The 144,179-nt window shown below is 41.5% G+C and overlaps 2 long non-coding RNA genes across 2 annotated transcripts; both read left to right on the top strand.

Moving 5' to 3' along the window:
* Positions 1 to 6,693: 6,693 nt before the first annotated feature.
* On the top strand, positions 6,694 to 22,082 carry LOC139357078 (uncharacterized). The gene is made up of 3 exons (XR_011609696.1): positions 6,694 to 7,110; positions 16,695 to 16,810; positions 20,511 to 22,082. It is a non-coding gene; the product is annotated as an uncharacterized lncRNA (long non-coding RNA).
* A 36,787-nt stretch (positions 22,083 to 58,869) lies between these two features.
* LOC105492545 (uncharacterized) lies at positions 58,870 to 118,425 on the top strand. Its single transcript, XR_011609695.1, has 6 exons — positions 58,870 to 60,607; positions 87,347 to 87,480; positions 87,945 to 91,932; positions 93,035 to 93,124; positions 114,303 to 114,593; positions 116,905 to 118,425. It is a non-coding gene; the product is annotated as an uncharacterized lncRNA (long non-coding RNA).
* The last annotated feature ends 25,754 nt before the right edge of the window (positions 118,426 to 144,179 follow it).

The raw sequence follows: 144,179 nt of genomic DNA, 5'->3' as shown, positions 1-144,179 counted from the left end.
TTCCTCCCAGCCATCCCTTGCAGCAATTGTTGTCACCCATTTTACTTACACATAACCATGCATAATCAAATACATTGCTGATAATTGATATTATTTTGAACAAACTGTTACCTATTAAATAAACTGAGAATAAAAACCCAGTGTTTATTTTACCTTCATTTATTCCTTCTTTGATGCTCCTCCTTTCTTTGTAGATCCAAGTTTCTAACCTATGTTATTTTTTTTCTTTCTAAAGAACTTCTTTCACATTTCTTGAAAGGCAGGTTGACAAGTGTTTTTTAAGAGAGAGACGGGGGAAATTTGAGATAGAAGAGGAGAAGACAAGACACAGAGAAGAGAAGCTGATGTGAAGATGGAGCAGAGAGAGATGTAGACACAAACCAAGGAATGTTGACAGCTACCAGGAGCTGGAAGAGGCAGAGAAGGATTCCTTTCTAGATCCTTTAGTGGGAGTGTGGCCCTCCTGACACGTTGATTTCAGCTGTCTAGCCTCCAGAACTGTGGGAGAAAAAGTTATTATTGTTTTAAGCCACTAAGTTTGTGGTGATCCATTACAGCACCCCCAGGAAATGAATATATTATCCCAAGTAGGATTAGCCCTAGTTACCCCCTGTAGTGGTAAGCTCAATAATTTAAGAGTTAGTTTTTCTTACATTCTTAGGTCTCTCTTCCCAGTTCTCCACTCTTGTTCTCTAAGATCATTTCCCAAAATAAATTCCCTGCCTGCAAGCCCTGGTCTCAGGCTCTGACTTCTGGGGAGAATCTAGGCTAATATACTTGGCTCCAGAAGTGACCATAGGAGGCAGAACCTCAAGATATTATGGTGGAACTGCTTCATTCACTGTCCAAACAGTGGGAAGAACTCTGTTTGTGGTGGTGAGTTGGTAACAACTCCTGGTGCCCAATGCATCAGTGAAGTGATCCAAAGGTCTAGAGCATGTGAGGAACAGTCTCTTCAAGGTAAAGAAGAATCCATTGCTTCTTACACCTCCTGTTACTGGGAGGAGGTAACACCACTGGATTTGGTGTGGCTCTTTCAATTTGGGAGGTTGCACTGAACACATTTGGGAATATTGCTCTAACCCTTGTGTTGGGTGACTCAGAATCCCATCAGTTTTGGGAAGGCTCTTCAGCAGTTCTAGGCTCTGGGACAAGTTTTGCTGCCACTTAGGTCAGAAGACCTAACATGGTGCTAGAAGTATCCACAATGGATAAGGGTGCCTGTGGGTAGTTCACTGAGGGATAAACTCAATGTTTCAGTGCTAACTGAAAATGAACCCCTCTGTAGCCCCACTCAGGGGTGCCCTGTAGAACAGTAAGAAGAGAATTCCTCATTATGGGAAGAGCTACAAGCAATACGGTGATTCTTAATTTGTATGGAAGCAGAGATGGCCCTAAGTACGGCTACACATCGACTCCCGGCAGTGGTAAGTGGTTTTCTGGGTGTCCGGGCATGAGAGGAATGAGACTGAGAGATGTGTCAAGAAGTTAGCAGATGAGGCATTTGGGAGGGCCTATGAGAGTGAGTATAGCATATAAGGATATTTGAGTGTAATGCTCATGCTCACCAGAGGGCTTCTACTACAGAGGAGTTCCCTTCATATGAGCATCAGCTCCCATTGTTCCTTGGCCATCTCAGGGCTTGTGCAATGAGGCCCTGAATGCCGCAGCGGCCAGAAACAAAGCTATACACTTGGGCCCAGCAGCACAAACTTCTTTTCATCAAGGCTGATCTAGCCACTGCCACTGATGAATGCCCAGACTTCCAGCCAAAGAGACCACAGCCAAACTCTGGATGTGAAAATATTGCTCAAGGAAACCAGCCAACTACCTGGTGGGAGGTGGATTTTTTTCAGATCCCTTCAATCTTGGTGGAAGCAGCAATTTGTTCTTATCAGAATTAATGCCTACTCTGCATATGAGATTCTTATCTCTGGCTGTCAGCATTGCCATCCAAGGGCCTACAGAGTGCCTGATTTATCAGCACAGAGCCTATACAACATTGCATGAGGTGTGCTACTGCAAAACTATAGGAATCTCTGGTTCTACCATTTAGCACATCACCTGGAAGTTGGCAGCCCAATACAAGGATGGAAGGACCTATGAGAGACTCTTTTAAAGTATTATCTTGGGGATGGCACCCTGTGGGTTTGGCGCGTAGCTTTCAGGATTGTTATTAGTATATGCATTGAGCCAATGGCCAGTATGTGGTCTGCATCCCCTGTAGCTAGAGTACATGGATCCTGGAACCAAGGCATGAAAGAAGGGGTAGCCACTCTCACCATTACTCCCAGTGACTCACTTGAGGAATTCATACTTTCCACACCTGCAACCCTATGCTCTATTGGATTGGAGGCTCTCTAAAAGGTGGAGGCATGCTTGTACCAGGTGGGTTCTGCTGAACCTGAAGTTACAGCTACTGCCTAGTCATCTTAGATCCCTTGAGCCAGTGGGCCATAAAAAACAATATTGGTGGGAATAATTGAGCCTAACTACTATGAGAAGTTGGGTTTCTACTCCCCAGTAGGGTTAAGAAAAGAACATGTCTGGCATGAGAGGACACTGGTGCTTCATGCCAAGAGGAAGCTGTAAATGGGCCATGGCAGTAACCACAACTGCCTAACCATGGCCAAGGGAACCAACGCTCCAACTCAGCAGGGATGAAGGGTGAAAGTCTGGCTGAGAGTGAGGGGAATCAAATGTGTGTGGGTTAAAGAAATGATGCACATCCACTGTGGTATTGGGACCAGTTGCAGCAAGATGACTGTAGCTTGTTCCAATAACTCTCCAGTAGTGTCTCTCGTAGAAATTTCTACTGACCTCCCCCCCAGTAAAAACCTTGTAACTGATTGTATCGAACCCCTCTCATGCCTCATATCTTACGCTTCTTCAACTCACCTTCTACTATGGCCATTGCTGCAGCGACCAGCATCATACCAGTATGACTTTCCAGCACATTCTCTTGGGAGCACTTCATGTCTCACCTTCTACCTGGAGACCTCTCTGAAGCTGCTCTGTAAGACGACTGCTAAACCAGTCTGGCACTCACTTACTCATGTACAATCTATGGAAGTAAGAGGACACAAATACCCTATGTGACAATCCCTGACCAATGGAAGATAGAAGTTAGGGAATAAATAAGTGCTTCTCTCTTCCTTCTCACAGGCAGACAATTCTGAGGTTCATCACACACAGCTCCTTGGAAGGTCCTAGGGAGACTGAGCCCCAGTTACCATGGCAGTGGCCAGTTCAGTAAAGTACCCTTGTAGTGGCCTTCCTTCCTTCCCTGTTTTACACGTTTCAGTCCCTCCCTCTTGTGCCTTGGGTCACTTCTCCAAATAAATGACCTGCATGCAAATGCAAACCCTTGTCTCAGGCTCTGCATTTTGGCTAAGACACATGGGTTCCTTGGGGAAAATGGAGATAGTTGTGGAGTGCTGATATGAGGTAGGGAAAGGGTCACAGGGAAAATTATCATTCGTATTAGATCCTACTTCTTAAAAATTACACAGATGTGTTCTTGTATGAATAAAGAGATGTTTGTGAAAGTAGTCACCAAAATATTAATGTTGATTATCTTAAAATGGTGACTATAATTTATTATATTTTATATTTTAAAAAGTATTTATGGCCAGGCACATGACTCATGCCTGTAATCCTAGCACTTTGGGAGGCTGAGGTGGGAGGATCACTTGGTCCCAGGAGGCTGAGATCAGCCTGGGCAACATAGTGAGACCCCATATCTACAAACATTTTAAAAAGTATAAAAGAAAGAAAAGTATTTGTTACATTTTTGTAAGTTGTTTGAATTATTTACAACAAACAGGTGATATTTATGTGTTGTAATCAGTAAAACACCTTAAGAAGGAAGGTATAAATAAATGGTGGGGGGAAAAAAGTAGACCTTTAGATCAAGGTGGGTTTCCTCTTTCCTGGCATCTGTGCACAAAATCTTCCTTCCTTCCTCCTGAAGCCAGAACCATTCTCTAACCATCAGCTTAATGCAAATAGAAATTCAACCAGAGCCCACTAGTTCCACAGCAGGAGGCGGACTTCAATTGAGGCTCAATCGGGAACCCTGCTATGCATACGCACAAGCTTCCAATCTTGTTGAGATCAGCTAAATCAAACCTCAACTTGCAGAAAAAGAAAATGGAAGTCCTGAGCTCACAGGGAGTTGCTATTTCCTCAAAATTGTCACTTACAGCAGATAGCAAGGGTGCCTAAATAAGCCAACAGGTTACAAAGAGAAAATTAGATCCTCTGAGAAATGATACCTTCTATTTATTATCTTCTTCCTCCCATTGGTCAAGGGTCACTGCGTGGGGTACCAACCCCATCCAGTTCTAAAGGTCTGGATCCATTCCCTGGAGTAAACTGTCTCGTTTAAACTGTCTTCAATACAGCTCGGTGTAGTTCATCAATTAATCAGACCCTGGGCTGAACAGTGGAAAGAACCCAAGGCTGTGCTCTCAGGAGGTGAGGAAAGCTATTGCACCTCTTTTTTGAACAAGGATTTGAATTTTTGAATATACAAGTAAGTTTCTAATTTGGAGAGTAGAGGGGTATGTACCGTGCAGCGAAAACCTTCTAGGTAGAAGGATCTTAAAACGTGTCCCAGAAGATTGGTGAATCAGGTCCAAAATCCTGAGTTGGCAGCAGCTTCATATGTTATTAAATCTTGACTTTAGAGTTGAAAGGAATTTCCCACTGGAAAAAAACAGAATGAAAGCTGAAAACTTGGCACTCGCCTAGAAAATCAAGAAGAGCAAAAAGGCAGCTCCCTGCAAACATCAGTTTGGGATCTAAATCACCAGAGGCATTTCTCTGCAGCCTTAAGACCAATTATTCTACCATTCAGTGTCTATAAAACAAGCTTATACACATTATTATTCCTTATTGAAAACCATAATTTACAAGTTGACTCTCCCAGGTTTCATTGTTATGTTTCCCACGCCCCCAACTCTAGGTTTTCCATAAGCTTCAGATTCATTGCCATCCTCACTCTCCGCCTATTCTCTTTTCCTTTGTTTTAAGACTTATTTTACCTTGTCAGGAAAAGATTCTCAGGGTGTGAGCCTGCTTTGAAAAGGCAGGGTTGAAGGTGGGCAGTTCTGGAAAAGTGAGCCTCAACATCTCTCACCTGTCTTCAGGATAAATTTTTCCTCCCATCTCAGCGGGCTACCCGGGGGAGACTTTCCCAGAGCTGAGATGGGCTGGCTACCCAGGCGACAAAGGTTGGATGCTCCAAGTTGCATGATATTTAACTGTGATTTAAAAATCTATGTACTCTAGGAATCTTCTAGAGTGCTGGAAATGTTCTCTATCTCGGTCAGGGTGGTGGTTACCAAGTATATAATATGTACAAATTCACCAGTCTTGCACACTTGATTATATATAAAGTACACTTCAATTAAAAAGTAACTAAAAATACACTACCCTCAAAACATCCAGTGCCATTCATAAAACTTCAAACTATCTTCTTACAATTTTGGGCTTTGAAACATGGAAGAGAGCTTATTGCTTTTTTCTTGGACATTAAACACCACTAAGATAACACATTTTGAATCGGCAACAATTTTGGTTAGCATTCTCGCCTCATAACTAGAAAAACATTCACTTTTCCTAGGAGAAAAGGAGAACTTGAGAAGAAACGGACCTATAATCGCAATACATTGTGATAGGAGGCAACGGTCTCCATTTAATTGATTGCTTTCTTTTCCTTTCCTTTTTTTCAAAGGTGACATTTGATTTATAGTTGGCAGTACCCTCAAATGCAGTTTCATTTCGAAATGAAAAAACGTTCAATTCTTGAGTGATTGGTGGACAGTGCCTGCTTTCAGGATCTTTTCCCAGTGTGCGGCTTCCCGGGAGACTGCTCTGGATAACCAGCAGGACTGTGCTTCTCATGTGCTCGTGGCTGGAGCCTGCTGGCTGGAAGCAGGGTCCCGGATGCCATTCCCCTGAGGCCAAGGGTCCCAGCTGCTTCCCCACTCTGGACTCTTGAAGCAGCACAGGATGCTCCGTGAACTGCTGGTCAGCTGTCTGTTTCTAACTTGGAATTGTTTGCCTTTATTAAATCAGACACTCTGTGGGCAATCTGGACAAGTTGTTTACCTTTTGAGCTTTCAGGGTTTTTTTGCTGCGAAATGAGGGAGCTGGTCAGGTCCAGCGGATGGCAGCCCTGGCTGCGGGTGAAACCACGGGTGAAAGTCACCTGGGAAGATTTAACCTGAATAGGGAAGCAGGTGCTGTAGCAAACATTTTTCAGGGCTTTGGCCTTAAGAATGTCAGTTCTTACGGGTTTTGGTTGCAGAGCATATGTCTTTAAAAAAATGCATGCCTGGTGCGACACACTTCTTCATCATCCATGCCACCGAATGACATTGAGCATACTTACTGGATAATCTGATCCGAATATGTCATGTAACCTGCCTGTTTGTTTCCCTTTACTGCTTCTAAAGTCATCTACCCTCTGTTAGAATAAGTGAGACCATCACTGGTTATTTTTATTATTGTTTTAAACCTTCTTCTCTTTAAATATTTTTAGATTCCAAGAAGTTGCAAAAATAACACAGAGAGTTCCTGTGTACCTTTCACCCAGCTCACCCAATGATAACATCTTACATAACCATCCTCGCTGGTTATTATTCCATGATTAACCCCCCTCTCTACCCTCAGTGGAGGCCCAGAGCAATCAGCCTTCACATCTGAAACAGCCTAATAGCAAGCAGCAGCCTTATTGCAATGTGAGAGTGAGGAGCTGAGAGGAAAACCCAAGCTTCCTAGTTCCTAATCCAGAGCTTGTAGTGTCTTTGTGATACAGCCTTGCAGAGAGGTTAAAAAAAAAAATCCCCAAATGAAAACTGATGGCTTATCTATTTAAAGTAGAGGCAGCGAATAACTCATGAAATCATGCCTTTGCTTGTTATGCCCCTTGCAGTGGAGATGGATGGATGAGTGGATCTATCTCTGCCTACATGTCTCTCTGCACTATGTAAGGAAAATGAGACAGCTTGAGGAGTGCAGTGAGGTGTGATGGATAGAGGACATGGCCGAGACTCAGACAACTGAAGATACAGCCCTAGTTCTGCCGACTGAGTGAACTTGGTAAGTCATTCTCTGAGCCATTATTTCTTTGTTTGTAAAATAGCAGTGGAGGAAGACTAGGCTGGGGAAGGATAAGTTGGAGGCTTAAAATGGTATGAGTCTATGGAAATGGGTGTGTCAGGCAGGGCTCCCTAGGAAGCTGACTCTGAGAAGTGGGGGTTAACATGCAGGCTGTTTGTTAAGGTAAAACTTTCATGGGAGGAAGGGGCTGAAGCAGGATTGGGCAGAGAGAGAAGTTGAGGCCCAATGACAACCTTGGCAACTGCCTGAGGCGCTGTGGAGCTAGAACACCCTTTGGCATAGTATCAAGTAGAGGTGAAAGGTCCAAGCCTTGACACCCACATCCATCTGGTCAGGCAGCCCCCTGCAGTGGAGGCCATTTTCTCCGATGACACTCTTAACTGCTGTCAACAAGGTCTTCATTAAAGGGTCATCTGGAAGGCCCACCACCATGACCACCATAAGGCAAAAGCATGACATGACTTTTAGTCAATAGAATAACAAAAATAATAAATATGAACAGTCACAGGGATATTAGAGATCGTGTAGCTCAACCTCCTCATTGAACAGGGGAGGAAAAGGGAAGATTCAGTGACTTGCCCAAGGTCACAGCAAGGTCATGACCAACTGAGTCCTGGCCCTTTCTCCATTCTTTCCAGAATAAGACAGCTCACATGCTATGTACCTGCTAAATATCCTCATCTCTATGCAGAGAGGGCCAGGCAGGCCACAGGCAGTACTGAGGGTGCTACAAGCTGGCCTTGGTCACAGCCATGGGGGTCTGAAGCGCATGCTGGTTGTTTCCAACAACTTTTTTACCCCCAGTGCCTTCAGTCTTTCAAATAAAGTGGCATTCATCCTTCTGGTTGTCTGTGAGCCTGTCCAGGGAGTATTTTCAAGGCAATCTTTTCTCCTTGGAGCCTGGTTAAAAGGGGGAAAAAGTTAAAAATGCATTAGGATTAGGCTCAATGGTGATGGTGTCTCAGAGCCTTAGGCTGAATGGGAAATTCATCAATTCATCATTCAAAGCTGGACTGACAGAACACAGAGCCAAGCCAGAGAGGCCTGGAAACTGGCATGTCCCCCTGGATTTGCACAATTCCTCCGCAAGGATCATGGGGGCCTGGGTTGGAGAGCCCCACATGGCTGGATAATGAACGTCCGCTGTCCTGCTGAGAGCTGGCCTCTGTGCCTGGCAGCACTTGGGGAGGGTACATGTGTGAGGAATTGGGGAAAGCACGCCAGAAATGGTTACATTTTGTAAGAAATGTCTTATCTTGCTCCATTCACAGAGGAAAAGAAAACATCAGCACGGGAGCCAAACCTATTTCTCTGGGTAATCCGTCTCTGTACTGCTGCTGCCTGCAAATCTCTCTCGCGTTAGGTTCCCTGGCTTCAGACTAATGCACACACTGTATTCCTCTGAAATTTAGTAAGAGTCCTACGTGTCTTTTGTAATTCATATTTCTGTGTCTTATCTCCACATAACGTGCTAATATGGAAATTAATTTTGTGCTCATCAGATAGCAAAGTAAATTGTCAAGGTATGGGTTTCTTTTAGTATTGTTGAAAGTTCTCCCCACCCCATTCTCTGGCAGCTGAATACTTAATATTATCCAAACAGGGAAAATTAGCTTTCTGCAAATACATCAGAGCTGATTTAGAGTTGAAGTGATTCCTTCACTTCTCAAGCCCACGTGGGACTTGCCCCTACCTGCTCAGTCTCTTCTCATCACTCTGCCTGGGTACCCCCTGCATCCCCTCTAACCCAACTGCCCTCCAGAAGGTCAGTTAAATGCATCACACGTTCTCAAGTCGCTATCCCTTTGTGTGGACCTGTCCCTCCGCTTAGATCATCCTTCCTTGCCTTCTTTCCCTGAGCAACATCTGCTTCATCTTTCAAGAATGCAAAAATGTTACTTCCTCTGAAAGCTGGGGATTGGGGCTCTCTTTGTGTGTGTTCGTGTGTTATCTGAGGCTGGGGGTGGCATACTGCCACAGGTGGCAGTGTCAGATATCCCCCAGGGAGCTGAGATTTGATTCCTTGCTCCCTCCCCACAGGGAGCGGATTCCTGCAGGCGAGGTCTGCCCGTGTTCTAGGGGCTGCCCTCCACCGTGGCTACCCACCTTCGGAATGTTTGCTTTCATTAGGCCCTCCTGGATGGATTGGCAGCTCTTCCCAAGTCAGGCCCTGGTATGCCCTTGTTGGTTTCCAGCAGTTAGCAGGCTGGGCAAGGGGGCATCTGGGAAGAATCCTCCTCAATGAACGCATGCGTGTAAGAGGGAAGGAATGAACTAGGAACAGGAAGTAAATTTCTTTCCAAGAGAAAAAAGCTGGAAAAATAATTGTTCCTCTTGTTTAGAAGATGACAGCTTTTTTTTTTTTTTTTTTTTTTCCTTCTTTTCATTACGTGCCTTTCTCTTTAAAGGACAAAAAAGGTAAGATTCTCCGGATCAGAAGCCAGACAGACTTTTTCACAGCTCTGCAAAAGTGAGAACAGCAAATTCACTTCCCTTCTCCCAAAAGGCTCCTGCTACCAGGTGCTCCCGCTCCCTGCAAGATCCCTTACTGTAGAGTTAGGAGGAAGAGATGTGGCGCGGACGTGTTCCCCGAGGCATCCCTGTGAGGTCGGCGCCCTCCCCTGTCCATTCCCCACAGAGCCTTGGGCCACTTCCCACCCCGCGTTCCCTGGGACCCCCTGGACGCCTGGCCCTGCCCGTGAGCGCCGCTCCACTCTGCCCGGGTGTGGGCTCGCGGGAAGGCCCTTCCAGCCCCTGCCCAGCCGCCACTCCCGGCTTCCCTGAAGGGCAGGGCAGGGGAGGGAACGGGAGGGAGCTGCATGGAGGGACGCAGTTTTGGAACTATGGTTGGTCTGACTGGGTGTCGGGTCTGTGGCCACCCAGAGAAAGGCACGGAGTCAGCCCTTCGCAGTGGATGACACCCCGCTCCTCGCCTGGTCCCCCTCAGCTCAGCCTCCTGTGACAGAGAATCTGGGGCGACAACGCACTTGGCTCCTCGACTCCGGGGTGCGAGCCGTCTCCTGCAGTGTGGTAGGAATGGCGCCCCTGCAGGGGTGCAGTTGCAGCCCCAGGGAGAAGCCCACACTAGGAGAGGCCCACTGCCCTGGCCCAGAGGCCAGCTTGGCCTCAGTTTCCCTCCCTCTGTCCTCCGCCCCCAGCTCCCTCTCCCCAGAACTAGTCAGGGCAGGACGGCCCTTGGGGGCCTTGGCTCTTTACTTGGGTCCCTTATAGCTCTTCCTATCAGTGAGAGGTTTATTCACAAAGACGATTCTCTCTGTTGTTCTGGGGCTATTGACTCAAATACACAAAAGAAAAACTCAGAGTCACTCAGATACTACGATCTCTCCAGTTCGTGTTAATCTAGTAAAATTTCTCCCTAAGTAGAACATGGATCCAGGCACTGACCCCATCTCACGATGGGGAATATTATTTTTTGTTGCTATGCACCATGATGTCAGGACAGCGTCCGCTTCCCCATCCTGCCCAGTCCTCCCAGGCTTGCCTAGGCCTGTGCGAAGGGATAGTGCCTGTCACAGAACCACCACTCACCCCTTGGTGGCAATACAAAGAATAAGCATGACTGCTTTTGGGCCCTGAGCCCAGATGCTGGGCCAGGTGTCCCCACACCTGTTAGGGAAGCAGTAAGGATTTCTTCCTGTGCCAGTAATCTCTTGCTGAGGAGATGGGAGGGGGATTCATTCTCTGATTTCATGTATGGTTTTAGTTCCCATGAGAGCCCCCAGGCACTTTCTAGCCACAGCCGTTTTTCTATTCTCAGCTCTGCAGGCAGAAAGGCAGGAAACAGGGCCTTCTCCTCAGAGGAGCCATGGAGTCTACCTTCACCGAGTTCTCCCACACCTCAGGAGGCCAGACCTTCCTCATTGAGACAGCACAGCTTTCTGTGAAGCTGTAGAGTGGGGAAGCCTGCCCAGCACACACTGGGGCTTGAGAGCTGTGGGGAGAGGATCCTCACTCAGAGAGGGGGCAAGTTGCCATCAGGCAACGCAGGGACTTTGTCAAGGGCCAGAAACCTGTTTTCCGTTCCTATGTCCCACCCTGGATCTCCTCATTCTCCTTCCCCAGTATTTGCCAGGCATAGGAGACTCTGTAGTGGCTTTACCTATGGTGCTGGAGGGAGCATGACTGGGTTGCATGCTTCGGGAGGGGTGGGAGAGTGGAGGCACATGGCATGTATGTGTATGTGTACGTGGATCACATATGATAGGCACTTAACATGTTGCTTTTTAATGAGAAATGTATTCAATTCAAAGGACATTTAAGGCGTTTATGCTGAGCTGGTGCTGCTAGGTGTGTGCTGCTTAGAATCAAAAGATACATCACATGTGTTCTATGCAGTAAAATAACTTCAACCCAGTAGAACAGTGTTTCTCCAACTTCTCAGGCACTGATTCACAGTAAAACATTCTTTTCTTAAAAAATTACATTTATTTGTGTAAAATATGACATAAAATGTATTATCTTAACCATTTTAAGTGTACAGTTCTGTAGTGTTGAGTATATTCATGTACAACAGATCTCCAGAACTCTTTCATTGTGAAAAATTAAACTCTATACCCACTAAAAATAAATCCCCATTAGAAATATCTTTTATGTTGCAACCTCAGTGCACACACACGCGCGCGCACACACACACACCACTGCTTGAACAATTTCATGAAACAAATACTTGCCCTTACTCCATGGAAGACACTCTGATATTCTATTCTATTCTACTTACTTATTTTTGAAAATGCTGGTCAAGACCCAATAACTTATTTCTGTTAGTGCGTTTTAGTGGGTTCCACACCTGCAGTTTGAAACGCTCTGCTGTAGAATACAGACAAGTTCACAGATTGCCATGTGACCAGGCAGAGTCAGGTTTGGGGCACAGGGCAGGAGCAGGAAGTCAGTTCTGGAGGATTTGTAGGAGGGAGGGAAACCACTGAGTCAGGAAAATCAGAACAGGTCTCCTGGGAGAGTTGCTGCCAGAAATATTCCTCGAAATGTCAATGAGATTTCAACTGAGGTCCGGGTGCGGTGACTCACACCTGTAATCCCAGCACTTTGGGAGGCTGAGGCAGGTGGATCACCTGAGGTCAGGAGTTCAAGACCAGCCTGGCCAACATGGTGAAACTCTGTCTCTACTAAAAGTACAAAAATTAGTCAGGCGTGGTGGCAGGCATCTGTAGTCCCGACTACTCGGGAGGCTAAGGCAGGAGAACTGCTTGAATCTGAGAGGTGGAGGTTGCAGTGACTTGAAATCGTGCCACTGCAGTCCAACCTGGGTGACAAGAGCAAAACTCTCTCTCTCAAAAAAAATAAAATAAAATAAAAATTCAGTTGAGAGTAGGGAAAAAGAGGGATAAGATGTGTAATAAAAGGAGGATATTCCAGGCAGATGAAATAGCAAGTGTGATCGTAACTGCACAACTCACTAATTAAGTAAATTTGTGCCTCTGTTTTCTTATCTGTAAAACGGGGATAGTAATACTACTTACTTCTTCGTAACATGAAAGTTTAGTAAATTAACCCATGTAAAGCACTTAGAAAAGTGCCTGGTACATAGAAAACATGTAATGCTAGTTCTTATTATATATTATGTTATGTTATATTATATTTATTAATTTTTAAGGAAGCTTATTCAGCTATTCCACCTGTTTACAACTGAGCTGAAAAAAATGAAACAAGAGATAACTTCCATTACAAAGCTCCCCCCCAAAATGGAGTTATTGGCAATAGTTATAAACCATTGTCTGTTCAATAGCAAGTGATAAAATAGTAAAAGCAGTAATAATAATAACAACTAGCATTTATTAAATGTCCAGGATGTCCAGGATGGTACTGAGCACTTTACATGCATCATTTCATCTAATCAGTAGTTACAGTCAGAAGGCCAGCCATTTAGAGCGAAGCCCTGGACTATCTGGGTTCTGTATCAGTTTTTCATAGGCAGACCTCTGCCTCTACCAGAAGATCATTGATAGAGAAGAAGGGAGTTTGTCAGGTAGACAGAAGTCTTTTTAAATCTTGGCAGGCTTGGGGGACTGTCTTGGGAAAGGTGGCAGGTTCTTGAGGAGCAACAAATGAAGTGTATCTCTGTTGCCATGGCCACTCAAGGCTGCAGAGAGCATTCCCAGGGTAAGCCTTTGACCCTCACAATGAGAGCAGACCTGAAAATTTCCCACCTCTGAGTCTAATTCTATCAGGGTTTCCTAGTGTTTCCACAGGGAAACAGGCAGCTAAACAAAATATAGCATGGGGTTTGTAGAAACCTAGGAAATTCTACCGAGCTCCATCCATGGCGGTACTGACCTTCCCAAATGGCCCATAGTTGACTTTGCTGTCTTCATCCTGCATAATCAACTACAGGGTGACTCACTGAAGACCCTGCACAGAAGCTCATACCCTTACTCAAAAGATTGCTTTCAGGCCCTCCCTCAGATCCTGCTAACTCTCATGTTAGGTATGACTTTGATCAGTCCAAATAGCTGCCTTTCTGTCTTGAAGCAGATTAGAAGCCTGAATTAAAAGGGATTGGAGGGTGTGTGTGGAGGCCGCTGAAGACGAACATGCTGACTGCAAGACTATGAAGGAAGGAGGACCTGAGACATTACACTTAACAAATACCCCATGCATAGAAAACAGTGCTCAGAACGTTCTGGGAGCAGAACCACGTTACATGGCTTTGTAGCCCACCTAGATAGACCCTGTGCAGAATAACACGCAGGCAGGAGGCCCTGCGTTCTCAACACAAGGCGAACCAGCATGCCTAAGAGGAAGGAAAATGAGAGGATGACTCAGAAGACCTGGGGTCAACCCCAGTTCCACCATGTACCAGCTTTGTGACTTTCAGCAAGTCACCATCCCTTTTCGGGTCTCAGTGTCATGTTTGCCAAATGGGGGTGAGGTGCATGATAATAATAGGACATCAGCTACAGGCTTGTAGTGAAGACAAGATAATATAGATGGAAAATCCTCTGTGAGTTTAAAAGCACTGAATAAATGTTTGAGTTTAATTATTCAGCTCAGTGTTTAAGGAGAAAAGAATATGTACAGTAAGATTTAAAAATAGTTCTCTCCAAAATTGGAGAAATGAGTTTTGGAATGGAAAGTGATGACTTTCAGTTTGTTAAATGATTCACTTATGTGAAGTTTTGTTGATAGATGATAGATAGACAGATGATAGATGGATGGATAAATAGAGGATAGATGGATAGATAGATAGATAGATAGATAGATAGATAGATAGATAGATAGAGACAGCCAGTGAGAGACACAGCAAGAGAGAGAAAGAGAAAGAGAAAGAGGCTGAGAATTAGAAGGTGCTGGTGGTGAACAGAGGTTCTGGAGTCCCATGTGTATGTGTATGTATATGTTCATTGATTCATCGATTCATTTGCTGAGTATCAACCATGGAGCAGGCCCTCAGCCAGGTGCTGAGATATAATGGCAAGGAGAGACTAATAGGGCCATTAGTTCTTTTAGTTTACTGGGGGAATTAATAAAATGACTCCACCAATGAATGCATAGTTCCAGACTGCAATAGTGACCCCATGGCACGGTGTGGTGGAGCCAGTTTGACTGGGTTCAAATTCAGTTTGCTGGCTGGGTGACATTGGGTGTGTTACTTAAATCCTCCAAGCTTCAGCTTCCTCATCTGTTAAGTGGGGGATAATCATACTTACTTCTTAGGGTTGCTGTGAGGGTTAAATGAGATAATACATCTAGAACAGGGTTTCCTAACCTCTGTGTGATTGGTGTTTGGGCTGGATTATTCCTTGTGATGGGGTCTGTCCTGTACACTGCAGGATGTTTAGCTGCACCCCTGGCTTCTACCTACTACATGCCAGTGAGCCTCCTTCCCCAGCACTGTGAGCAAATACCCGCTTTTGGCCCCGGTTGAGAAGCGCTGGTCTAGAGCATGTAAAACAGCATCTGGCACATGTTGAATGCTCAATATGTGTTTGCTTTTAGAATTTTCAGGCTCACATCTGTGATCTCAGCACTTTGGGAGGCCGAGGCAGGCAGATCAGCTAGGTCAGGAGTTCAAGACTAGCCTGGCCAACATGTTGAAACCCCGTCTCTACTAAAAATACAAAAAAAAAAAAAAAAAAAAAAAAATTAGCCAGGCATGGTGGTGCACGCCTGCAGTCCCAGCTACTCAGGAAGTTGAAGCAGGAGAATCGCTTGAACCTGGGAGGTGGAGGTTGCAGTGAGCCGAGGTCATGCCACTGCACTCCAGCCTGGGCGACAGAGCAAGACTCTGTCTCAAGAAAAAAAAAAAAATTCGTTAAGGAAAGGTACACAGAAAAAACAGATCCCTGGTATTGACATTGACTAGCTGTGGAACTTAATCTTGAGAATATTAATGGATTTGTGTGTACCTTGGTTTCTCCAGCTCTAAAAAATGTTGATCATCATATATACCTTACTTAGTGGATATTAAATAAAATAATGGATTAAGTGTTACTTTAGTTCCACATGAGGATATCTAAAACAATGATGGTACTGTATCTTTAAGGCAGGGGTCAGCAAATAACCCGCCATGGGCTAAATCTAGCTGCCATCTGTTTTTGTACAGCACATAAGCTAAAATGGCTTTTTGACTTTTAATTGAGTCTCATTCTGTTGCCCAGGATGGAGTGCAGTGGCGCAACCTTGGCTGAGGGCAGCCTCCGCCTCCTGGGTTCAAGAGATTCTCCCACCGCAGCCTACCAAGTAGCTGGGATTACAGGCGCCTGCCACCATACCTGGCTAATTTTTGTATTTTTAATAGAGATGAAGTTTCACCATGTTGGCCAGACTGGTCTCAAACTCCTGACCTCAGGTGATCCACCCGCCTTGACCTCCCAAAGTACTGGGATTACAGGCCTGAGCCACCACACCCGGCCAGCTTTTAAATTTTTTTTTAAAATCAAAAGAAGAGTAACATTTCCTGACATGTCCAAACTATATGAAATTCACATCAGTATTGTTGGAACATAGCCCCACTTATTTTACAGCTGCTTTCTTGCTACAAGGCCAGAGTTGAGCAGCTGTGAAAGAGACAGCACGGCCCACAAAGCCCGACATATTTACTATCTGATCCTTTGCAGAAAAGTTGTCTGACCCTTGCTTTAAGGTCTTAACAAGACTGGGGAGTTGGACCACTTACTTTTGGATATTATGTGCTTCCCCCTTCTTTTTGATGCTTGATTTTAGTGAATGATGGAGTTTACTCGAACATCTGAACAACGGGTATGGCTTTCTTTATCAGTTTGGTGTAGCCTGCAGGATCTGCGGCCACGTGGCCCCTGAGGCCAGTGAAGAGAACTGGCATCATAAGGACTAGGGGCACACAGTGAAGCCTCCTGCCATCTAACTTTCAGCTCCTCTTCTGAACTCCTCTTTGCTGTCTGGGGCTGACTCAGTTGTCTCTGGACCTGAACAGTTTCAGTTTGAAAGGCTTTGTCATTTCAATTCTAGGTCATAAATGAAGCCTGTCCTTTGTCTGTCTATTCTCTGTGTCACCTATTTCCACTTACAATATGTTTTCTTTTCTTTTCTTTATATTTTTGAGACAGAGTCTCACTCCAGCCCAGGCTGGAGTGCCGTATCACCATCTTGGATCACTGCAACCTCCATGTCCTGGGTTCGAGGGACTCCTGTGCCTCAGCCTTTCAAGTAGCTGGGATTACAGGTGTGCACCATCACACTGGGCTAATTTTTGTATTTTCAGTAGAGACAGGGTTTCGCCATGTTGGCCAGGCTGGTGTTGAACTCCTGAACTCAAGTAATCCGCCTGCCTCGGCCTCCCAAAGTGCTGGGATTATAGGCGTGAGCCACCACACCTGGCCTACAATATCTTTTCCATAAGACTTTATAAAACATTTGAGTGTCTTGTTTTCATCCCTGGCCTAAATCAGTTGACCATGGGGGCACTTCCTGGTCCAAGGATTTAATAGGGCTTTCCAGCATTGCTTAGTTTTTGCTAACCCATTAGATTGCCTGGTTGGTAAAGTTTGTTAAAATATGGAACAAGTACAACCAGGAGGACTCACAATTATGCCTTCTTTTGGATGGGCCATAATGTAGGGAAACCTGAAGAAGATTTATCTTGAGCAGATGGAGGTAAGGTGGAAGTAGGAGGAGAAACTTATATGAGAGACAAAATGCTCGAGTGCTTCCCACACAAATACCCTAGAAAGTCTGCAAATTTGAGTCAACACTGAGGAAGAAGCCTTCTAAGGGGCCTGAAATAGCATTTCAGCTGGTTCACTCCCCCTATGCCCACCAGAGTATGCCTCTGCACAGTTTGCTGGACTCAAGCCATCCCTGAACATTTCATGAAGAACATCTCTTCTTGACCTGTGTGTGTTTTAAATTGAGATTTGCTTTGCACATTAATTGCAGCAATGGACTGCAGGTTGAACACGGCATAGACCAATCAGGTCTTCCTAACTCGGCCATCTTGAGTGGAAAACTAACAATGACTAAGCCCCAAGGACTGTCCAGTTTGGATTTGTCTCTTGCAGAAGTCCTATGTGTCTGTGGGTAGCTGGCCTAATGAGAATTAGCTTAGAGCACTTCCTGCTAAAACCAAAGTCAAATTTCCTATGTGGCCACTTTGATGTCTTAATACTTATGTTTACAATAAGCATAAAAGGCACGAAGCCCTTCATGAATAAACCTCCTTAAACAGGGTGTCTTGGTTCTAGTCCAGAGTCCATGTACCTCTAGATACGTAGTAAAGCAGTCAGGACATTTCACTCTGATGGCAGACGGGTATCCTACTCTTTGGTTAAGAACTTATGCCACCTTAATGGGTATGCCAGCTTTGTTCATTCTATAATTCCTAATTCTAATGCCATCGTCTCCAGGATTCCACCTCAGGTCTCTGTTGTTTATCTGGCCAGTACATTATTTTTTCTTGCCAGTGCATTCCCATTCATAATTCCTCTTACCTTTTCCACCATGACCAATAGCCCACATCAATTACATGGATGAGCTTAGTCGGGGAATTGCTTGAGTTGTTGCAGCTGCTAAAGCTGCTTCTCTCAAGGACCATCTATTTCCTCTTGCCACTTGCCAACCATAAAACAACCATATAACTAAAAGAATGAGGCCCCTGATTAGAAAGAGGCCATGAGGAAAACAGCATGTTGCTTCCTTCACCCTGTTTACAACCTGTTTATACCCATCCAGGCATCCCATGATTTCTAAGTCCCCTCTACCAGTCAATACATCAGTTGGAGGAGACACCTGGGAAAGGGGAGAAGCGGAACAAATCAGAACTGCCTGTGCGTGCCTGGATTTTCCATGACAGCAGCTTGTTATCACATAAAGTTCTCTGCTTGTAATGCAGGGAAGCTGGTGTCAGAAGCGCTTCACCCGCTGGCAAGTTGAACATATTGACCTTCTCTTACCAAGCAGTAACCCCATGTCCTATTTATGATTATTTTTTGGAGAGTCCAAGGCTTTTCCCTAGATTAGCTGTTTCAAACTTTAATACGCATCAGGATCACTTGAAGGACTTTTGTTAAAGCACAGATTTCTGAGCCCCACTTCCAGTTTTTCATGCAGCAAGTCTGGGGCTGAAGATTTTGCATTTCTAGAAAGTGCCCAGGTGATGCTAATATTGTTGGCCTGGAGACTACATTTTGAGAACCATTGCTGTACAAGAAAGCAGACATGATTACTTTGCCAAAAGATTGGTCCAAACATATATTACTCAACACAGACTCAGATTAAATCTCTAATGCTATGGGACAAGTTTTCCAATTTTTTATGTAACAGCTTAAACATTAAATCCGACCACAGAACCGATAAGCTTGAAAGCTTTTGCAAGGTAGAGAGCAACGATGATGACATTAAGCTAGAATTAAGTAGACTTTTCAATGAAGACTTTAAGGGTCCTAAAACCTTATTAATTATCGTAATGACATGTAGTTCTGTAGCCAGAAAGCTCAGTTTAAACGAAATTGTAAGGGGATGGCCCATGGGGGTTTTAGCTTACCTTCCAGCTGTTTTTGTCTAACACCTAGAATAGCAGTTGGCAAACTACGCCAGCAGGTTAAACCTGGCCTGCTGCTTGTATTTGTATGGGCTGCAAGCAAAGAATGATTTTCCCCTTTTTAAATGGTTGTCAAAAAATGACTGTTTCATGAATGTGAAAATGACACGAAATTCAAATAACAGCCAGCTGCAATCATGGTTTCATTAGTACATAAAATGTTTATTAGTACACAGCCATTTCTACTGTTTTTGTGTTGTCTATGGCAGAGTTGAGTATTTGTAATAGAGACGGTCTGGCCAACAGAGCCTAAAATATTTACTATCTGATCCTTTACAGAAAACATTTGCTGACCCCTACGCAAGCAGGAAGGGGATTATATTGTGGTATCTATTTGCATGAGTGAAGCTCACAAAGAAGCCATAAACAACCCTTAGGAGAAGCAGGCCCAGTGACCTTAGGACTTGGAGCATGGACTGACAAATTCTGGTTTTAATATTGATTTTAATATTGCCATCAGATTATTAACCGTCATGGCAATTAGCTGTGTCTGCCAAAAAGACCCTTTCTTTTGGCCCCTTGCCGTGTCCCTCAGTTCCCAGTGTCCCTGCACTCTTGCTCACCTGCACTTTTTTTTTCTTTTTTGAGACAGAGTTTCACTCTTGTTGCCTAGGCTGGAGTGCAATGGTGTGATCCTGGCTCACTGCAACTTCTGCCTCCTGGGCTGAAGCAATTCTCTTGCCTCAGCCTCCTGAGTAGCTGGGATTACACGCATGTGCCACCACGCTCGGCTAATTTTGTACTTATTTATTTATTTATTTTTAGTAGAGACAGGGTTTCTCCATGTTGGTCAGGCTGGCCTTGAACTCCCCACCTCAGGTGATCCACCTGCCTCGGCATCCCAAAGTGCTGAGATTACAGGCGTGAGCTACGGTACACCTGCACTCTTACTCATCTTCACACAATACTCCAGAAAATGGGTTAGTTACCAGTTCTCTAAGCTCAGCAGCTGCACTGGAAAAAAAGTTAGTGCTGGGGTTGTGTTTATGTCCTTCCTGATGGTGGTGCGTGGTCCCTTTGGGGTCTCACTACAAATATTTCATCTTGGAGCAGTGGCGGGTGAAGTCCTGCAGACAGAAACAGAGCTGGCCCAGTGCTGAGCAAGATGCTGCATATCCATCAGCGTGGTCACATAGAGGCCCCTCGAGCTTCACAGGACTGACATAAACCAAACCATAGCTCGGTGGCAAAAGTACAGCCTGACATTCTCCTAGGAATTACCCCAGTGGAATACTGAATCATAGCAAATTTCTCAAGACACAAACATTCAGCAAAACAACACAGATTTTTTTGAATACTGAATAAAATTAGTATTTTGTGATTTCAGGGTCTCGAGAATGACTGACTACTTGGAACACGTCCCAAGGAAACAATGAAAAATACATGGTTTGAATATGAAGCTTTCATTGGTAAAGCTATAAAGTACTTCCGCTTGAAAACATTTCCCTTACATCTCTGTACTTTTGTAACCGTGAACAATGTGAGGACTTTTTTTACATAAAACTAAAAATGATGAATTAAACTGCTTTAAAAACAAGAATCCTATTTCTCCAGCTTGATCATCTATTTGAGCTGGTTTTTTTTGGTTTAAAAAGTCATTCGTGTATCTTGTTTCTCTAAAATATATTTTTCAAATATGGAGACTTTTGTATATGATCTCTTTTCAACTTCAAAAGGTGGTTAAAAACATTTATATACTAAAAGTGATAAATTGAACACTTTACTGTAATATTAAGAATGTGATTTGCTGTTTTTTCTCCATAGGGAAAGAGCAATTGCTTTATGCAAATGTAATGCAAGATGGGATTTCAATTGGAATGTATTGTAATTGTGTTATGCTAGTTGCAATGGTGAGAAATGGTGTCTTTTGTGAATTGGTGCTAGGCAAACCCTAATAATCTAAAAAATACATGCATCTAGAGGAATGTTTCCACTAGAACATTTTATATAAATTTTATTTGAATTTGTAATACAGTTTCATGGTTAAATAAAATCAAAACAGTACAAAAAGGTGTGCACTAGGCAAGATGGCCGAATAGGAACAGCTCCAGTCTCCAACTTCCAGCGCGAGGGACACAGAAGACCAGTGATTTCTGCATTTTCAACTGAGGTACTGGGTTCATCTCACTAGGGAGTGCCAGACAATCGGTGCTGGTCAGCTGCTGCAGCCCGACCAGCGAGAGCTGAAGCAGGGTGAAGCATCGCCTCACCTGGGAAGCGCAAGGGGGAAGGGAATCCCTTTTCCTAGCCAGGGGAACTGAGACACACAACACCTGGAAAATCGGGTAACTCGCACCCCAATACTATAGACATCTATAGAACTCTCCACCCCAAATCAACAGAATATACATTCTTCTCAGCACCACATCGCACTTATTCCAAAATTGACCACATAATTGGAAGTAAAGCACTCCTCAGCAAATGTACAAGAACACAAATTATAACAAACTGTCTCTCAGACCACAGTGCAATCAAACTGGAACTCAGGACTAAGAAACTCAATCAAAACCGCTCAACTACATGGAAACTGAACTACCTGCTCCTGAATGACTACTGGGTACATAACGAAATGAAGGCAGAAATAAAGATGTTCTTTGAAACCAATGAGAACAAAGATACAACATACCAGAATCTATGGCACACATCTAAAGCAGTGTGTAGAGGGAAATTTATAGCACTAAATGCCCACAAGAGAAAGCAGGAAAGATCTAAAATTGACACTCTAACATCACAATTAAAAGAACTAGAGAAGCAAGAGCAAACACACTCAAAAGCTAGCAGAAGGCAAGAAATAACTAAGATCAGAGCAGAACTGAAGGAGATAGAGACACAAAAAACCCTCCAAAAAATCAATGAATCCAGGAGTTGGTTTTTTGAAAAGATCAACAAAATTGACAGACTGCTAGCAAGACTAATAAAGAAGAAAAGAGAGAAGAATCAAATAGACACAATAAAAAATGATAAAGGGGATATCACCACCGACCCCACAGAAATACAAACTACCATCAGAGAATACTATAAACACCTCTACGCAAATAAACTAGAAAATCTAGAAGAAATGGATAATTTCCTGGACACTTACACTCTTCCAAGACTAAACCAGGAAGAAGTTGAATCCCTGAATAGACCAATAGCAAGCTCTGAAATTGAGGCAATAATTAATAGCCTACCAACCAAATAAAGTCCAGGACCAGATGGATTCACAGCCGAATTCTACCAGAGGTACAAGGAGGAGCTGATACCATTCCTTCTGAAACTATTCCAATCAATAGAAAAAGAGGGAATCCTCCCTAACTCATTTTATGAGGCCAACATCATCCTGATACCAAAGCCTGGCAGAGACACAACAAAAAAAGAGAATTTTAGACCAATATCCCTGATGAACATCGATGCAAAAATCCTCAATAAAATACTGGCAAACCGGATTCAGCAGCACATCAAAAAGCTTATCCACCATGATCAAGTTGGCTTCATCCCTGGGATGCAAGGCTGGTTCAACATTCGCAAATCAATAAACGTAATCCAGCATATAAACAGAACCAAAGACAAGAACCACATGATTATCTCAATAGATGCAGAAAAGGCTTTTGACAAAATTCAACAGCCCTTCATGCTAAAAATGCTCAATAAATTCGGTATCGATGGAATGTACCTCAAAGTAATAAGAGCTATTTATGACAAACCCACAGCCAATATCATACTGAATGGGCAAAAACTGGAAAAATTCCCTTTGAAAACTGGCACAAGACAGGGATGCCCTCTCTCACCACTCCTATTCAACATAGTGTTGGAAGTTCTGGCTAGGGCAATCAGGCAAGAGAAAGAAATCAAGGGTATTCAGTTAGGAAAAGAAGAAGTCAAATTGTCCCTGTTTGCAGATGACATGATTGTATATTTAGAAAACCCCATTGTCTCAGCCCAAAATCTCCTTAAGCTGATAAGAAACTTCAGCAAAGTCTCAGGATACAAAATTAATGTGCAAAAATCACAAGCATTCGTATACACCAGTAACAGACAAACAGAGAGCCAAATCATGAATGAACTTCCATTCACAATTGCTTCAAAGAGAATAACATACCTAGGAATCCAACTTACAAGGGATGTAAAGGACCTCTTCAAGGAGAACTACAAACCACTGCTCAGTGAAATAAAAGAGGACACAAACAAATGGAAGAACATACCATGCTCATGGATAGGAAGAATCAATATCGTGAAAATGGCCATACTGCCCAAGGTTATTTATAGATTCAATGCCATCCCCATTAAGCTACCAATGAGTTTCTTCACAGAATTGGAAAAAACTGCTTTAAAGTTTTTAAAGAACCAAAAAAGAGCCCGCATCTCCAAGACAATCCTAAGTCAAAAGAACAAAGCTGGAGGCATCACGCTACCTGACTTCAAACTATACTACAAGGCTACAGTAACCAAAACAGCATGGTACTGGTACCAAAACAGAGATATAGACCAATGGAACAGAACAGAGTCCTCAGAAATAATACCACACATCTACAGCCATCTGATCTTTGACAAACCTGAGAGAAACAAGAAATGGGGAAAGGATTCCCTATTTAATAAATGGTGCTGGGAAAATTGGCTAGCCATAAGTAGAAAGCTGAAACTGGATCCTTTCCTTACTCCTTATACAAAAATTAATTCAAGATGGATTAGAGACTTAAATGTTAGACCTAATACCATAAAAACCCTAAAAGAAAACCTAGGTAGTACCATTCAGGACATAGGCATGGGCAAAGACTTCATGTCTAAAACACCAAAAGCAATGGCAGCAAAAGCCAAAATTGACAAATGGGATCTAATTAAACTAACGAGCTTCTGTACAGCAAAAGAAACTACCATCAGAGTGAACAGGCAACCTACAGAATTGGAGAACATTTTTGCAATCTACTCATCTGACAAAGTGCTAATATCCAGAACCTACAAAGAACTCAAACAAACTTACAAGAAAAAAACAAACAACTCCATCAAAAAGTGGGCAAAGGATATGAACAGACATTTCTCAAAAAAAGACATTCATACAGCCAACAGACACATGAAAAAATGCTCATCATCACTGGCCATCAGAAAAATGCAAATCAAAACCACAATGAGATACCATCTCACACCAGTTAGAATGGTGATCATTAAAAAGTCAGGAAACAACAGGTGCTGGAGAGGATGTGGAGAAATAGGAACACTTTTACACTGTTGGTGGGATTGTAAACTAGTTCAACCATTATGGAAAACAGTATGGCGATTCCTCAAGGATCTAGAACTAGATGTACCATATGACCCAGCCATCCCATTACTGGGTATATATCCAAAGGATTATAAATCATGCTGCTATAAAGACACATGCACACGTATGTTTATTGCGGCACTATTCACAAAGACTTGGAATCAACCCAAATGTCCATCAGTGACAGGCTGGATTAAGAAAATGTGGCACATATACACCATGGAATACTATGCAGCCATAAAAAAGGATGAGTTCGTGTCCTTTGTAGGGACATGGATGCAGCTGGAAACCGTCATTCTTAGCAAACTATCACAGAACAGAAAACCAAACACCGCATGTTCTCACTCATAGGTGGGAACTGAACAATGAGATCTCTTAGACTCGGGAAGGGGAACATCACACACCGGGGTCTATCATGGGGAGGGGGGAGTGGGGAGGGATTGCATTGGGAGTTATACCTGATGTAAATGACGAGTTGATGGGTGCTGACGAGTTGATGGGTGCAGCACACCAACATGGCACAAGTATACATATGTAACAAACCTGCATGTTATGCACATATACCCTAGAACTTAAAGTATAATAATAATAATAAATAAATAAATAAATAAATAAAAAAGGTGTGCACTAAAACATTTGCTCTCACTCCTGTTTTCATCCACTCCAGTTTGTTCCCCAGAGGTAATCATTTGTATTAATTTCATATTTATTATCTTATTGTTTCTTTATTGCAAATCTAAGGAAGTATGCATATTTATTCTTATTTCTCTGCTTTTTCTCATATAAAAGGTAGCATAGTAAAGGCACCTTTAAATACTTTGGTTTCTTCACTTACTATTTAACCTGTAGATTTTTCTTTGTCATATATAGAGAGCCTCCACATTCTTTCTTTAGCCATATAGTACTCCGTTGTGTGGCTACAATGACGTCTACAATTGATCTCATTGCCAGATCTTGCTTGTTTCCAACCTTTTGCTATTGTGCCTTTAAGAACGTTTAAAAATTTTCCTGTGTAGGCTTTGCACATTTCCTCTTAAGCAATGGTTTTGATTTATGTGTAGTTCTTTCTCTTGTTCTGAGTGAAATTTTAAGGTGTAATACCTGTCACATTTTTCTAATATCTCTTTATTAAGCAATGTATTTTATCTGGTTATATTTTGTTATATTCCCTAATATTCTTAATTTGCTCTTAGAAGTCTAAACTTACATAATATTATAGCACTAAACATACTTGTTTAAAGGCTTCTTAGAATTTGGCATTCCATGGCCGGCGCTGTGGTTCATGCCTGTAATCCCAGCACTTTGGGAAGCCGAGGTGGGTGGATCACAAGGTCAAGAGATCAAGACCATCCTGGCCAACATGGTGAAACCCCATGTCCACTAAAAATACAAAAATCAGCTGGGTGTGGTGGCACGTGCCTGTAGTCCCAGCTACTCAGGAGGCTGAGGCAGGAGAATTGCTTGAATCCAGGAGGCGGAGGTTGCAGTGAACGGATATCGCGCCACTACGCTCCAGCCTGGTGAGAGTGAGACTCAGTCTCAAAAAAAAAGAAAGAATTTGGCATTCCATACTAGGACTGCCTTTAATTTAAAATAAGATTCCTAATTAGCTGGGTGTGGTGGTGCATGCCTTTAGTCCCAGCTACACAGGAGGCTGAGGTGGGAGGATCACCTCACCCTGGGAAGGTCGTCAAGGCTGTGATGAGCTGTGATCATGCCACCACTGTACTCCAGCCTGGGCAAAAGAGTGAGACTGTCTCAAAAAAAGTGAGATTCCTGATAATATATTCCTGATATACTCTATGAAGTAATGCTGTCATACATAGTCATAATAACTTATGTTTACATGTATCCTTCCTTGGTTATCACATGGAATTCCAAGACACTACAATTCTCTGTAAAATGTGCAGAAGGAAAATTAAAGACTTTAACTGGTGCTGATCCAAAATAACACTAATTAGAAGAATGATTTTGATTTATGAACTATAAACTTTAGTGTAATAATACTTGCTATAAATTTTTAGGTAAGGGAATATTTATTGCTCATTATAAAAAGACAAAAATGAGTTCAGAAAAGGTATACAGATAATATAAAAATTCTAATATCAGATCAGAATTCCATAAAGTCAAATTTTAATTGAATATTCAATGTCTAATACGACTAGAAACTGAACAGTAGAATGCACAAGTGGTTTGCCTATCAGGATCTTATGTTCATGACTCTTCAGATATAACTCTGCATTTAGTAATTGTGGATGGCCCAGAGGCTCCTAAACTCTTATAAGTGGCTTTCCACATATCTCTTAAAAGTGGTGGGACAGGACTAATTTCTACTCTACTGTACTAGCTGAATATTGCTACTGAAAAAATACTATTAATAGTAGTCAAAGCTACTCTCTTTTGAAAACTTAGAACTACCATCTGTCAGAATGTCAACACTTTTGTTGAAAAATAAAGGGAAATAATGAGGCTACAGCAAACTTCAGATAAGCATTTTAAAAAGCCACAAAGAATGTGGGATAATGAGTGACTTTAAAATTCATTCATTCAACAATATTTATTGACAACTATTATTGGGCACGAATACAAAGAGTTCTGGGAATATACCAGAATACAAATTAATGGGACTGCCATTTTTAGTGAGATGTGTTCTAAGGATAAAAAGAAAAACAGTTACTCTATTGAACTTCACTGAGTGGGATCACTATTTGTATTAATATTGGTATTACTATTTTGAAATTTATTTATTGTCAAAGGAAATAAGTAAATTATTTTTTCTAGGAATAAGATTTTTGATATAAGTTAATATAAACTATTACTAAATAATCTAGTATAAAACTTAATACATACAGGCACACACAAAGACATTAGTTTACTTTCCATTGGTAGGATAATATCACAGATTGTGACTTTAAGTCAGACGAAACTGTAGAAAATGTTCAAAGCTCAATTGGATATAATTGTAAATGTCAGTACAGTAGTAAAGTAAAGTAGTTGGAGGTATAAAAGAATGCAACAGTTTATCAAATTCTAAGGTCTTTAGTCTTAGATTGAAAAGATATTTACATATTTAAGAATTCCAACAATTTTATAGGCCAAAGTTCCCATTTTAGTGGAAAATTTTCCAACATGTAAGTGGCTTTACTCATCAAATTTCAACCATAGACATCAGTTTCTTGGAATGTGCTTGACTAAATATTTAAAACAATCATACCAATGAAAATCACCAGAAATGTTATACAAAATATAATTTGAAAATATTCCTAAAAGCACTGAAGAGCCAACACAGGAATAAATAATTTTCAGGCCAAAATCTCAGTAAGAAAAAAGTACAGAAGGCAGCATAAAGAGACAGAGAGACAGTAAATATGAAAAAATAATTAAGATACGTGGAGGATAGAATGATAAGGTCTAACACACACATAATTGGACTTCCAGAAACAGAGGAGATGGAGAATGTGATGGAGGCAATGTTGTAAAAGGTAATTCTTGAGACTATTGCCCAACCGATGAAAGATACCAATTGACTGATTTAAGAAATACAACAAATCTCAAGATTAAAAAGAGAGGAGAGAAACTCACATCGACGGAAAACTAATGACAAAGAAACTACTTAAAAGCAGACCAAGAGCAAAGACAGATCACTATCAAAGGAGATGCAGGTAGACTGACAGCCGACTTCTCAACAGCAAATGTGGAGGGCAAAAAAACATATCCTCAATGTGGTAGAGGAAAACAGCTGCCAAATTATAATTCTGTACACAGTGAAAATATCTTTTAAGTGTGAAGGCAAAATCAAAAAGTATCACTTTTGGCATCTACTATAGATGTAGTGCAGACTGTAAGGAAGTCCTAAAGAACCGCACAGAGATGCAGGCCAAATATCTCATGCCTCATATTGTGGACTGGGAGGCCATTGGGTTTTAGTATGTCCTGTATATTTCTCAATGATCTTTGCTAGCTCTTATAACTTGTTATCACTTGCCAGGAAAAAATGCTTCCTCTCATACTGCATGTCCTTGACCTGATAGATGGTTACTATGTGACTTTTCCCTGTGTTATTCAAAGAGAGCACTGTAAACTTGGTGTGCTAAGATGGAGAGCTATCATTCTACAGAATAAATCTGCCTGCCCTCCTCATTCCCCAACAAAAAAGCTACATGTCACAGATACTGTTGATTCAGAACTTGGAAAACAAGTAAGAATCATGTTTTACTTGGCTTGAACGAATAGTGTGACCCTTTTCAAAAGTCTGTTATAAGTGGGCTTTACAAACGGCTCTTTAGAAATTACTGACCGAGGTTCTATTTTAACAGAACGTCACAGAACGTCTGGCCATGTTATAATATTTTGCTATGCTCAGCTTGCTTCTTAATTCAGTGTACTTAAAAGAATCAATCCACTGTTTCATTTCTAGATTTAAATTGCGTGTCTAGAAAGGCCAGTCAAGGAACTGGGTGTACAAATGGTAGAGATTCTGCATTGCATGTGCTTGCTTTGTTCCTTCCTGTATGAGGCTTTTTAGTTAATAACAACATCTTCCTCAAAGCCTGGTGTCTGAGGTCTTGCAACAGACACCAGGCTTTTCTATAACAATTCATCAAAATTATTCTTGAGAAGAGAAGTTTAATAAGCCCATGATATAGCGGCTAAGACCCCAAGGTCTTCAAGGGAAAAAGCATAATCTGCAAACCGCCTTCAAAGGAAGATGAGTTGTGTGACTTAAGGGACCCTCATTTTGCCCTGACAAGGTAGCTGAGGTGAATTCCTCTGTATAGTGGAAACGGGTGAGAAAAGAGGGGTGTGTGTGAGAATCTGGGAGTGAAGAGAAGAACGAGTGAGGTTCAGGATGCAGATTAGGAAACAAAAACAACCAAACACCTTGGGAGAATATATTTACTATTCTGGGGTGAGGGCTCTTAACCAATTTTTTTTTCTTTCTTTTTTTTGTTTTGAGATGGAGCCTCCCTCTGTCGCCCAGGCTGGAGTGCAGTGGTGTGATCTTGGCTCACTGCAACCTCCGCCTCTTGGGTTCAAGCGATTCTCCTGCCTCAGCCTCCCTGAGTAACTGGGACTTCAGGTGCCCACCACCACGCCATTAAGTTTTTTTTGTATTTTTGGTAGAGACGAGGTTTTACCATGTTGGCCAGGCTGGTCTCCAACTCTTGACCTCAGGTGATCTGCCCGCCTCAATCTTAACTTTTTATGTGCCATGTTGCCCTTTGGCAGCCTGGTAAACATACAGATCACTTTCCATGCAGAAAATAAAATACATAGGTTTACAAAGCAAATATAACATTGAAATACAGTTATCAAAATATAAAAGGAAACAAATTTGAGATACAACAGTATATGCACTTTGTTATTAACACGTTACATAAAAAGATCTAGAAGTGGGTCTAAAGGCCACCATATAGTTTGAAGTAGTGGTGAGCATAGATAACATATTTCCAGATACGACAACTGTAATATGATATTTTAAAAAACCTGTGGTTTCTGTTGCTGAGAAAGCCACAGTTACAGCTCACATGGTTGCCTATTTTAATATCAGAAGCAAGGGCTTCACTTCAGTATTTTTGTCCAACCAAGGTCATAGACCCTAGATAGAGAACTTCTGCTGTAGGGATAATATGAATTTCCTCCTTTCCCGTGTTAAGTCTCTAGCAAGTGTTACACTGAAAGGCAATGCTTCCATGGGAGCCGATTCTCTTGGGGTGCCTGGTCTCCTGCCAACTGTCAATGCCAAGGCATTTACCAAGGGCTCTGTGGACCATGGCGCTGGCCTGTGGTAGATGGAGTTGGGGCCCCTGCTTGTGGTCTTGCATACTCATAATCAGGTGACTCATTAAAAACACACAACGAATATCTGCTTAAAAGAGAAATGCACTTAAAGACCAGGAAACAGTAGATTAAATATTTTCCCTAAAGTGTGTTAAGAGCCTGTAACAGGAAGGCTAAAAGGGGTGATTCCTTCCACCTCTTCCTCGCAGTGCAGCACTTTTAACATCTCAAAACATTTTTCCGTCCATTATCTAATTTGTTTTTCACAGCCACCCTGTGGTTGGCAATGTAGCTCTTATTCTTTTGCTTCTTCTTCTAAATATATATATATATATCTCTCACACAAATTCAATATGGAATAATCAGTAGTATTTCTGGGAAGGCTACAACTATTCCATGCTAAGAGGGAATATGTAAACGAAATGAAATATTTAACATATAATCTCCCCTTGCTGCTAAAGAAGAGAAAAGGCAGTACTAAGTGCTTATTAAAGGAAAACACATTTTTGGAAAGTAGGTGCTTATAAAAAATTCAAACAATACAGAAGCATTGAAGAGATTGCTTAAAAATTTTCCCTCCCCATAATAAAAATACATCAGAGAAACTGTATCAGACAGAGCCCAGTTAAGGGACAGAAATAACTACAGTTATTTAAACATAGACAATTCAATCTACAGAATTATTAATTAGGTCCAAAGTTGTTAACGAGGTAACTGGAAAGGTAGAAAGATAATCAGAAGGCAGGGGTCTGCAAACTACAACCCATGGGCCAAATCCAGCCCACACCTGTTTTTGTAAATGAAGCTTTATTAGAACACAGTCATGCTCATTTGTTTACATATTGTTTATGTCTGCTTTTGTGCTGTCACAACAGAGTTCAATAGTCTCAACAGAGATTATATGGGTTCCAAATTCTAAAATATCGATTATCTATCTAGCTCTTTGCCAGAGAGGTTTGCTGACCCCTGCTCAGTACCGAGATATCAAGGAGGTAGTGACTGTAGAAAGTAGCTTCTACTTCTACTTCTACTTGCCTGTGTAAGCAAAGGCATAGGGCTGGGAACTCCTTCTAAAACTTAGAAGCTTGAAGGAGTTAAAACTCAGACTCTGGGGAGGGGCCACTGTTAGCTGCTGCGGGTGTCTCTTAGGGAGGGGAGGCCTGCAAGTGCAGGACAGCTCTGGCCCATTTCCATTTGAGTGAGTGAAGAAATAAAGCCCAAGAAAACTGCATTAGAGCAAACGGCATGGGCTCCAGTTCTACTTGAAGAAGGAATCTCAGCACTGGTTTAAAAGAAAGAAGAGAGGGTGGCAGGACATGGCACGGGAAGGGCATTCTTGCTTAGGGAACGACTTAGAGGGAATATGCAGTGCAGGAATAGAGCTTGGAAGAGAGATTGAAAGCTCTTCAGACCCCCATGCTCAGGTCACTGCCCACACAGGTGAAACTGTGATCTCTGCACATGGCCCCGAAGTATCAGTATTTTCTCTTTTTTCTTTTAAACAAACACCTAATGTTTATTAATAAATTAGTACACTTGAAGACATTTTTCTGATATCAGTCCTTCACCACCACCCACAAACCCCACCCACACAAAGGGAGTCCACGCCACCTTTGCTTTGGAATCTGGCAACTGAGCATTAGAAGGCACATTTATAAACGGGAGCATAGTTGCAAGTATATCGGACAAGGGTTCTTAACAGCGGCAGCCATTTTTAACTAAAGTAATTGGTGAAGGAAGCAAGGTATCTGTCTTTTCGAAAGCTCTCCAAGTGATTCCAGCTTGTGGCCAAGGCTGAGACCAATGTTTGAAACCGTGAAGTGCGTGTGCTCAAGTTCAGAGAAGTGCTTCCTCTCCTCTCCCTGCCTCACTCGTGGAGTCGTCCCATTTTGGAAGGAGGCCATTGTTTTTGGGCAGAGGTGGCTGCTTCTGCATCTGGTAGGCAGGTGGCAATGGTTGGCTGGGAAGCAGCAGTTCTGTATCCCTCACAAACAACCTCAGGCATGCCTGTTTCTGGTGCTGAGGCCACCAGGGGTGAGCGGACTTTCCCCGGGCTACTTGCTAAGAGCAGTGTGGCTCCTTCTCTCATGTCCCCAGCGCTGTCAAGCCCCGGAGTGAAGCTCCTTTCCCAGCAGCAGCATTTGTGTAATGAAGGCAAAATAAACCTTCCTGCATAGGAAAACTATGCAAGAGGAAGCAGGGGCAGCCAAGTCACAGGCGCAGGTAACGCTGAATGCAGGACCTGAGAGAGTGGATTCGCCAAGCTGCACAATCCCGGAGTCTTTGTCGGCCTCGCTGATGCTTTCCAGCCAGGAGAACACACGGAGAGATGGACTGAAAAAGCAAACCTGCTTCTTCCTTAAAAATTTTTTTTTTCCACAACAGAAGTGCTATATGGTCATTGTAAAACAAACGTTTTTGGGGAAAATACTGAAAAGCACAAAGTGGAAAATGATTATCTGTCATTCCTTCCACGACCCAGATATAAGTACAGGTAGAATTTTGGGGTAAATCAGCCTGAACATTCAATGCATACATAAAATATAATACAGACATAGCAAAATTTGCATCCTGTTTTAAAAATGTAACATACCTTGAGCATTGTCAACTGCACTATTATTTTTAATGGCTTGCTGGTTCTATCATCATATCACACAGCTTTATTTAATCATTTCTCTGTTTGTGGACACCTGGGTTGTTTTTATTGTTCATTCTCCATAAATAATACCACAGAAAACATCCTTAAAGATAAGTCTTGCCCCACTCACTTGATTATTTTTAAGTTCTTCTTAAGTTCCAAGCTGTGGGCTTGCATGCCTTCTGCCTGGAGCTCTTCTGCCTCCAGGCTCTTTACTTAGTTAACCTTTGTTTATCCCTTCAAGTCTGAGCTTAGGATGTCAGTTCTTCCAGGAGCCTTCCTGACCTCAAGGCTAAAGAAATAGCTTTCTTTCCACATGGATCTTTTGGTTATAAACCTGGGTAGCACTTTGCTCTTTTCCTTTACAACACTGACACGTTTATTTCTGTCTTGTTTCCTATCAGGTCCCCAAACTTTGAATAGCGATGGGTGGATATCCAAGCATTTGCTGATTGGATACATACATACATCAACCTTTCTTTTTTAGACAGAGTCTCTCTCTGTCACTCAGGTTGGAGTGCAGTGGCATGACCTCAGCTCACTGCAAACTCCAGCTCCCGGGTTCAAGCGATTCTTGTGCCTTGGCCTCCCAAGTACCTGGGATAACAGGCATGTACCACCATGTCCAGTTAATTTGTGTATTTTTAGTAGAGACAGGGTTTCGCCATGTTGGCCAAGCTGGTCTCGAACTCCTGACCTCAAGTGATCTGGCTGCCTGGGCCTCCCAAAATGCTGGGATTCCAGGCATGAACCACCATGCCCAGCCATACATCAACCTTCCTAAGCTGGGATTTTAGGTATCTTTTCATCTCCCATAGAGGCAAAGCTGTAGAAGACTGATTCAGCCTCTGTTTCACTCACAATCCCAAGGCTTCAGTGAACAGACTACAGGTAATGAAGCCAAGACCAGGGACATATCACCCCAAATGTTAGTTAGCTAACTGTGCTTATTTGATGGCCACAGTCAGCTGCACTAAACCAGCCTAGTAAGCTCAGAAAGCATGCCTTGGTTTCCCAGAGGACAAATTTACCTTTACTAGAGGAAAATATGTGTCTATCCATCCATCCATCTTGTATAGATTCATTATATTCCCTCCCTCCCTCCCTCCCTCCCTTCCTTCCTTCCTTCCTTCCTTCCTTCCTTCCTTCCTTCCTTCCTTCCTTCCTTCCTTCCTTCCTTCCTTCTTTGAGACAGGGTCTCATTCTGTTTCCCAGATTGGACTGCAGTGGCACAATCATGGCTCGCTGCAGCCTTGACATCCCAGGCTCAATTGATTCTCCCAACTCAGTCTCCTGAGTAGCTGGGACTACAAGTGTGCACCACCATGCCTGGCTGATTTTTGTTTGTTTGTTTGTTTGTAGAAACGGGGCTTTGCCATGTTATAAGGAGGCTGGTCTCAAACTCCTGGGCTCAAGTGATCCTCCTGCCTCAGCATCCCAAGGTGGTAGGATTATAGACATGAGCCATTGTGCCCAGCCTTATGTATTATTTCTTTACTCAACAAGTATTTACTGAGTGTCTACCATGTCCCAGGCATGGTTCAAGGTTCCATGAAAATGGTGGCTAAATCTCTTTCCATTTGGAGTTTATAGTTCATATAGTATGTGGAAAGCAGTGTGCTATCAGTTTAGAGAGAATATCCACTGAGTAAAAGATATAGTTCCTGCTCCCAAGGAACTTACAGTCTACTGAAGATTTATGGCAAGCACCCAAGTAGCCATGCCACTAGTTGAAGGTGATATGAGAACTGGAAACTAAGAATTATGGGCAAGTAAAACATTTCCTTCTTGTCTATGGTTTCTGAAGGAACTTCTATGTCTGTATACAATTTCAACTCTTGGTCCAGTGGTGGGAACAGCATTCAAGCTGATCCATACCCTCTGGTTTTAGTTGATTGGTCTAGGGAAGGAGGCTGATCCTAACTTGACCAATCTGCTTCCTTCTCTGAGATATTTCAGAATAAAATTAAGAGGTTCTGTTTCTTCCTATGACTGCACATTTTAAGAGGCAAAGTTCTCAGGAGCTGTAGGCAGCCATATTTCCTGCCACATGGAAGTGTCAATCTAAACAACAGAGAGGGAGACTTTCTAAAAGAAAATTATATTTGTGAATAAGCATTGCAATGGGGATATGCATGCCATGGAAAACTATGTGCACTTTCAGAGAGATAAAGGAAGACAAAGGATATCAAAGGAAAAATGAGGAAGATTACATAATAGTTTTGAGATATCTTTGGCTACAAGGATTAATAACAAGAGTGGGGGGCACGCCCAAGATGGCTGAATAGGAAGAGCTCCAGCCTCCAGCTCCCAGCATGAGTGACACAGAAGACGCGTGGTTTCTGCATTTTCAACTGAGGTACTGGGTTCATCTCACTGGGGAGTGCTGGACAATTGGTGCTGGTCAGCTGGTGCAGCCCCACCAGTGAGAGCTGAAGCAGGGCGAGGAATCACCTCACCTGGGAAGTGCAAGGGGGAGGGGAATCACTTTTCCTAGCCAAGGGAAACTGAGACACAACACCTGGAAAATTGGGTAACTCCCACCTTAATACTGCACTTTACCAAGGGTCTTAGCAAACGTCACACTAGGAGATTATATCCCACACGTGGCCTGGAGGGTCCCGCACCCATGGAGCCTTCCTCATTGCTAGCACAGCAGTCTGAGATTTAACTGCAAGGCGGCAGTGAGGCTGGGGGAGGGGCACCCGCCATTGCTGAGGCTTAAGTGGGTAAACAAAGCTGCCTGGAAGCCCGAATTGGGTGGAGCCCACTGCAACTCAAGGAGGCTGGCCTGCCTCTGTAGACTCCCTCTCTGGGGACAGGGCATAGCTAAACGAAAAGCAGCAGAAACCTCAGCAGAGGTAAATGCCCCTGTCTGATAGCTTTGAAGAGAGCAGTGGATCTCCTAGCACGGAAGCTGAGATCTGAGAACGGACAGACTGGCTGCTCAAGTGGGTCCCTGACCCCTGAGTAGCCTAAGTGGGAGACATTCCCCAATAGGTGCAGACCGACACCTCACACCTCACATGGCAGGGTGCACCCCTGAGACGAAGCTTCCAGAGCAAGAATCAGACAGCAACACTTGCTGTTCAGCAATATTCTATCTTCTGCAGCCTCCGCTGCTGATACCCAGGCAAACAGGGTCTGGAGTGGACCTATAGCAAACTCCAACAGACCTACAGCTGAGGGTCCTGACTGTCAGAAGGAAAACTAACAAACAGAAAGGACACCCACACCAAAACCCCATCAGTACGTTACCATCATCAAAGACCAAAGGCAGATAAAACCACAAAGATGGGGAAAAAGCAGTGCAGAAAAGCTGGAAATTCAAAAAATCAGAGCTCATTTCCCCCTCCAAAGGAATGCAGCTCATCGCCAGCAACGGAACAAATCTGGACAGAGAATGACTTTGACGAGTTGAGAGGAGAAGGCTTCAGTCGATCAAACTTCTCAGAGCTAAAGGAAGAACTGCGTACCCAGCGCAAAGAAACTAAAAACCTTGAAAAAAGAATGGATGAATGGATAACTAGAATAATCAATGCAGAGAAGACCTGAAAAGAACTGATAGAGATGAAAACCATAACACGAGAACCACATGACAAATGCACAAGCTTCAGTAACCGACTCAATCAACTGGAAGAAAGAGTATCAGTGATCGAAGATCAAATGAATGAAATGAAGCGAGAAGAGAAGTGTGGAGAAAAAACAGTAAAAAGAAATGAACAAAGCCTCCAAGAAGTATGGGATTATGTGAAAAGACCAAATCTACATCCGATTGGTGTGCCTGAAAGTGACAGGGAAAATGGAACCCAGTTGGAAAACACTCTTCAGGATATCATCCAGGAGAACTTACCCAACCTAGTAAGGCAGGCCAACATTCAAATTCAGGAAATACAGAGAATGCCACAAAGATACTCCTCGAGAAGAGCAACTCCAAGACACATCATTGTCAGATTCACCAAAGTTGAAATGAAGGAAAAAATGTTAAGGGCAGCCAGAGAGAAAGGTCGAGTTACCCACAAAGGGAAGCCCATCAGACTAACAGCAGATCTCTCGGCAGAAACTCTACAAGCCAAAAGAGAGTGGGGGCCAATATTCAACATTCTTAAAGAAAAGAATTTTAAACCCAGAATTTCATATCCAGCCAAACTAGGTTTCATAAGTGAAGGAGAAATAAAATCCTTTACAGACAAGCAAATGCTTAGAGATTTTGTCACCACCAGGCCTGCCCTACAAGAGATCCTGAAGGAAGCACTAAACATGGAAAGGAAAAACAGGTACCAGCCATTGCAAAACCATGTCAAAATGTAAAGTCCATTGGTGATAGGAAGAAACTGCATCAACTAACGAGCAAAATAACCAGCTAATATCATAATGACAGGATCAAGTTCACACATAACAATATTAACTTTAACTGTAAAGGGACTAAATGGTCCAATTAAAAGACACAGACTGGCAAATTGGATAAAGAGTCAAGACCCATCAGTTTGCTGTATTCAGGAGACCCATCTCACATGCAGAGACACACATAGGCTCAAAATAAAGGGATGGAGGAAGATCTACCAAGCAAATGGAAAACAAAAAAAAGCAGGGATTGCAATCCTAGTCTCTGATGAAACAGACTTTAAACCATCAAAGATCAAAAGAGACAATGAAGGCCATTACATAATGGTAAAGGGATCAATTCAACAAGAAGAGCTCACTATCCTAAATATATATGCACACAATACAGGAGCACCTAGATTCATAAAGCAAGTCCTTAGAGACTTACAAAGAGACTTAAACTCCCATACAATAATAATGGGAGACTTTAACACCCCACTGTCAACATTAGACAGATCAACGAGACAGAAAGTTAACAAGGATATCCAGGAATTGAACTCAACTCTGCACCAAGCGGACCTAATAGACATCTACAGAACTCTCCACCCCAAATCAACAGAATATACATTCTTCTCAGCACCACATAGCACTTATTCCAAAATTGACCACATAGTTGGAAGTAAAGCACTCCTCACCAAATGTAAAAGAACAGAAATTATAACAAACTGTCTCTCAGACCACATTGCAATCAAACTAGAACTCAGGACTAAGAAACTGAGTCAAAACCGCTCAACTACATGGAAACTGAACAACCTGCTCCTGAATGACTACTGGGTATGTAATGAAATGAAGGCAGAAATAAAGATGTTCTTTGAAACAAATGAGAACAAAGATACAACATACCAGAATCTCTGGCACACATCTAAAGCAGTGTGTAGAGGGAAATTTATAGCACTAAATGCCCACAAGAGAAAGCAGGAAAGATCTAAAATGGACACCCTAACATCACAATTAAAAGAACTAGAGAAGCAAGAACAAACACATTCAAAAGCTAGCAGAAGGCAAGAAATAACTAAAATCACAGCAGAACTGAAGGAGATAGACACAAAAAATCCTCCAAAAAATGAATCCAGGAGCTGGTTTTTTGAAAAGATCAACAAAATCGATAGACCACTAGCAAGACTAATAAAGAAGAAAGGAGAGAAGAATCAAATAGACACAATAAAAAACGATAAAGGGGATATCACCACCGACCCCGCGGAAATACAAACTACCATCAGAGAATACTATAAACACCTCTACGCAAATAAACTAGAAAATCTAGAAGAAATGGATAATTTCCTGGACACATACACCTTCCCAAGACTAAACCAGGAAGAAGTTGAATCCCTGAATAGACCAATAACAGGCTCTGAAATTGAGGCAATAATTAATAGCCTACCAACCAAAAAAAGTCCAGAACCAGATGGATTCACAGCCGAATTCTACCAGAGGTACAAGGAGGAGTTGGTACCATTCCTTCTGAAACTATTCCAATCAATAGAAAAAGAGAGAATCCTCCCTAACTCATTTTATGAGGCCAACATCATCCTGATACCAAAGCCTGACAGTGATACAACAAAAAAAGAGAATTTTAGACCAATATCCCTGATGAACATCGATGCAAAAATCCTCAATAAAATACTGGCAAACCAAATCCAGCAGCACATCAAAAAGCTTATTCACCATGATCAAGTGGGCTTCATCCCCGGGATGCAAGGCTGGTTCAACGTATACAAATCAATAAACGTAATCCAGCATATAAACAGAACCAAAGACAAAAACCACATGATTATCTCAATAGATGCAGAAAAGGCCTTGACAAAGTTCAACAGCCCTTCATGCTAAAAACTCAATAAATTTGGTATTGATGGAATGTATCTCCAAATAATAAGAGCTATTTATGACAAACCCACAGCCAATATCATACTGAATGGGCAAAAACTGGAAGCATTCCCTTTGAAAACTGGCACAAGACAGGGATGCCTTCTCTAACCACTCCTATTCAACATAGTATTGGAAGTTCTGGCTGGGGCAATCAGGCAAGAGAAAGAAATCAAGGGTATTCAGTTAGGAAAAGAAGAAGTCAAATTGTTCCTCTTTGCAGATGACATGATTGTATATTTAGAAAACCCCATCATCTCAGCCCAAAATCTCCTTAAGCTGATAAGCAACTTCAGCAAAGTCTCAGGATACAAAATCAATGTGCAAAAATCACAAGCATTCTTATACACCAGTAACAGACAAATAGAGAGCCAAATCATGAATGAACTCCCATTCACAATAGCTTCAAAGAGAATAAAATAACTAGGAATCCAGCTTACAAGGGATGTGAAGGACCTCTTCAAGGAGAACTACAAAGCACTGCTCAGTGAAATCAAAGAGGACACAAACAAATGGAAGAACATATGATGCTTATGGATAGGAAGAATCAATATTGTGAAAATGGCCATATTGCCCAAGGTACTTTATAGATTCAATGCCATCCCCATTAAGCTACCAATGGCTTTCTTCACAGAATTGGAAAAAACTGCTTTAAAGTTCATATGGAACCAAAAAAGACCCCGCATTGCCAAGACAATCCTAAGCCAAAAGAACAAAGCTGGAGGCATCACGCTACCTGACTTCAAACTATCCTACAAGGCTACAGTAACCAAAACGGCATGGTACTGGTACCAAAACAGAGATATAGACCAATGGAACAGAACAGAGCCCTCAGAAATAATACCACACATCTACAGCCATCTGATCTTTGACAAACCTGAGAGAAACAAGAAATGGGGAAAGGATTCCCTATTTAATAAATGGTGCTGGGAAAATTGGCTAGCCATAAGTAGAAAGCTGAAACTGGATCCTTTCCTTACTCCTTATACAAAAATTAATTCAAGATGGATTAGAGACTTAAATGTTAGACCTAAAACCATAAAAAACCCTAGAAGAAAACCTAGGTAATTCCATTCAGGACATAGGCATGGGCAAGGACTTCATGTCTACAACACCAAAAGCAACGGCAACAAAAGCCAAAATTGACAAATGGGATCTAATTAAACTAAAGAGCTTCTGCACAGCAAAAGAAACTACCATCAGAGTGAGCAGGCAACCTACAGAATGGGAGAAAATTTTTGCAATCTACTCATCTGACAAAGGGCTAATATCCAGAACCTATAAAGAACTCAGTCAAATTGACAATAAAAAAATAAACAACCCCATCAAAAAGTGGGCAAAGGATATGAACAGACACTTCTCGAAGACATTCATACAGCCAACAGACACATGAAAAAATACTCATCGTCACTTGCCATCAGAGAAATGCAAATCAAAACCACAATGAGATACCATCTGACACCAGTTAGAATGGCAATCATTAAAAAATCAGGAAACAACAGGTGCTGGAGAGGATGTGGAAAAATAGGGACACTTTTACACTGTTGGTGGGACTGTAAACTAGTTCAACCATTGTGGAAAACAGTGTGGCGATTCCTCAAGGATCTAGAACTAGAAATACCATTTGACCCAGCCATCCCATTACTGGGGATATACCCAAAGGATTATCAGTCATGCTGCTATAAAGACACATGCACATGTATGTTTATTGCGGCACTATTCACAATAGCAAAGACTTGAAATCAACCCAAATGTCCATCAGTGAAAGAATGGATTAAGAAAATGTGGCACATACTCACCACGGAATACTATGTAGCCATAAAAAAGGATGAGTTTGTGTCCTTTGTAGGGACATGGATGCAGCTGGAAACCATCATTCTCAGCAAACTATCACAAGAACAGAAAACCAAATACCACATGTTCTCACTCATAGGTGGGAATTGAACAATGAGATCACTTGGACTCGGGAAGGGGAGCATCACACACTGGGTCCTATTGTGGGGAGGGGGGAGGGCGGAGGGATAGCATTAGGAGATATACCTAATGTAAATGACGAGTTAATGGGTGCAGCACACCAGCATGTCACATGTATACATATGTAACAAACCTGCATGTTGTGCACATGTACCCTAGAACGTAAAGTATAATAAAAAAAAAAAATAAGAGCGACACCAGATCTAGGTTGGACAGGTAGTTGCTGGGCAGATGTCCTCGCAGAAGTATTTTTTTGTGTAAGGTTGCCATGGCCTTTGTGCAAGGTTGTGGTTTTTGCAGTCTTTTGTGATAGTTCTTGTCATCAGGCTTTCATGCTTGAGAACCTCCCTTCGTGACCTTTCTTGGCTCTGTAAGTCAGAATTTTTAACACAAGTGACTCCATTTTGATTCTGACAACTTTCACAGAATAAAATGGGCTGCAGTGAGAAAGAATGTAGCCTAAGTGAAGACAGACTTAGGAGATGGAGCATCTGGAGACCTTTTATTCCATACTCCCAGTTGTACCCGCAGCCAGCTGTAGCTTCTCCTTTTTTTGGTTTTGCTTCTTCAAAGCTTTCGCGTATTCCATTGGCCAGTATAGTGACTTCTGATACTTATTAGTCAAGGTTGCCCCTAACCAAAAGACACTTTTCTAAATTGGAAGGCTTTCCAGAGCAGGTGACATTTGACCTGAATCTTAAAGGTTTCATAGGTCTGTCTTACTTACCTCTTTCAACTAATATGATGTTTTTGAGTTTCTACTATGTTGATACATAGATCCACAGTTCGTTTTTTCCCTCTGCCATTTAGTATTCCATTGCATGAATACATTGCAGTTTATCCATTTGGCTTTTGCTGGAGAATGTTTTCAGTTTTTGGTCATTATAAATAAAATTTTTGTAAAAAACCCTTTATAAGCCTTTTGTGGATATATATTTTATATATCTTTCTATATCTACTCCAGTATTGGAATCGAATTGCTAGACCATACAGAAAGCTTATGTTTACATTTTAAAGGAAGTTCTAAATAGTTCCTGACAGTGCTTTTACCATTTTAAACTCATAACAGGTGTTTATGAGAATTCTAATGGCTCCACATTCTAACCAGTGCTTGCAGTACTCAGCCTTTTTATTTTGGCTCATTCTGGTGATAATATAGTAGTATCTCTTTGTGGGTTTTCTTTGCATTTCCCTGATCAATTTTAAGCATCGTTCTATAAGCTTTTTGGTCACCTGGATAGCTTTTTTTTGTGAAATGGTTTCTCAAGTCTTTTGCCCATTGTGATAATTGGGCAGTATGGTTTCTGTTATTGATTTCTAAGAGTTCTTTACATATTCTGGATACAAGTTATATTATGTATGTGTATATACATAATATATATTTATGGTGAATATTTTCTCTCAGCTTGTGGCTTCTTTTAATTCTTTTAATGGTATCTTTTCATGGACAAAACTCTTTCACTTTGACCAAGTTCAACTGTTATTAAAAAAATAATTGCAGCTTTCACATTTCACATATCCATCTCAAATTAATTTTTGCATATGGTGAGAAATAAGAGCCAAAGTTCCGTCCTGTGTAGGTTCTAGGCCCTGCCTCTAGCAGGGCTCTGGACTCTGAGCCCCACATGCTGCGGGTGTCTCCACTCTTCAGCCTGGCCCAGCTTCTCTCACTGCTGCGACTGCACGGCCGGCCAGCAGATGTGGTGGACACAGAGGGTTAGCTCTGCATTTAAAGCTCTTACAGATTCCAATCTCTCTTGCCAGCCCACAGGTTGTTCTAAGCTCAGCTAGTTTCTCCTCATTTTTGTAAAGTCCCTGTGCCTATGGCAGGCTGGATTCTCCACATACTCAGCAGGCCAATCTAGGGAGGAGAGCAGCCTCTGACCTCTTTTCACCTAGGAGGGCCTCCTCCACCAGCACTCTGTTCCTTTAGACTTCTTTGCTTCCACAACTCTCTGACGTCATTTACAAATATATGATGGGTTTTTAGCTTATTTATGCTTTTCCTAGTTGTTATAGTGAGTGTGATGACCCATTGCAACTGTCCACAGAATCACTGAAAGCTAGACACATAGTTCCATGACTTTCAATTACTGTCTACACGGTAACAATTCTCCTATTTTTATTTTGAACCAGAACTTGGCTAATGAATCCCAGACCTTTATCTCTGATTATCCTAATGTTTCATAAGCCTGTTAAATGTACATATCTGAGATGGGATTCATCATCTTTCCCTGTAAAACAGCTGCTACCTGGAATTTGCTGTCTTGGTGAACACCATTCCCAGCCACCTAGTCACCCAATTCCTGAACTTGTTGACGCCTTCTCCCTCACCACCCACATCAATGAGTTACTAATTTCACTGGAATCTATCTTGGAAACCTCATATATCGCAATGCCTTGATTCCCCTGCCACTGCGCTGCTCAAGGCCCTCACGTCCCTGGTAGGAACAATTGCAATCTCTTCCTAACTGAACCCTAGTCTCGGTCTCTCTCCTTCTCCTCACATTATTTTCCTTACTACTTGCAAACTGACCTTTTGACCAGGCACGGTGGCTCACACCTGTAAGCACAGCACTTTGGGAGGCTGAGGCAGGTGGATCACTTGAGTTCAGTTCGAGACCAGCCTGGGCAACATGGTGAAACCCTGTCTCCACTAAATATACAAAAGTTAGCCAGGTGTGGTGGCATGTGCCTATAATCCCACCTACTTGGGAGGCCGAGGCAGGAGAATTGCTTGAACCCAGGAGGCGGAGGCTGCAATGAGCCGAGATTGCGTCACCGCACTCAGCCTGGGTGACAGAGTGAGACTCAGTCTCAAAAAAAAAATAAAAATAGGAGTGATTTTTAAAAATAAATGTCTTTTTGATATGCAGAAGTAGCTAAAATAAATACACATCTCTTTGAATATTCATACGTGATTGAATATTCACTCCAAGGCTTTAACATTCCTGATAGCTCTCTTAATTTTCACAGAATAAAGTATAAATCTTACAGAATTCAAAGTCCCTCCTAGCGCAAGCCCATTTTCCTAGTCACATGTTCAGTTAGTCCCACATTGATGACTGGGGGCCAGAGCTGTGCAGCACGGTAGGGTGGGGTGCCATTCACATTGTATTTCTATATGAATGGCAATGCCATTCGTGCCACTGGAGTTTTGCAGTGAATATCCCAGTTATTCTCCAGTAGCTCCGGATTGCTCTCAGTTCTCTGAAAATAAAATGTTCATTCATACCTTTTCACTGTTTTCTCAATAACCTTCCTTAGTTTCATCACTGGCAAAATTCCTCTTTCTACTCTAAGAGCCAGCTCAGGTGACTCATGACCTTTTAGGATTTTCTGTAGCCACTCAGCCTATCCAAAATAATAAGTTATTCCGTTATTTGGGTTCCGTTATAAATGCCACTCCACATTGTATTACCAGTTTGGTTTACGTATCTATCTCTCCTGCTAGACAGTCGGATTTTAGGGGGAAGTTTATGCCGTCGAGCACCCTCAACTATTAGACTGAGTACATCTTTGCTAATTTGAGTTGGAATGAATATATTTGGGCAAGATGTGACCTGATTGTTGAGAGCTTTGAACATCAGTTTGTAGAGTTTGTATTCTATACAGGAGACAATGAAGAGGCATTAGGATTGGGGTTGGGCAGGCAGGAGCTGATGAAATGGACTCTGCCATACTTAACAAAAACAGGGCAGCATCAAACAAAGAAGAGTCTAGGCAGGAAGGGCAGCTGGGTCGCCCGTCCAGCCTGCGGCCCTGGATGGTAGTCTCCCTCAGACACTGTGAACGGGCCTGTGAAAGCCCTCTTTCTGCAGAGGAGAGCAATTAGCAATTTCAGAATTGACCCCATGCTAGCTTTTAATTTTAATATCCAATTTAATGTTCCAAATGTTGGTTTGTTTAAATCATCACATAAGCACATTTGCTGATGTTTCTTTTTAATCCCTTTTTTTTTTTTTTTTTGAGACAGGTTCCCACTGCCACTCAGGCTGGAGTGCAGTGGCGCAGTCATAGCTCACTGCAGCCTTGAATTCCTGGGCTCAAGTGAACCTCTCACCTCAGCCTCCCAAGTAGCTGGGACTACAGGCAAATGTCACCATGCCCAGCTAATTTTTAAATTACTTTGTAGAGACAAGGTCTTGCTATGTTTCCCAGGCTGGTCTCAAACTGCTGGGCTCAAGTGATTCTCCTGTGCTGGCCTCCCAAAGTGCTGGGATTACAGGTGTGAGCCACCACACCCAGCCTGTAGATTTTTTTTTTTTTTCTGATGGTAGTGGCTAGGCTGGTTCTAGGTGTAAACAGCAGCTTCTTTACGACAGGCTAAGTGTTCTGCTTCTGGGCTGGGATATGTGAAGAAATAACCCTTCAGTTCTAGGGCAGATATACGTCCAGTCTCTGCTTTACCCCCCCATCTGACTTCCTTTTCCTCAGCTGGAACCCAGAGACCTACAACAGGACTTTGGGCCCATCCAGGCTGGACATGGCAGGGACGTGGCAGCAACGTATTTTTCTACAGAATCAGGTCATCCTTGCAGCTCCTTTGTTTCTTTCAATTTTCCTTATTTATTTTCTTTGTTTTCCTCTTGGTCCTGATTTTCTACTTCATTAACTTTGTTATGTATTCTTCTGCTGAAAACAACATCAGATACATTTTGTAAAAAGGCAGGCTATAAATAAAACTAATAAAATAATAGCATGCCTTGAAAAAAATACATGTTTATTGTAGAAATTTTATGAAACGTAGACAGATATAAAGAAGAAAGTGAGAATTATTCTTTTAGAGAACACTAGTATTAACATTTTGGCATGTACTTTTCTGTATTTTTACATAAAATTTATATATTTGTATATTATACTTTATATGTTGACATACAGATATTATTATGGTTTAAACATCCTCTCTAGTACTCATGTTGAAATGTAATTGCCAGTGTAATAGTATTAAGAAGTCAGACCTTTAAGAGGTGATTAGATCTGCTATCATGGGTTGATTAATGCCATTATCCACTGGAGCGGGTGAGTTATCATGGGAGTGGGTTCCTGATAAAAGGGATAAGTGTGGTCCAATTTCCTATCTCTGTCCCTCCCACTTGCTTGCCCTTCTGCCTTCCATCATGGGATAAATCAGCAGGAAGGCCCTCACCAGATGCTGGCACCATGGGCTTAGACTCCCCAGACTCCAGAACCAAGCACCAAATAAATTTATTTGCTTTATAAATATGTGATATATTTTATAAGCAGCACAAAATGGACTAAGACAGATATAGATATATATACACACACACATTGATTAAATATGCAATAACAATAAAATGATTGATTAAATATGTAATTACAAATTGATTAAATATGTAATAAAATAAAGCAATCATAAATACTGTATTTTATAACCTGCTCAAGTCCCATATATAAAATCATGTAGTATTTGCATATAACCTACTCATGTCCTCCCATGTACTTTAAATCATCTCTAGATTTTAATAGCACCAATATAAATGTTACATAAATACATAGTTGTTATACTGTATTTTTAAAACTGGTATTATTTGTTATCTTTTTAAATTTTTTTCTGGATATTTTTGATTGGACATTGGTTGAATCTGAGGTATTGAGCATGTGGATATAGAGGGTTGACTGTATTTCATGCTATGCAATAATTTAAGAAGAACTTGATTAGATCTTTAAAGGAGCTCAGAAATTAGATGATAAAACATCTGAATGAGGTGGAATTGGAGGCTGCAAAGCTAAGGAAAGAAAATGAGGAATAAAACACTATCACTGTAAGAGTAATAAATTAAAAACAGGAAGGAATATAATAATCATGGCTGAAAATATAATCATTGAAATTCAGGAAAAGCTAAAGATAATTTTGTTGAACATAGGCTGGGTGTGGTGGCTCATGCTGTAATCCTAGCACCTTGGGAGGCTGGGGCAGGTGGAGCACAGGGATTCAAGACTAGCCCGGGTAACAGGGTAAAACCTGGTTTCTACAAAAAATACAAAAATTAGCTGGGCGTGGTGGCACATACCTGTAGTCTCAGTTACTCAGAGGACTGAGATGGAAGCATAGCTTGACCCAAGGCTTTGAGGCTGCAGTGAGCCATGATCACGCCACTGCACTCCAGCCTGGGTGACAGAGTGAGACCCTGTCTCAAAAAAACAAAACAAAACAAAACAACTTAAATGATTTATTTACTTATTTTTGAGACAAGGTCTCATTTTGTCGCCCAGGTTGCTCACTGCAACCTCTGCCTCTCAGGATCAGGTGATCTTCCCACCTCAGCCTCCTGAATAACTAGGGCGGCAGGCATGCATCACCACAACTGGCTGATTTTTTTGTATTTTTTTTTTTGAGAGGAGACTTTGCCATGTTGCCCAGGCTGGTCTCCAACTGCTGGACTCAAGCAATTCACCCTACTTGGCCTCTTAAAGTGCTGGGATTACAGGCATGAGCCACCGCACCTGGCCAAAACTTAGATGATTTATAAAAGAGAATAAAAGAAATAGAGAAAAAGATGATTACAGTTATGGAATAGCAATAATAATAATCAAATGTTGATAAACATGAAGTAAAGAAGTCAATGAATAGAAAAGTTGTTAAAAGATTTCATAGAAGAAAAATTTCTCTGGAATGAATATCTGACTTTGATGTAAAAGACAAACCATTTTGTAGAATAAAATGGTCCAGATGGTAGACTCTGAAATGTATCCTTTCAAATTTATTGGAGAAAGAAAAAGATAGGCATTCTTTAGGTCATCATGCAGAATAAGCAAGTCTTTTGAACAAGGGTCAGATTATTATGAGGCTTTCCACAGCAATAATATAGTCAATGGAGCAGTGTCTATAATTATGAGATAAAGTATGAAATAAAACAAAATATCAGCAATTATGAAACATAAAAAAATCAGGGAATAATTACTTTAGAGCCATTCTGGAAGCAAATAAATCAACTACTTTGTGGTAAAATTCCAGTAAATCAAGAGACAAGTGGAGACACCTTAGAAAAAAAAAAAGCAAAACAAACAAACAAACAAAAAAAAACCCAAAAAACAAACAAACAAAAAAACAAGTGGATCAACACATGTAAAAATACAGTGAGATAATACCCAGAAAGTTCTGAGGTAAAGAGTGTGACAAGAATTTTATAGCCATGTTGATTTTCTAGTAGAAAGGGTAGGAGTCGCTCTCTGTCCTCCAACATACACTTGTGGAAATTTGCATTTGGTGCTCAGACCCAGAACTGTTGCAAAACAGAGCTAAAATCCTCTAATGCCAAGCAGGAGCTCTGGTGGCCCTTTTCCTTGAGACCACTGCGGTTTCTGTGCCATCTTTTATTCTGGTCTCAGTATCTCTACCACTTCGATTTCTAGCCCATCCTGCTTTGTCGATAGAAAAAGCGCAATAGGTCGTGTAGGGATTTTGCATGATATTCATGAATGAGGTTAGACTGTAATGTTACTTTCTAATAATGTCTTTGTTCTGTTTTCAAATTAAAGTTACGTTTGCCTCATAATACGAGTTAGAGTATATTATTTTTATTTTATCATCTTTCTACAGTTTAAGATTGGAACTAATTTTTTTTTTTTTTTTTTTGGATGGAGTCTCTCTCTGTCACCCAGGCTAGGGTGCAGTGGCAAGATCTTGGCTCACTACAACCTCTACCTCCTGGGTTCAAGCAATTCTCCTGCTTCAGTCTCCCAGGTAGCTGGGATTACAGGTGTGTGCCACCACGACCGGCTAATTTTCATATTTTTAATAGAGACAGATTTCACCATGTTGGCCAGGCTGGGGTTGAATTCCTGACTTGAGGTGATCCACCTGCCTCGGCTTCTCAAAGTGCTGGGATTACAGGCATCAGCCACTGTGCCCAGCCAAGATTTGAAATATATATTTTTTGATGTTATAATGTAGTACATGTTTCAGTTGTGAGCTTCTGTATTGATTGTGTAGTAGTAAAAACAAAGTCTGATGTTACCAGTGGTTTGAAATTTACTGAGATTTATTTTACGGCCTGGTACAAAGCCAATTTTTACAAATGCTTCATTTGTACCTCATCTGTTCTCTCTGATTATTGATTCCAGAGTTATATACACACGGCTATTAAACCAAGACTGTTTATTATGTTGTTCAAATTTTCTATATCCTTACTTTTTAATTTAATAAAAAATTAAATTTTGTCTTGAAACCATACATTTCTTAGATAGGCATCTTAAAATCTCCCACTATGATTGAAAAATTTTTATTTCTCCTAGTAGTTCTGTCAAACTTTGCTTTATGTATTTCAAGCCCATGTTGTTGGAATCCTGTATACCAATTAAGTAAATTATAACATTATTTCTTAACTTCTAAAGTTGACCAATATGTTTGCTTTCCATCCCAAACCATGCAGGACCTTGGGCCACCATCATTCCAATCATGTCCTTCTTTCCTTACACGCCTTTTCCGTCATATGTTTGCATTGTATCTTGTTTTACTTTCTCTTCATAAGACATTATTATTTTCTGATATTCGTTTATTTGGTTTTGTAGTATACTCCCATGGTTCAAAATACAATATATGAGGTGAAAATTCAATAAAAAATTCTTTCTCCCACCACTGCTGACTACCACCTCACCCCACAGAAGACTCATGTAATCCTCTGATATTTCTTAGTATTCACACAACTATGGATATGAATTCTTATTTTTCTACTTTCACATACAACAGTCAGCATAATGCAAACACTTCTGTACTTTGATTTTTAAAACTTAACAGTATATCTCAGTGATCTTTCATATCAATATATAGGATTGTCATCATTCATCTTTGTATAACAATATTCCATTGTATGGATGTACAATAATTTGTTTAATGAGAGCTTTATTGTTGGAAACTTGGGTTGTCTCCAATCTTTCTAATACAAACGATGATGTAATGAATACTCTATATTGTAGTGAACACTGGTCAACTTCTACGAGGGTGGTTAAATCTGCGAAATGAATTCCCAGAATTAGTGTTGCCAGGCCACAGGGTAAATGCCTTTTTAATTACACAGATTTTGCCAAATTGCCCTTGTGGATTTGATTTGCTAATACTTTGATAAAAAAATTTTGCATCTATGTGCATGAGTGAGTTTGATTTATAATTTTGCTTTCTTACCATCTTTTTGGTCATTTTGTGTATCAGGATTATGTTTGCCTCAAAAAGGGAATTTGGGATGCTCTTCCCCCACCCCCCGTAGAGTTTTTATAATATTGGCTTTATTTTTTTCTTAAATAAGTCCATCTGGGCCTGAAGTGTTCCTTGTGGGAAGGTTTTAAATTATAGTTTAAAAATTTTAATTCAATTATATAGTCTGACATTACTGAACGAAAAAACTGAGGCCTCATTATAGAAAGATACTTTGCAACAACAACAACAAAAAATCAGGCTGACATGATTTCTGTCAACACAGAGAATTAGTTGACAATAGTAGTTAAGAGCATAGTCTGAAACAAGGCCAACTTGGTTTGAATTCTGACTCTGACATTTACTAGGTGTGTGGGAAAATTATTCAAGTTTTCTGGTTCAGTTTTCTTGTGTGTAAAATGTGCATAATAGTAATGCCTACCTCATTGTGATTTTGAAGATTAAATGGGTTAATGTAAGTAAAGCACTTCTAGGTACATCATAGACACAAATAAGTACTAATTTCCATTGTCGAAGATATCATCCCACTGTATTCTGGTTTACATTGAGAAGAGTCTTGTAACATAATTTGTGTTCCTTTGATAGTAATTTATCTTTTCTTCCTGGCTACTTTTATAATCTGCTCTTTGTTTTTAGTATTTTCTAGTTTGATTACGATGTATCTCAGAATATATTTCTCTATCCTCTTTCTTCTGAAATCTGTGGTTTAGAGTACTCAATCCGTTCTAGAAAATGCTTACCTTTTATTTTATTTTTTCAAAGATTGCTTCTGCCTGGTTCTCCTTCTCTTCTTTCTGGAATTCTGATTGAAATCTGTGGATTAGAGTACTTAATCTGTTCTAGAAAATGCTTACCTCTTATTATTATTATTTTCAAAAATTGCTTCTGCCTAGTTCTCCGTTTCTTCTTTCTGGAATCCTGACCATAATGTGTTGTACCTTTCTACTCCATTGTTCATGTCTCTTGACTTCTTTTTGGTATTTTTCCATCTCTTCATCTATTTGTGGCTATTTTAAATAATCTCTTTAGTCCTCATTTCTAGTTCACTATGTGTCTCTTTAGCTATGACAAATCTGCTTTGCAGTCAATCATTAAGGTTTTAATCTCAATTATTAGTTTTTCTAAAATCTTCTGGAAGTTTTGTTTGGTTCTTTTTGAAATGTTTGGGCACACTTCATATTTTTAGTTCCCTGTTCATTTTCAAGTGTCCCCTCTATTTCTTTAAGCATAGTAAACAAAATATTATTTTTATTTTTATTTTTTTGAGGCAGAGTCTCACTCTGTTGCCCAGGCTGGAGTGCAGCGGTACGATCTCGGCTCACTGCAACTTCTGCCTCCTGGGTTCAAGCAATTCTCCTGCCTCAGACTCCCGAGTAGCTGGAATTACAGGTGCCTGCCTGACTTATTTTTTGTATTTTTAGTAGAGATGGGTTTCATGATGTTGGCCAGGTTGGTCTCGAACTCCTCACCTTGGGTGATCTGCCTGCCTTGGCCTCCCAAAGTGCTGGAATTACAGGAGTGAGCCACAGTGCCCAGCCAAGTAATAGTAACCATAATTTTAAATTATGTTTCTGAATAATTCTAAATCTGAAATGTTTCATGATGTTTCCACCCTTTCTTGTTTTGGCTTATTCTCAAACATGGCGCCTGTTTTCTTGGGTACATCGTGATGTTAGATTCTAAGCTGCTCCTTGGAACTTTATCTGTAGGAATTCTCTGGGGGCTGGGCGGAAGGTAGGTACTCCAGAGAGAAAACTTCAGTGGCCTCTGCTGTGTACCTTCAGGCAATGTCACAGTCTGGGATGACTCAAAATCCTATTTTTTGCTTGAGGTTTTACAAAACATGAGGAAGTAAAACTTTGGGCCACAAATTTAAGTATATTTTAAACTTAATACTTTAAAAATGCCAGTTGGTAAAATTTAGCTGTGTCGTCTGAGGGTCCATCTGTGTGTTTTTCTCTGTATATGTGCCTAGAGTTATTAGAAATGAAATCTACCAATATTAATGAGGCTTATTCCTAGGTAATGCAATTTAATTAGTTTTACTTTGTTTTATTTTGTATTGCTTAATTTTATTTTGTTATGACTACTCTTTGCCTCCCAATACAATAAAGTCCTTACTTTAAAAACAAACAAATATGCCAGTACTTTGCTATAACATATTAAATACCTTCCCTCAATCCGACTGGAGGCGTGCTGCCTGGGCCTCCCCTGTGCTTCTGTTCTGTAACTGGATTCCTGCCCTGTGCTCTGTGTCTAGGTCCCTGTTTGTAACCTTGGATTAGAGGCCAGTCTCTGGTTTCTAATCCAACCTCTCCAGCTTCAGTACTTGCTGACGGACTTACCAAGCCTGCCTGCTAGGTTTTAATATCTGGCCCACAACGAGAGTTCTTTTGCCAGGGCCTGTCCTGCAGGTTGCTCTTGTCACATCCTTGGTGCCAGTCCCTGTCTTGCCGTTGCACCGGGCTCCTCTGTCAGCCCCTCCAGAGGGTGTGCTCTGCTGGCTCCACTGCGGTCCTCAGCACCTTCTGCCGGACCAGGGCTTCCCTTAGGAAAAAGCTATTTGTACGTACCAGTTGGTCTGTCTCTAAATCTCTCCCTCCCTAACTCTCTCCCTCTCTCATTCTCGTCCCTTTCTTCCCATCTCACTTGTCCTCATCACTCCCTTTCCCACCTTCCCCTTCTCCTCTCTATTCTATCCCACCCCTCTCTTCTTTCCTCTCTCCTTCTATCCTCTTTCTCTTTTATTCTTCTCCTTCCCCTGGCTGCCCTCCTATTCCCCTCCTTGATTCCTCTTTCCTCTTTTCTTTTCCAATTCATTCTCCCTCCTCCCATTTCTTTTTTTAAATTTATTTTTATTATTTATTTATTTATTTATTTATTTATTTATTTTTGAGACACTGTCGCCCAGGCTGGAGTGCAGTGACGGGATCTCGGCTCTCTGCAAGCTCCGCCTCCCGGGTTCACGCCATTCTCCTGCCTCAGCCTGCCGAGTAGCTGGGACTACAGGCGCCGCCACCACGCCCGGCTAATTTTTTTGTATTTTTAGTAGAGACGGGGTTTCACCATGTTAGCCAGGATGGTCTCAATCTCCTGACTTCGTGATCCGCCTGCCTCGGCCTCCCAAAGTGCCAGGATTACAGGCATGAGCCACCGCGCCTGGCCCCTCCTCCCATTTCTTATCTGTAAAATGATTTGTACAGGTGATTAGATTAAATAATGAAATCTAGATTGCTTAGCATACTGTTGGATTCATAGTTAATGCCATTATAATTATTACATATTTAATAAATCATTCATTAGACAAACATTAATATCCTACCATGCACTAGGGATAGTGCTAGGCATTCATGGTTGAGTCACAACCAAGTAAGGAGAATAACAAGGGAACAGACACACGCTCCAGAGTTAGCTGACTGGTCTGTGCTACCAGGTGCAATGGTATGTGTCCCCTTGTATACGGAGGCCGTGGATTGTCAGGGCTGTGGCAGAATTCGAGAGCACTGCTTCACAGCTTGGTAACATCGCCCACGGAAGGATTTGTTTCCTGCTTTGTTTTCCTCAGCAGAGGGTTATTGCCAAGAAGATGGATGTCCCTACCTCTAAATATATGGAGACTTTTGGTTGGCACAGAGCTATAAGTCATCCTGCCTGGACTCTAAACCTGGGACATTCTCAAAACAGAATTCAGAAAATCTATATTTGAGTGATTTTTATAAACAAGGCAGTAGATCAGAAATAACGGAGTGTAGGTGCTTGCCGCACCTTTTTCAGGAGATAAGCTGGATCCCTGCAAGACTTGAGATTTCTTTTTAAAAGGAATCTATGCACTCTCTGAGTTTCATTAGGAGCCAGACTTGGGCTCCCAGTACCAATTCTTGTCCAGAAAGTTCTGTCTTTGGAAAATAAGATGTCCCAGGACATTCAGAAGACAATTTTCTATAAGCAGTTGAGCTGTTTTTAAAATGCCATTGAGTGTGAAATGTAGGATTTCCACCTGTATTGGATAGTTGGCCTTTGAGGCAGGCCCCCCGTCAAGCCCCAGAGCAGGGTCACTGTGCAGAGGAGGCTGGGCACGGCCAGCTTGGAGCTGCAGTGCAACTTGGCAGCACTGTTGCCAGGCTGGGGCCTGCAGGCTCTCAATCTTCGTGTTATTTATGTAAGTCTGTCTTAGCTCCCTCTCCAGGTCCCCTTTCCCAGGCTGACCTCTGGATGCACACAGCTGGGCCCCCACTTTCCTCCAGGCTGAATCATGTGACCTGGAACTTCTGATATTGAACCTGCCATCAAAATCTACCTGTACTTGTCCCAACCCCTTAGATTCCTGCTCACTCCTAGAGACCTGAGGTCAATGAAGGTGTTGCATTATATCACAGCTTTCCCTGGTTGGAAAGTTAACAGGGTCCCTACCAGATAACATAGAGGCTGGGGTCAGTGACAATGCACATCTTCTAAAGTCCATTAGGAATTAGTCTGTTGAGGAATTTTTCACGCACACTAGCACATGGGTAAGGGAGATATTTAAGGACCTGTGGGATTTTCCTTATTTCTCAAATCAAAGCCATTTTGTGGCTACTTTCTTTATATATAAAAAGGACTGGTCTTCATTGTAAAACATCTAGAGCAAAAGGTTCAGGGACTGGAAGGACCAGCCCAGGTGTGAAAGGAAGGTGAGAGCCTGGCTGTTGGGTCAGTCTGATTTCCTTGAGCTGTTGTTTGCTGGATCCCAGCTAGCAAGGCTCTTTATCTTTTGGGGTAACAATTCTGTCATGTACTTTTCTTCAGATTTTCAAAGGAATACATGCTCATTTTAGGTAACTAGAATGCACGAAATAGAAAATGTGAGTCATTCATCATCCTACAATCTAATTAGACCCACAGCTGCCGTTTGGTATATGTGCTTCTGATCAGAGACAGATCAATAGTTGGAGAAGCCTCAACATCACTCCATTTATCTTGGTGGAGATAATGCAGTTTTTATAGTTCCTTAACTCTAGAGCTGTGCTTCTCAAGGTGTCATCCCTGAACCAGCAGCATTGGCATCATTTGGGACTTGTTAGAAATGCAAATTCTCAGGCCCCACCTCAGATCTTCTGGGAATCAGAAATTCTAGGGGTGAGCCTAGCAATCTGTGATCAAATAAGCTCTCTAGGTGATTCTAATGCACACCAAAGTCTGAGAATTACTGCTGTGTAATGAATCTGACCCTCTGAACCAGTGCCCCATCCTGACCCCTACGTCATCTGCTAGGAGGGATTGGTAGAAGAGAGCCTCAATTTAGCTCAGTTGAGTTTAAGCTTAATTGAAGCCCACAATTTATACAGTCTTTTTAGATTTCACTTCATCTTCTTGGGACAATTGCTCAGGTTTTCAGATTCTTTCCCTGCCTGCCTCACTCATCTCTTCTCAAAATGACATTTGGGAATTCAGGGGATGAACCTTATGTGTCCACATGGCTAGATGGACCCCTGCCTTGTGCTGGTGCCGCCAGGGTTGCTGCCTGCTGTTGCTGAGACACAGCTAGCCTGGTCTCATCTTTAGACATTCTGCTGGCATTTTCCCAGGCATCTGTGGACTGCTGACATGGGTCCTATTCTCTCCCTCAGCTTGTTCAGGATCCAGGGGCCTCCCCCTGCTACCTAGGTCTTCTCCTAGCTCCCATGGGTGCTGTAGACCCTGGGTTTCTGTCATGCCTTCCACTTGCCCTGATCCAGTTGGTCCACATAGGCTGCCCCCTGTCCAGGTCTTAGCTCAGGGTCCCTGCCCATGATGCTCATGCCAATCAGCCGTGACTTTCTGCCTTCTTAGCCAAGCGGGGGTCAAGTCAGGCATCACAGGGTGCTTTGCATAGCAGTTCTTTCCCTGAGCCCCAAGGGGAGAGTAGGGTCAAGTCCTGTCTACCTCAGTGGTCCCCTGAGCTCTTGGGACACAGTTTCTTCTCCCCAAACATCTTCCCCACTCTTTCTCCACTTATCTTCCCTCCAATCTCTTAAGCAAAACTGCTGATGTATTGACTGGTCCGTTGTCACCAGTTCCCAGCTTTCAGGCCTATCTCAGAGGTAAAATCCTATTGTGAATGTCAAAAACGAAACAGCAATTCTTTCTCTTGGCATCTGCAATAATGCCTTGCCCTGAGGCAGATGGATGTAGGATGGTAAAATAGGAAAACACAACAATGTTTCCAAATCTTCCCCTCTTTTCATAATCAAATATATACACAATTTTTATATCATTTGGATTCTACTGCACGTACTTTTAGATAGGTCTTTTTTTGTCACTCATCCATATGCCATGAGCACTGTTTCCATGTCATTAAATACTTTTCTACAACATGACTTTTAATGGCTCTGAGGAATTCAATTAAATGTGTGGTGGGAAGGAAAATAAATTGCTATTTTAAAACTTTTTGGCAGTTTGTCTTGGTTTCTCTAGGGTGTGGTGGCAAACTTCATTTTAGGGAGACTTTCCATTGTTGTTGTTACTGGGATAAAAGAAACACTTCTATGGGCCTTTTGAATATGCAAAGGCAGGGACCAATGCCTGCATTAGGGCCATAGTGTGAGACAGAAAGGGAGATGGTAGACAAGGTGCAGTGACTCACACCTGTAATCCCAGCACTTTGGGAGGCTGAGGTGGGTGGATCCCTTGAGGTCAGGAGTTTGAGACAAGCCTGGCCAACATAGTGACACCCTGTCTCTACTAAAAATACAAAAATTAGCCAGGCATGGTGGCACATGCCTATAATCCCAGCTACTGGGGAGGCTGAGGCAGGATAATTGCCTGAACCCAGGAGGCGGAGGTTGCAGGGAGCCAAGATTGCGCCATGGCACTCCAGCCTAGGTGAAGAAGTGAGACTCCATCTCAAAAAAAAAAAAAAAAAAAAAGGCATATGGCAGTGAGTTGTTCTGGCAGTTGCAGAGTTTTGGCTTCCTGTGGGGGCTGTGAGTCAGGGATTACAGGCCTAGGACCCAGGCACCCGAGAAGAACTTAGATATATGTAAGAGTGGACTCTACTAGGGGGAGGTGGGCCAGGCCAAACAGGTGAGATGACCAGCAAGAAGTGTGTGAGTAGGTAGCCAGGCAGACATGAACAGGGCAGGAGCGGCCCCCCCGCTCCACAGGAATGCTAAGCAACCATTAGGTGATGGTTAGGTGGGTGTTAAATTGTCGCGCTAAAATAACAATTGGTTGCAGCTGGTGCCAAGGAAAGGCGCGCTCCCAGTAGATAGAAAACACCTGAAGCTGGTGATCAGCCGCTTCCCAGTAAGATCTTAGGAGTTGGGCGAGAGGGCCCAGCCATGCGCACTAAAAGGCAAAATGGCAGCGTTTAACTGCTGTGTGACCTTCCTATAGGAACGCTCAACTGGCCAGGAGAAAATGCCTCAAATGAGCATGTGCACAACTTCCGTAAACACACTGTGCGTGCGGCCCCTCCCAGGCACTGGCAGGCTACTGCGCATGTGCACAGCCTGCCCCAAGGAAAAATCTAGGGAGGAGAGACGCAAAATCTCGGAAGCATGGAAGCTGTAAAACCCCAAGTCAGTGGTCAAACAGGGCACTTGAATCTCTCAGGTCACCTGCTTGGCCCTCTTCCAAGTGTACTTTACTTCCATTCATTCCTGCTGTATAACTATTTTAATAAACGTTCACTCCTGCCCTAAAACTTGCTTCAGCCTCTCACTCAGCTTTATGCCCCTCGGATGAATTATTTCCGCTGAAGAGGCAAGAATTGAGTTGCTGCAGACACGTACGATTTTGCCACTGTTAACAGAAGCAACTTAAAGTATGAGACATGGATTTAGGAATCCTGAGGTGTGACTTGGAGATTGAAGTTTTAATTACACATCTAAGTGATGCCTTGAGAAATTAATGAAGGGGACTGTTTCCATGTTGCTAGTAATCCAGAGAGAGGAGAGGATAAAAATGTGGCCAAAAGACATGAGAAGCCAAAAGCGACATGAACACCAGAGGTGACAGCTATTACCTGTGAATTTTAAAAAATACTCAAAAATCCCTGTGTCATAAAGAATGGGTAGTTCAGTTATTTTATTTGAATATTATGCATTTGGGGAATTACAGAAGGCTAGAAAACCTGGGATACTTTAACAATAAGTATATTTTAATTTATTTAACTGTCACTTATTTGAGGTATTTTTTCCCATTTTCCACTATTATTTAGAACACTGATATCAACAGCTTTACAGATTAAAGTTTTGATAGTATTATTGATTGCTTCCTTGGGGCAAATTTCTAGAAGGGGAATTGCATGGGTAATGGCTATGCCCATCTTAAACACTTGTGATATAGTACAATTTGAAGTCTTTGAACTCCCTGGGAAGATAGTCATTTGTAGGGTCTCACTCTACTAGAACTGCTACTTTGCACGTAGTCCCTGAACCAGATGGAGAATTTCAGTGTTTGATGGCATGATCACCCATATGGGTGGGGACACACTGAGCAGGTCACATCTCTCTCTCAGACTTTCCTAGTTTCAAAACCAAGGATGATTCAATATCAACCTTGTCAGTTTGATTTCACAGAAATTACATTTAGAAAGTGCACACGGCGTTTTATATACTAAAAAAAATCTGTAGATATTAATAATATTGAATTCTCTGCCCTTTCTTTTTTCAGGGTGAGAGAAACTTGAAGACTTCAGTGCTTTTTTTGTATCTATGACTCCAGAAAGGAAAGAAAAATAAACCATGTAGAACCTGCTTGCTGTCCTGTCCTCTGCCAGCTGTTGGCCTCAGTAATCGGATTCAGGGATATTTATGACCTACTTTTTGAATCACTGCAGCCCGGGCAGTGCAATTTCTTATGTTCTCTTGCTGAGAAACCAACGTACAAGCAGAGATTGTGTATTTTTCTGTAAAGGTAGAGGTAGGCACTTCTGGAAATTCTGAAAACCTTTCCAAGTTTACAGTACAAACTACCAGAATGATAAGAAGGGGTTTTGTTAACAGGACTGTTTTGCTAGGATTCTGCATAGGGTTGGAGTTTTGGGGAGGGTTCTTCTTGTCGCCATTGGTGTTGATTCTGCCTCTGATACTCACTGGTAGCAATCGGCTCTCACCTGGCATAAAGCACTGGCTCCATCTCTTTTCTAGGAATAGATTTTTTTTCCCTATTAAGAATAGAGTCATCTCAGTATGAACAGCTGATACAAGGGGGAAAAGAAGCATTTCCAGCAGTGCTTGTTTACAAGTCCTTTGTGACCAAATTGATGCAACGTGGGCCACAAACACGTTTGTTGACACCTGGAATGTCCAAACTCCAGAAATAGAAAAGAGTTCCTCATGAAAATATATATAAAGCAAAGAGATAGAAGAAATTGATCACACCCATAAAGATACGGACAAGGAAGAGAAAACAACCAATGTTTACTGTGTCTTTCTATTAATAGCTACCCAACTCTGTCCTGGAGCCTTTTTAAAGAGCTTATCTCATTGAAGCCGAGGCTGGGGCTAGCGAGAGGCCAATGAGGTGAGTCATGCTTGTGCAGGGGTGGATTCTGTCTTTATTTAGAATTCTGAAATTTTGTTCCTCATGGATTTTTTGCATTGATTTTGATTTTTTTTTTTTAAACTTCCTCTATTGGGTTGAATAGTATCTCTCCAAAATTCATGTCCTCCCCAAACCAGAATGCGAGCTTATTTGGAAATAGAGTCTTTGCAGATGTAATTGGTTATGATGAAGTCATTCTGGATTAGAGTGGAATCTAAATGCAAAGACTGCTGTCCTTATTAGGAGGCTGTGTGAACACACAGAGATCCAAGGGGAAGGTGGTCAATGTGAAGACAGAGGCAGCAACTGGAGTGATGCAGCTACAAGCCAAGCAACACCAAGGACAGCCAGCAGCCAGAAGAGCTAGGAAAGGCAAGGAAGGGTTCTTTCTTGGGCCTTCAGAGGGAGGATGGTCCTGCCGACACCTCAATCTCTGATGCATAGCCCCTAAAACTGTGGCAGAATAAATATCTGTTGTTTTAAGCTGCTGAACTTGTGACAGAATAGTCCCCTCTTATCCAAGGTTTTGCTTTCTGAGGGTACAGTTCTGCAGTCAACTTGGAAAATTCCAGGAATAAACACTTCAAAAGTTTTAAATTGCACACCATTCTGTGTAGCATGATGAAATCTTGTAATGTCCTGCCCTGGACATGGATCATTCCTTTGTCATTGACATTGTCCACTCCTGACATCCAACCATGGACATCATCATGGCTTGAGGATCCAGGATCAACTGAGGCAGATGATCCCCCCTTCTGACATCATCAGAAAGTCAGGAGTGGCCCAACGCTACGTCACAATGCCTGGATCATTCACCTCCCTTCACATCATGTAAGCATTGCATCGTCTCACATCATCACAAGAAGACGGGTGAGTGCAATACAGTAAGATATTGAGAGAGAGAGACCATATTCACATAGCTTTTGTTACAGTATATTGTTATAATTGTTCTATTTGAATACTAGTTATTGTTGTTAATCTCTTACTGTGCCTAATTTATAAACTAAACTTGATCATAGTTATGTATGTACAGGATAAAACCATGTCTTTGGGTTCACTACTATGTCTGTGGTTTCAGGCACCTGCTGGGGGTTTTGGAATGCATTCCCCATGGATAAGGGGGACTACTGTACTTCATTACAGTAGCCCTAAAATACTAATACAATTGCATGACAATTCTCTTGGTTACTGAGTATTTTGGTGCCTCCTTAACTTTTGCAGCTGAATGCCTCACTCTCCTCACCCTAATGCTAGTCCTGCCCTGTAATTTCTCCCTTGTAACCACCCAGTGAGGGACACACAGAGGAAAATTGTCTCTAGGCTCTTTGATATGATACACATGATATATGAATGGTGTACAAAATTTAGAAAATATGTAATAGGTTGGGAAAAATTTTAAAAATTAAAAAGACTGTGTGAATCAGAGGACTAGCAGGCCTAAGAGTTAACCTAAAGGAATAATCCTAAATATGAAGGGAAATTTTGTCCCACAAAAGCATTAACTGTGGAGTTAGAATAGTAAAATCTAGAAGCAACTGAAAGTCACACCATAGAGGAAGGTTAAGTAAATGATGACATGTCTTCTCAATGGGCTATTATGAATGAAGTTTATAGAAATATGTTATAACTTGTAAAATGTTTTAGCTGTAGAGCTAATTAAAATTAATTAGAAAAGTGTTTATACAGTATGACTATAACTATGTTAAAAAAGACAATATCTGCAAAAATAACAATATCTGGCCTCACCAGAAATAGGAAAAACAATAGTGTCTATTGGTGATAGTGACATGGGAGAATTATTTATGCCTAAATTCCTATCTATTAATTATTTTTTATGAGCACACCTAATTGTTTTCTATTGCTCTATAGTAAATTACCACAACTTAGCAGCTTAAAACAATGTGTATTTATTATCTTGCAGTTTTGTGGGGCAGACATCTGGGCATGGCTCAACTGGGTTCTCTATGTAGGGTCTCACAAGTCTGAAATCAACGTGTTGGCCAAGCTGTGTTCTCATGTGGAGCTCATGGTCCTCTTCCCATTCTCTTTGAGTTGCTGATAAAATTTAGTTCTTTATGGTTGTAGGACTGAGGTCCATCCCTGTGTTCTTGCTGTTTGCCAACTAAGGCTGACACTCAACTCCTGGAAGCTGTCCTCAGGATCTGGCCTTGTGGACCCCTCATAGTATGGTGACTTCCTTCTCCAAAGCCAGTAGGAGACTCTCTCTCTAGTCAGCTATGACAGAGTCTTATATAAAATAACCCCATCAAGGGACGCTCAAGGGGAGGGGATTCTACAAGACATATATAATGGGGTGGGAATGTGGGAGCTATCTTAGAATTCAGCTACTAGAATAAAGAAAGGAAATATGTTGCTTCCAGAATAAAGAAAGAAATTGGGGCCTGAGAGCCACAGGGTCAAGCCTGTCATTGTAGCACTGTTCTGGGCTGGGTGACTGACTGGCTCGCCTGGGGTGAATCCCATGGGGAGAAGGATGCTCTAGGAAAATGCTGCTGCTGTCTCTCCAAACCAGCTCAGTCTGAAGGTATTTTCCCTTCCTCCCTGCACAGGCATCCATGTGCTGTATGTGTGAGACAGAATCCACATGTTCACTCCACTCCCACTGGGGATTATAAGCATTCCTTGAAGGAATAGAAAGAAAACTAACATTGACAGATATTTTGGTATTTGGCAGGCCCTAGAGTGAATGCCTGATATAGTCTGCATGTTCTGTCCCCTCCAGATCTCATGCTAAAATGTGATTCCTGATGTTAAATGTGGGGCCAGTGGGATGTGTTTGGGTCACAGGCCATGATTGGAAGCTTCCTGAGGCCTCATCAGCAGCAGATGCCAGCACCATGCTTCCTGTAAAGCCTGCAGAACTGTGAGCCAATTAAATCTCTTTTCTTGGTCAGGCACAGTGGCTCACACCTGTAATCCCAGCACTTTGGGAGGCCAAGAGAGATGGATCACCTGAGCCCAAGAGTTTGAGACCAGCCTGGGCAACATGGCAAAACCCTTTATATACACACATATATATACACACACATATATATATACACATACATACACACACACACACACACACACAACAAAAATTAGCCAGGTATGGTGGTGCACACCTGTAGTCCCAGCTAACTTGGAAGGCTGAGGTGGGAGAATCACTTGAGCCCAGGAGGCAGAGGCTGCAGTGAGCCGAGATTGCCCACTGCATTCTACTCTGGACAACAGAGCTAGACCCCGTCTCAAAAAGCAAACAAACAACACTCTTTTCTTTATAAATTACCCAGCCTCAGGTATTTCTTTATAGCAACACAAGAGTAGACGAACATAGTGTCTTAAGTAAGTTGTCATTGTTTAAAAATTTATTTTTATTTTTATTTTTTTGGGACAGAGTCTCACTCTGTTGCCCAGACTGGAGTGAAGTGGCACAATCTTGGCTCAGATTGCAACCTCTGCCTCCCAGTTTGAAGAGATTCTTCCACCTTAGCCTCCTGAGTAACTGGGATTACAGGTGTGCACCATCATGCCCGGCTAATTTTTTAATTTTTAATAGAGACAAGGTTTTGCCATGTTGGCCAGGCTGGTCTTGAACTCCTGGCCTCAAGCAATCCGCCTGTTTTGGCCTCCCAAAGTGCTAGGATTACAGGTGTGAGCCACCACGCCTGGCTGTAGTTGTCATTTTTAGTCCTCACAATAGCCTTAAGAGAGGAAAAGGAAGACTCAGGAAAGTTAAGAAGCTCTCCTTGGATTGCACAATCACTTAGTTTCAATAGCAAGCATTTGAGCCTGGAGCTTTCAACTCCATGAACAATATTCCTTTCATTGTTTCAACAGTCATTCATTTCACAGAGTTGTTGAATTCCTCTGTGCAGGCACCGTGAGAAATGCCAGCACCATGACAGTGAAGGGGCAGGTTCTGGCCTCTCCCTTGGTGGAGCCACAGGTTCTGTAAGGAGAACAGACATTCAGCAAATGGTGCACAAATGTTAAAATTGTGGTAAGGGCCTCTGGGGCAGTGATGCTGTGGGAGCTGGAAGATTGGACTTGACCCAGTCTGAAGTAAGATCTGAATGGCTTCTGGGGAGTACGAAGGGCGATAGACTATGAGTTGACCGTGCAAAGATAGTGAGGCAAAGGGCATGCCAGGGAGAGAGCAGGTGCAGGGCCTGGCTGGAGGAGGCACCGCAGCACAACACAGGCACTTGCAGAAGGCCCAGGGGGCCCGAGTCAAGGGCACAGGGGAGAGGACGTGTATACGGGGCCTTGGTGGCTGTGCAAAAGGGCTTTGGACTTTCTCCTAAGAGCTGTGGGAAGACTCCTATGCTACGCAGAGGCTGAAATAGGCAGGTAAGACAGTGTTTTCTGTGCTGAATATTTCTATTCATGTATTTAACACAATTGATCGCAACCAAGCCTATGTGAATCACCTGGAGAGTTAAAAAAAGCTAAAACCAATATCCTGCCCTAGACCAATTAATTAAGAACATGGTGGGATGCTGTTGGAATCAGCATTGATTTAACACTTCCCAGATGATTCTCATGCACTGCCAATTTTGAGAATTACTGACTTCATTGTCATTAAAGTTCTGCCTGGGGCCCCTCTGTGTCGGGGACTAACACAGCATTAGGAAACACGGACCTTGCCCTCAAGGAGCTTGGCTTTCTTGAGCATGTTCAAGCTTCCTCTGTTCATTGGCTCCTTTGGTCATTAATTCACACCTGCTGGGCTCCCAGCCCACGTCCTGCCTGATCCCTGGGGACAGTGCCTCTACCTGAGGCGCTTACAGGCACTGTTCCTTCCAAGCCTGTGTTCAGTAATAAACGACAATCAATCAGAGGTGGAGACGGACGAAGCCAGCATGCAGAATGACAGGGATACACGGAAACACTAACTCAGCCCAGCGTCAGGGACGGGGCATGGCCATGTCCAGATCTGTAGCAACCACAGAGTGACAGAGAGCAGGAGCTGTCAGCTCAGAAGGTCAGCAACCAAAGATATCACTAGGGAGGAGGTTCTTTCTGTCAGCTCAGAAGGTCAGCAACCAAAGATATCACTCAGGGAGGAGGTTCTTTCTCCACCCCTTTGCTATGGACAGAGGGAGGTCTAGTGATGTGAGCTTTCTTTCCCCAGAGCCTGTCAACAGTCCAAATAGCCTAAAGGTCCAGCAGAGAGAGCTACCAGAACCCACTCATTTCCCACTGGTGCTGGGTCTTCCTTCTTCTTCTTCTTTTTTTTTTTTTTTTTTCTGAGACTGAGTCTTGCTCTTGTTGCCCAGGCTGAAGTACAGTGGAGTGATCTCGGCTCCTTGCCTCCCAGGTTCAAGCAGTTCTCCCACCTCAGCCTCCCGAGTAGCTGGGAGAACAGGTGCCCGCCACTACACCCAGCTAATTGTATTTTTAGTAGAGACAGGGTTTCACCACGTTAGCCAGGCTGGTCTCGAACTCCTGACCTCAGATGATCCACCCACCTCCGCCTCCCAAGGTGCCGGGATTACAGGCCTGAGCCACCAAGCCCAGCCCTAGGCCTTCCTTCTTGTCTCACCTCCAGCCCACCTGCCTTGCTCTGACATGGAGGGGCAGAACATGGCATCTGTGTGTGGCAAAACACAATACAACAAAAACAGCCATAAAAGACACTCTTGGGACATTTAGGGAAAACTGAATATGGACTGGATATTAGAGGGTGTTGTGGATTGCTTGCGATTTTCTTAGATGTGGTATATTATGGTTCTGTGAGAGATTGACTTTTATTCATAGGAGATGTATGCAGGAAAATTTAGACGTGATGCATCATGGGGTCTTCAACTTAATTTCAAATGGTTTGGCAAAAAATATTTTTATAAACGTATGCAAGTATAGATGTAGACAGACAGAGAGGGGAAGGCACATATGGGAAAATATTAACAACTGTTGAAATCGAAAGCACGCAAGTGTTCAGTTTACTATTTTAATGTCTTCTGTATGTTTAAATATTTTCATAATAAAATATTGAGAGGGACATTACACTTTAAAATGCAAAAAAAAAAATCAGTCATATCTGAGTTCAAATACTGGCTCTACCTCTTCCTGGCAGAGTGGACTCGAACTCCTTACTTTACGCATCTGGGCTTTTGTTTCTTCATCTCGCCATCAGGGACAGCGACACCTGCTCAGAGGGCAGTTAGGACTGTGGGAGATGACAAATGTAAAGCACTCAGCACAGGATGAGCCCAAGCCAGGTGCTACACAGGGCCCAACCTGGCCAGAGAGATTCAGACATATCCAGAGAGTGGCACCCTATGGCACCCTATGGCACCCTTCTCTGAAGAATCCATTGGTCACTGAGACTACAATGGTATCTCCTTGATATCATTCACCTTCAGGGTTCGGACGTATTCAGATGTGAAAGATGGGTGGAGGGGAAAGGGGTCTGAAAAATGCAATGATGAAGGGCTGGGTGGCGGCCCCCACAGCAGGCAGAATCTGTAAGATGCCCATTCCCTACCCCCAGTATCTCATCCCAACCTCTGGAGCCTGTGAATACGATGAGACTGCACTCCTGTGATTATATTATATGGCAACATTGACCTTAACGAGTATCCAGATGGGCCTGATCTAATCACGCGAACCTTAAAGCCAGAGCTTTCTCCAGTTGCTGGTGGAAGAGGAAGGCAGAGAAAGTGGAAGCACGAGGGGAATTCGACCCGCTGTTGCCTGCTTGAGCGTGGAGGTGCCCCACGAGGGCAAGGCTGTTGGCATTGAGGACCTGACAGCAGCCCCTGCCGACAGCCATCAAGGAAACAGGGACCTCAGTCCCACACTCCCAAGGAACTAAGTCCTGTCACCCACTCGAGTGAGTGCAAGTAGATCCTTCCTCAGAGCCTCCAGACAAGAGCCCAATCCGGTGGATACCGTGACTTCAGTGAGTGAGACTCAGCGGAGAACCCAGTTGAGCTCACTCGCACCTCTGAGCCACAGGACTGTGAGTCGATTGACGTTGTGAGACTGTGGTGCCAGACAGAACCCCATGTGACACCTAGCATGGGCCAGTCCTGTGCTATTTGCTCAGGATAACAGCCGCTAAGTTTGTGGTAATCTGGTATGTAGTAATAGTGAAGTTATCCCCATTGAGAGATAATTAATCCTGAACGAAGAAGGATCTGGCTGCATTTGCAACAGAGGAGAGGGCAGTGGTATTGAACTTGCTGCCCTGAAGCAGCCACTGGATTCAAGAATTAACTTATTAAACTCTGTGACGTTTTGGGAGTCTCAGCAACCTTCCCCCAACAGTTGAGTGTGTTTGTTCTCATGCCATCAGGGGTTGCTCTGCTGTCATCAGCCGGGGAGAAAGAACCAGTAGGATGTGGACCTCAGGGGCAAAGCAGCCTTGAAAGCAGCGATGGATGGTAGCACCATCAGCACAGCTCTAGCTCAGCCACTTCCATAGCAATGACGTCAAGGGTGGGCTGAGGAGTCTCATGGCAGAGATGACAACAGAGTCACCAACTATCCAATAACAGCTATGCCACCCAACGATGACTTAGACTGGTGGGAGGGCATTGAAAACACCTCTTGGAGGATCCCTCAATTCTCCTGGTGGGAGGGGAGTCTTTTGTAATGGACCAGAATAACTGATGATGTGACCACGGGGTAATTATTAATATTAGTGTGACTTTACTTGAACCCCGGGTTGGTGAGGACTGAACATATCCAGGTTATAGAAATGTCCAATTCTATTTGTTCATTTAACAAGTGCGTATGGTATCAGACATGTGCTGGGTGACAACAGGAAAATATACAGGCTCTGCCTTGATGGGCTCACCGTATAGATGGGGAGAGAGAAGACAGGCATGAGTGGGTGCCCCAGAAGGAAACAGTGCGAAGCAGGGGTCATGCTTCCCCAGAGCTTTTGTCTGCTCTTGCCTCTTTCCACGTTATTTGCCAGGAATCTCTCCACGGGGCAAGAGATGAAAGGTGGGGAGTGTTTCTTTGCCTTGTCCCCTCCCTCCTGCTCCCCAGTAGGTACAGTCCTCCTTGTGTCCCACCAACAGTACCTCTCTCTGCAGAGGCTGCGAGACAGGTCAAGCCCATGATGATGCCACCCAGAGCCAGGAGGCCCACCCTGGGTTCAGAGAGAGCCTTGTCAAAATAAAACTAGAAATGCACATTTCCTTTGGGAATGGTGGGGTAAGATAGGCGATCAGGGCTCAAGAGCCACTGGATATCCACGGATGGGGATGTGATGAATCGAATCTCTGCTGATCTGGAGAACCTAGTTGGGAAGGGAGGGCATGAAGGGAGGAATGGGCTGGTGATCCCTTGAGCCTGGGACTTGCTGGTGATACCATGTTAGGAGAAGAACCTCAAAGGAAACAGGGATAAGCAGTGACTCTGCTACAATTTTCCCAGCTGGAGAAAACTCAGCCCTCTGTGAACCAGCTTAAACATAAAACCATTTGCCTTAGTGATGCAGGTTAAAAATAGTGGTAATTGCCAGCTCCCCTGCGTGTGGCCAATTATTACCATTATTATAATTGGACTAGAAATTAACCCATTGTGTATGGAACCCACATGTATCCAAACTTGTTTCAGGCCAGCTGGTTTGTGAAACTCAAGCGTTAGCATGGTTGGTGTGTTCCTGGAGGAACTCAGGCAGGGGTTGGGGCCAGGGGAACAGGGCCAGATGCAGCCCTTTCTTTCTTCTGCTGCAGGAGTTGTGAAACCCAAAGCAATGAGAAGTTGTGCCACGAGGCTGACTGGCTTTGCCCTTCCCGGTAAAGTGGCCTCTAGACTGACCATCCACACCTGTTTGCCTGCTCTCAGAGGGGCAGGGGCCTGTGGCTGTGAGGGTACAGCCTATGTGTTCTGCAGGGTCTGAAGACCCCAGATGATGCAGAGGTCTGAGGGCATTGGTGAATCCCAAACTGATCGAAATTTCGAGGCTCCCATAGGAGGTTTCCCCACGTTGGAAAAACAGATGTATGGGAAGAAATTGCCCTGCACAATGTGGTAAAGGGGACAGAGGGGTTAGTGTTTTGCAATGCTGGGGCAAGAATGGAGTAGGATGAGATAAGCAACGTGCCTGGGATGCAAAATGTAAGGAGACACTGAAGCTCAGCTTTCCGCAAGGGCAGGGCCAGCAGTGGCAGGAAACTGAATGCGAGCCCCTCCTTACATTTTGTGCCCCAGCCGAAGTCTTGCCCTGGGGATGCCTGCCTCTGGTCCTCGTTGAGAGAAGAGATGCCTGTGATGGGGAAGGACCTAGAAGGGAACTTGGGAGGATAGAAGCTCTTAGAGCAGCCTTCATTTCTCTCTCTTCCTTAGTAACAGATGCCCAAATTAATGTAGAAGGGGTGAGCATGAACTCAGTTTAATAAAAGTAGCTAAAGGATGATGTCCCAGGCACTCACGCAGCCTTGTGTGGCCATGTGTGAAAGAGAAGCAGAGTGTACACTGTGTGGGCAGGGAGGGCTGCTTAGAAGGAGCTGACTAATCTGAGAGAAGCCTCCTTGTTTTGCCATTTTGACTTTTCTCCTCTGTCCAGCCTAGAATCTGGAAGCTTGAAGGGCATCTTGGACCATTAGGTGACCTTGAAAACAGAAGCCACATACTGGGAAGACAGAATAGAAAGATAGAAGCCAGACACAGCAGAGCTGTTGATGATGCTGTCATTGACTTCATAACGGCATATAACAGAGGTCTTTATAGATAAAGAATTGTAACTCGAGATAAATTAGCCAGCTCAGCTCTTCCTCCTAAGACAGGGCAGAATGGGAACTAAGACCCAGGACTCTCTGATTCCAAAGCACGCTCTCAGCTACGACCTAGTACTGCTGTACAGGAGCCTCTTGGGACACAGCTGAAAGTCAGCTCCTTTTCTGACTCTGCTGAAAGGGTTTTTATCAAGACCCCCCTGAGCAGCTTGTGCTCCCCGAACCTGAAGCCTGATCAATGACTCTACAGTCCCCTTGCCTCTGTGGGCTGGGCCTGAGAAGATGAGGCTGCCTCATGGGGCCTTCAAGCTCTCAGTTTCCAGCTCACCACCTGCACAGTGCTGATCCTGCCTGCCCAGCTGGGAGGGAAACACCTGCTAGGTTTTTTTTTTTCCCTAACCTCCACATGCTCAACTAGATTAGGTTCCCATGAAATATGTATGCTTTCTCCTAAGGCCTTGGAAAGTCTGCATCTGTCCAGATCAGCTGGCCTGATTGGCAAGCCAGGCTGAGGAGAGCCACTCTCTTATTCCACTGCTTTGCCCTTTATCAAAAGGGAAGGGAGAGGAATGCTGGCTGCAGCATCTTTGTGTTTCGAGGGCAGCTCAGGACTAGAAAGGCTGTCCAAGGACAGGTTCTGAAGGTGGCAGCATGGAAACTGGATTATTCGCAAGAAAACTCTTCAGCCAGGAAATAGGGCTTATCTCACACAATTTGAGGCCCCCAGTCATATCCCACATCCCCTAAACTTCCTGCTGCTTCTCTGCTTGCAGTCTCAGGACACTGGTGACTCATTGGTTTTGTTTTGAAGACTTTTGAGATTTTCAGCTTCTGAAATTCGGTTCTAGTTTGGGTTTAAATTTTGAATTGTACTCATCAAAGGGTTTAGGCTTTCCTGACCAGGTAGGAGGCTGATGGGGGAAGAGGACACGTAAGGGACCTTCCGCGGGGGCTGCTTATATAGAACATAAAGGGCTGGGGTGGAGAGAGAGCTTGTGTTAAGAGAAAGTTGAAGTGCATCAGTTTGGTTCAAAGAGTGAGGAAGAGCGGGGAAGGGGATAAAGGTGAGGTGAGGCATGGTGCATGCCCTCTGTCAGGGAAGGCAGCCACAGTAAGGGGTGTGGTGCAAACAATGCAAACTATGTGCCTGCACTCTTACTGGGACCTCAGGCTGCACCACCTCAGTCCTCTGGTTCCAGGGGTTGTGTTTCACTGTGCAGTGATGGGTGATGGTGCTGGGCCTCTGGGCACCTGCAGTGCAGGCTCCAGTGGGCACCAGCAACCATGTCAGTGCTCAGTGACACCTGCTCCAGTGGGGCTCAGCTGGGTACGATCAGTGCAGCCACCACCTCTGCCACTGGCCCTGTATGACGGTGAATTTCATGTGTCAACTTGACTGGGCCACAGGGTACCCAGATAGTTGGTCAAACATGATTCTGGGTGCAGCTGTGAGAGTGTTTTTGGGTGAGATGAACATTTGAATCAGCAGACTGGGTAAAGCAGACCTAATATGGGTGGATCTTGTACAATCAGTTCAAGGCCTGAATACAACGAAAGGCTGACCTTCCCCCAAGTAAGAGAGAAGTTTTTTTGACTGACTGCCTTTGAACTTGGACATCAGCTCTTCCTGGTTCTACAGAATATTCCAGTCTTTGGACATAGGCTATGTAGATTTTATATTTGTCAACCACTGTAATCTTGTGAGTCAATTCCTTATAATAAATCTCTTTTATATATGTACGTATGTATCACATATGTACATCTGTGTATATGTATCTTCCAGTGTTTCTCTGGAGAACCCCTCATCAATTCACACTTTCAAGAGGCATCACCATAGTGAGGCAGGACATCAGCAGGACTTGTTTTCACGACCCTGTTCATCAAAATAGGATGCAGCAAAGAAGCAGGCCCAAGCCATCTAGGGCTAGAAATTATAATATACTTGCATAAGACACTCCCACCAGCACCATGACAGTTTACAAATGCCATGACAATGCCTGAAAGTTACCTTATATGGTTCCAAGAACTCCCGGCCCCATTTCCAGAAAGTTCATGAATAAACCTCCCCTTATTTAGCATATAATTAAGAGTGGGTATAAATATAGCCAGCCCACAATCCACGAGTACCACTCTGCCTAAGGGACAGCTCTGCTCTGTCTATGGAGCAGCCTTTTTGCTGCACACTGTTGTCCTAGTCAACTTGCTTTCCTTCGCTGTCAGCTTGCTCTTGATTCTTTCCTAAGTGAAGCCAAGAACCCCCCGCAAGCTGAGCCCCGATTTTAGGTTTGCTCCATCAATGGTACCATAGTGACCAAATTAAAGGGGAAATGGCAACTATTACAGGGTAGCCAAAAGGGATGTTTGAATAACACATTTGGAACTCTCCAGAAATATCTGACAGAAATCTTTAGGGGGAATGGCTTATTTCCTTACAGTCAGTGAGAACAGAGGCAAAGATCCTTCTTTGAGGGCCTGCGATTGGCTGGATAACGGCTCCCAAGGATGTCCATATCCTAATGCCCAGAACCTGTGACTATGTTATCCTGCATGGCAAAGAGAACTTTGCAGATATGCTGAGCTTAAAGATCTTGAGTTGAGGAGATTGTCCTGGATGGTCTGGGTGGGCCTGATGTAGCCACAGGGTCCTTGTAGGAGAGAGGCAGGAGGATCAGAAGGACAGGGTGTGAGATGTGATGATGGGAGCAGAGGCTGCAGTGAGGCACTTGGAAGATGAAAGAAGGGGCTGTGAGCCAAGGAGAGCAGTTGCTCTCAGAAGCTAGAAAAGGCATGGGAGGCTAACAGAAGCCCTCTGTGGGAAACATATTACCTTCCTCTGGAAAGAGCAGGGCATCAAGACATTAGCCTGAGCAGCAAAGGAGTCTCTCTACATACTCTGGTGAGAGACACTGAGGAAGGTCCCTTGCCACTCCTCCCTGCCAGTTGCACTGACTGATGCCCTGATGATGTGGAACTACTGAACTGACCTTGGAACTACTTTTTCCCAAATTACACTTTAAAAAATGTTCTTCTGGGTGAAGTCGCCATTTTGGAGGGTTTTCTGATGTGGCAGCCAAATGCATCCTAATGGACCAAAATCTCGGCTGGGTTTCCTCTGACCACCTCAAAATGTCATATGTAAGGACCAGGGAGGGGGCTGGGTAGGTTTTGGAGACACTTAAGATTTCACAATTATTTCCCCTGCATGTAAGGCAGACCCATCCCGTGGATAGCAGGAAATGGTGTAGGGACCCCTCTCTCTGTGCTGGAATTTGGTTTGGTGTGAGCATGCTACTGGACAGGGAGGTTTGCTTACCTGATCCAGATGCTTCGATGTACGGTAAAGACCCGAGAGCGTTTTCACTATGAAGAAACAGTGGGAGAGAGTTCTGCTAAGCAAATAGACAGTAATTAGGAGTGTAATTATTGCCAGAGAGGGAGGCAAAGGGCTGTCTCCTTGTGCACCACCCATCTTGTAGTTTTTCTAAGTTTGGCTTGGTTTCCCAAATCATCTGAATTGCACATTCTGTCTTTGTGTTTTCTTGAACTATTTTTAGGTCCTTTGATTCAGCTTTGTTGGCAGCTGCTCTTCCCCCAAATACTTGAAGAACTTCCAGTTCCACAGTTGGATGAGGCAAAGACTCGGTGGCTGGGAAGCTGCCCTCTTCCCCCCGCAGCATCCCTCATTTACAGGGATGCAGGGCCTTAGGCTCAACAGGGCGCCTGCTGGCCTGCAGTTGGCATTCTCCACGCGCCCTCCAACAGAGGCTTTCCCACGTGATGTCAGAGCCCAGGTTGCCTTCTGTGAATGCAACACTCACCAACATTTTGAGGTGGCCCTTTTAGACTTCTCGTCTTTCCTTCAGAAAACATGTGATTTCTTCTGAGGTTCTCTCTGTAGGCGTGGGCAAGGGCAAGCCGTCTGATGGACTCCACGGAAAACACATGGCTTGTAAACTCAGCTGAGCTTTCAACACTACTTTAGGATCTTTTACCCATTCCTGGGGTATTCCTTCTCTGAATTCTCACATTGGCTGTTGACTGCTTGGGCTCAAATCACAGCTTTGCCCCTCACCACCCATGTCATTGTAATCGCACTATGCCTCAGTTTTCTCTTCTGTGGAATGGGTGTGATAATGATAGCATTGATCTCCCTGTGGTAGTGTGGGGATTCAATGAGTATGTATGCACAGTGCCTGACAGAAAACACACACCCTAGGGGTATTAGCTGCTGTGTGTTCCAAACCGTGGTGGCATTTCTCAAATTCCCACCCTTAACCCAGACCCTGCGTCCTCAGGCCACAATGTTGGCATCTTCTTTATTGAGAAAATGGAGATCTCTGGTAGAGATGATCCCACTTCTCTTTAGCTTCACACATGTGTGTTTCAGGAATTCTTAGCCCCCTCTTTCCTGTCTCAGAGGACAAACAGCCCCTCCAGCTTGCCAGTGCTTCTACTTGAGGGCATGTACCCTGCTCTTCTCGTTTCTTAAGTCTCATCTCCAGGGTGTCCCTGTCCCGTGTGGCTCCTTCTCTTCACCGTCGTACTTCATTATTGCAAAGGAAGTGCTGACTAGAACACATTCCTGGCAGAAAAAAAGCACAAATACAGTCATGAGCCACATGATGACATTTTGGTCAAGCTGGACCGCATGTATGACAGTGGACTCGTAAGATGAGAGTAACGTATTTGTACCGTACCTTTTCTATGTTTTGATATGTTTAGATACATAAATACCATTGTGACACAATTGCCTACAATAATCAGTGCAATAACCTGCTACACGGATCTAGATCTGTAGCCTAGGAGCAATAGGATACCATAGAGCCTAGGTGTGTACCAGGCTATGCCACCTAGGTTTGTGTGAGTACACTCTACGATGTTCACACAATGAAATTGTCTAACGATGCGTTTCTCAGAACGGAATGTATGCTCACAGTTAAGCAACATGTGACTGTAAATGAAAATTAGAAATCACTCTGGATCCCAATCTCTCCAGTTGGCCCCCTCTCCAATCTCCTCTTTCCGCCCATACAAAATGATCGTTCTATTTGTCAATTTCACCACACCATTCCTCTGCTTCAAAACCTCCCATGAGTTCCCCTTTCTACAGAATGAAGCTGATCTTCCTTAGCCTGGCAATGGGGCTCTCTGTGCCCTCACACTGAGTGCCTTCCCATCCTTCTTCCCTTCCAGGAGGCCTTTCTGACCTCCAACTTTTGCTTCTGCTCTTTTCCCTACCTGGCAAATTCTCCTTGAAATACAAGCTCCAGATTAAATGTTGTCTGTCTGGCAAACCTCCTTCCAACTATCTGCCGCCAGCAGCAATGATTGCTTCCTGTGTGCTCTGTGGCATTGTGCAAATCTCTAATAAGGCACTTATCACATCCTAACACCTGTGTAGCATCGTATTTACATGATTCTGTAGAGTCGTGGAATTTGGTGGTGGTTGGGTGATTTCCTTTCACACAGCACTCCTTGGAATAGTTGAAATAAGGGCGCGAGTCCTCCCCCAGTGTTTGAATAGGCTTACATTTAACGTACTTACATTTGGAACTGGCATCTCGTAAACAGCCCTCAATCCTAATTTGCAACTGAAACAGGGCAGTTTTGGGGGCTTATCTTGGGTGATCCTCTGTTAGGGGTCCCTTTTCTGGTCTTTCCGGGAGGCTCCAGTGACAATCTGAATCACTCGGAGGTAGGGGGATGAAGAGGGAGAAGGAGAATAAGGATGTATTAAAATGCAGATGACTGGGTCCCCACCAGAACTATGGATACCCGGGAGGTCTGGGGTGGGGGCCAGACCCAAGATTGTGCATTTCTGGTAAGACCCCAGGAGATGCTGCAGCTGCTGGTCTGGGGAACACACTTTGAGAACCCCAGCCCTTAGAAAATGGTCAAGCTTGGGCCTGGCTTTCTGGAACTGCTGTTCTCTTACATTTTCTCTCCATCTCTATGGCAATGGCCATGGTTTTTCCTTTGTTCATTAACATCATGACTGCTGAGTCTCATTCCTTTTAAACCTGTTTGTTCCTCCTTCCTGGTCCTCTTCTGTAACTTGCCTGGTTTGAGCACCCAAAGGACAAGGACTATGCCAATGTGACTTGTCATCCTTAGTGTCAACAATGACTGGCAGTCACTAGGAGCTTGAATACTGCAAGAATAATGGAGCTGGATGTCTGGTTTTGGCCCTGCTGTTGAACAGGTTCTTTTAGCAGTGAGTTAAATAATCTCTGCTCAATTTTCATTGTGGGCAAATGAAAGAAACGGTGCTTGACAGCAGATATGGGTTAGAGAATTGAGTACAAAAAGTCTTTTAGGAGGAAGGTTAATTCATAACTAGTCTTCACAGACTGGAGGCAGTGGCTGAGAGAACACACACAGTGGATGTGGTGGGGCAGCTGAGAGCACGGGGGTCCTGCAGAGCCGATTCTAGGGTGGGAGACGTCCAAGTTTTTCTTTTTTATTTTGATTGAAGAATTTTTAATTGATACATAATCTGTGAATACTTTCATACTTGCATATTGTGTTTTGTACAATATATTGGATTTGTACGAAGTATATTGTATTTGTATATTTGTGTGTTGAGGTGCATGTGATATTTTGGTACATGCATAGAATGTGTGGGGATCAAACTGGGGTGTTTAGGATATCCATTCAGAGGTGGTCCAGGTTTTGTTCTGTAACATTCTTCGCAGGAATACAGCTATTGCAGCATCTGTGAAAAAAATCCCCCGCAGAGAATCCCTGTGTGGGGAAAATAATAAGAAAATGTGAGTCCCGTGTAGCTGCTCTGGCCCAGCATGTCACAGGATACTAATATAAAGGCTGGCTCTAAAAAAAGTAGTAATGTCTATTTTTTCATATTAAAAATTATTTCACAATTGAGAATTTCTGAGAATATAAAATGTATCCTGAAGGACATAAGTTACCTGTAATCTTAACACCCAGAAAATATCAACATTTGCATATTGAAGGATTTCCTTCTCTTTAGTGTCTTTTGTCTTTATGAAGAAATATTTTGTGGTGTTTTGAGCTTTTATACATTCTGTGTTATCATGTTGTTAAAAATTCACCTTTTATTATGAATGTTTTTCTGTCATTTACCAGACTTCAAAAACATGATTTTTAAATTTTTATTTTCTAACTACAAAAATAATAATTATTGTAACTAAATCAAAGGATTCAGAAATATTTCCTGTACTCTAATTTCACTCCCCAGAAGAAATCGCTGCTAACAGCCTGAGACATTTTTGTTGTTGTTTCTGGGCATAGTCAGTAATTCAAATTTTAGAGCAAATAAACAAATGGGCTTATATGCTACTTGCTCTTAAAAAAGATTTAGCATTTTGTGGGCACTTCTTTTTTTTACTAAAAATAGCGAAAGCTCGATTCTTCATAGCTACTAAATATTCTATGAGTGAACATTCCCATCGTTGGGCAGTTTTAGTATTCTAAAGAATGCTGAAATGGACATTCTAATATGTACTTCTTTATCCGTGAGAAGTTGGAGTATTTTTAATGGCTCTTACATGCTTAGCAAATTGGTATTAAGAATTCAGCTTCTAAATTGAGCTCTTGCCTTTGGTCTCACCTTGCCTCCTGCCTCTGCCTCTCTCTCAGTCAGTCTCTCAAGCTGCTTTGGGGTTGGGTGCAGTTTGCAGTGAGGATCACTGAGCCCCAGGATCCCCTAGTCATGCCTCAGTGGTAGCATTTTCCAAGAAGAAGGAGAAGTTTTGAGGAACTTAGAGTTGCAGAAATGGACTGGGGGGTAGAGGGGGTTCCCATCATTCCCCACTGTGAACACCCAGGGTTGGGGGTGGCTGGGGTGTGGGGAGTAGGGGAAGTAGGGGTAGGAGGAAAGGAGAGGAAAGTCAGCCTTTCTCTGCTGAAGGGGAGCTTCCATCTCCATCTCTGCTCCTGAGTCACAGTAGAACAAATAGCTTTGGGACATAAAAATATGAAGTTAGTATGGTTAAAGGTGGGGGAGAAACAGTGTTATTTGCCCTCCTGGAAAGGTCAGGTCAACTGCAAGGAGAAAGCAATAGAAACAAGAGATTGCAGGACTGAGGCTTCTAGAATGGGAGCTCACAGAGTGTCTTGTATGAGAGCTGATATATGATGTGCCATTTCACGCCATGGGAAAATGTGCTTCTTGGTGAAAGGCTGGAGAGGGTTCGTGATTCACTGAGAATGAGCAGGAAATCACATCCTTCCAAAATATGCAGAGATAGGGAAGAATCTTGGGTTCTTAAGAAACACAACTGATTGTGTGATTATTCCAGGCCAGGGATGCAATACAAGGATCTCAGCAGCCATTTTGCATTTCCTCAAGCTTTTCTTGCTCTGGGATAATCCCTATATAAACTCTACTCTGAGATGTGCAATGGAGAAAAGGTTCAGTTTAGAAGGAAGAGAAACCATGAAGGCATGAAGGCTCCTCCTTCAGACCCAGAGCTAGAAGTTTACAATGGCAGCTTCCCAGGATGGGATGGGATGGGAGCTCTTCAAAGGCTCACGGAACATGTGCCTGGTGGTCACAAGTCTCCAACACTTTGAGATATGTATCAGTCAGGGCTCAGAGAAGAAGAACTACTGGGACACACACACACACACACACACACACACACACACAATCCCTGCAACCAATTATATATGTATATTATATGTAATGTGATATAATATTATTATATTATATATTTATATTTACAGAGTTGCTACTATTGGTAAGGTCAAATCCCTGCAACCAATTTATATAAATATGTGTTTATATAATTTAATATTATTATACTATGTATTTATGGAGTGAGACAGTTCCTACAATTTTTGGTAGGGCTGAATCCCTGCAACACATTGTATTTATATGAAGTAGAACAGAGTAAGAACAGGCCGGAGCCCACAGGGTGAGCCGAGCCCCCTGTGAGTCCCCATTGTCTCTGGCCGGGGTGGGTGGGGGACATGGACATCCCACAGAAGCTGAGGCTCCTTATCAAGTGTGAAACACACCTGGGCAGGAGTTGCAGTGGCTGAAGAAGGATCTAGAGAAGGCAGAGCAGTTGCAGGCCTGACCACTCCCTCACACTTATAAGTGAGCTGGCAGATATGTGTGAGCTACGAAACACCTGCTGGCCGGGTGTGGAGGCTCACGGGTGTAATCTCAGCACTTCGTGAGGCCGTGGTAGGAGGGTCACTTGAGGCCAGGAGTTTGAGACCAGCCTGGGCAACATAGCAAGACCTCATCTCTACAAAACATAAAATTAGTCAGGTGTGGGGATGTGCACTCATAGTCCCAGCTACTTGGGAGGTTGAGGCAGCAGGATTGCTTGAGCCAAGGAGGTTGAGGCTGTAGTGAACTGTGATGGCACCTCTGCACTCCAGCCTGGGTGATGGAGTGAGACCCTCTCTCAAAAACAAACCAACCCCCACCCCCCCCACAAAACACCTGCTGCTTCCCTGTGCTCACAATATTTCCACAAGAATCTCTCTTGTGGTCCACCTTAACCAGAAACATACAGGAAAGGAAATTCTAGGAACTGTAGTTCAGCCTAACCAAGCTGATATATTACAAAGCTGCTACAGTCCTCTTCTTGATCACTTGTCACTTATACATATCTCCTGAAACCAGACTTCATCTCCAAATAAAGACATGATACAACCATCTGATGTACAAACAGAAACACCCTAAATCTTTCTCCAAAAGAAGATATATAGTCCTTTTTTGTCTTTGGGTAGTGTTCATTCTTCTTCTGGGAGGTTCATGCCCCTGCTTTTATATCCTACCTTAAATATTGAAATATATGGTTAACATTCATTAGCATATTTTTGTATATGATGATAAGAAGAAGAGAGAGGGAAAGAAACAAATATTTAGCTAATACATATATAAACATTCATATCTAAACAAGGAATAAATATTCATGGCTACTACAGTCCTCTATGCCACTGGTCACAGGGTCGTAGCTGGTATTTGTAACTACTTTCTTTTACTATCCATTCCACTTTCCTTCCCTTCACCAAACACCTCAGCTGGTCATGGCTCCTTGCCCAGTGGGTGACCAAGACTTTCATTGCTGAAGGGTATGGGCATTGCTAGTCTTGCCTCAACTAGGTTGTTGAATTTAATCCCAGGATGTATTATTAACATATGTCCATGCCAAACATACATCCGCCTATGCCCTTTGTGTGGTAGCAACTCAATTTTGCCATGATAGGCAGGAGTGGTTCCCTCAGTGTATTCAGCAACCCCCTTTGCAGTCTTTTGATTCACAAGCACAAGGATCCCAAAGTGGCCAGATAGAAGTCTCCAATTCCAGTTCAATGAAATCATTATTGTGCTATTAGTGGAATTTCTCCCTTTAGAACAAAGACCACTAGCCCAGTAGAACCTAAGTTGAGGGGACAGGAAGCACAATGTTGTCAGTGGATCACTAGGTGAGTAGTGAGGGGAGCCCCTCCCATTCTCAGCACTTGATTTGCAAACCTGCGCTTACTGGCTATAGGAGAAGTAGCACCAAATATCAGATACTGATTGACTGCATTTGCTGCTTCCTAGAAGATATTGACCCACTCCTTCAATGTTCTGTCACCTACCTAGTCCTGTAATAGAGTCTTTACAAGGCCATTTCATCATCCTGCCAAGCTGACTGCTTCAGGTTTATGGGGAGCATCATATGCTCAGTGAATTCCATGAGTTCCAGATATATGGGCTGATTGTTGTACTTCATTTTCTGTGAAGTGAGTTCCTTGGTCATATCATATACAAGGCTGTTTGGGATAACAGGAAGGTAGGTAAGGCACTATGTGAGTCTATAGATAGTAGTCTTGGCAGAAGCCTTGCAGGCAGAAAAGGCAAATCCATAAACAGAGTAAGTGGCTAAGAACAAATTATTCTGTCTTCCATAATGGAAGCAATCCAAGGTGATCACCCTGCCACAGTCCTCCTGAGCAATGGGGCCATATCAAGTGCTCAGTGTTGGTCTTTCTGTTGGCAGATTCAACAGTCAGTGTGGCTGAAACCAGACTGGCCTTGGTGAATGGCAGTCCATGTTCCAGATCCACAGGGCTGCTTTATTCATGAGACCATTGGCCAATGACAGGAGTGGCTGGGGAAACAGGCCGAGTGGTATCCACAGAACAGGTTATCCTATCCACTTGATTGTTAAATTCCTCCCCTGATGAGGTCACCCTTGAGTAGGCTTATACATGAGGTACCAACATCTTCACACCCCATTTCCATGTGGAGTGGTGCATCCGCATACCTCTTCCTAGATCTCCTTGCCATTCATTTTTCAGTCTTGTTCTTTCTAAGTCCCTGACCATCCAGTCAAACAATGAGCAGCCAATGAAGCAGTTTAGACCCATGCTTCTGGACATATCTCCTAGGAAACATGAATAATCAGCTACCTACTCCAAGTTCTACTCATTAGGAGTATTCTCATTTATGACCATCCTGGTCGTCCCAGTGTGGAGCTGCAGTGCTGCAGCCATCCACTTTCATGTGCAGAATCATCTGTAAACCATACACAAAGCTTTCTCTTTCTCCTGCTCAATAAACTGGTTTTAGGGAACTCCTCAGGAGGCTGGAGGTATAGGTGGAAAGAGAGAAGTCAGAGTAGCAGAGAGAGGCCTTGGGGATTCTGGGCTACTTCCTCATTCAATGTGTCCTCAAGACCTGCTCAAGACTGATCTCATGTATACCACTTTCATTTGATGATGGAGTGCTGCTGTGAATGGTGACATTTATGGCTTGATGGGTCAGGCAACTCCAGCTTATGATGGGTGGCTCAGGTCAGATAATAACTTGGGGTCCTATGGTCATTTTGTCTCTACTAAGGCCCAGTAGCAAGCCAAAAGCTTGTTATTTCTCAAAGGGATAGTGGTTATCTGCAGAGGATTGCATGGCTTTGTTCCCAAATCTGAAGAGTCTGCATTATAATTCACACATATTGCCTACCAAAGGCTCCATATATCATCACTATCAGCTACTGACTCTTCATGCATGGTATATCTGTGGGTTATATGGTCAAAGTGGTAGAGCAACTTGCATTGCAGCCTGAACCTGCTTCAAAGCCTTCACTTTTCTGGGATCAACTCAAACCGGCAGATTTTTGGGTCACTTGGCAAATGGGAAGATGTTGCCTACAAAATCCAAAGAAACTCGCTATGCATTGTGTCTCTTTCCTAGGTAAGATGGGCCCAATGTAGCAACTTGTTCTTTACCTTGGAAGAGATAGATCATGAAATTTTCTTAAGGTTTTTGTGAGCTTATTTCTCTTACCCTGATGCAAATATTGTTTCAATGTGCCTAAAATGGTTGCTTATTAGGTCTGATCAGCATCACCTCATCAATGTAATGGACCAGTATGGTGTCCTATGGCATGGAAATGTGGTGGTGTCCCTATGAACTAGATTATGGCATGGAGCTGGAGAGTTTCCCTAATCTTGAGGTAGAACAGTGAAGGTATATTGCTGGCATTGCCAATGGAAAGAAAAGAGCTTCTGATGGTCTTATTAATAGGCACTTGCTGGATCAATAGCTACATAAAAGGTGACATACAAGCTGCATGCATACAGTGGATGTGTCCCTTTGTTCCAACAACAGCTGCATCTGGAAGAGCAGCTGCCATTGAAGTCACCACCTACTTAACTTCAGGATAATCCACTGTCATTCTACAAGCTCCCTGTGTCCTCTACACAGGCTAACTATTATAGGCCAGTTATATGGGGATGGGGTAGTAATCACCATCCTTGCATCTTTCAGGTTCTCGGTGGTGACACTAATCTTTACAGGAATGTGGTTTTGCCTTTGGTTTACTATTTTTCTAGGTAGAGAACAGTACTAGTGACTTCCACTTTGTCTTTCCTACCATGATAGCTCCTGCTCCTTTGCAGGTTAGGGAACCAATGTAGGGATTCTGCTCAGAATGTCCGTGCTAACGAATGCACCCCAGAACTTGGGAAATGACCATAGAATGATTTCAGGTCCCACTGGGCCTACTGTGAGATGGAACCAAACCCAAACTCCATTAATCATTTGACCTTCATAAGTGCCTACTCTGACTGGTGGATTGCAATAACATTTTATGCATTCGGGAATTAGTGCTAGTTCAGGGCCAGCATCCCATAATTCCTGAGAAAGTCTAATTGTTTCTCCTTCCCCAAGGTACAACCACCCTAATAAATGGCCACGGATCTTTTGGGAAACATTGGGAGGGAGACACACGTTTATACATTTTTCACCGTATGGCAGGGTCCTTCTTTAAGGATTCACCAACTGTATGTTGGTGAATCAGTTCAAGTCTGGGAACTGATTGAGAGGCTATGACTCTCTCATTTAGTGACTTAATCTAGAACTTCTGCTCACTAGACTTAGAGCTTTTCCACTCACACAGATAAAGAAGACTTAATAGACTACCTATCTACTTTAGTTCTAGGGACAGTATGATCAGCTTAGTCAATGCCAATGATTTCTGTGAATCAGACTATTTTTATTATTGCTTTGGTTCTGATGTCACCTGGTTCCTGCCACCCTAGAATCCTATCACCTTCATTGCATTCAGGAATCTTAATTCAATCATAGTCAATGCCGTAATATCTGACCTACAGAGATGAACGAGCACTGAACTCTTCAAGGATGCTGAGGGAGGGGTCACCTCATGAATTTATCCCAGCCTTGGCAAAGGGTGTGTCCTCTGGACCCTTCCAGAATGGATGAGCAGGTCTTGCATGATTAATCCATTCTAGCATTTTAATCTCCTTGGATCTTCAAATACTTGCCTTTATAGTACACTAAAAAGTTGTGGCATTTTGATTTCATTTACTGTAGACCACCTTTGGATACATATTTCTGTTAACCAACCAAACAAGTGTTAGAGCTCTTCCCATCTCCTCGAACTAAAGCATGGAATACAGACTGTCTGCTCAATGCAACCTCATCAATAAATTGATCCTGATCCAAGCTTGTACTCCTTCCTCCTGAACTCAGGCGAGAGTGGAAAGGGGGTGGTTGAGAAAACTAGACTAAAGAATCAAGAAGATTTAATGAACTTACTGGTCACCATTTACATCATGACATACATTCTGGAGGGACCCTAGGAGACTGGTCAGGAATACCTCCTAACTAGCAAGGCAGCTCACTTCTTCCTTAATTCTCTTTTCCTTGCATTGTTAGCTCATTCTTGGTTTTCAGTATTGAGGTGAGCAGATGACAGAGTTGGGAAAGGATGCCATTGTCACTTGAATTCTATTCCTATAGTTCCTTCCTCTTGGTAGGAACAGTAGATAGCTCTTCAGTTTCCTCCTCTTCCAATAGGGTAGTACTTTATGTAAATTGTGAGGATTAGAGAGACTATAAAGAGCTTGGCACATTGCAGACATGTAATACATAGTTGGCATCTATTCTTATCATTAGACCTAACTATGGGAGTAAAATCCATTTTCATCCTTTTTGTTTGAATACGTTTGAGAGCTTTCTTGCTTTTAGTCTGTTAATTTCTTTCTGTATCTCCTGAATTTTGTGCAGTCAGCAGAATATAGCCGTTTGTCATTTCTTCAGGTAACTATCTGAAAGATCTGAAATTTTAGAATCAGGCAGTGCTGTGGCTGAAACATTGAAGCATAGCCAAGGCTGCTTTATTCCAGTGTAAACCTCAGTGCAAATGCTGCTTGACCAGTGACTGATTTGCACCATGCGTGGAAATTGGAAAACTAGAAAATTAGTTTGTTTTCTAGTGCTTTTTGATAGTCATCCACTGAATGGAGGCATGAGTACGGGGGAAGAACAATCCACCAAATACGGGACCCTGTGGGTGGTATTTTATTTCCTCATCTGGAAAAAAATATTCAAAACAACTTAATTTTTGTAAGTAAACAGAGGATGGTACAAGTAACTTAGCCAAGGTCGCACAGAATAAAAAACCCAGGGTAGTGTAGTGTTCAAAGCATAGATTTCAGAGCCAGGTAGTCTGGGTTGAATTATAGCTAAGGGAAGTTTATCTAATCTCTTTGTGCCTTGGTTTCCTCAGCTGTGAAATGGAGGCGACTATGGCTATCCCAAAGGCCTGCTGTGAGAATTAGAGGAGTTACCACTTTAAAGCCCATAGAACAGTTCCTGCACTTTGTCTATGTGCTCAGGAAGTGTTTGCTAGTGAAAGCAGGTCTCTTGACATCCTGTGTTTATGCATTGCCATTGGGGGAAGCTGAGTGAAGGGTACATGGGAACTCTGTACAGTTTTTGCAACTTCTTGTGAGTCTTAAATTATTTCAAAGTAAAATGTTACATAAAACAACATAAAACAAAAGCAGGTCTCCTGGCTCCAAAGCCTGTACCTGTGCCTGTCCTTGGATATCGTTCTGTCCAGCATTAGGAAAAGGCATTTCTTAAAAGCCCCAATGCAGGAGCTGCTTCAGCCTAAGGGCTGCAAGGTTAATCAAAAGGTGAGTGTTTCAGGATCCAACTGTACATTTAGAGAACAGCTTCAGCTACTTAGAGTAACTAATTAAACCTTCAAGGAACTGCAAACCTGTGGTTTAAAATCCCCAGGATTGAAAGCTGTGAGACATATCATTTTGTCCCATTTAATGATGAATGGAGGATCTGAACAAAAACTCCTCGGTAGCCTGTGTAAGTTCAGGATTACACATGTGTGCACACACCACACATTTACCTCAGAAACCTCAAAGGTTAACTACTTGTTATGTGTTTGTGGCCTAAGTGTCAGATAAAATCCTATATAAGCACTAGGAACATACCCTATAATTTTGTACATCAAACAAAGTAAAAGAAACGTGAGGCTGGATGCAGTGGCTCTCGCTTGTAATCTCAGCACTTTGGGAGGCCGAGGCAGGCAGATCACTTGAGTGTAGGAGTTCGAGACCAGCCTGGGCAACGAAGGGAGACCCTGTCTCTACAAAACATTGAAAAATTAGCCGGGTGTGGTGGGAGTGCCTGTAGTCCCAGCCCTTCATGGGATTGAAGTGGGAGGATTGCTTGAGCCCAGGAGGCTGAAGCTGCAATGAGCCATGATTGCACCACTGTACTTCAGTATGAGCAACAGAATGAGACCTTGTCTCAAAAAAAAAAAAAAAAAAAAAGAAAAAGAAAAAAAAAAAAGAAAAAAGAGGCCAGGTAGTAATCTCAGCACTTTGGGAGGCTGAGGTGGGCGGATCATGAAGTCAAGAGATTGAGACCATCCTGGCCAACATGGTGAAATCCTATCTCTACTAAAAATACAAAAATTAGCTGGGTGTGGTGGCGGACACCTGTAGTCCCAGCTACTCAGGAGGCTTAGGCAAGAGAATCACTTGAACCTGGGAGGCAGAGGTTGCAGTGAGACAAGATCATGCCACTGCACTCCAACCTGATGACACAGTGAGACTCCATCTAAAAGAAAAAAGGAAAAAAAAAAAAAAAAGAAACGAAAGAAACATGAGGAAAATATCTGGGAAGATCATTTTTAAGACATTGAAAGGAGTGATGTGTCCAAATTCCTGCAGATCAGGTGATTTTGCTGATCCAGTGAGGTATATGAGAATTTGTAAAACCCAGGACTGAGGCAGAAATCAGCTTTTTGACTTCTTGAATTTGCTCTTGAACTCTAGTCAGCAGTTCAGAAAAAAAAAAAAATATGTTCAGAAAGAAGTTCTAGTAGCACTCAAGAATCCTCAAAGGTGTTGGGAGGGTCGGGTCTCTCAAAGAGAGTGGGCATGGGTGGATTTAAAACTCAATTTAAATTGTAACAAAATGATAGCTGGAAAACAAGACAAAAAAGGCTTTTTGTCATTTCTAACTAAATAAAATAACGAAGAATAAAATCTCCCTGACTGTGAGAAATATGTCAAAGAAAACAGATTTTTGCACATCAATAATTCTTAGGGCGATGGACAAAAAAATTCCTCAAAAGGTATGGGCTAAAAAATGGTATTGAAGAATTCAGGACTAGATGGTATGACTCTGTTACCCCAAGAATGACACCTCATCGACCCCACCTCTACCTTCCCTACTCTTCACCATTAGCCAAGACAAATCAGGACGACTGCTAAATTATTAGCAGAAATTTTACTTTGACTTCACTGAGGACTCAGTGTTTGAAAGGGAAATTGGAAAAATATTGTTTTCCATGGAGTCTACTTTTTCACTGGTCCAAAAGAACTGAGTTCATTGGACTTCAGAGAATAACTAAAGGCTGGTTGTTAAAGACACGGGTTCCATGAACTAGAGTCCACATCCACTCTTGCCTGCCCTCTGTGGCTTTGCTTCACCAGCCTGACTGCTAGGCTTGGGTTCTGCCTCAACAGCTTAGGAAGTGAACTGTTCTAGGTGAGACATGTAATCTCTCTGAGCCTCCATCTCCTCATCTGTACAATGAAGATGGTGATAGAATGCTCCTAAGTTGGTGGATGAAATGCTTAAATGAGATAATGCATTTAAGGCACCCAGCACCTTAAAACTTGTCAGTAAAATGAGCTATACTTATTACTGTCCTGGAGTGGAATCAGGTGATCTTCTGCCCATCTCCACCTGACACCCCACCACCCTTCATACAGACGCCAGTGCTTTCAGTCCTATCATGGTGTCTTACATAAATGCCTGGCTATGCTCCAAGCATAAATTGTTGTATGTATAGGAAGACAGACTTAATTAAATAGAAACAGGATTTGGAAGACCTAGACATGTAATCTGTAATTCAGCTCCTGGTCAAGATGGAAGCTGAGTATAAAAGGCACCTGAATTCCAGGTGACTCAACCTGGGGCCTCTCTCCAGGAAGGAGGGGAGGTAATAATAAGACCTAATAATACTCTATCTTCCCTGTGAATTCCTTAAGTTCCAAGTGCTATCCTGCCCAGACCCTCTCATGGGGATCCTTCTGTAACTCAAATTTTACAAAATGAGAGCCTTGCCACCCACCTCCCTTTCAGGTGCAGTTGCTTCCATCAGATGAGAACTTAAGTCAGAGATCTTCATCCTGGTGACAAACGGTCAGCTTCTCCAGCAGCTGTTCCAGTGTCTGAAGCTCATGCTCCTTGAACGCCTGGCTTGGTGTCTCTTCTCAGTAAGCACAGCCTTTCTTGAATTCACACCAGCTGAACTTAGAGAAAGTGCACTTAGGGCTACTAGCATTTGAATTCCCAACTTTTTTTTTTCCTCTTTGGCATTTTGTTTCTATTTTTTATGCTTCTTTTTTGTATTTTGTGTATCCTTGTGAGCCATCTGTCATCCTTTCTGGAACGAGATGGCATATAAATGCATACATACATGCATACATAAAATATATACTGATATTTGTGAAAGACTTATCAAACACATGCATCCCTCAAGGTCATTGGTATTCAAGCGAGTGAAGGGGGGGGAATGGGGAGAGAATGGTATTTTTCAAAACATATATGTCAGTAATCTTCTGGTCCCCTCTTTACCTTTATTTCAGGGACTCAGGTAATTTTAGAGTCACTCTAGAGGGAAGATTCATATCTTGAAAAATTCTTCCAGGAGATTTGGACATATCTTTCTGCCTTCCAGCCCCCCACCCATGGCTCGTAGCCACATCTCCGGGATTCCTCAGCTCTATTCCTGGATTTGGTCAGAAAGCAGCCTGCTCTGCCGGATTAGCTCATCTCTCCATGGAAATGCCACCCTGGAGTTACGAGGTAGTGTTATGTCCTTGGCTTTTAGAGAGAGATAATATAAGAAACAGACAGTTGAAAGGCATTTCTGAATCTTCTGCAAAGCCTGAGATGAGGCCATTGTCCACTATGTGATCAAATGTCACCCAAATAAAGATTTCTCTTCACAATCCCTTATAATATTCCGTGCTAGAGAAAAGTTCAATTCTCCAGGGAAACCTGAATTCTTTCTTTTTATAGATGAGCAGAATTGCAGTGCCCATCATGCTGTCATTTATTTTTTTCATTATCTTCCAGGGGATTCTGTTCAATCCAGCAAATACTGAATGCTAGCTACCATGTAATATACTGGATTATAAAGATCAATAGGGCCAGTTGTGGGCTCTGAGACACGGTCTAGGGGACACAAATACATTATAGCTATGCTTTCCTCAGATGCCTTTTGTAATGCCATCTCTTTGTTCCCAGTAGTTTCTGAAAAGCTTTGTTCTCTAAATTTTTATGTGCCGTGTTGTGTTTATGTAGTTTTCCCCAGTGGAAGACAGACTTTTGGAGGAGTTTTTTGTTTTATTTGTTTTTGGCTAGTTGCTGTCCTATATTTCCTACTGCCCTACATCCCCCTTTCAGAGCACGGCCTCTTTCTAAGGCTTTCTGGTGCAATGCAACCCTCCTCGATGGCCACAGCTGATTGGCTGGAGTGAACCCATGACCTGAACTGGGCCAGTCAGATTTTTCATACTGGGAATTTGGAGTCGGAGCCCTGAGAAACAAGTCAGGTGGTCTCAGGGGCTGAAGCTACCCCTGTGGGGTGACTGTAATGGAACTCCTGGTAGCAAGAAAAAGTGAGATGAGACTGATTATCTTCAGAAGGAGAAGTTTGGACTAAACACCCAGAGGAAAGTTGAAATGAAAGACCACATGGAATGAAGGAGAACGTGAGTATGAGCAAGCGAGGGTGAGAAAAACACACAGAAGCACATGAAAGTTCTTTTCGGCTTATTTCTATTTTCTCTGTGACATAAAAGGCAAGGTCTTTGGTGGAGAGTAGGAATGGAAAGGGGGTGGGCAATTTGAGAAGAGAGAGGGCGTGAATTACTCATCATGGAGTAGGGGTGTGAATTGACTGAGGGAATGTGGTTGGAGGGACAAACAGCACTACAGGCCCGCTGGAGGTTTTTGTCATGAGTTTACATGGAGACAAGTCGTCCCAGCTGCATGCTTTTCCTCTGGACACTTTCAGCTGTGTGGGTGTGGCACAGGCAGAAAGTCAGATTTAACCAGGGCTGGGTTTTCTGCCAGGTGAGTGTGACAGAAGAAGAGGAGAGCAAAGGAGTTGATGGGGTCTTCAAAGGACTGATGATAACGATGGGCCACAGAGCCTAATAAGAAAGGTTAGGGTACAAGCGGACAGTGCAATGATGGCAGTGTTAAACATCCTAGTGTGGGCTAAGAATCACTGGTATTCCAGTACAGGGGGAGTACGCTGGGGAGATAAAAGATGATGTTTAGAGATTAGGATATGGGAAACACAGACTGTGAAGGAGGGCAATAAGTGGCCATGCCATAGAATAAGGTGGGGAGAGCAGAGGTAGGGTGGATGAAATAATTGGAGATGAGAAGATCAAGAAACTGAGAGAGAAAGACCCTCAAGGTGTCATCTGCGTAAATACTGAAATCATCGAGTGTTAGTGCAAAAGTGATCTTAGAGGGAGAGAGAGGTTTGAAATGGAGCGGAGTCACTTGTAGACCTTTAAGTATCTCCTACAAAAAGGAGCAACAGAGGGATTGAACAGTGCGTGAGCTTCACAGAAGCTGTGTGTGGGGGTGGTTGATGGGAAAGATAGGAAGAACCAAACGGTGTTTTCTATTTTTACACAGTCACTCAATACTCAACACAGAATATTTCACCTCTAGGCACCAAAATGTGCAGAAGTTTCTCCCAACCCCAAATCAATTCTTCAGCAGATACCAGCTGGGCATCCTCCAATTTGGTCCAATTCTGACACTACCTACCTGGAGACAGCATCAGATCCCACAGATTGAGGGCTCCATCCCACAAGACCGCCCTCTACTCCAGATGCCAGTTGTAAGTCCTGAGTTGAGACCTGCGCTGCTGACCAACAGGCTATAAATTGGGCATTCCCAAGACCACCTTAGGGGTTGATTTGCTATGGCAGATCACAGAACTCAGGGAAACTCTTTACTTATGTTTACCCATTTAGTATAAAGGATATTACAAAGGATATAGATTAATGGCCAGATGAAGAGGTATATAGGGCAAGGTATGGGGGGAGGGGCAGAGCTACTGTGCCCTCTCCCAGAACCTTCACACTTTAAGCGACCTACAAGCTCTCTAAATCCTATTTCTTTTGGGTTTTTATGGAGGCTTCATTACACATGCATGATTGACTAAACCATTAGTCACTGGTGATCAATTTGACCTTTAGCCTGTCTCCGAGCCACCTGCAGGGTTGGGGTTGAAAGTTTCAAACTTCTTATCACTTGGTTGGCTTCCTGGACAGCTAGCCCCACCCTGAGGCTACCCAGGAGCCTCCAGCCACCAGTCATCTCATTAACATACAAAAAGACACATCACTTTGGAGACTCCAAGAGTCTTAAGAGCTGTGTTTCAAGAAATGGAGGTGAAGACCAAATATGCATTTCTTATTATAAATATTATTATAGCAGTTTATAGGGGAGGAATGGAGTTCTGAAAGTAGCAATGAGAAGTGGGACACCCTCCCACTCACAAGCTCAGTGGTACCAGAGGAGTGAGATAAAACAAATCTTGAGTGGGCTGTGTGGGGGTGTTGGGTGGGTAGAAAGGTCCTCGGGGAAAAGCCTGACTTCAGCAGAGCAAGAAATAGAAGGAAACACTCAGAGAAGAGGATAAGGCTCTCCTCCTTCATACTGGAAATGAACATTCAAAGAAGAGGTTAAAAACAGATGGTATTTTGCTGATGATAGGCCATGAGTGTCAGAAGTCACAGTGAAATTGTTCGAAGGGGTAGGAAGTTGGGTTCTATTATGAGATGTTCAGAGCTTTCTGAGGGCAAGAGTCCAGGTGGAGAGGAAAGACCTGCAGTTGTGGACATCTTGTAATGATCTAGGGAAACAGAAATGTAGGGCCAGGTGGTAGTGAGACTGATGGCTTTCTACCGGGAGGTGAGTGATCTACTATGTCAAAATAAGTAATTCAAAATCTAAGCTGTTGGAATCTTAAAATATTCTGAGCCTCAAGAGAATGTGATTATGAGACCTGAGTCGGGTAAATGGGAAGCTATAACCTTTGTTTCTCTGATTATAGATTAGCTCTTTTCCTTACCTACATTGGGTTGTAAAATGTTGTAAATGACTAAAGGGCCCCAGGGAAGACTTATTTTCTAACTGTTGATTGTCATTATAGATTAACTTCTCTCTTACCTTTCTCCCGTAAGGACTTCATTATTTCATTGCCTAAGATAGAATGTTAAGTACCCTCTTTTAAATTGGAAAGAAAATGAAAATAAGCTGCATGGAAAGGACAACAAACTGTAACTAAGTTGTAACTCATAAACCAGTCTTGTATAGAAAATGTTATAATCCTACTAAATTTCTTTGTTTTCTGCCGATATAAGCAAGACCTTTGAACTCTGGAGCACTGATCCCATTACTCTGGAGTCTGTTTTTAGGATGGATATTCTCAGATTCTCGTGTGAATAAGCTCTTTAAAGCTGAATTCTGATCCTTTTGATTATTTCAGGTTCACAATTGTAGGTTCTATTACCAAAATGCCAGGGGTCTGATCTAGGTTTCATTGCTTGCTGTACAGAAAGCCAGTCACTGAGACAAGTATTGCCAGGGAAGAAGGCTTTATTTGGGTGCTACAAGTGAGGCGCTGGGAGGTAAGTCCTAACTTTGTCCCTCCAACCAACTAAAATTGGTGATTTATATAGCAGGGAAAGAATGTAGCTGCCTGTGGTGGGTAGGGTGGTGGGGATTGTGAAAAGGAAAGAATTAGGAAGGGGTAAGGAAGCAATCAAATGGAATGAAGGGTCTGGCATCTCATTTTCTGGATGAGTGATTTGGTAAATTTCAGTTCTTTGATACTAGCAGGAGGTCTGAGGGTTGGTTTCCTGAGGAAGGAACTCAGATAAGACAAATATTAAGTTTTAAGCTTTAAGACTGAGAGAGTCCATTTCTAAGTTTAATAAAAAAGACCATAAACATCAGTTCTATGGGATAATTGGGCTGGTTGCAGTTCCTTCTTGCAAGTAGGTTCTTAGACAGATGGTAGCAATGAGGTGTGAAGTATGGGGAAAGGTTGCTCTGCAGTGCTTTGAATGGGGAGGCATGGCTGGTGGTAGGGACATGGTACATGGGAGCAGGCACACGGCTCAATCAATCACAGACTCTAGCTCTGGTTAGAGTTGGTCTCTAACCCTGGGAACCAATAGTCCAGGCTTTTAGTTATCACTTTCAACATCTCTAGTATAGACCCACAATCACTTAACCGTCATTCTTAAATCCCCAAACTCTGAAAACCAACTTTTTATATTACACATTTAGTAGCAAAACCTGACCTGAACTCAACTAACAGGAGTGTCTACATAAACATTAATTATCCTAAAAGTGTGAATATGTATATATTTTACCATAAAATGTTTAATGGATTTGACTGTGGGGGCTGTTCTATACTCCATGGGGAGTATATCTTGTATACTACCCTATATTTTGTTTTAAAAATCTGAAAAGTGCTTAAACTCATCTCATTCCAAAGGTCATGGATAAGGGTTTTGGATTTATGCACCCAAACAAGGGTGTAAAAGCATTTTCCAAGCCTTCTCAAAGTGGAGATAGCTTCATGGGTCTTGCACCATCACCTGTGAACCCCCTGAAGAGGACATCGAGGCCCCATGGGCTGGTTTGCCCAGGATCCAGATGTCCTGTGGGCTTCACCTGCTTGTTACTCACCCTCCTGTTTCTGTTCTCCCTTCTCTTTTACAGGTCAAAACAGTGTGGGAAGAGAAAGAAAAAAAATAATGTTATTAAAGAAGCTACTGTCAACCTAAAAGAAGAAACTGAGGCAAAATTAATGTAAGTAAAGAGTTTATTTGGGCCAAGATGAGGACAGCTGCTCAGAAGATTCAGGCCCAAGTGACCTTGGATAGGAGCTCCGTTTGGCCTTTGCTACGAGCAGATTTTTAAAGGCAAAAGCAAGGGGATACGTAGAGGGGTGATACAAAGTTGCTTGTCAGGAATTCTCTTTGGTTTACAGAAATGTCATTCATTAGTTATTGGCTATACATTGTTGAAGTATAGATTATGACCTAAGGATATCTAACATGTAGTGTCATTGAGTTAATTTTGAGCTACTTGTGAAAATAAGCCTAGAGTCCACATAGCAAGCATATTCAAGAGGTATGCTTAGCTCAGGAGGGGAAGTGGTATGTGACTGTGGTCTCATTCTCCTGCCTCGCTGGGCCTAATAATTTAAAGGAGGTTCACATTCCTCAGAGAGAAAGTTTCTTTTCTTTCTCGCTATAAGCCTCTGTCTTTCTTCTCTCTTTACTGCTAAATGGTTTGGCATAAAATCATCTGCTCTGGTAGAAACTTAAGGGCTTTTTACTCAGCTGTTGAAATTCATACCCACTGGAGATTCTAGAGCCGTCAGTAGCCATGGTTCCTGCCACTGGAGGAAATTGTCTTTAGAGAGTGAAGGTGAAGCCGACATTTATAAATAGCCACGGTGAGAGGCAGGGCTAGAAAGCAGCCCCGGCTCTGTTCCAGTTCCTGTGTTCATTTCAGAGACCAGTTTCCCTTTCCTATGGTTTGCTTACCTGAGCCCATAAATCTCCATCTCCTGCTTAAGCGGGTTTGAGTGTCTTGTCCATACATGAAGTGTCAGGGTATCCTAAGCAGACAGTGGAAAGTGATGGGGTCCAACATCTGGGATGTTGGGCATCTTAGTACTGGGGGAGTGTGTCAGTCTATAGCAAAATCTTCACTTCTGGGCTAGGCTTCAGGATGGAACTCAAGTCTTTTGGAGGGAGGAGGAGCAACTTATAGTCCTAGAGGAACTGGCGTCACAAATGAGTTCCAAGTCAAGGACTCAAGACTATGAGTCAAATATAGATGCCTGAGTGCTGTCCTCAGCAATCAGTCAAAGGTGCTAGACCCAGATGCCCAGATGGAACCCAAAAGTCGGCATCACTTACAGGTCATCTTTGATGCATAGAAATAAAAAAAGTCATCTAAGGGGCAGAATTTGGGTTGAAGCCCAATAATAAAAACCAAGCAGCTTGTTCTAAGTAGCAGTTGTCATTTGGAAGAGGCTAGGCGGAAAGGGTGAGCATGGTAACATTTATAGACAGAAAGAAGGATAAGCAGATGAGGGAGGAGAACTTCAAAGAAAAATGAAGGAAGTAGAATCTGAAAAAAAGTCCTGGACTGAAAAGACCATGGTGTAGCTGCCTTCCGTAGGTTATCCGTGGTCTAGATTGTGGATATAGACAAAGCTGCTAAAGGTGACAGTTCACTGGAGATGGCAGAAGCACCATGAGCAGAACTGGGACACAGGCTCAGGGCCAGAAGAGACTAGAGGATGACAAATTTGGGGGGTCAGGAGGGGAAGTGGGATGTGACTGTGGCCTCATTGATAGACTTTTCCATTCATGGCCCCCAAGGGACCATGTCTGTCAATATTCACACTCTTGTGCAGTGTCTCCCATAATGGACTGTGGGCTTGGCAAGGTAACTTGCTTTGGCCAATGATATAAGCAAACTAATTAGGGATAAATTAGAGGCCTGATAGGCATTTGCATATTGGACCTATGCTCTTTGAATTCTGAGATTGCCAGAGGATGCCTTGACTGGCTGTCATCATCTTACTACAAGCCTGTGGATGAAGCCAGTACAGGAGGTAATGGAAGGAATTGCAGAGCTGTGAAGCTGTGACTATAATGCAGCATGCCTGGTCCGCTTCCTACCTCTAGTCTTCTTGTTATATGAACTGATAACTTTTAGTTTAAACCTCTCAGTAAGTTCACTTTCTTGCAACTGAAAGTGTCCTAATGATACAGTGTATTAGTCCATTTTCATACTGCTATAAAGAACTTCCTGAGCCTGAGTAATTTATAAAGGAAAGAAGTTTAATCAACTCACAGCTTAGCATGGCTGGGGAGGCCTCAGGAAACTTACAATTATGGTGGAAAGCAAAGAGGAAACAAGGGACCTTCTTCACAGGCAGCAAGAAGGAGAAGTGCTGAGCGAAGTGGGAAAGAGCCCCTTATAAAACCATCAGATCTTGTGAGAACTCACTCACTATCATGAGAACAGCATGAGGGAAACTGCCCCCATGAGTCAATTACCTCCACCTGGTCTCTCCCTTGGCATGTGGGGATTATGGGATTATGGGGATTACAATTCAAGATGAGATTTGGGTGGGAACACAAAGCCTAACCACATCACACAGCCTTTTGTTTTTAATTTATTGAGGCAAATTCACATAATGATGTGGTTTGTTTTGAAGCTGGGAATTCTATAAGTAAAAATATTTGTAAGGCGCTTAACAGCTTCAATGGGGAAACTCTATCCTTGTGTCCATGCCTTCTACTTACCTGATCCCCTAAGTGCCAGTTTCTGAAATGCTGTCCATTGGGATGCAGCAAAGAGTCCAGCTGATAATTTTAGAGCATCACAGCCATGAAGAATTACTGAGTTATGCACACTCGTCTGGAACTAAGGCTTTTGGGTTCCAGTTGTCAGCTTGTGATCTATTTATCTTTGCTCCCAGGGGGCCTTATAAAGGATACCAGATACAGATACTTCTCATGTCCCTTCTAGCTCAATGAGTAATAGACTTGATGGTTTTTCCCTCTGATATCTGAAACTTTATAAAGACAACAAAAAACACACAGATCAATACATTGAATAACTATATCTTCCAAACTTCATAGTCTGTTTCTCTTGACATTATAAACGTATAAATTAGCATTATGCAAAGAAAAGAAGCATAGTTTGTAACACCTTTTCTATCTGATATGTGCTGCTGCCTAGAAGACTCCTTAACATGCTCCCTTTATTACATCTCCTATCATATTCTCCACTTGAGTATCCAACAATTGGAATGCAGTGTTATAGAAATGTGTAGTTATATATCTGTAATTATTTTCAGCTTCAACTGTTTCTATAATAAGCCAATGTACTTAGGTCACTAAGCTCTAAATAGGCCAGAGGGTATGGAAGACTTATATCTGTCCCCATCACTGGAAGAAAGCTCAAAGCTTGTCCTTATTGCTTACTCTGTGAAGTCTTCCCAAAGGGAGGGCAGCAGGGCTGTGTTATTTGGGGACAGCTGAGACCTGCGAATGCAAAAGAGCGGAAATGATCAATGGAGCATCCCCGTTGTCCATCACGGGGAAAACCCAGAGAGGGAAAATAGGGCACATTTTCCCTCACTGCCCTTAATGCAATACAAATCTCATCATTGCATCTCTCTTTTTAGCCTGTGCTGGAGCAAATAGTTTTAGAACATGCACAATTTGAAGCAACCCCATTAAGTCAGGATGGCAAATGCTGTAATTTATCCATGCTCTCTCCTTGGAGAAGTTGAACAAATATTGCAGATGAGCTTCTTAGGTAAAGACTGTAGCAGAGCCTTATTAACTAGGTTTAGAACAGTAGGTTGAAGCCCTTTCTCAGACAAGAACCACAGACTGTTTCCACTTGATGTGATAGATCTGTTAGGGATGCTTGGGTCTGCACTAAGATCACAGCTCTTAGGCAGGGTAGTTCTTGGGACACTTAGACCACAACTCTGCTCTTCTAGGAATAAGGCAATTCAAGTGTTAAATGGGCTCCACATTTTAATCTTAAGCACTTGAACTTACTCTATTTCTGTCCCCTTCTTTGCAATCTTAGGCTCAGCTGTCTGTGGCGGCAGGACTTCTTCCACAGCCAACAGGCATACAGCTGGTCACTACAGCCCTATGTGCTACTGAAGGCTGACAGGAATGAGAAATGCTAGTACTTTCCTTTGCACAAGGGTGGGAGATGGTGCAAGGGCATTTCTATCTAATTCAAGTGAGCATATATTGAGTTCTCCCTACTGGCTAGGCCATTAGAGACATACAAATGAATAAAGCATGGCCCCTGCCTCAAAAGCTTTCATTGTCTACAGTAAGGGTTGGCAAACTATACCTGTGGGGTGAAGATGGCTGCCTGTTGTAAATAAAGTTTTATTTAAACACAACCATGCACACGCATTTACATATTGTCTATGGCTGCTTTTGGTCTACAATGGCAGAGTAGGTCTAACAAGATCATATGGGACCAAAAGCCTAAAATATCTACTAACTGACCCTTCACAGAAAACGTTTTCTCACCTCTGCACAACTTAGTAATTTTTGATATATTTACAGAATTATGCAGCCATTACCACTACCAAATTTCAGAACATTTTCATCACCCCAGGTGACATCTCATATCCATTAGCAGTCAGCCCCAGCCGTTGACAACCACTAATCTACTCTGTATCTTTATGAATTTGTCTGTTCCTGACATCTCATAAAAGTGGAGTAATGCAAAATGTGGCCTTTTGTGAGTGACTTCTTTCACTTGCAATACTGCTTTAAAGGTTCATTCATGTTTTAACATACATCAGTGCTTCATTTCTTTTTATTGCCTAATAACATTCCATTATGTGTATATACCATATTTGGTTATCTGTTCCTCGGTTGGTGAATGTTTGGGTTATTTCCACTTTTTTGACTATTATAGTTAATGATATTGTGAATATTTGTGTATGAGTTTTGTGAGGATATATGCTTTTGCTTGGGTAAATACCTAGGCATGAAATTTCTGGGTCATAGGATAACTGCATTTAACATTCTGAAGGACTGGCAAACTGCTTTCCAAAGCATTTATGCTGTTTTGCAATCCTACCAGCAATGTGTGAAGGTTTCCATCTCTCGACATTCTTGCTAACACTTGTTATTGTCTATCTTTTTGATTCTGGTTGTCCTAGTGAGTGTAAGGTGGTCCCTCACTGTGGTTTTGATTTGCATTTCCCTCAAAGCTAATGATGTTGACTATTTTTTCTTGTGCTCATTAGCTATCTGTACAATGTATTCTCTGAAGAAATGCCTATCAAATCCTTTCCCATTTAAAAATTAGGTTATTTGATTTTTGGGTTAAGAGTTCTTTATATATCCTGAATTCTAGTTGCCTATCAGACAGTATATATTATGCAAATATGTCCTTCCATTCTGTGGGTTGTTTTTTCACCTTTTTAATGGTGTTTTTGGAAGTGAAAAAAGTTTGTTACCTTGATGGTATCCCATTTGCCTATTTTTTTCTTTTGTTGCTTTTGCTTTTGATGACCAATCTAAGAAACCATTGCTTAATCCAAGGCCACAAAGATGTACTCCTATGTTTTTCTCTAAGAGTTTTACAGTTTTAGCTTTTATGTTTAGGTTTATTATCCATTTTGAGTTAATTTTTGTATATAGTGTGAGGTAGGGGTCCAAAAAATCCACTTGCATGTGAATATCCAGTTGTCCCAGTACCATTTGTTGAAAAGAGTAGTCTTTCCCCATTCTTCATACCCTTCGTAAAAATCAATTGACTATAAATGTGAAGATTTATTTCCAGATTCTCAGTTCTATTCCACTGATCTATATGTATCCTTCTACCAGTACCACACAATCTTAATTACTGAAACTTTGTAGTAGGTTTTGAAATTGGGAAGTGTGAGTTCTCCAACTTTGCTCTTCCTTTTCAAGATTGTTTTGGCTATTTTAGATTCCTTGCGTTTCTGTATGAATTTTAGGATAACTTTGTCAATTTATGCAAAAAAAAAAAAAAAAAAAAAGAAAGAAAAGCCAGCTGGGATTTTGACAAGGAATGCATTGATTTGTAGATCAGCTTGGGGAGTACTCCAAGATCAGTTTGAATCTTTTTGTTTCCAAGATGTTTTGAGCATGGATCATCTGGGTAACTTACATCAATGATTCCCAGCATTTCTGAGGGTTAAGCTTCTTTTATAATGTAAACCATTATTACTGACTTCTCAAAGGATAAAACTTTTACTTTCTATTAAAAGCATCATTTTATTGCCTAAGTACATAAGACCAAAAACTATTATGAACTAGAGAATGCTTTTAAGTGAATTTGTATTTTATTAATTCATAGTAGTGTCTATACATACTTCAGAAATTATAGAGCAAAATGTGGAGAAATGTTAAATCGTCTGTTTTCAGCCACTGGTTGGTATATTTATGGAGTCATTGTCTGGTTTGCAAAAAAAATCAGCTCCCACTTTGGGAACCTCTAGTTAGCAAGAAAACCCTTCTTCTAAAGCAGGTCTATCTTTCTGTCCAGAGTGTCTCAGCCACAGAACAGCGAGGCATGAGCAGGACTGGCCTTCATAAACTGAATAAAGATTCCCAGTAGCTCAAGATCAACTTGGTGCTTTTAAAGAGTTGACTTCTTGTGAAGGAAGGAAATTGTATCCCAAGCTGCTTCTCGTGTTGTCTAAAGCTGACTTTGCCTCACCTGGCTTGGGAAACTTTGCTCCCTGGATGCTCTGCCAATTGAGTGAATTGGCAGTATGCTCAGATGAACCAATTCAGCCACAGAAATACCTCTAAGATTTTTCTTTGGTACCTTCAATTACTAGTTTTTATTAAAAAGAAAAAAGAAAGCAAGCAAACAGAAATCTCATGAGAACATTCTAATCTTTCCTGCTGGCATCACCTTTCTTTATATTTGGAAAAAAGGGGAGAAATAAAAAATTGTCCTTTTTTTTTTTTTTTTCTCAGTCAAGACGCTCTATTGAAGAAAAGAATGAAGTAAATTGATTGCTTATACCAGTCCAGAAAATCATTCAGATTTGTATTACCTTGTACTTAGAAACATCCATTTTGCCATATTGTAGTAGAAAGGTCACTGACCCTAGAACCAGAATATCTGAACTCAACTCCCAAATCCCTCTCTTGCTGATCTCAGTTTCTTTACCCGTTACATAGAGTTAGTCATAGCTAACTTTTGAATGTGAGAATTAAGGAGAAACTTGAAGACAGCAAAGTAGCTAAATAATTCAAGTCTTGTGTTTTTTTATTACTAGCATGTTATTTGTGCATGAAAAATCATGCACCCTCCACCTCCTGAGATTCTCAACCTCCTTCTAGAGGGCCACGTTTTACAGGTGAGGCATGGGTCCCTGCAGGCTTCCCTTCCTGCTGGAGCAAGTGAAGACTATACCCCTCCCCAGGTGTGCGCCCAAATCATGCAGAGAGGGCTCAGGAGCTCCCAGGGCCCAGCAGCTTCTTCCTGCTGGCAGGAGTGGGCCAAGGCAGCGTGCCAGGGCCCAGGTAAAGTGAGACCCAGACAGTGGGGAGAGAGGGCGAGGAAGTCATCAGACAGAGAGATGAACATAGCACTTCTTTTCCTCCCTTCCCATTTCCCACCTGTCCATGTAACTAGCATGACTTGCATCTTCATGTGTGTTCTTTGACTCCCTATGTTGTCCTTTCTTTTTTAGCATTAAACATTTTCTAGGCTTCTGGCTTGGTGCAAATGATTTGCCTTTGGAAAAAATAATATTTATTGAAAGTTTCGCCATTTAAATAAAACCCCTCTAATAATTTCCCCTCCTTCCTCTGCAGGCTAGATTCCCACCTGTGTTCATTGCCTCGGGGAGGAGCTTGAAAAGGCGGGGTAACCTGCTAGTCACTGGCTTCCTGTTTGTGGAGCCTGGCCCATGATGGGAAGCAGTGAGGTGCCCTGGGTGGGGTGAGGTGTAATAGGAAAGCCTGAAGATGGGGGAAGTGGGAGTGCCTCTGAGAGGAATGCTCAAGGTCAACACAGAAGAGCTTCTCTCCCTACTTTCCTGCTCTTGGGCTACAGAAACATCCTCCAGGCTGAGGGCAGGCTCAGAGTGAGGAGGAGAGAGAGAGACAGAGAAGCAGCAAGAAGAGCAGAAAGAGCAGAAAAGTCAACAAACCTGAGAGGACCATGACAACCTGATTCAAAGGCAGGTCCTTGGAGCCCATGTCACTGTGGAGGGGTTGGAGGGCTAGAAAGCAGAGAGGTTTGGCAGCCCTCATCCTTGGCCATAGTTCCAGAAGGCTGCAAGAGGCTAGGTGGGCTGTGTCTGAGCAGGACATCTAGCAAGATGGGCCATGCAGAGCCTGGCTGAGACTCTTTTGTCCTATTCTGGCCCAGAAGCTTCACAATGGTTCATAAACAGCACAGAAAAGTGCAGCCCTGAAGGGCTCACATGGACAGGAGTCTCAGCATGTAGACAGGTGATAGAGGAGCAAATGGGGTGAGGCACATTTTAGCCAACACCTGTAACTGAGGCTTAGGAGATGCCCTCCCATTTCCCTCCATGACTTGCTACTAAGTACTCTCTCTTGAATGGTAAACTACCCTGGACAAAGGGGAACTGAATTCCCATGGACTGAGATTACATTTTTGTCACTCTAACAGGAAGAGGGCTCAAATAACAATTCAAAGGCATTATAGAAAATTTTGTATTTCTTGCACACTTGAGTTGGTGGCATGAAATTCATACCTACCACAACATTCTTTGTCTATTCCTTGTATGTGTTCCACTCTAGCTGATGTGACTTGGTGAGTCTTTCAGACTGGATTAAATATAGTGCAACAAGTCTTTGTTAAGCTTACCATTTGTCTGGTCCTTTATTAGGTGCCAGGAATAGCCATGTGAATGAGAAGTGGTTGCTGGTAGGCAGCCTTGAAGGCCCTCATGAGCTGCACCTCCTGGTACTCTTGACCTTGTGAATGCTCTCCATTTGAATATGGGCTGACTCTAGTGACTTACTTTTAGCAAACAGAATATGGCAAAAGTGATGGATGCCACCTCCAATCAACAATTAGACTGTGGCTTTCCTCTTGCTCATTCTATGTCTGGCTAGTTCATAGGGAAGCCAGCTGCCATACCACAAGCTTCCCAAAGAATTGATCCAGAGAAAAGGAACTGATACCTCCAGAACTGAAGACCTAGTTCCTACTAATAGCCCTATTGGGGAGCTTGGCTTCTTTGCGTGTTGAACCTTGAGATGACTTTGGTCCTGTTTGACACTTTGCAGGCTTGGGAGAGACTCTGAGCCAGAGGCACCCAGCTAAGCCTCCTGGATTCCTGACCCTCAGAATCTATGAGAAAATAAATGTTTCTGTTTTAAGTTGCTCTGTTGGAGTTACTCATTATGCAGCAAGAGATAACCAGTACCTGGTCCTTGCCCTCCAGGAACTCTTGCTCTAGGATGAGAATTTCTTTGGAAAGAGCATTCATGATAATAAAGATTTTTTTTTTTTTTTTTTTTTTTTTTTTTTTTTGAGACGGAGTCTCACGCTGTTGCCCAGGCTGGAGTGCAGTGGCGCGATCTCGGCTCACTGCAAGCTCCGCCTCCTGGGTTCACGCCATTCTCCTGCCTCAGCCTCCTGAGTAGCTGGGACTACAGGCGCCCGCCACCGCGCCCGGCTAATTTTTTTTTTGTATTTTTAGTAGAGACGGGGTTTCACTGTGGTCTCGATCTCCTGACCTTGTGATCCGCCCGCCTCGGCCTCCCAAAGTGCTGGGATTACAGGCTTGAGCCACCGCACCCGGCCTTGATAATAAAGATTAGAGAGCTAGGCATAATGGCATGGATTCTGTTAATTAGTCTTCAGGCGGTGAGAAGAGGAGATGAGACCCAGGATGCTGAACAGGCAATAATGCCTGTGAGGTCTGGGATCGGTTTCCTCTGGCCAATACATTCTCCCTAATTACAAAGCTTCGTTCCTGAAATGACAATATTTCCATGTTTACTCAGTGGATTGGCGGAAGTAAGAGAAGTAGCATCTCATGGTAGAAATGAGAGAGCAGGGCTATTTAGTGAATTTAGCTCAAATCAACAACTGTTTCTGGGGTGGCTGCTCTGTACCGATGAGTCCTTCTCCCACATACTCATAGATGCTCTGCCCCAGCCTCTACTGAATCACCCTTTATCGAGGGCATTTTGCTAGGATAAACTGTGCTTGTGATTGACATTCTTAGTTATCAGCCCTTCTGTGAGGTGGAGCCACTGAAAAATGGTAACTCTCATCTGTCATTGTTACAGTTGCAACAGATTTAAATTCAACTTCATTGAAAATAGAAAAGGGTGGTGGTGGAGGCGGCTGTGAAGGAGAACTGGTTTTTCTTCTGAAAAGCCCTGACTCAGGCCACACATTGAGAGTGGTGCAATCTTTTTGGTTCTACAACTTATATCCCGGAATTGCCAACCCACTATGAGGATACACTCCCTTCTCCTCTGAAACATTGTGTGCTAACAATAGCAACACTGGGAACTTTGGATATTTTCTTGCAAATGGATTTTTCCTTTGGGTGTGACTATATTGGAATATTGCTCCTGGTTCTGGTTCTTAATTTTACGTGAGTTCGGAAAAAAAGATACCTCAGATTGAAGGAGGACATTGGAATCAATTATATACTGATTAGCTCGGAGGAAAGGTTTCCTTGTTGTTTTTCTTTTTTTCTCCTCTTTCTGTATTGGGAAATCCCCATGTGCACTGCAATTGGGTGCAGTCAAGCTGCTCCAGGCTTCTGATAACTGCCCCAATTGTCAGAAGTCACAGGAAGTGCCAGCAGTCAGCCACGGAACTACCACTGAGCTTTGTGGAACTTTGCAAATCTTACTGGAATCCATCACATTTCATCTTGTCAGTCCAACTAGCTCACTGTTTGTTGTACGTGATATTTTAGAGATAATCACTCTCTGGGCACAGCACAATGTTTGTTTTGTCTGCTGAGCACTGAGTGCCTTATCTTCTGTTACCAGCATTCTGATTCTGGAGAAGAAAATCCCACTCTCAGTCTACATGATTGGGGTGGGACTGATCCCAATCCTGGTTCCAGAAGCGGGCAGGTAACCCATGGATGGGTGATTAGAGTACTTTATCCCCTGGTCTCAAGACTTGGTTTAGGATGGACATATGACCCAATCCAGGCCAGACATAGCCATTGAGAGTTGGTTCTAGGACTTCCATTTGAAGAGTGAGAGAAGGCCTGTTATGCTCCATTGGGGTTGGTGCTACAGGCAGCTTGCTTATGATCACAGGGGAGTGCCTGTCCATGAATGGAGACCACATAGAGGATAGGAGGACAGAGAGAGAGAGAGAAAGAGAGAGAGAGAGAGAGAGAGAGAGAGAGAGAGAGAGAGAGAGAGAGACAGTGTGTGTGTGAGAGAGAGAGATAGTGAGAGAGAGACACAAAGAGAGAGAGAGTCAGAGAGAGAGAGACAGTGAGAGAGAGACACAAAGAGAGAGAGAGAGAGTCAGAGAGAGAGAGACAGTGAGAGAGAGACACAAAGAGAGAGAGAGTCAGAGAGAGAGAGACAGGAGTTTCATGGGTCAATACATTTTTTGTCATTCCTCCTCTTGTTTAATTAAGTTTAAGCTGGGTTTTTGTAATTTGCAGCTCAAAGAATCTTGACTATAAGCTGGGAGCACAGTCTGCCATGGGCCCTGCACATTTTTGCACGATATGCAGAGAATTCAAGACCATGCATCTCTTTCCTAAGACCCTTCTCAGAATCGTGTTTGCAGGGAGCAATGTTGCAGGATGAAGTAACCTCTCTCACAAAGAGCAGGCTTGCACCTGCTTCCTATAAAAGCAGTGAATCTCCCATGTTCAGTGTTCCTTTCTTGCAACACAATTCATCTTGGGTGCATGCATTCATCCACACCCTCACTGTGTTGTCCCTGTGGGACTTGGCAGCGTGAGGAACAGATACAAACCAACAGCATGTTCATGCTGTTACTGGGCTGTGACTACTAAAGACTTTTGCCTCTGATCGAGGGGTCTTGGGTCTTCTGCCAACATTCATGAAAAATAACAGCCTGGCTTATTAGCTTAAAAAGTAAAGCAAACCCTTAACACTTCTTGACACTGTATGGTTCCTTCGGGCTTCTGTAGACTGTTGAATGTTGCATAGAAGCTTGGTTAAGAGCACATGCTTGATAGGAAGACAGATGGATTTGAATCCTGGCTCTACCATTCTCTATCTGATTTTGAGTGAGTTATGTAACCTCTCTGGACTTCTGGTTTCTCCTCGGTGAAATGAAAATAGTACTTCCAATTACAAAATACATGTAATGCACTTGACCGACAACCTGGCTCAGAGGAAGGTCAGTAAGTGTTAGCTATATGTAACTGCCTGGTAGTAGCACTTAGCACATGATTTTTAAAAAAAATATTTCATCATATTTTCTCATTACAAAAGTAAGAAAAAAATCATTGTTGAAAAATTGGGAAATATATGTCAGAAAGATAAGAAAAGTTTCTTTAAAATTATAATTCCACAACCTAGATAACCATTATTATCATTGGGTGAATATCAATATGGAGTGTGTGTGTGTGTGTGTGTGTTTTAAACCAAAGCAGAATCATGTCATATGCACAATTTTATCCGTTTTTTTCTTACTTAATGTATCATGACCATCTTTCTCGTTCATACTTCTTTTGTAGCTTTTTATGAAAACATATTATAAAATAGTTGGTATATATAACACAATATAAATAGCATAGAAATAATTAAGAATAATAAAACGGACACTTAGGAACCCACCATGCAACTTAAGCAATAGAAAATGACCATACCATGGGAGGCTTCCGTGTGCCCCCCGATCACACCAGCCCACCTTCTTCACTTACCCCCAGGATACCATGATCCTGAATTTTGTGCTTATCATTCTCTTACAATTTGTGCAGTTTTACCACGCATACCTGCATTTGTAAAAATTAAATCTGCTCATTTTAGAGCTCTGTGTCATGGTATTCTGCTTGCACGTATTTTCTGTGACTTGCTTTTATGCTGGACATATGTTCCTGAGATCCATCTATGTTGATGCATACAGTTGTAATTTACTCACTCTTGGGGATGTATGGTATTCTCATGCACACATAAGCCATGATTTAGTAAAGGGAGTCTGGAAAAATCACAAAGGAAAAGGATTTGATTGACATCATCTGCCTCCCTCGGCAGATGCTTCACACTCTGGATGGGGGATGGACATCTCACCCCGAACCTAGCCATTTGCCTTCAGGCAGGCCAATTCGAGGTTTCCCAGCGCCAGGCAAGTTGACCCCAGACAAGGCAGGTCCTAGGAGTATCATGGAGGAAGAAAAGAAGGGTTGAGGGCTGGAGGTTATGGGACAGAAGACAGCCTGGATGTCTCAGGTAGTTTATAGCTATTTAATTGGGGGAAAATGTAGAAGAGACAGAAACATTCTTCCATCAGAATATATGGCTGGAGATACACAATTGAAGAGGCTGAGACTACTCTGCATAAGAAAGGGCATGGAAAATGTTAGAAAACTTAACCTGTGTAAGAAAGCTAATGCTCTCTAACCTTACTAACTGGAGGCTAAGTCAGCATAACCTACATGGAGGACAATTTGGCTAAATCTACAAAAATTAAAAATTCACATTCCCTTTGATTCAATGATTAAATTTCTAGAAATTTATCTTACAGATGTGTAAAATCATATATGAACAGTTACTTATTGCAGCAATTTTTATAACAAAATAGTAAAACAATTTAAATGTCTATTAATGTGGGAATAGATAAATAAATTATGGCTTATTTATCCAATGGAAAACAATGCAGCGCCTTAAGGAGAAGGAGGCAACTCTATAGATATTAATATGGTACAATATTGAAGTTTTATTATGTGTAAAAGCAAGTTGCAGTGGTGTAAAATGGTGTGTGTTTGTGTGTGTGTGTGTGTGTGTGTGTGTGTGTTTCTATCTGCTATCTGTATATAGAATATCTCTTTTTACAGTGGTTACTTCTGGGGATCTGGATAACTGAGGATATAGATGGGAAAAAGATAAATTATTTTTATGTCTTTAACATTTTCTATCATGTGAAGCTACCAATGAGCCAAAAAGTAAGTGAAATAAAAATAAAAATATGTGGAAGGCAGGAGTCAAAGAGCAGAAAGTAGGTAAGTGAAGATGCTGGTATGGGCTGGAGCTTTGCAGAGAGGCAGGAGGGATTTGATCTGAGAGGGATGATTGGGAAATACGTTGTGAAGAGGACTTTCGAGAAGTTTTGCAGACTATTGGGGTGCCAGATAGCCTTTTGCCAGCATCCTTTTGTCCAAGAAAACCTTTACTCCTTAATGCCACTTTTGAAGCTGGATTCTTTTTCCTTTGTTATGTGTTCCACTCAAAGAGAGGACTAAAGGCACCAGAAGCAAGGCTCTTTTTAGGCAAAAGTTGTAATAATAACATAATAGCAAAATAATGATAGTAACAATAAAGAATGGCTACTATTTTAGCAGTATGGCAGACATTGACTAAGCATTTTACATATATTACCTCATTTAATCCCTATGTAAACTATATAATGGTGGTGGTGGCAGACATTGACTAAGCATTTTACATATATTATCTCATTTAATCCCTGTATAAACTACATAATGTTGGTGGTACTATTCCCATTTAATAGACAAAGAAACTGAGGCACAAAAAGGTTAAGTAACACATGTTCAACATTATATAGCTAGTAAGTGAGAGCACTGAAATTTGAGCTCATTTGGTTTGCCTTTGAAGATGGTGCTTTTAACACTTCACTACATTCTTTTCCTAAGGAATGAGGAATTTGTTAGGCATAGCAGCATGAGCGTATGGGCATGCGTGCGCGCACACACACACACACGCACGCACACATCTAACTGAAGATTTAACTGTGTACAAGTATTTATGGGTCAATTGTCAGGTAGAGTTGAGACAAGAATGTAGAAACATTATAATCTTGTTCACCCAAGACAAATCTAGAGACATTAGGATTTTAGGCAGGGTAGTCATTTGGGGAATATTGGGAAGAAAGATGCCTGCAGACTGACAGGCAAGCAGGTGTTGTTGCCATTCCTATTAGGCCTCTGGGAATTCCCAGAATGTGGGGCTGAGCAGGAAATCAAATAAATAGTTTGCTGACTCCTCTAACTGGCAAAAGTATGTTCAAAACTCCATGTAGATTACTTACTCTTGAGCGGCCCTGAGAACCTGTGTGACATATTTCAGAGATGACGTGTTAACCCAAAAGCTCTGAAAAATCTCCCTGCAGCTCAGATGAGCCAAGCTGCGTCAGCTCCCATTGGGGATGAAATAGTCAGTGTTTTCATAGGAAGACTGAAGAGTTCTTCTTTCTTGTCTCTTATTGTTCCAACAAGGCTAATTCAATGAGTTTATGAGAACAATTTAAGGCTTATTTTCTCAGCCACTTTGCCAGAGGGAGCTGAAGTAATGTCAGTTCCTTCAATACTACCTACAGAGGGAGAAAGTGCATCTCTGTATTGTTCCCTATATTAAACAGTTATTTATTTGGACAAGAGAATTTCCAGGCAGATACTTGTATTCCTACTAACACCAACACTTTTAATCTCTAATTTAAAGAGAAAAGACACTCTAGATTTGGGTTTCCAAATACCATAGCCACTAGCCTATGATGCAGCTATTAGCATTTGAAATGTGGCTAGTCTGAATTAAGATGTTCTGTAAGTATGAAATATACACCACATTTCAACGACTTAATGTGAAAAAGAGGATGTAATATATCCCCAAACTTTTATACTGGTTGCATGTTTATAATGATAATAGGGACAGTCTTTGCTTTGTGTGTTGGTGCAGAGCCATGAAAATGATCTTGCAAGCTGAAATGAATGATCCCCTGACCTTAGCCACCCTAGTAGCTGGGAGTATAAGTGCACAACACTACACCCAAATAATTTTTATGTTTTTTGTAGAGAAGAGTTTTTGCCGTGTTGCCCAGGCTGGTCTTGAACTCCTGGACTCAAGCAATCTGCCTGACTTGGCCTCTCAAATTGCTGAGTTTATAAGCATGAGCCACAGCTCCTGGCCCAATGTAAGTTTTTTGCTGGTGTCCCTTCCTCTAGGACATAATCGTTTTGGGGACAGTCATGTTCCATGTTTATGTCCATGCATTTGCCTTCACTAAGTTCCTCTGGCTGCATATCTTGAGACTTTCGAACAACCATAGTGTCAACAATCCCCACCATGATCCATCTTCTAATCACACCTACATTCACTTCCGACAATATCACTTTTTGTTTCTTTGCTGCACTTCCATCTTTGTTGGCCATTCCGTCTTTCGATTATTCATTTCTGTAAAATGTCACGTGAGTTTACCACTGAGAGACGAGGAATCAACACAACTCCAAGCTTCACTGTCTACACTTGGACTGAATAACAGATGCACAGTGACCAATTGCTGATAGACTTCAAAAGAAATGGCATGATTGGTCACTGCTGTTGATGCACACGTGTTGTTTATGTAGTGATTATGGACTGAAAGTCTAGCAGCAAAGTTTTCACTTTAGGCAATAAAGTAAAACTGTATATTAACTGTATGCAATAAAGTACAGTTAAGCAAAATGCACAGTTAATATAACAGAGTTAATACACCACAGTAACTGAAATTTGAACCATGTTGTTGGAAGATTAGTATTATTTAATTAAGTTGTGGTAACTGGAATTTATGCATATTGGAACCATGCAAAGAAAAGTATGCCTGTATTTTTGGATACTGGGTTAAAGTATATAATTAAAATTATTTGTACCTGTTTCTTTTTACTTTTTGAATTAACTAATAGAAAAATTTAAATCATATTTGTGGCTCACACTATATCCCTATTGGACAGTCCTGCTCTGTACCATACATTAACAAAAAATTTAGGAGAAGAAAATAAAGAAATATACAGTTGAAAGAGAATGAAACATTGTTAGAGTTTTAAGTAGTCGGCAACAAAGGAAGAGATTCCAGTCTTCACAAATTGAACATGATTGTATAGTGAAAAACAGTAAAGCTAAAATTAAAAAGATAATAGATTGGGAAAATATTTGCATCATATAGGTAAGCCAAAGGCAATTTGCTGATATTATGAAATTATTCATTCAAACTTATTCCAAAATTATCAAGATCCCAGTAGATTGTTAAACAGATGAATAGGCAATTTATATTAGAGAAAATTGAAATAGTAAATGAATACCTAAAAAAAGTTTATCTTGTCTAGTTATCAAAGGCATGGAAATCATTGTTAATTTCGAGTTACAATTTCCTGTCCACTCTATTAACAAAACAATGACAACCCTCAACACTGTGGGAAATTTGGTGATTTCACGCACCATGACTGACACTGTAATTAGAAACAACACTTTTAGTTAGCAATATTGTATAAATAGGAAAAGACAAAAAGACATTTTTAACCCTTGGACCTAGTAATGCCTCTCCAGAGAATTTAAGAAAATGAAATAATCCAACAGGGATAAAAAGTTATATATACAGTAACATGTAGATTGTATAAATTCTTATAGTAGCAAAAAAAAAAAAAAAAAAAAGAAAAAGAAAATTTGAGGACATTCTAAATGTCTGATATAGAACACTACATCCAACAGTGACAAAATGCGTTATATTTTCCAAGTGCTTATGGAAGGTTTACTAGAGCTTAGCACATGCTGTGTCATAAAGCAAGCTGCAATATATTTCAAAGGAGTGAAATCATTCAGAATATGCTCTTTGAGGACTGTAGAATTATGCAAGAAATCTGTAACAAAAGCTAACCAGAAAATCACCAACTGCTTTAAAAGTAAGCTATTAAATTACAAATAACTCGTGAATCAAAGAAGGAAACACAGTAAGAACTAGAAAATATTTTGAACTAAATGATAGCAGAGACATGGTGTATCAAAACATGTAGATAACAGATAAATAACGCTCAAGGAAATAATTGCCAACCTAGAGTTCTATAATAATAAAAATATTTTTCAAATAGGATGATGAAATAAATATATCATCAGATTAGCAAAAACTAGGAGAATTCATTCAGTGCCTAGAGGAAAATTTATATTCTCAAATGTATATGTTAGAAAACAATTAAATGCTACATATCAATAATTCAAGTTTTAATCTGAAAACAAAACACAATTTTAAATATCACCACACACGACAAATTAATCCAAAGAAAGTAGTAGGAAATTAATAGTAAAAAGAAAAGCAGAAATAAGATAAGCAGAAAATAAGTATTAATGCAATAAAGAAAAAAACCTAATTTCTTGAAAAATACATATTAAATGGATAAAGTTATGATAAGATTGATGTAAAAAAGAGAGCAAATTACCAATACCAGTAAAAAATAAGGAGACATTAGTATAAATGCTATAGATATTTAAAAGAGAAAAAGACATTACAAATAATATTATGCAAATTTCAGTGAAAGAAATTCCTTGGAAAACATAGCTTACCAAAATTGACACAATAAGAAAGAGTAATTATAATATTATATATCTACTAAAGAATTTAAATGTTTTATTTCAAACTTCTGCGCAAAGTATACTCCTGGTCTGGATGGTTTCTTTGGTGATTGGTAGCAAATATTAAAGCAAGCGATAACTCCAATTTTTATACACTCTTCCAGAAAATAAAAAAGAAGGTAGCCTTCCTAGACTTTCTATGGGACCAGCATAATCTTGATAGATAAATTAGTTAAGGAAATTGTAAGAAAGGAAAATTACAGACAAACTTGTAGCATGAAATATATATATATATATATTCTAAATAATATATTAGGAAATAGAATTCTTTGATATATAAGTAGAGAAGGTATCAAAACCAAAAGAAGTTTATTTCAGAAATGCTAACGGTGATTTACTATGAATAAAAAATCAATATAGTTCACCATATTTGCAGAAAAGTGGAGATAAATAAAATTATCTTAATGATTACAAAAACACGTTTGATAAAACGCAGTATTAATTCATGATAAAAACTCTTAGCAAACCAGGAAATCAATTTGATGGTGAATTATTGGAAACTTTCTTCCTGTGATTAGGAGCATGATATGGATAACTGCTACATCTATTAAAAGAAAAATAGAAATCTTAACCAAGGCAATAAGGCTATATAAAAGAAATAAAAAACAGTTTGGAAAAGGCTGAAATAAAACTGTCACTTTTCATGGACAACAAAATTGTACATAGAGAATCTAAAATAGAATCTGGAGACAACTACTAGAATTTATAAGTAAATTTGGCATGGTTGTTGGATCCAAGATCAATGTATGAAATCAATTGCATTTTTATATATTGGCAACAAAAATGCAAATAAAATTAAAATTAAAAAGATATGATTTACATTAGCATAAAAACTTTCAAATCTAGAAATGTGTTTAATGATAGATGTTTAAGATCTTTATGCTGAAAACTATAAAACTTTGCCAAGAGAAATTTTAAAAGCCTAAATATAGAGAGATCTATCCCCCCATTTTTGTAGTTTAGAATGAAAACGGCCAGGATATAAATTGTCTCCAGCCTAATCTTTAGATTATACACAATCCTAACTAAAATCTCAGCAGGTTTTGTGTAGAAATTGACAAGCTGATTCTAAAATTCATATAAGAATGCAAAAGGCAAAACATAGTCAAGGAGATTATTTATAAAAAGAAAGATTATGTTGAGGACTTACACTTTCAGATATTGAGACATACCAGAAAGCTATTGAAATTAAGAGAGATTGAACTTTACATAACAATAGATAAAAAGACCAATGGAACACAACAGAGACTCCACATCTCTATAGTTATCTGATATTTTACAAAAGTGACATTGCTGTATAGTGTAGAAAGGATGACCTTTTTAATAAATGGTGCTGTTATTTGGATATCCACATGGGAAAAATAAATCTTTATCTTACACAAATCAATTCCAGTCAGATTGTAGATCTATATGCAAAAGTTTATATTTATTTGTTAATAAATGCTTTTAGGAAAAAAACACAGAAGATATACTTATTATCTCAGGTAGACAAAATTTTCTTAATTGGGATATAAAATGTACTAATCATAAAATGTTCACTTGGACTACATTAAAGTTAGGAATTTCCTATTCATTAAAAGATACCATTAAGAGAGTGAAAACATAAGCCACACAATATTGAGCATATTGTTAATAAATATAAAAAGACTCATATCCAGAATATATAAAGAACTGAAAATCATTGAGAAAAAGTTAAATAATGCAATATAAAAATAGGCAAATGACTTAAACAGTCACTTCATGAAAGAGGATATCCCAATGGTCAATAAATGTGAGAGCATGTTTAACCTCATCAGTCATCAGGGAATGTAGATTGAAATCACAATATGACACTACTATGCATTCATTGGAATAGCCAAGCAAAGAAGATGGATAATACAAAATATCGGTGAGGGTATGGAACAAGTGAGCTCTCATTCATTGCCGATAGGAGTGTACATTGGTACAACTACTTTGAAAAAATGTTTGGAAGTCTCTACTAGCAATATGCATATCCTATGAGCCAGCAATTGCACTCCTGGCTATATACCCAATAGAAATGCATGCACAGTGCACCCAAAATATACAAGAACGTTCATTGTATTATCTGAAATAGTTGCAAACTGGAGCAACATGTGTTCATCAACAAAAAATGAATACATAAACTTTGGCATATTTATACAATAAATACTATAAAGCAATAAAAAATAATGAACCGCTGCTACATGGAACAAAGGGTAAGTTTTCAGATGTTAATGTTGACTTAAATAAGCCTGACACATATGATTTGATACTGTATGATTATATTTATATTAAGCACAAAAATGTAGGCAAAACCAGTCTTTGTTTATGAAAGTCAACATAATGGCTGACTTTGGGTGGGTGCTGTGATTGAGGTGGGTTGCTGGTAATGTTTTGTCATTCAGCTAAATGGCTGTTTATAAACTTTGTAAAAATTCATCAAGCTATTTTAAGATTTATGAGTTTTTGCATGAATGTTATATTTCATAAGAAAGTTTATAAAGCAGAATAGGAACAGGGAAATTGTGTGTGTGTGTGTGTGTGTGTGTGAGATGTGGGATGTGGTCAGGATTGCTGAATGTTTCTGCACACCTTAGAAAGAGGAAAGGTGCAGGAGAGAAACAATTGAGCCCAATCGAGTTGAAAGTGAGGAAACCTACATAGTATTCATGAGGATGGAGAGTCTGCCATGTGTTCTGTGATTCATAGCTCATGAAGGACTTCTCTGTGCATTAACTCAATTCCTCTTCACAACAACCTTTTGATGTAAAAATTAATTATTATCTCCATTTTGCCTTTCAGAAAACAGACTCGGAGATATTGGGTGATATTTCTTTTCCTTTCTTTCTTTCTTCTTTTTTTTGAGATAGAGTCTCACTCTGTAGCCCAGGCTAGAGTGCAATGGCGCGATCTTGGCTCACGGCAACCTCCGCCTCCTGGGTTCAAGCGATTCTCCTGCCTCAACCTCCTGAGCAGCTGGGATTATAAGCATGCACTACCACGCCCGGCTAGTTTTTGTATTTTCAGTAGAGATGGGGTTTCACCATGGGTGATATTTCCAAGGAAGCAAAACCATGAAGTGTAGAACCACCATGCTGTTTTCACTACACTGCTGTTAGAGAACTAGACATTTGGATGGAAGAACATGCTGTGCTCTGAAGGTTTGTGTCCCTCCAAAATTCATGTTGAAACTTAATCTCCATTGTGCTGGTTTTTGTTGTTGCTGTTGTTGTTGTTTTTGTTGCTTTTTGGGTTTTTTTTTTTTTTTTTTTGAGATGAAGTGTCACTCTGTTGCCCAAGCTGGAGTGCAGTGGTGCGATCTTGGCTCACTGCAACCTCCAACTCCCGGGTTCAAGTGATTCTCATGCCTCAGCTTCCTGAGTAGCTGGGATTACAGGAATGCATCACAATGCCTGGCTAAATTTTGTATTTTTAGTAGAGATGGGTTTTCACTGTGTTGGTCAGGCTAGTCTTGAACTCCTGACCTAGTGATCCACCCACCTCGGCCTCCCAAAGTGTGGGGATTACAGGTGCGAGCCACTGTGCCCGGCCTGTGGTAGTTTTAGGAGGTGAAGCCTTCTGGGAAGTGAGTAAGTCATGCGGGCTCCACCCTCATAGATGGGATTAGTGTCTTTATAAAAGAGGCTTTGGAGAGCTGCCTGACCCTTTATCCCTTCCACCATGTGAGGACACAGCATTTGTCCCTTCCGGAAGATGCAGCAACATGGTACCATCTTGGAAACAGAGAGTAGACCCTTACCAGGCACCAAATCTGCTAGCACCTTGGTCTTGGACTTCCCAGGCCCCAGAACTGTGAGAAATCAATTTCTATTATTTATACATTTCCCAGTCTAAATTATTTCGTTATGACAGCAGGAATGGACTAAAACAGAATATGCTATATGCTATGTGGAATTAATTATTCCTCACAAATTTTCTATGAAGTTGGCGTTATCATCTTCAGTTTGCAGATGTGGTTCAGGAATACCAAATAACCTATGAACATACGATCTAGTAAGTGGCCAAGGCAGTATCTGAACATGTATCTGTCTTCCTCTAAAGCTCATCTCTTTCTCTCAAATGTAGCTGCTAGCTGCTTATGTGTGGTATAAACGATTCAGCTGCAAGAACTCAGACAGCAGAAAGATCCCTGTAGGGTGGGTCAGGGAGCCTTTGTGGAGGTGAAGGTACCCTTTGGGACAGATTTATTAAATAATTAATTAATTAATTTTTTTCTCAACTTTTATTTTATATTCAGGGAGTACATGCACAGATTTGTTACCTTGGTATATCGCATGATGCTTAGGTTTGGAAATACAAATGATTCCATCACCCAGGTACTGAGCATAGTACCCAGTAGTTAGTTGTTGCCATCTTTATACCCATGAGTACCCAATGCTTAGCTCCCATTTTTAAGTGAGAATGTGCAGTACTTGGTTTTCTGTTTCTGCATTAATTCACTTAGGATAATGGCCTCCAGCTACATCCATGTTGCTGCAAAGTAGTCCATAGTGTATATGTACCACATTTTCTTTACCCAGTCCACCACTGATGGGTTGACTCCATGTGTTTGCTATTGTGAAAGTGCTCAATGCACATGTGAGTGCATGTGTCCTTTTGGTAGAAAGATTTGTTTTCTTTTGGATATATACCCAATAATGGGTTTGCGGGTCAAATGGTAGTTCTGTAGAAATGTAGAAATGAGAAATGAGATGAGATTAAATAGGAGACCAAGATGTGGAAAGAACTCTGAGTTTTGGGGGAATGGAGAAGATCAAGAAAATGTTGGAAGGCTCATTGGTCAGTGAGCAGCCTTGTTTGGCTGAAGTAGAGGGTTTTTTAAGTTCCAAGAAGTCGAAGACTGTTTTGTGAATTGAGTTATCCCCAATGCTCAACACAAATTAAATGCTCGATTAATACCTGTTGAACAAATGAAAGGATAAATGAATAAACCAATTGGTTAGCATCAAAATTTGTGCACTTTTTAGAAACGTAACAGTTTATGGATGGCATAGTTCATTCAGTCCACTGATAACACAATGAGGTTTAATTTGACACACTAGTTGAAAACCTGAGAAGTACCTAGAAAACGAGATGGTACCAGCTAAGCCAATTGAGAAAATATTCAGGAAAATCCGAGTGTTCTAAGTGTGACTGCTTTTGAGTCCTAAAGGTATCTGAAGGCACAGGGTGAAGGCTTAGATGAGTGCCTATCCTGGGGCCAGCACCTGCAGACTGTACTGAGAGTGCCTGCCCAACTCCTTCCATTTGGGACTTTTGAGCCTTTGTCCTTGCTGTCAGACTGGTGCTTTTGGGAAACTTCTCTATAAGCTCTGTTTTCACAAGAAAAATAATTTGTTGGGATAATGATCTACATGATGCGACAGAGTATTTCAGGCACTACCTCCTATTTGAAGGGAGAAATAGTGTTTCAGGTCGCTCTCTAAGAATTTCTCTTTTTTGATCTTGCAGGAACATTACTCCCAAATAGGTTCTGCCCATGGGATGTGGAGATGAGGAATTTTCTTACCTCAGTGTTGCTGACACTTAGATCCATGTGCTTCTGGAAAGACTCATTTCTAAGAAATCATGGCTGATTGAATGATTGTATCCCCCAGGTGTTTAATAATGGATCCATGTCAATCCTAAAAGAAGTTTCTTGTGGACTGCAATAATGTTCTGCCTGTAAACATCTCCATTTTATCATCCACTCATGAAGATGTGAAAGCCAGACTTTAGACAGACAATTAGAGGGTATTAGTAATGTATATTGGATGAGAAATTGTGACACAAAATTTTAATAGGCTGCAAAGGTGTGCTAAAATTCACTAGGTATTAATGATGTCATAGGTTCAGGTAGACACTGAGACAAGTGTGAACAGAATGCATGAGATTACACTGAAGTTCAATTAACTGCTAGTCAAAAACTAAAAACTAAAACAATGTATTCTGTAGTAAACACTTGCAGCCCTGTGCTCCCAGTTCACCTTTTCTAGAAGTTGCCCCTTCTCCTTGTCCAGATGGTTGCAAAAAAGCACTGAAGTCACAACATGACCTGGTACCTGGCCACAGTTGATAGGTCCAGAAATTGATATTCAACTTAAGAATAAGGATCTGTTCTGTTTATTTTAAAATCAGAACCAAGAACGGTAAGCTGGCCTGTCTTCGAAAGCCTGGACTCTAAGAAGTAAAGCTCTGGATTTATGGGCAGCCATGTCCCCTATCACTGGGTCTTTGGAGAGAGGATGTGGACATGAGAGGTGGAGAGACTCCTGTCTACATTTGGATTCCTCCGGTCAGTTGTTCCTGTGGCTCCACTGCCTTTCTCTTCCTTCAGTATTACTGTATTCTAATAACCTAATAGATCCTTATATCTTCCCTTTCAACTCAAGCTAATTAAGTTTCTGTTTTTTGCAAAGCAAAATGTTCCAAGTCATAACACATGACTTAAGCTCCAGATATAGTGCCCTGAATAAGGGTGGAGTAATCATAATACTGAATCTCCAGGTGGCCATGTCTAAACTTTGCCTTGGCCACACAAATGTGGTCAGCGTGGTCATTTCCAGGCTCAACTTTCTGAAGATGATGGTCAAGAAACAGAAGTCTCTGAGGAAGAGCAGGTAGCTGTTTAGAAATGTTTAAAGGGTTGCCATGTATATGTCAAAGTAGATGTTCTATGTTGCTCCAAAGGGCAAAACTGATACCAATAGTCAAAAGTTGGAATGCAGATTTTGACTGAATATGAAAATTGTGTGTGTAAGTATTAGAATTATCAAATAAAGGAATGGATGACCTAGTGAAGGATCAATGTATCTTTCAGTGGAAGGTTGGGTCAGAACTTAGATATACATTTATTTGGGAGTTTGATGAATAGATGGCTACTAATAGCTATCGTTGATCAAAGGCTTTCTATGTGTCAAGCACTGTGCTTGACATATGCTTTATATAAATTTACTCATCTTCATAATAATCATATGAATAGATATATCTGATATGTTTAATACTAGTTATCAAATATTATGTATAAGTACAATATTTTGGTAATTTTAAATGTAAAATTAAAAAGATAATTTGTAATGCTTCAATTGTGGAATTATGCTACAATTAATTTCAGTCTTTGTAGTATTTGTAATTTTACCACTTCGTGGCATTTTTGCTACTTTTAAGTTTTAAACTCTTTTACTGATACATAATTTTATGCATATTTATGGGGTATGTGTGATATTTTATTACATGCATAGAATGTGTAATGCTGAAATCAGGGTTTAGGGTATTCATCACCTCGAGGACTTATCATTTCATTGTGTTGGAAACATTTTAAATCCTCTCTTCTGGCTATTTTGAAATATGCAATACATTGTTGTTAACTATAATCACCCTACTCTGCTATTAAATATTAGAACTTATTCCTTTTCTTTAACTGTATGTTAGTTCTCACCAACCCACCTCTTTTCATCCCCCAGCAACACCCCACCAACACACACACACACACACACACACACACACACACACACACATACACACTCACTTCTCAGCCTCTGGTAACTATCATTCTACTCTCTATCTCCATGAGATCAACTTTTTTAGTTCTCGTATATGACCAAGAACATGCCATATGTGTCTTTCTGTGCCTGGCTTACTTCATTTAACATAATGACCTCCAATTCCATCCATGTTGCTACAAATGACAGGATTTCATTTTTTTACGGCTGAATAGTATTCCACTGTGTATTTTTGCCATATTTTCATTATCCATTCATTGACTGATGGTTATTTAAAATTAATGAATAATTCCCAATTTTGACTCAGTTCTATAGGCTATAGTGGCCCTTCCAGATGTTAAAATAATATAAGCTACCACATTTTCATTTCCATTATGATTATTTCAGTTATATTTACCCAGTTGCTTCCCATATATTTTTCTGGGTATAGTTGATAATGTCCTTTTGTTTCTTATATAGCAGGAAAACCAACTTTCGTTGTCCTATTCTCTAGCTGTGAAGTTCAACTATTTTATCTTTCATAGGTGGGTAAGAACAGGAGTAATATTTTCTATTTTACTGTTGATCACCATCCCAAAATCCTTAATATTATTTGCTCCATAAAAGTTCCAAAACCAACACTCAAGAGTTTGCTTAACATCAGACTGAGTAAATAACTTCTTTGAAAAGTTAACCAGAATTTGATATCTAGTCTGACCTATGATATTCTTTATAAAATAAGGAATTCTTATGTATCATACTGAAATCTAAAATATATATTCTTGAGCTTTAAAATGCTTTCTAAAACTTTCTATTTAATTCTGCATTTTTTTTACCAGCTACTGTAAAAATTCTGCCACATCACATCATTGTTGCCTTACTTTGTTCATCCTTGTTTCCTAGTTTGTCCCATGTTTTTAACTCTATACAATGCCAGTAAAGAGACTAAACATAAATATACAGAGATCATGGCTAAGCCAGATGCAGAGAGCCTGATAGTGAATGCCAGATGCCAGAGATTCTCTTCAATTTAAATATTCAGCACCAGGTGGTTCAGTTGACCTAACAAAAGAACACGTGTTCATGAGATACAAAGATAGAATTGGAGATACCAGTTCTCATTTGGATAAAATTTAGTTATTTAATGAAAGCTTGCAAGAAGGGTTTGAAATCAAGTAAAAATGAAATTGAGTTAAATATTCATTTACATCTATACAGAAGGAAAATGTTATTGCAATTTGTAAAATTTCTTTTCAGAAGTAATTCTCAGGACAAATGCTAGTATTTATAACATCAGCTAGAGAAAAAAATCCTTTAATTATGCTTTAGAAAAAGCATAATATTAAGTCTGTTTCCAACTCCCTAAAGAGTGGCAATAATTAAGATAATCAATGTTTCCTAATATGGGTTAAAGTAGAAATAGAATTTCTTATAAAATACATTGTATTTCTTGTTTTGAAAGATCTTATAGCTCAAATTTAAGTTGGTGCCTTTATAACTAGCTACAGTAAATAAACTGGCCATGGACTTTGATCTTACACAGAAACTAACGACCTTAGGAGTATTCCAGGATGTTTTATTAACACAAGTGAAGTGAGTTAACACAGATGTGCTGCAATATGTGTTTGTGATACGTGTTCACATACACGTGAAGCATATGTGTGTGCATGCCGTTCGGTACTTCTGTTGTCAAAGTGGCCACTGTCTTAGAAAGCCATCAAATGAGGGCAGGATGTTAACTTTACCATTAACTAAGCAAGACGACGTTGCCATCACTTACATTTATTCCTTACAAGTTACTTTTTAAGTGTACAATAGAGGTTCATGAGGAAGTAGCCCCTTAAAAATGTTTTAGACAATATTTAAAATACGTATAGCAAATGAGTAACTATATAGTCAATGCATTGGAATCATACACTTGCTGTATATTATTGCTTTGTAAGGGGTTGTATTAGTTTTCTGTCACTTCTATAATCAATTACTACAAATTTGACAGCTTAAACAGTGCAGACTTATCATCTTATGGTTCTAGAGAGTAGAAGTCCCACATGGGTTGCACTGGGCTAAAATCAAGGTATCTGTTGTGTTCTTTCCTGGATACTCCAGGGCAGATTCCATTTCCTTGTCTTTTCTAGCTTCTAGAGGCCACCCACATTCCTTGACTCATGGTCTCCTTCGTCTATCTTGAAGGCCATCATCATTGCATCACTGTGCTTTTCTTTTGTGGTCACATCCTCTGACTGACTCTGCCTCCCTCTTCAACTTTTGAGGGCCTTCGTGATTACATTGGGTCACTGGATAGATCAGCACAATCTTCCTATTACAAGGTAAATGGATTAACAACCTCATTTCCACCTGGTCCCTTAATTCCTCTTTGCTATGTAAACACTTGCAGCCCTGTGTTCACAGGTTCTGAGGATTAGAATGTGAACATTTGGGGGCAACACTTATTCTGCCCATTACGGGGTGATTTGGGGGGTTTCACCATCCAAAAAGCAGACTTTTGCATAATTTCTTTGTTTTTAAGACAGCAGCCCATCTTTTGCTACTGGTGTTTGGACTCCCTTGATTCAATTTCTCTTCCTGTCTTCTGCTATTGCAAAGGAAGGCCACAGTCTAACTGCATCTGGCTGAGGAGGAAACCTTGGGGTTTATCTCCTTCTTGACCAACTCTTCTCTTTTCTGTCCCATTCTATTTCCCCATCTTTAGGAGTGCCATGTCCTCCCAATTTTAAGCCTCTTTAGGGTTCTAGCCTGTGAATTAGTTTCCAAGCTTGGCCACTGAAATAAATTTTGTTCTACCTAATAGCATTTTTTGCCCACAATTTTTTTCTTTCTAATTCTCTTGTTTCTTATGGATAAAAAATTAATTGCTATAGTTTTAGAAAGGTTTCAGGAGAAAGTAGAGACAAACATGTGTGTTCCATCAGCCATGTCTAACCAGAAGTCTAAGATACTTATTTTATAGAAGACAAAGGCCTAAGCCTGACAAGTAATTTGTCTAAGATCACAAAGACAAATAAATTGGAACCAGAATTCTATTCTAGGCTTTTCTGATCTTTGTTTTGGGAGGATGATTAGATGCAATAAACTTTAAGGTCTCTCCTTAATATATTAAAGATACATTAAACCACACTGATTCTCAAGATTTATTGTCTGTCTCAGCTGAGAGGCAATTTGTATTATATACATGCCATATAGTTCTGATAAGATTTTAATTAGCTTGAGAAATTTATATGTCTTCATAACTCATATTGTGTCATATACATGATGGTCACCTGATAAATATTATAATCAAAGAATATGAATGCTTATTTGCCAAGCAGAATTGATCTTCAGAGTTTCCTAACGTGTAATCCTAGGATCTGGCCTAGGGCTCAGATAAAACTCCTGTTACTATGTAATGGTAATTACATAGCAAGATTCTTCACTCCAGTCAGCTGCTCACATGTTGCTCCCAAAGCTCTTACAGAAGCAATTTGAGATAAGATGGCCAACGTTAACTGTGTATATTATTACTGCTGGCTAGCTATTGGCATAGTACCTAAATTTCAGGTAAGTGTTTTGATCAACACATTTGGTATTTGGAGAACATTAATGGGAGTCATCAATGTTAGCGATATTTTTCTTGTAGTCTCCTAGCCTCAGGTGTAGTGGAGATAGTGTTTAGGCTGAGCTATGACCTTCACTGCTTTAAGAATTAAAAATTTTGTGGTGTCAAGCAAACGAGAAGACAAACCACAGACTGGGAGAAAATATCTGTAAAAGACATATCTGATAAAGAACTATTATACAAAATATACAAAAAACTCTTAAAACTCAACAATAAGAATACAGACAATTTGGTTAAATAGTAGATAAAAGACCTTAACAGACACCTCACCAAAGGATGTATTCAGATGGAGAATAAGCATATGAAAAGGTGGTCTACATTGTATGTTATCATGGAAATGAAAATTAAAATGACAAAGAGATATCACTATGCACCTATTACGATGGCCAAAATCCAGAATGCTGATAAAACCAAATGCTGGCAAGGATGTGGAACAACAGGAACTCTCATTCATTGCTGGTGGAAATACAAAATGGTACGTCACTTTGGAAGACAGTTTGGCAATTTCTTACAAAACTAAACATGCTCTTACCATATGATCCAGCAATCACACTACTTGGTGTTTACACAAAAGAATTGAAAACTTATGTCCACACAAAAACGCGAACATGGATGTTTATAGCAGCTTTATTCATAGTTGCCCAAACTCAACAGCAACCAAGATGTCCTTCGGCAGGTGAATGGGTAAATAAACTCTGGCGCATCCAGACAATAGAAAATTATTCAGTGCTAAAAAGAAATAAGCTGTCAAGCCATGAAAAGACATGGAGGAAATTTAAATGCATATTACTAAGTGAAAAAAGCCAATCTGAAAAGGCTACATACTGTGTGATGCCAACTACAGATGCTCCTCTACTTACTATAGGGCTACTTCCCAGTAGACCCATTGTAAATTGAAAATATCCTAAGTCAAAGATGGGTGTTTTTGTTAGACATGATGGGATGGGAAATCACAAGACACAATACCCAAAAAACGCTGGCAAGACAGTACACTGTAGAGCATCAGTTGTTTACCCTTGTGACTGCATGGCTGACTGGGAGCTACTGCTCACTGCTGTTTTCTAGTATGGCAAGAGCAGCAACAGAGAGTCTCCTATCATGTATTGCCAGCTCAAGAAAAGATCAGAATTCACAATTTGAAGTACAGATTCTACTAAATGCATATCACTTTCACACAGTGGTAAAGTTGAAAAACAGTAAGCCAAACAATTGTAAGTTGGGGACCGTCTGTATATGACACCCTGCAAAAGGAAAAGCTATTCAGATAGTATCAATAAGTAGTCTTTTTTTTTTTTTTTTTGGAGACGGAGTCTGGCTCTGTTGCCCAGGCTGGAGTGCAGTGGCCGGATCTCAGCTCACTGCAAGCTCCGCCTCCTGGGTTCACGCCATTCTCCTGCCTCAGCCTCCCGAGTAGCTGGGACTATAGGCGCCCGCCACCTCGCCCGGCTAGTTTTTTGTATTTTTTAGTAGAGACGGGGTTTCACCGGGTTAGCCAGGATCAATAAGTAGTCTTAATGGCAATAATGTTGTTCTCTGTGGGAAGTTGTCTCCAAATCTCCATTTTCCATTTTGTAAAATCAACATCAGGATTAAATGTAAAGCTACGGGTGAGGATAGAGATGAGCTTTGCCCAGGACTAAGTGGAGGAATGTCCAAAATGTCTTCAACTCCAAGGTTGAAATGCAAAAATCTTTTGATCTCTGTTGATTGCTTTCCTCGGGAATCGTCTTAGCCATTAATTCCTAAGTTAGCCGAGACATTAGACAAGTTTTAAGAAAAATGATTTAACCTAGTTGAAATAGAAGTCATGCCAGAACACCCTTGATCATGGAATTAAATGGCAGGCATGTTGTGGCTTTGCAGCAGACTGCTGTGTGCAATCTCAGCTCAGTTTTCTGTCAGGTGTGGGCCCTGTGTGTAAATAAACCAACCATGCTGTTACCCCATGATGCCACCATCTGTAAAATGGGGATTAGGAGTGCTGTGAAAATGAAATGTGGGAATGTGCTTGACATGATGTATTGTCATGCTCCATAAATGTCTTCAAACATTAAAAAATAATTCAAAAGTTAAATGTTGGAGAAATACAGAATACATTATCACCAAAAAAGAAAAAGCTTTCCAAGCCTCCTGTTCAAAGTATGAAATAACATACAGGGAATTATTTTGATAATTACCCAAGTCTAAAACAGTAGTACCATTTAAAAATAACCTTTTATTTTGGTTTCAGTGGCTTAAAACAGCCTTGCAAGGCATTTTTTATCAAACATTGACATACACTTCCTAAATTCTTTTGAGAGGCAAAGTCTTAAGGATTGGAAGAAAAAAATTTAATCTTCTTGAAAACGCGGTATCTCAGAAAGCAAATGAATTTCTAACATTAGTATTTTAATTATTTGGCTATTGTCTAGAAGAAAGTCCTTTTATAGTTCCAAAAAGCTCCCTACTGTCATCTGAATTATGACAAAGTATTTTGTTTTGTAGGAATACTGCCTCTTTCACAACTTACATAATTGCAGAAAGATCAATTAATAAGTGCTGAATTCCTTATTTGCATACACTTTAAGGACATCACTATGAAGACTCAGAATATTCTTTCTTATAAATTAGCTCATTTCTGAAGAGCAACCAACACTGGATCTCTTGACTATTCCAAGTGTCCTTTATAGAAAATAAAAGTATGGAAGAAACAACATAGGTTTCCATACAGAAAGACAAAACCCCCACTTCCCTCAAATAATGGTGCTCTAGAGAGAGGGAATAATATTTATTGAGCACTGCCAAGACCGGCTTGGTTGGGGAGACCCTAACCCAGCAGCACGAGAGGAATTAAAGACACACACACAGAAATATAGAGGTGTGAAGTGGGAAATCAGGGGTCTCACAGCCTTCAGAGCTGAAAGCCCCAAACAGAGATTTACCCACATATTTATTAACAGCAAACCAGTCATTAGCATTGTTTCTATAGATATTAAATTAACTAAAAGTATCCCTTATGGGAAATGAAGGGATGGGCCGAATTAAAGGAATAGGTTGGGCTAGTTAACTGCAGCAGGAGCATGTCCTTAAGGCACAGATCACTCATGCTATTGTTTGTGGCTTAAGAATGCCTTTAAGCTGTTTTCCACCCTGTGTGGGCCAGGTGTTCCTTGTCCTCATTCTGGTAAATCCACAGCCTTCCAGTGTGGGTGTCAAGGTCATCACGAGCATGTCACAGTGCTGCAGAGATTTTGTTTATGGCCCGTTTTGGGGCCAGTTTATGGCTAGATTTTCAGGGACCTGCTCCCAACTTGTCCCCCTTCTTTGATTTGCAAATCGATAAAAGCAAGGGCAACTTTGTCATGGTGAGCTACTTCTTGCAGGAGTCAGGATCCACATCTGCAGACTACACAAAGACAAACAACACGGATTAAAAGCATAATCATCATTGAAATTACAGAGCTTTCAAATGTTTTTATCCATTCTAATGGGTTACTAGCTGCTAATTTGTCTGTAGCTCTTTTAAGCACTCCAGTTCCTGGCATTAAGGTCAGGTGTGCCTGGGATGCTTTAAATATTTGTTCTTTTAATTTTAAGTCCTTACGTTAAGCTCCTAGAGTGGGCCATATCATCTGAGATTGAGGTGCCACTATACTGCCATGGTTCCAGATAATAGGAACTTTTGCCATACTTTTTATCATTTCTACTATCTGACCATTTTGTTCAGACCAACTGAACATAGTGTGACCATGGCACACAGACTGAGAGGTGCAATTTAAGCTAAACATCCCCTTAGGGGACCAATTAATAATGATTCCATGGGAATCACTGTGCAACACCTCTACCTGTTCTGCAATGCAGTCTTTCTAGACAAGTATGTTCATTTTTTTAACTGGATCCAATCCTGTTCACAAATAGTTTTTTGAGGGTGGTACACTTCAATTATAGGAGCAGATTTATTATGGTAAATACTGAGATCAGAAAGCATGTGTAACTGTGTCAGAGTGGTTGCATCCAGGCATTATTACCAAACAAGATTGATAAATATGCTCAATAAGTATAATTGTTCACTGTGTCAGCCCTTATTGAAGGAATACTCATGGCAGTGGTGATAATCGCTATTATAGCTACCATTAAATTATTCGTTGTGACTGGTTGTCCCGCTTTCCTCAGGTTTTCTTCCGCCATCTATGGCAGCTTCTTGATCTGTCCCCAGGTGGGTGGCTGTGTTCAATGCGTGTTGCTCATGACAGTTGGGGTCCTCCTCAGCATCAGTCTCGCCATGGCTGCAACGGAGGGGTCCTTGGGATCCTCCCGGAGGAATCTCTTCCTGGGCTTCTGGCTCATGATAAGGTTTCAGGTGTCTTGATAGTATCCAAATCGGCTGTTGATTTTGGCCTGGAGAAACACAAGCATAACCTCTACCCCAAGTTATTATTTTACCTATTTCCCAGCTTTTTGTTCTAGCTTCTTTCCAGGTAATGTTGTATCTGCGTTTGAGACCAGGGGCATTAACATGGGTTAAATTGTGAAAGTGTTTAGCATTAGATATTGCGTTAGCAACTAGGTGATCAGCCATTTGATTCCCTTCAGTCAAAGGTCCTGGAAGAAGTGTATGAGCTCTAATGTGTGTGATGTAAAAAGGATGCATTCTACTCCTAACTGCTGTTTGCAATTGGGTAAATAAAGTCATCAGTTGTTCATCTGTATGAAATTGTAACTGAGCATTTTCAATTAACTGTGTGTAATGAACCACGTATGAAGAATCAGAAATCACATTAATGAGCATATCAAAAGCAGTCAATACCTCAATTACAGCTACAAGCTCCGCTTTTTGAGCTGAAGTGTAGGGCGTCTAGAAAACTTTACCTTTTGATCCAGAATAAGAAGCTTTACCATTACTAGACCCATCTGTAAAACAATGACAACGCTTAGCAGGCTGCAGGTTGTTTACCACAGGAATTGTAAATGCAAACTGTTTATGGTCTTGCTCAGCTAAAGGGATAGTAAAGAAATACTCTTTTAAATCCATGACTATTAAAGGCCAATTTTTTGGAATTATAGCAGGAGAAGGCAATCCTGGCTGTAATGCTCCCATAGGTTGTATAACTGAATTGATGGCTCTTAAGTCAGTTAACATTCTCCATTTACCTGATTTTTTCTTAATTATGAAAACTGGATAATTCCAAGGGGAAAATGTTGGAGCTATGTGCCCATTTTTCAATTGTTAAGTAACTAATATCTCTAAAGCCTCCAGTTTCTCTTTATTTAGTGACCATTGTTCTATCCAAATTGGCTTATCTGTTAACCATTTTAAAGGTATACCTATTTTGAGGTACCTTCAAAATAGGTACACCTTTAAAATGGTTCTGGAGGCTTAACAATGGCCACCATCAAAAATTATTTCCTAATCTTTGGCAGGAACTTTGTTTTCCCACTTGAAGCGGTTCTTTCAAACCTTGCAAATTATTTTCTAGTCCCATACCAGGGACATACCCCATTTCATGCATCATATGTCGACTTTGAGGGCTATATAATTTTTCTGGAATTAGAACTTATGCTCCCCATTGTTGTAATAAATCCCCCATAAATTTATAGGTACAGAAGTTATAATTGGTTGACTAGTCCCAGGTTGTCCATCGGGCCCTTCACAATGCAAAATATAACTACTTTGATATACTTCAGGGGCTTTTCCAACTCCAACTATGTGAAATTGAGCGGGTGGAATTGGCCATGTGGATGGCCAGTGCTGTAGAGAAATGATTGAAGTGTCAGCTCCTGTAGCTACCAAACCTTTAAATTTCTTTCCCTGAATAGTTATTTCACAGGTAGGATGTTTATCAGTAATTTATTTCACCCAATAAGCTGCTTTGCCTTGTTTATTTGTGCTTCCAAATCCTCCTGTTCATTTAATTTCACTTTTTCCCATTCCCACATATGGCACAATCAGGAGCTGTGCTATGCGCTCTCCTGGCTCTGCCTTCCAGGGAACAGAAGTAAATACAACAATTTAAATTTCCCCCTTGTAATCTGAATCAATGACTCCTGTATGTATTTGTACCCCTTTTAAACCTAAACTAGACCTTCCTAAAAGTAATTCTATCGTCCCTGCTGGCAAGAGTTCACAGACTCCTGTTGGGACCTTTTGTGGGGGTTCCCCAGGCAGAAGGCTCACAGCTTTTGTGAAGCATAAATCTACTGTGGCACTACCGGCTGTGGCAGGGGACAGACATTGTATAGAGGTGAGGGAATGGCCTGAGCTGGAAATGCCCCAGTTTAGAATGGGGTCCGGGATGGGCCCCTCATGGCGTTTCCCGAAATTGGGTTCCCATCTTTATCAAACTTAGAGTGACACTGACTAGCCCAATGTTTTCCTTTTTTTGCATTGGGACATATTTCAGGCTCAACAGTTTTCTCTTTTCCGCTATCTGGCGGCCTGACTTGCTGATTTTTTCTACATTTTTTTTTTTTAAGTGTGACCATGCTTCCCACAGTTGAAACAAGCTCCAGGAAATGGAGTATTTTCTTTATCCACTCTCAGTCCTGCCATTACCTGTGCCAACAAGGTAGCTTTATGCAGATTACCTCTGATATCATCACAGGCCTTGATGTAATCAACTAAATGTGCTTTTCCTCTGATAGGCTGCAGAGCAGCTTGGCAATTGGGATTAGCATTGCGAAAATATTGTTCATAGTATTTCCTTACTGTCATTTTAATGTCTACAGAATCTGTAATTTTGTCCCTTCTTACATTGCTAATGATAGCAATTCATGTTTTCTCCTTTTTTCTTGATGCTAGAGGTTCAGCATCCTTATTGATCTTTTCAAGGATTTTGGTTTGTTGATTTTCTCTATTGTTTTGTTTCCCTGACTTCACTCTAATTTTATTGTGTTTCTTTTTCTTATTTTGGGTTTAGTTTGCTCTGCTTTTACTTGCTTCTTAAAGTACAAGCTTTGAGGATTGATTTTACAACCTTCCTCCTCTTAAATATAGACATTTATAACTATGAAGTTTCCTCTAAGTACTGCTTTATCTGTATCACATGAATTGTGAAATGATGTGTTTTATTATCATTCTGTTCATATTTTCTAATTTCCCTTGTGATGTGCATGTATGTATATGTGTATATATATGTATGTATATGTATATGTAGACACACACATATGTAGTGAGTTATTAGAAATGTGCTGTTTAATTTCCAAACATCTAGAGATTATCTAGACTTGTGTTGTTTATAATATATATATTCCCTTGTGATATATATACACACACATATGTAATGAGTTACTAGAAATGTGCTGTTTAATTTCCAAATATCTAGAGATTGTCTAGATTTGTTCTGTTTATATATATACATACACACACATATGTAATGAGTTATTAGAAATGTGCTGTTTAATTTCTGATTATCTAGAGATTGTCCAGATTTGTGCTGTTTCATACAGTAGCCACTGGCTATATGTGGATATTAAAATTAAAATTAAAATTACAATGAATTAAAATGAAAAACTCAGTTGCTAAGATGATCTAGCTAAATTTCAAGTCCTCAATAGTCATATGTGGATATGACTACAGGACTACCACCTTTGGCAGCACAGATATTTCCATCATTACAGAAAATCGTATTAAAATATTGTATTGTTATTGATGTCTAATTTAATACTGCTGTGGTCAGAGAGTATATTCTGTATGATTTATGATCTTTGAGATGTTTGGAGACTGTTTTATGATCCAGAAATAGTCCACCTTGGTGAATGTTTTGTGTGCACTTCAGAAGATTACTCAATCCTTTTCTGTTGTTCGGCATCATGCTCTAGTACTTTCAGTTAAGTCGAGTTATATCTTCTCTATCTTTGTTTAAATTGTTTTAATCCTATCAACTGCTGAGAGAGTGGTATTCAATTCTTCAAAATAATGATTTTACGTTGGTTGTAAAATCAATGCTCAAAGCTTGTACTTTAAGAAGCAAGAAAAGGCAGAGCAAATTAAACCCAAAATAATGATGGACTTATCTATATTTTTCGTTTGTTCTGTCACATTTAAAATGGTTATGTTTTCTTCATCATGTAATTCATTTATCATTATGAAATACCTGTCTTTATCTCAGTATGAAATACTCTCTGTGCTAAAGTTTCCTTTCTGTTATATAACATAGTTGTGGCAGATTTCTTATAATTAGTGTTTGGGTGGTATATGTTTTTCCATTTTCCATCCTTTTACTTTCAACTTTTCTGTGTTTTATGTTTAAAATGTATTCCTTCCCAACAACATACACTTTGGTCTTGCTTTTTCAACCAATACATACTTACTGATATATTTGTGTTTTATTCCACTTGCTCTTTGTTTTTTTGTTCCTCCTTTCCTGCCTCTTTTTTGTGTGAATTAAGTATTTTTAGATATTAATTTTTGTTATTTTCTGTTGGTAATCATTAGTTGCTTTTATGTCTCTGTCATTTTTATATAGATATTACTATATACATCTCTAATTTATCACATTGACAACAAAAATTATTTTACTACTTCACAAACAATACAAAACTCTTAAAATAATATATTTTAATTGCCATTCTCCTACCCTCTATACTCTTGTCATACAGCTTACTTCTAAATATGTCAGAATAATGTAAAATAACTACATTGTTTTTAGTTTTACTTTTAGAAACCAATAGTCTTTAAAATATTTGTGTGCATGTGTTTGTGTTTTAATGTCTTTTATATTTACTAACGTGCTTTTTCTTTCCAGAGTTCTCATTCTTTCCTAAAGAACTGGGTGTCTAATATTATTTCCTTTTGGCCTAAACAACTTATTTGAGTATTTCCTGCTAGTAGAGGTCTGCTCGAGGCAATTTCCTTCACTTTTGTTTTCTTGAAAATATGTTTATTTTGGCTGGTTTCATTTTTGGAAAAGATTTCACTGGCATAGAATTCTAGATTGATTTTTTTTTCCTTTCAACACTTTAAAATGTCATTTCACTGTCTCCTGGTCTCCACTGTTTCCAGTGGGAAGCTGTAATTTCTATTGCTGCTCCCCTGTATGTAACCTCTCTTGTTTTCTCTGTCAATTTTCCAGATTTTCCCTTTATGTTTGGGATTCATCTGTTTGATTCTGATGTGTCTATGTGTGCTTTTACTGGTATTTCTTTGAATTAATTCTTCTTTGGGTTTGCAGAGCTTATTCTATGTTGGGTTAATGTCTTTCATATATTTTAGAAAATTCTATGTCATTTAAATTTTTCCTAGAACTCAAAGTATGTGTTCTTTTGGCTGTTTTAAATATATCAGATATCTTGAATGCAAGTAGAGTGTTCAGACACAAATTGTATATCTTCACTTTCACTGTTCTTTCCTTTTCTATGTCTAGTGTGCTAACAATGCTTGAAAATCTTTGTGTATAAAATGAAATATTTTTCATTTCTAGCATCTTATTTCACTGTGAAATTGTCCATCTGTCCAAAGATGTTGCTCACTTTTCCACTCAATCCTTTTATATACTGTTATTATTTTACAGTCCCCATCTGATAATTACAATAATTCTGTGGCTCTGGTTCTATTTGCTGTTTTCTCTCTCGAGGAGGGTTATTTTCTTAACTTGTTCATGTGCCTTATAATTTTCGATGAATTATAAATGAACAGTAGAGTCAGAAGAAAATAACAATCATATCCAGAAAAGGGCAGACATTTTTATTCTGGCAGGCCGTAAGCTTATTTTTACACTAGAATTTTTGAGATAATTTAGTCTAGTTGATCTATGTCTGGAATTGTTGTTGATTTAGTTAGATTCAATTCACCACAGGCTTCACATTGTTCAACGGAGAAATCAGAACCTTCCTTTTAGCAGGACTTGCGGTATGAGTGCCTGAGGGAGTTGAGCAGTCCTTCTTTCCTGCCCTAGTACTTTAGCCAGCCCTGTTTGCCTTTGCTTCATGCCTGTCTCAGCTCTTACGAGAGCTGTCACATACTCAGTGCAAGGCATGGAGTATCTGGGGGTTTCTCTTCATATTCTTGTTCTGCCTCTGGATTTCAGCAATACCTGTGCACTTGGGTTTGGAGTCAGATGTCTTTCTTAACTCTCTGGCCGCTCCCCCAATGGGTAGCTGGTCTTTACCTCATTAGGTAAGGACCATAGTGTCTGTGGGGTTTCCTGTAGTTCTTCTTAGACTCCAACAGGCTTGGCATACTTGTACCTGGAGAAGAGGGGATGTTTCTCTCAGCTCTCCAGCATCTCCCCAGCAGCAGATGTCCATTGTCTAGTGTGCAATGTAACGTCCAGAGGGCCAGTGGAGTTTCTCAGTTCTCCCTTCAGCCTTTGGACTTCAGCAGACCCCATGCACTGTGCCTCACTGTGCACTCAGCTCACCTGTTCCTCCCCCAGTGGTAGAGAGTTGCTGCCTTATAATCACCATGACCAAAGTGCCTGTGGGATTTCCTTCAGTTCACCTGCTCAGACTTCAGAAGCTCTGAACATCTGTGTCTTGGGGTTTCTCTCTTGCTCCCCTGATCTTTCTGTGAGCACTCAGTGAAAACCTGTAGAAAAGAGTTGGTGGGTAAGTGGAGACTCCCCTGGTGTCTGAGATTCCTGGGGATTCTAAACGATCATGCAGGTTATACTCTCCCTTCACAATTGCACTAAAAGTTCAGCTGTTTTTCTCTTATCTGTATCCATTGCAGCAGCTTCTTCCATTCACTCTGCAGCCAAAGATAAAAGCAGTTATGGGGTCTCCTCTCTCGGGAGGTTTCTGTCATTTTTTTCAATTTTGGTTCATTAGGTTTCTTTACAGCCTGAGCTCTCCTACAGGCTTTTAAAAATTAAGATTTTGTAGAGGCCAGGTGCAGTGGCTAACGCCTGTAATCCCAGCACTTTGGGAGCCTGAAGCAGGCGGATCACAAGGTCAGGAGATCGAGACCATCTTGGCTAACATAGTGAAACCCCATCTCTACTAAAAATACAAAAAATTAGCAGGGCGCGGTGGCACACACCTGTAGTCCCAGCTGCTCAGAAGGCTGAGGCAGGAGAATGGCGTGAACCCGGGAGGCGGAGCCTGCAGTGAGCCGAGATCATGCCACTGCACTCCAGCCTGGGAGACAGAGCGAGACTCCCTTTCAAAAAAAAAAAAAATTATGATTTTGTAGATTATCTGGCTTATTCTTTTTAGGGTGGGTGCAACGTTCTCTTTTGACTTCCTCATCTCTAGTGGAAGTGGAATTCAACAGAGCTTTGTATGTTGGGTTTTATGTTGAAATGGGTACAAGCCAATTCTAATTGACTTTTTAATGTGTTCTCCTCAAATTCTTGATCATCATCATCGAAAATAGTTTCCCACAGAGATGATAAAATGTTTAAAACCATTTTTTACAATCATTCAAACATTTGTAAGAGTTAGTTATATTTAAAAACTTTAATAGCTATTTTTTATTGACAGATGCTATGTTAAATTTTATTTTGTAACAAGACAAACAGAATTCAAATGCAAGCCATTTTGCATACCAAGTATTTGAAAATAACAATGAAACTCTAATGTATAGAGCATTCACCAGGAAGTTAACTGGGTTGCTCGTGAAAGCACCATCAGCTACAAAGAAACAATTAACAGATATAAGAGAAATAGAAATTTGGAGTTACAAAGGAAATGAAATCGGTATGTTGAAGAAATAGGTATATTTCCATATTAATTGCAGCATTTTTTCAATAGCCAAATTATAGAATCAGCCTAAATGTCCATTAACTGATGGATGGATAAAGAAAATGTGGTGTGTATACACACACACACACACACACAAATATATATATATATACACACACACACACACACACACACAATGGAATACTATTCAGCCTTTTAAAAAGGGGAAATCCTGTCATTTGTGACAACATGGATACACCTGGAGGACACTGTATTAAATGAAACAAGCCAGACCCAGAGTGACTAATACCACATGATCTCTCTCATATGTGGAATCTAAAAAAGTTGAACTCATAGAAGCAGAGACTAGAATGGTGGTTACCAGAGGCTAATGTTGAGAAAATTGGGGAGATATTGATGAAAGAAAATAAAATTTCAGTTAGGAGGAATAAAGTCAAGAGATCTATTACACGACATGGTAACTGTAGTTAATAACACTATATTATATACTTAGAAATTACTGAGAAAGTAGATTTTAAGTGTTTGCCATAGTTTGAATGTGTTCTCTACAAAATTCAGGGGTTGCCAATGTGATAGTGTTAACAGGTGGGGCCTTTAGAAGGCGATTAGGCCATGAGGGCTTCTCCCTTCCGATGAAAGTCTCTCTTTATAAAAGAGACTTCATACAGCGTTCAGCTCCCTTGCCCTTCCACCTTCCACCATGTGGGGGCCCCGCATTTCTCCCCTCTGGAGGACGGAGCATCGAGGTGCCATCTTGGAAAGCAGCCCTCATCAGACAAGGGAACCTGCCAGCACCTCTATCTCAGACTTCCCAGTCTCCAGAACTATGAGAATGTAAGTTCCTTTTGTTTATAAATTACCTGGTCACAGGTATTCAGAGAGAGCAGCACAAAATGTACTAAGATGGTATTCTACCCCCAACAAGATAAATATGAGGTAGTGCATATGTGAATTAGCTTGATTTAGGACGCTTACCCTCTGTATCATTGTCAGCTCTACTGTCTGACAAGGCTCAACTGAGATAATGGTTACACACGTTGTTGGTGTGTGATGCATTATAGTATAGAGATAGAGACAGCATAATGATTATAGAAATGACTAAGCCTGCTTAAAATGTCTAACTACTTTAACAAGTGCCCTTGTAATGCTCTCATTCTGGGCAGTGCCACAACCAGTGGGAGAGGTAGTATAGTATATTTAGGGAGCCCTTGACCTGATCACTTAGCTAATTGTGGGATGCTGGACAAAACGATTTGCCATTTCTATGTCTTGATTTTCATATTTGTAAAGTGAAGATACTATTAGTACATTCCTCACAGGGTGCTACGTGCCAGCACTCAGTACTGCACAGGCGCCAGCACTCAGTATTGCACAGGCACATTGCAAGTGCTCAAAAAGGGTACACCATTTTAGTAAAAGGAGATTTTTGGTACTCCTGACATCACAAGAGATGGGACACTGCCTCCCCTCCTATTTTAGAAGCATTTCCCTAAAATGTGAATAGATGTTCTGTGGGGGAAAGAAACCAGCCAAACATGTTTCTATGATCAAGAGTTGGTGAAACACTGTACATTACACATCCTTCAGAAGTTTCACACTGTGGATTTGCACTTCAAAGCTTCTGAATTGCTCCATTATAGAGAAATTTGTTCTATTTCATTTATCTAGGATATCTTAAATGTATTTATACGTGAAACACTTTTGTTACAAACCATTTACGAACCTCTGGTGTAACTATTTTCACCTGCCAACATCCCAGTTTTTTTTTTTTTTTTTAAATCCCTTCAATGAAAGGGCAGAAAAAGAGGCACAAGTGTTTATGGACAATGGAACAGAAAATAAAGGTTATAGCGTATCATCTAAAGTGACAAAATAACAGTCACTACCTAATAGTGATCACTAAATAATAGTATATTACCGAATAAGTGTGATACAAATAGTAATAAAACTATACTGGAGTTAGGGGTTGGTGTGATAATTTAGGTGAGTGAAACTGATCTACTAAAGGAAGTCAGGAGATCTCTCAATACACAAAGTGAGAGAGACACAAATACGTGATTACTGAAGTTTTGATGTGCAAATCCACACTAATGTATTTGAGAGACACAAACACATTATTTGTAGATAGGGCAGGAACCACTGAACTAAAATTGCTGTCTTTCACTAGAAATCCCTCTGTAAAACCTGATTTTAAAGAAATGCATGAGTTACTTGGATAAAAGTGTAAACAAAAATAAAATCTTTGAATATTCCAAATTTCTAGGCTTAGTTTATTTTAGGGTGAGCCAACCCTAGAACTGGTGAAAAAAGGAATATCAAGAGAGTCAGGGCCCCCACCCCACCACCTCCCCAAATCTAACAGCACATGGAGCTGTGATCAATCACCACTAGCCAGCTGGAACTTCAGGGATCGCTTTCCACTTGCTCCCTTTCTATTTTGTGTGTGCTTTAATCACTTTTCCTCCCTCCCCTGCTTCTTTTCTTTTTCGCATTTCACGCCATCCTGCAGTTCTATATTGCAGTGTAAGATTAAAAAGAAACTAATAAGCCCAGGGCAACTGACTGATTGGTGAATTCAACCACTGTGCTATCTCGACAATATTATGACTATTTTTCCTTCCAGCAACTCCATATATGCCTGCTTCTTTATGACTTTTTTTTTTTTTTTTAAAGCCAACAGACTCTGAGAATTCACTGCAAATCCTCAGCTAAGAATTTCAAGACGGAGCAAGCTTTAGAAATGGGGTTCATATGCACTATCTACTAAGCTCTCTTAAATTGCCAAAGCAAATCAAGGTAGCCTGACTGGCTGATTAAATGATTAATTCTGCCTGGATTTAATTTCTGGCTTTTCTGGGTTTCAGCTGTGGTCTAAATGAAAGCATTAACCTTTTAACTAGAAACCTGAATTTAGTTTTCCCTTGGTTTACACGCATGGTTCCCATCAGAGACTTGTCTTCATTCTTCAAAATACAGCCCTGAATTCATCTTTCTGAATGCCCCTATGCTCTGCCCAGGACCCCATTTTCTTCCTCTTTCCCAGGCATTTTGACTCATAATGGCCCAGAAGGTCTCTCACACGCCTTTGTGACAGCACCTCCCACGCTGTCCCACTATCTGATTACCTGTCTGTCCACCTTGCTAAGAGGCGTATCTTAGACACACAACTGGTGTGTACAGTCCTCTTCTGTTGAGTGTGGCTAGGCCCTGTGAATACAATGGGATATCATGCCATTGATTAGGTTACCCTATATTGGCAGAGGTGATATGATAACACTCTGTGATTACCATAAGTTAGGTAAGGCTGTCATAGCAGCCTGTAGGAATGCAGCCTTGCCAGTACCTTGATGTTAACCCACTGAGATTGATTGTGGACTTTTGACTACCACAACTGTAAAACAATAAATTGGTGTTGTTTAAAGTGTGTGGTAATTTGTCGTAGCAGCAATATGAAATTAATAGATTTCAATTCCTGTCCATTCAATATAATCTTGGAGGAACGATCCATCACAAGGCCGACTCTCCTTTCCCCCAAAGGAAAAACATGACCCAGATTTTCTGAGACCAGAATCAGAATGGAAGGCCATTGCAACTGGGTCACCCCAGCAACAACACTCAGGATAAGGTTCTGCATGAAGGCTGGGTTCCCTGTAGGCCCATCCCTCCCCAGATTGATTGATCTGATTACCTTGAGCCAATTAGTGACCCAGTATCTTTATGATGAACTTCATTTTTTTTGCTTTGATTAGCCAAATGCAATTTCTTTTACTTGCAGTCAAAAAACCTTACCAGCTATCATTTGCTCAGCACTTACCATCTTCTTTCCCAAATATTCTCTCCAGTTTGACTTCCCCTTCCAGATATTGTGCTGTGTGCTTTAATTACATTTTAACACTTCATAATAATTTACTCTTTACGCTGTAACTCTTAATGAAAAATTTCACAATAATCCTAAGGTTAACTAGTTTTAAGCCCATTTCACTGACAGAAATCAGCACAAAGAGGTTAACTTGCCCAATGTCATGTATCTATTTGGTGGCAGCACCTGAATTGAAATATGGTTTTTTGTTGTTGTGATTTGTTTTTGTTTTTGTTTTTGTTTTTTTTGGAGACAATGTCTTGCTCTGTCTCCCAGGCTGGAGTGCAGTGGCGCAATCACAGCTTCCTGTAGCCTTGACCTCCTGGGCTCAAACGGTCCTCCCACTTCACCCTCCCAAGTAGCTGGTACCATATGGACTACCACGCCCGGCTGACTTTTTTTCTTTTTATTTGTAAAGACAGGGTCTCACTATGTTACCCAGGCTTATCTTGAACTCCTGGGTTCAAATCTTCCTGCCTCAGCCTCCCAAAGTGCTGAAATTACGAGTGTGAACCACCATGCCCTGCAGGTCTCTTATTTTCAAAAGTTCATTTGCCCAGCCATCAGGCTGTATTGCTTTGAAATAAGTAATGGCCATCAAAGAAATGTAACAGATGTGTTCCTCACAGAACAGAATAATCTGAGATAGAGAAAGGAATGGGCTATGTAGTTGCTGCAGATATAGAAGCTAATAAAGGAGAATATTTTCAGAAGGGAGGAAAATCCCAGGGTGGAGGAATTAAACAATGGCTCGTCCTCCCAGAACTGAGTTCTATGCTGTGATGTTTGGACAAAATGTTAAGCGAGAATAACGAGAAAAGAATAGTTCCTATTCCCATGGGTTTAGGAATCTCATTCTTATAAGAACAACAGTAGCGAAGAAAAGGGCTGTTGGGAGGATTACAGGAGGTAATGCAAGGAGATCTCTTGGCAAGATGTTTGGCAAGTAATGAGGCTAAACATTTACGTAATTCCAGGGCCAACCCACTCCTTTGAAGAAGAGATCCTTCCTTTAGATATGATTGAGCCTCCACCTGAGATTTGGCCAAGCTTGCACCCCTGATCCAAGGTGGTTCAGTTTCCTGTTTACCTAAGAGCAATCTTATTTTCCTTCTTTTTCAGTTCCCCAGAGGGCATTTCGCTCTGGGCTCTCATCTATCATCCCAATGCTTTTTGGTTATCTCATCTATCATCCCAATGCTTATAGCAGGAGGGGGTTTTACCTTCCATGCCCTCTTCCCTGCCTTCTCAAACTGGGTGGCCAGAAGGCCCTCTTTGATGAGGAGATGTCTACTTAATAATGCGTCAGCACTAGGGTCTTTTACTAGAGAATGCTCAGTTATCTTCAATGATTTCTGCCCAGGCTGGATTATTTCAAGCCAATATCCTCTAGAAGAAATGGAAGGGCCTAAAACTTCCACTCCAGCATTGTGTTGGGGAAACACAGTCAGACTCAGGCAACTGGAGGACAAAATGGGGAAGGGCACAGATAAAAAGACCAAAAGAATCAAGGGGAGAAGAACTGAGAGTAGAATAGACAGCAGGTGGACCAAGAGGCAACTCAAGGAAGTTCATTAATTCACTCATTCTTGGATGATTATGAATGTCTCCTGTATTTCAGGGAATGCGCTCACAGGAAAAGAAGGCTTCTGCCCTCCAAGAATTCCCATGACAGCTCAGGTGTGGGCAACACATTTGTGAACAAATTAGATAATTTCAGAGTGATAAGTACTATGACAAAAAAGAGGATGATGTGGTAGAATGGGGAGGGGAGGAGGCAATATTGGATAACAAGGCCTGGGAAGGTCTCTCTATAGTGGTGAGAGTCAAGCCTAGACCAGAATGATGAGAAGGTACCGTGTGGAGAATGTTCCAGGCAAACAAAGGAAAGCAAGTTCATCATGGAGGTGAAGAGAAAGATGGATCCAGGTAGGGTTAGAGCAAATTCAAAGTCTTAGTGGTCATGCACTTGGTATGGGCAACCAACAAGAAGCAGACCTGGGTTAGAGCTGTTTCCGCTCCATCCTTTGGAGTGCTGGTGTGGGCAAGAATTGTTCCTGGTTGGAATTTTCTGTCATATATGGACTTGACCAGCCTCCCCTCCAGAATGTCAAGGGGAAAGCACAGATAATGATATATGCCTCTTACAGATGAGGAATCCTAGGCACAGATCAGTGACCATCCCAGAGAAACAAAGAGAATGTAGAGAAGAGAAGCCAAGGTTCAGGCCCAAGTCATCTCCATTATGGACATGTGTTCTTTCCTTGAATCCACAGAAGTGCTCACTGTATCCAGTTCTTGGGCTGCCTGATTTCAAAAGAACCTTCTCTCTTTTCTTTCCTCTTTCCACAATGTGTTAAAGAAGCCTGGACGTCATTCTTAGCTAATATTAACCTTCATTATTTGTTAACCCTATATTTTTCCTCTTGTTTCTTCTCCATCTCTTTTTCCCTCAAGAATTCGAGCCTCTCTACCTCCACTTGGTTTGTTTGGCTGTTAGCCCACCTCGACAGGTCTCTGGAGACAAGGTCCTGTACACTGTCCCTTACTAAGTACCTTGGAGCATGGTAAGGCTGGGGGCCTAGTGCTTACCCTCCCACTCTGGGTCTTCTAACATTCCCACTTTCCTGAGGGCAGACATTGCAGGTCATCTCAAACCTCACAGGATCAAGGGGAAAAGAACTGAGAATTCTGAGTGAAGCCTGGTAAGAATGCAAATACCAAGTCGATACCATCAGATTGATTCCGTGGACCTGGGATGGGTCCCAGGTATCTGCATTTAAAGAGACTTCTCTATCAATCTGTTTTCTCTAAATCAAATTAAATCTGTTTCCAGAGACAGAAACAGTCTGACTTCAATTTTCATTTAAATATGATTTATTGAGTTTCAAAGTATGACTTAATAGTTCTTGAATATAATTTGAATTTAATACTGAATAAATATTAGATATTAAAACTACTGAGAAACTAAAGAATGCATATTATAAAAAGGTTAAAATGATGTTGATATAATTTGACTAGTGGCAAAAACAATTTTAAAAATCAAATGTTTATTTCTTATTAAAAATAATCTGATTCTAAGCCTCAATCTCAGCCAGTACTAGAGACCCCTCATTCCCAGGGGTCGCAGATCAAAGAAGAGCTAGACTGTGTCTGAAAACTGGGGAGGGTCCTCAAATATCCTGTCTGCCACACTTGCTACTGAGAGCCACATATACTGAGCGCACAGGTATCCCTGCAAGGCTGACAGCTCTGCTGCTTCTTAGCCATGCTTGGTGCCTGGGAACCTGGATGGACTGGGGTTATGGGGAGGGCTGGGAACCCTATGCCAAGTACCTATCCTCCTGGGTGGCCAAGCAGCCATTCCCTTCACCTTGCCTCTTGCCTTCCTCTGGAGGCCTCTACATGGGCGGCAATGGTGGGGGAGGGGAGAGGGAGAGGGGCGGGGGTAGGGTGGTTGGGGGTGGATGCTGCTGACAGTGTAGAAGGACGAGCTATAGACAAAACCCCTCAGACACCGAGTTGAGGAAGGAAAAGGCTTTATTCAGCCAGGAGTGTCAGCAGACTTACGTCTCAAAAAACCGAGCTCCCTGAGAGAGCAATTCCTGTCCCTTTTAAGGGCTCACAACTCTAAGGGGGTCCACGTGAGAGGGTCGTGATCCATTGAGCAAGCAGGGGGTACATGACTGGGGGCTGCATGCACTGGTAATCAGAATGGAACAGAACAGGACCGGGATTTTCATGATACTTCTTCATACAATGTCTGGAATCTATAGATAACACAAGCAGTTAAGTCAGGGGTTGATTTTTAACTACCAGGCCCAGGGTGCAGCACCGGGCTGTCTGTGGATTTCATTTCTGCCTGTTAGTTTGTACTTTCTTTGGAGGCAGAAATTGGGCATGAGACAATATGAGGGGTGGTCTCCTCCCTTATCACCCCCCTTTGAGAACTTTACTCATTAGTGGGTATTCTCACTTTCATCCTCACTACCCATGTCTTGTAAGACAGATCGATAGTGATTCGTATAGTATACTTGTGCTGAAGCATTTTGGTGAACTAAGGTAGCAATGAAGCTTTTTATCATTTGAAGGAGTACAGGTAGCAAACAAGGAAGTAGTAAGCAGGTTCCTATTACTATTGTAATTCCTATTATAAGAGTTTTAAATCTTAGTGCTGGGAACCATTTTCTAAAGATGGCCCCAGGATCAAATCCATGCCACACTTGCACAGACACATGTGCCATTTTTGTCGTATCTCTAATTATGTCTTCAACTACTTGCCCTTGATCATCTATGTGTAGATAGCAATTGGTTAGGTTAAATTTCCCAAAACTCCTCTTTCAGCTGATAGCAAGTAGTCTAGGGCTAATCTATTCTGATAAATGGCATTTCTCATCAGGGTTTCTTGCTGGGCTAAAACAGTCAAAGCTCTGCCAGTTTCATTAGTGATTATTTCTAAGAGCTTGTAACCGTATAATCCAGTTGAGCATATAGATGGGGGTTCGGTAACCCTATGAGCTGTCTTGTGCCCATGTAGCAGGCCCGTAGTACTGTATGACTCTTTCAGGGGGCCACTTGTCATTTTTCCAGTCGCCTATGGCTATGCTCCTCTTTTCTCAGGAAGCATAGACAGGGAAGCCTAGGAGCTCACCTGTTTTTCTGGGCAGTAGGAAAAAGGATGGCTTAATGGTACTAATGACACAACTACCTGCCCATTGGTCAGGTAGCTTGTTGTAGGCTCTATGCCCGCATATCCAGTATTGTCCAACTGGGCCGTCCAGTCCCGGTGAGGCTCTGGATCGGCCCAAACAGTTTGCAACTTAGGAAACTTACTAACTGGATTCTTCTTAGTATGGTTTAGACCCCACCAAGTGACTGTTCTTAATTTTATTTCAAAAACTGTGACCATAGGGGGCTCAGATAGGTTATAACACACATCAGGCTGGTCACTTCCTGGGCTACATACCTTGTACTGGGTGGCATTATACAAGCAAGTCCCTTTTAGAGTTCTGGCACATTTGTAATAACTATAGAACAAAAAGACAGTTTTAACTTTTTGCCCTATCTAAGTGACCTAACATATACACTGGGAACAGTCCCTGGTTTGAGGAAAGTCAGTTGAAGTCCTTACTGTATGAGTCCAAAATTTAAGGAGAATAAGTCCCACAGTGAGTTTCCTCATACTTCAGCCATGTGTAGACCAGTCAGCTTCCGGGTGTGACTGGAGCAGGGCTTGTTGTTGTCTTCAGAGTCACTTTGCAGGGATTGTCCGGGCTTGATCTCACCTCCCAGGTCTCAGATGCTGTGGGTTTCACATGGCTGTGGTGGATCCAGGCTGGGATTCCTTCTACTTTCACTCGGGAGTGGTCAAGATAATGGGCTGGGGTCCCTTCCACCATGGCCACAAGGGGGCTATGTTCCAATCCTTGATCCATACCCAACTGCCTTTGCTGTCTTCTGTACCAAGTCAGCCACAAACAGCGGTCCATTGACTGAGCCGATTCGTAAGGGCAGTCCAAACCTAGGGATGAGATCTCTGCATTTGGGCATCTCAGTGAAGTCTACTTGAGGATCTTCAAAGGGGGCTGCTCCGTAAGCCTGTATGCCGGGCGGGATGGTTGGACCTTGCCTAGCACTGTGCTGCCGGAGGGTGACACACTGCTGCACCACTGTTTTGGCAAGGGCTGACAGATGTGAGATGTAGAAATACCAGGCTAACAACTTTTTAAGTGACTCTTGGCCTAGGTGGGTGGTCTCGTGCACAGCCAGTATGACTGCGGCTCCTAGCAGTTGTGGCATGGCTATTCTTCCATTTGATAACCGGATCCATCCTTTTTCTATTACCTGCCCTCCCTCTGGTTGATGACATGCCAGGGTGAAAGGGATAGCCAATTGGACTAAAGCGCAAGTGCCACTCCAGTTATTCAGCAGAGTGTCCAGTAAAGGTCCACCCATAATACCATCACACATCTGCTTGGGGATGAACAAGGGCTGACTTATTGGTAAGCTCTTGAAAGTTTTTAAGCTCACTGCATACCTTCAGGTCCCCAAGGAATGCTAAGTTTACTCCTTGTCATGAGAGACACGAAGTGAACTTAGTGTTGGGAGATGGAAGTTGGATGGCCCTCGGGGGCTGACCCGCAGGGTGCTGAACTTCAGAATATAGCAGAGA

The sequence above is a fragment of the Macaca nemestrina genome, chromosome 11 (genome assembly GCF_043159975.1).
Source record: "Macaca nemestrina isolate mMacNem1 chromosome 11, mMacNem.hap1, whole genome shotgun sequence".
Lineage (NCBI taxonomy): Eukaryota > Metazoa > Chordata > Mammalia > Primates > Cercopithecidae > Macaca > Macaca nemestrina.
This window is presented reverse-complemented; position numbering and strand designations above follow the sequence as displayed.